Source organism: Poecilia formosa, unplaced genomic scaffold (assembly GCF_000485575.1).
Source record: "Poecilia formosa unplaced genomic scaffold, Poecilia_formosa-5.1.2 Scaffold454, whole genome shotgun sequence".
NCBI lineage: Eukaryota > Metazoa > Chordata > Actinopteri > Cyprinodontiformes > Poeciliidae > Poecilia > Poecilia formosa.
Window position 1 is genome coordinate 48,410 of NW_006800393.1, and position 142,584 is coordinate 190,993.

Sequence of the window (142,584 nt, forward strand, 5' to 3'; positions counted from 1 at the left end):
ACTGAATCTTTTTAAATAGTTTCAAAGTTGAGATTTTTGGGGGTGGGGGGTGGAGGGGGGGTTGGCATTGAATGCTCAATACAAAACCAATGTTTTAACAATATTCTCATTTGCTCACACTGAGCACCCGAGAAGAAGTCAGATATTAATGAGGATTAATGTTTTGCTAGCTGTGCTTGAATGATCTGATCATTTTAGACGTGTGCACTTTTTTTTTTTTTTTCTATTATTGGCAGTGGGCAGAGTAGAAGGTGTGATCACAGCTTTTCTCGGGGCAGCATCTCATCTGAAATGCGCTGACAGTTGTTGAGCCGTTTCCCTTCAGATCACTGTCAGTCAAATTTTAAAAAGACATGGATACAGCTTTCATAAATATGTCTTTATATATAAGGGGCAGTAATGTTGTTCTGTTTTATTTTTTGGTTGTTTTTTTTTTTGCATTTGTGATGTCTCTAGGTAAGTTTTGATGGATTTTCACATATTCCATCCTCTCATGGAGCAAGAGTGTCCTAACATCTGCTGAAATACAAGCTCATAAATTACAACAATGCCCCAAACATGGTCTAGAAGGTAAATCTCTGTATGTAACATAGCATTCTTATGCCTCATTAGGTTTACTTCCTGCTCATAAATAATGATGAGAATCCACTTGGAAAAAAAGCAAGCTCCATCCAAGTGATCTTTTTTGTACCAACCTGGACCAGAAACAAATACTTGAGATTATTTTAGCCAGTGCTACCATGGATACGATATTGGGCAATGTGAGATTATCTAAGACAGCAAAGCAACAATTTCTACTTCTGTTAAGCATATTTTAATTATTACAGTTCTGCTATGGAGTGATACCACTGCAAAAAGTTGAAGTCGACTTCTAAGCAAGGACGCTACTCAAACCTTATAAATATAGACACTCGCTTCAAAATCCTTTAAAAGTTTACTTTTATCAAAAAAGCAAGACTGCAAATAAGTTTCTCTACACAAAAGCCAGGAGGGGGCGAGGGGATAATAATTCGAGCTTCATCTCTGCATTTTACATCCTTCTTCTTTTGTTCTTTTTATTTTTTCTCTGTTCAGCTTACTGCAACTTTATTTATCTGCACCGTATTTAGATGCTGAAAAAGTACGAGGAAATTCTTAATGAAGCAAATGTGTTGAAAATAGATCGATTAAATTGCGCCACCGTCACTCTGACTTGGTATCTGTGAGCTTAAAAGTGAGAAATGTGTGATTTCTATTCCTCTGAGGTGACTGAAAGGTTACTTGGAATGGGAGTTTTTCTGCTGCTGGAAACCCCAGGTGAGCCTTAGTTTATGAACCGCACATTCGAATTGACCTCTCATTTCAAAGGCCAGGCGCCTGTATGAAGGCAGCGCTCCTTGAGTGTGTGTGCGTGTGTGAGTGTGTGTGTGTGTGTGAGTGAGGGGGAAAAAAATAAGAAAATAACATGGAACCAAAATCTAATGTATGACTTACTCTGGGCTAGACAACTGGGCAGTCGGAGTTTATCCAAGTCATACATGTCTCCTGGTATTCTGTATATAAAATGATTTTTCTCTTTACTAGTGAAAAATGTTTGTTCTCTCTGAAGTCATACGTCAGCGTGCCAGAATTAGTTTACAGCAGTGCGAGTACCTTTTGTTTTCTTTCCTCCCTTTGTCTGTCTTCTTTTCATTTTTAGGTTGTTGATAGTACACAGCACAGCTCTCTTCAGAAGAGGCAATATGTTTTATAAACCAGAAAAAAAAAAGATCTAAAAAAAAAAAAAAAAAAAAAAAAAAAAAAAAAAAAAACAAAAACAGACTCTGTACTGTAAAGGCAAAGGGATGCGAAAAAAAGCAAACTGGCACAAGGAAAAGTAAAAAGAAAAAAAAAACAAAAAAAAAAAAAACAAAAACACGCACAAAGAAGCTGAAGAAGCTAAAGATGCTAAAAACCAGGAAACCCAGGGATCTGATTGATAATTTTTTTTCTGTTTTCAAAAAGGCACTTCCGGACGGTATTTGAAGTGTTTTAAATGTAACGATGTGGATATTTCTTTTTGTGTTTGTTTTAGTCATTTTTACAGTATTTTACTACTGGAATCTACAGTTTGTTCACCAGACATGGAATTATTTTAGGGGTTTTTTTGTTTTTTTTTTTCACTTTGTTTCGTTTTTAATGAAAGGTTTTCACTGAGCTTATTTAAAACAGTGGTGAATAACTTGGTAAATAGTTTAAAAAATATGTATAAGAGAATAGAACTATCATGGGTCAGATTTTTGAGAAATAAACATTTTTTCTAACCAAAGTGTCCTGGAACAAAGTCATCATGCTTTTGTAACTGAATAAAGGAATAACTACGGATGGTTGTCCAGCTGTTTTCTTACTTGGTGATCCAGAATCTCCTGCGCTGTCGTTAGGTTCTGCTTTTGCGATGGTCTCCGATCCGCTTGCGTTCACACTGCCTTCCAACCATATCAGAGTTCACTTCAACCGGACCGAGACCTAGGTTTTTAGGCAGATCAGAGTCTGCCTTTCTAGTCCGTGTTGGAATTCAAATTTGCATTCACACTCTCCAAACGAATCAGATGTTCTAGACAAACAAATTAGAGTCTGATTAAAGTGGACTAAACAGGGCTGGTGTGAATACAGACCACTGCACTGAACCCGACTGAAAACCTCATGGTTATTCCTCCAAATATTGATTTCTGAACTCTTCCTGAGTTAAAACATTAGTGTTGTTGTTTCTAAATAAATATGAACTTGTTTTCTTTGCATTATTTTTTAGGTCTGAAAGCGCTGCATCTTTTTTGTTATTTTGACCATTTTTCATTTTCTGCCATTTTTGCTTGGAATTTCAGAGACATGTCGTCAGTAGTTTGTAGAATATAAGAACAATGTTCATTTTACTCAAACTTACCTATAAGAAGTAAAATCAGAAAAAAACTGATCATTTTAAGTGGCCTCTTAATTTTTTCCAGGGCTGTAAGTCGAGACAAACATGCAGCATTCAGTAATTCGGCATGTATTTGGCATATTTTCAATCAAATGGGCATAAATAAAGTCCAGAACAATCAGCTGCCTCTAGAGGTCACCTCGTTAATGAAAACAGTTCAACTTAGTGTAACATATTCTCAGTGTGTATATATGTACATACAGCTGTCATGTGAAAGCCTCAGAGGTTTATTAGAGAACATGAGTGAAGAAACAGCTTTACAAAGCATGAAGGAGAAGTGTAAATCAGGGTTTGGTTGTATAATAGCCCAAATTTTGAATTTCTCACACTAATCATTGGAACAAAATCACAAATTCTGTTTTACCCAGGCCCTCTGCTGAGTCAAGAGGAAGATTTAACCGCTTGGCCCACAAGCAAAACACTTTGCTGACACATGACAAAATGTGAGTATGAATACTTCTTAATATAATGCTTACATGGCCAGCATGCGATCACCTTTTGACAATCAAACCCCGGCCTTGTTTTCCTGATGAACATTTTATCCGGTCAAAATTACATCGCCAAAATTGTTTTCTCTAATATTCTTTCATAAAAAGGTAATTCAGCATAATGGTGGCAGAATTTCTTTCATATTTGCACCAAATAAAAACACAGACAAGTTGAGTTTTAATTAAACCAGCTGAAGTTGCAGGATAAATCATGATTCAACGTGACATGAGTTCACATAGAGCTCTTTTTGATGACAGACATTGGTTTGAAAACTTTTCTGATGCAGAGACGATTTCTGAGGAACGTGTCTTTATGTTGCTATCCAGGCATCTTTTGAATTTATTTCAAATTCCCAAATCTCTTGAACACATTCGTGGAGATAAAAAGCCATTAGAGGCGTTTCACCTTGACCAATTCTACGCATGTCAAGACCTGTCGCCATTCATTAAAAAACACACTTTCGCAAATTCAACACATCGTCGGCCTGCTCAAAATGTTCATTCGACTTTTGTACTCGAACATCAATTCAGTGCAGCTCTGTGGTTCCAAACCGAACTCATCTGCGGCAAGAGAGAGTGAAGCGAGTGCTGCAAAACAACAAATCCTCATTGTTTGATGATTAAAAATAAAGTCTGCCTCCCCATCCACATCTCAGCTGTACGTTCACGCATCCAAATCCCCCATGAGCTCAAAGGTTGGGTGGGGGGGCGAAAAATAGCTTTCATTACCTGGAAGAAACATTTCATGCAACAGTTCTCCCTCATATCATTGTTCAGCCCAGAAGCAGGATTTATGATTATTATTATTATAATGAGGATACAAATATAGAGAGTGTCACAGTGAGCCGCGTTGCTTATCACCGTGTGCAACAACAGCGCGCGCGGGCGCGCGCATGTGTGCTACATTGGAGATAGCGGGATGTCATGCTGCGTCACCCCGCTCTGTGATTAGTGACATCAGCTTCTTCACTCTGACAGCCTGAGGTCTACTGTATAATTAACATGTCCCTCTTTCTGTCCCTCATTTTCACTTTTCCAAGCGCCACGTTTACCTATTCATGGGGCTGCTGCGCTCCAAAATTTTTTACTTTTCTTTTTTTTCTTTTTTTTTTTTTCTCTTTTTTTGTAACCTTATTTGCTTCTTGACATGCTATTGTTTGGCGTTTGCAAAGCAGCCAATCCAGGAACACCATTTATTTTCCGTGACTCTGATTGGCTGTACCAACAAAAGTAAAGATAAGAAAGATCGTTGACGTTAGCTTGCCAAGATGGTTTCCACTGAGCGTATTAGTGCATATTAAAGGCATGTTTGGTGTGTGAATCATTAAAATAAGCATTTAGAAATGATCTCAAGTATTTACACATATCAGCTTTTTACAAATGGTTGTGGTGCATAACTTCACAAATACAAGAGTTCCACTGTACAGAAATACTCTGAATTGGTTCAGTCATTGTGATGGTTTTACTCTGGTTTCCAGCTGGCTAGAACTTTCTAAATACCTTCTACCTTTACCTGCAGCTAACTAATGAGTACCTCCGCAAAGGTTGTGTATTTTTAGAAATTGTAAAGCAAATAACAACCAAAGGACATTTAGAATGTAGAGGCAATGAAATGAAAAATACATGAAGAGTATTTTCACTCTGGTCTCTGCAGTCATTACAAGTGAATTCTGGCACTCCGTCCCAGTCCCTCATTAAAGGTCTGTTGAAGAAAAATGACCCGGCAGCGACAGTGTCCACACATACATACATTCTCTACATACACAGGCTAATAAACATATTCACATTTTCTCTAATAAGGACAGTTGAATAACAGTGAAGTCAGTTTCCAAGACACCTAGAGAGGGTGATATGTCTGCACACCCACTCATGCTGACAACATAGTTCGGTCACGTATAATGTGCTGCTATAGACAAAACAGTTTTCTCAAAACGAGCTTTCAAAGGGATTATTTGTTGCTGTTGTTTGATCAGTTCTTCTGTGTTTGGAGAAGGAGTCGAGCTAAATATTAGCGATTCCCAAAGCTGCCCATTTACAGATTCCTTTTTATGTTCTTTATTGGTTTGGGTCTTGGGATTATGGCTATTAGAGAACATTTGCGAATGAGGTCATCTTTTAAAGTCAACAACTATGTTTGAGTGGGGAAAAGGAGTGCTCTTTTTTTTTCAAATTAGCTCTATTCCCAAAGTCAATCATCCTCTTCCTTTGTATTTAAGTGATGTTGTTATGAGATGTTACTTCGCTGGAGTAATCCAGCTCCAGCGAAGCATATCCACCTGGCATGTAACGCATGTTTCCCCAAAATGAGAAGGAGAGAAAATCAATAGCAGTGAAGAAGCTGCTGTCAGCTTGTGTTGATGAGATAGAGTAAAGTCTCACAGCCATCATGGAGGAAAAGCTTATTTCCTCTTTCGAACAGCTTGAATTAACTGCTTTAATCTCTGATAAAAGGCCAGTGTCCCTCACACGCGGCTTCCCTGACGTCAACGCTTCCTCATTATTTCTGTCTGTCAGCTCACTTGTAATTCACCTGCATCTCTTTTTTTTTTTGTTCCCTGGTGTACTTACCCATTGTTTCTCCACGCCGACTCCCACCAGCAACTGCAGGTGGTGTCTGCAGCTATTTGCGCGCGTGGGAGTCATCTTCTGCTCAGAGAGCTCGGGAAAGGCAGACATGGGCACGGGGCGCAGGAACACATGCTGCGCTTCCAAAGATGCTGCAAGACTAAATCCTTGTTATAGCATGCAGCATCTCTTGTCTCTCATCCATCCCACCCTCAGGCCGGTTGTTGCAGCCTGAGTGACTGACACTCATGGCAGCATGAAATCTAAGGAAGGCATCTGACACATTGTCAAGAAACAAAAATTGCCTCGGGACAGTCTTAGTGCTCCCTTGATCACACATATCACAAGGTGTACACGGGACGTCTATTTTCTATTTCCTGTTAAACACAAGCTGCTAAGCGCACACGTTGTGAAGAGTTGAAAGACGTCATCAGGTTAAAGGTTCAGTCGTTAGTCGGTGTGCGATACTCTCCGACCTTATTGGGTTTATGAGAAGCGCTAACAGTAGCGCAACTAGTGGCCAATGGTTTCTCACTGTGGTTAATGTTCCTTGTTTGTCACTCCTCACATTTTTGTCCCGTTAGGAACCCGTAATGCTTCCACACTAACAATTTACGAGCGGTAGACCAAGCGTTGCCGGAAAATCCATGGAGCAGTTTTGTGCAGTCAACCCCCAACAAGAGATCAAGATGTCAAGCCTAAAACACTTACCTTAATTTTCGCAGCTCATAGCCATCGCTTAAATTGGTTCAGCAAATAGAAAAGGCTTTTTTGCAAGACGTACTTTCCTTTGGGGGAAAACATTGTGGCATTTCAATGTTGAAAGATCTTGCAGGGTGAAGTTTGCACAAACTCCTATTATAAAATAAGCACTACTGGGCACAGAGTTCTGATAATATCAAAATCTGCTTATTCTTAGCAGCTCAGCCATTTTACACAGTTATCCATTAAAATGTGACAAAAAAATGTCATTCAAAAAGTAGTACTAAGTCTGTATAAGCTGACAGCAGACCCAACCTGCACTTTTCTGCTTTTGTAGAAGTTTCAACTTTTGAAAGGCTTTTCGTTTTCGTAAAAATTCCCTCACGCGAAATTTTACTGAACAGACATACCATCCGTGTAAAACGGAGTGTGAATGTGACGGGAAGGTGGACATTGCAAAGACGATTTCATGTCTTTGCAATGTCCATCTGCCATCTATAAATCGGTTGGGGTTGCAACACCACTGAAATTCATGCTGACTAAGAAAAATCCAATTTATATATGTCAGGCCTGATTACGGATGGTGACTGCAAACATTGTCAATGCGCATCCATTATTTGGAGAGCTAGGCTTCCCTTCAAAGCCAGCAAGTTAACAACAAGCAAAGTCAATTCTGAGCTCATTGTACCGACAGAGACAGAAACTGCAGAGGAGAGGACAGTGTTAAATATCCTTCAACCACTCCAGTGGTCAGTAGACAAATCAAGGCTCACATTTTAAGCCATCACTTATCCCATTAGCTTGTGATTTACGAGGAGTAATGCAGTTATAATGCTCTGTAAATGAAAACGTATGAAGTTATAATGAGTTATGATTCAGCTGCTGCTTTATTGTTCCCTGCACGTCTCTGTGGTGTTGAGGGTCACTCTGGGCCTGGGCTGAAAGGAACAGTAAATCATGATTCAGAGCCCATTAGTCCAATGCTATCGAGATTCAGCAGCCCTTTTGTGAGAGATGTGCTTCGCTCGATGATGCTGAGGGAACGGAGACGAGGCTGCTGCTGCCGGGCCCTTGTGAGGCTTGAGGGAACCCGAAGGCCCTGAGACTCATCTCTCGTCCTTTGTTTCCTAACCGTCCGTCTCTGCGGGCGAAGGCAGCAACCGTGTTTTGGTGAAGATGGATGGAGGTGGTAAACAGGAGTTGGACAAGGAGGGTTGCTGGGCAGCTGAAGCGAGGGGGTGAAGGGAGAGATGTATGGTCCCCCACATCGCCTCAGACAGAATGACAGATGAGCAGACTCTGCAGCAGGGCTACTTCCCCCAGTGATCAAAGTTCTGAAGCCTCCCTCGTGAAACCTAGCTTAATCCGAGCCCATTGGCTTGGTTGTCGGGGTTAAAACCGAGCAACGGGGGAAAACGCCAAGCCGATTTAATGAAATATTTCACTCAATAGTCTATAATTCCCTTTTTAAGGTCTCTTTTCTGCAAAGCAATACTTCTAGTGCTTTTCAACTGTTCTTTGAAATGGGATACATTTTTCATCGCAGCAGCCTGTGTGGGGCGTAGCTCCTGGAAGCAGTGGGCAATCTCTTTCTCCTTTGATTCTCAATGTCAAAGGTTCACTTGAAAGGCACAAGAGTAACTCTACGTGTCAGCCCGCTCGTTCCCGCTGGGCAAACACGCATTTAGAATGATTAGAAAACCTCTTACTCGACCTAAGAGGTGCTTCATTACGAAGGGCAAGTTTTATCCCAGCGCATTCGCTCAGGTGAATGCGACGTACGCAGGTGTGCGCGGCGGCTGCAGGAGTGGATATGCGTCCGTTCTTGAAGTGTGTGCAGGCGTGATCGTGATTTCGGTGAACACAGGCTGTGAAGTAAACCTTGAATAATGGATTCAGCCCCAGTAAGAGTAATCAGTGAACCCTGAGCTCAGCCTATTGAAGTTTAATAACATTCTGAATGTCAGAACACATGACAGCAGAGAAACATAATCCCCTCTCCCTGTAGAGAGAGGCCATAAAACCAGCACTACCACCTCTCTCTCTCTCTCTCTCTCTGTCTCTCTCTCTCTCTCTCTCTCTCTCTCTCTCTCTCCCCTGCCTCCGCTCTCTGTCACACAGTGTGTACACATATATCAACACTGGTAAAGCCTTTCAGATTAGCTGGTGCGATTTAAAAAGCATTTAAAGAGAAGTAAATAAGGGCGAGTTCCAGTTGAGCAGAGTTCACATTCCCCATCCCTGCGGGGGGTTTGTCACCTTATCACGCTTCGGTTCTCTCCAGTTTGATAATTAGAATGAAAGTTACACGTCCTCCACGGAAACCCACCGCCGCTTTGACGGGGGCTCGTAACAAAAAATCGCAGTCTAAAATCTAAAAAAAAAAAAAAAGAAAAAAAAAGAAAAGAAAAGCCTCTCCGATTTCATTAAGATCACAGGCTGAGCAGAAGGACGGGTAAATATTGGACTTAGATTTATTGGGCGGTCAATAACAATGCTCCAGATGCTTAACGTCGCCGCTCCGTCTGTTTCGTGTTCAAGTAAGCAACTTCTCGAAAAGCTTCACTTGGCATCTTACTCCTTAAGTGTATTTTGAATTAAAAATAAATACACACAGCACATGTGCTCAAAATAAATGTAGGTGTTCACTGTAATCCTTTAAAAGCAATGCTGCTGTGTAGATGCAGAATATGCATCAACTCACCGTGGTTTTGTCATTTATTTGACAGTCTGTAAATTTGAACAGCTTATTGTGAGTTCAAATATAATGACTGTTCTTTAGTAATATAAATAAGAATTAATTTTTACTAATATAAAAACATTTTACAGTTTGCTCATTATTTTCTAAATTTATCGGATGCTTTTTTTATTGTTGTTTTTGTTTATATTTACTGCAAAAATCAAGATCAGTCCTTATTTCCAGGTAATGTTCACGTCCTCTTGTTCTCTCAAACAAAACCATTTAAAATCTCAAAATTCTTTGACTCTGATTTAATTACATATTTAAACTACGTATTTGGTCATTTGCTTTTGACTCGACATTTAAGGTTTGCCTACATTTGAGACTTGGGTGTCTTGACTTTGGACTCAACTTTGCCCCTTCATGGTTAACTATGAATTGCAAAAACATTGCTGGCCATTTGGATTGAAATGATTTTTTTATTTTTATTTGCACTGACATACCAGTAGATGGCAGTGTACAGGGTGATGCTCTAAACCTGGCTTGCTTACCTGCTCTCAAACAAGAAATTAACTTTTGAATAGCTGTATTGACCATTATACTTTAGGATTAACTAGTTATCCTCCAGAAAAAAAAAGAAAAAGAAAAAATTAAACTTCTCTATAAGGTAGTGTTGAGGTTGAAGTATGAAATGTACATGAATAAAAATCATTTGTACTTCAAGCTAGTCTGTCATGATTACTGATGGACTACCTTTATGTTACAACTAAGTCATCTAAATAGTTGAGTGACAGTCATTTAGATGACGCAGCAGCATGACCGACAACACAACGTACTGCACGCACTAAAATGTCTGGACTCCGTAGCAACATTTCTTGGAAGAAAAACACAAAGTTTGCACAGAGAGGAAAAAGAACTGCGTCAAGTGACGCAGCTTGTATCTGCAGGCTTCCTCATTATCATGACTTAGCATCTACTCCAGTGGCTCTTCCTCACTCTTTCTCCATTTATGCCCCCTCACTCTCTCTCACGTCGCTCGCGTCTTCTCTCCACACTAACCCACGTTTTCTCACTGCGGCTCTCTGATCTGTAAAAACGCACATTTGCCTTGGCGCAGGCGGCGGCGAGAGGAGGAAATGTCACGTTCCGACGCCGGCGCTGGGCCGTCACACACAGGAATGTCAATTAACCGACGGGCGTGTAGAAGTCGGGGGGAGAGCGGCGGATGGAGGGATGAATAGGTGGAGGAGTGGAGAAAGACAGGGGCAGTCTTATTCCATTGTGGTCGCTTTTTTTTTTTTAAAGGACATGGCATTTTTTCTGACGATTATTCTAATCCCACCGAGGACCTCTCAGCCTGAACCGGGTTGCCTTATCTGCTCTCCACAGTCATTCTCTCATTAAAACATAATCACAGGCCACCAACTCTAATAAACCCTCAACTTTGTCTATGAAAGAGGTAGAGAGGAGAGGGAGGCTGGACGGGTTGGGGGAGAAAAATTGAGATTACCACAGGTCTGACCGCCGGTCCTTCTATATGTGACAAGGGGAATAGGAGTTCTGCTCCCAATCACTTCTAGTGCAAAAAAAAAAAAAGCCATTAAAAATAAAATCACAGAATTGTATGATTTTTATATATAAATAAATCCAAACTGAAAAATGTCACTCTTTAATAAAAGCTGAGAAGATTACAGCGTTGCTAGTGGGATTTGGCCCTTGTGTACCTTGATTGTTTCTGGTAGCTGCAGACCTGGAACTCACTTCTGAGCATGCTGCTCCTGAGGCGAGTGGTCAAAAGTTAACATGAAGCCAAACACTGGCAGGCACAGATGCTGCAATGTTTCTTTTCTTTTCCTTTTTTTTTTTTTGACTTCCACATCCCACCCTGCCTTTCAGCGACACACATACACAAACGAGCTCCCCAAGAAAGGGTTTTAAACCCTCTTTAATCATCAGCTCAAGTGAATACATCAACCCCCGCAGCTTGGCTCGAATTCAAATTCGATGCAGCGAGGCACGGCAGTTTGTCAGCAGCTTTATAACTTTTAACATTTGCATATATATCTAGTCAGGGTATTTTAATATACAGCATTACTAGAGTTGTTCATCTGATTTAAACTTTGCCTTTCATTAAGCAATCATTGCATTAACTGAATAATACATCGGGGAATTGACCAAACTCGGCGTAATTTGATCTTTTAAAGCTGTCAGCACATTATGTTGAGGAGTTTTTGTCTGTACTAAAAAAACTTTACCAAAGAAGTCATCAAGTCCCAAAAGCATCGCAATTAGGGATGCACGATACTGGATTTTTGGTCGATATCCGATATGCCGGTATACTAAAACTCATTTGGCCAATAACCGATACTAATACAGATATTTTTTTCCTATACCTATTTACTGAAACTGCATGGCTTTCTGTACTGTGGAATTAAAATGCTGCATTATCTTTGTCAATTTAGCTTGCTAACAAATGAAAATGCTAAAAAGGAGGCTGAATATGATGTGACACTTTTAACTTGCATTATGTCTAGTATCAAATTTATTCATGACTTCTGCTCTCCCTAAGACAATGACAACACTCAAATAATGACAACTCTCAAATTTGCACTATTTGTCAAATAATGCAAATTTGACGCTGTGCTATGCTGCAGGCAGCATTGTAGCTGGTTTGTCATATAAAGACAACACAATTTATACTGGTGAGTTATTTTGACGGAATGGGCGATGTACGATATTAAATTTTACAGCTGATATAGGCAGATTCCGATACCATCCCGATAATATCGTGCATCCCTGACCACAATCAGCATATTTCAGCTGGTCACAGTGTCTTTAAACCTGGTAGAGAACAATATTCTTTATGGTTAAATTTTGCTAAAAATACAACTTCAAACACATTTTTTTAAGGACGGGTTCTGTTGAGGGATTACACCTGATTTCTATTAGAATCTATGCTGAAAACTGATTCTTGTTTGATTAAAATAAAGAAGCTGCAGAAAACCGTAACAGCAAAGACATGTGCTGGTCAAGAGCTCCTAATGGAAGTCCACTTCTCAAAAATCAGATCTTGCTAGTTTGAAATTGTCTGACACAAGAACATTTAGTACCACTTGACATTTTTTTTTTATATATTTTGTCACATAGCAACAAAAAAAGTACAAAGTACCACATACCTGGAAAAGAACAAATCGTTTTCATTGTCAAATGAAAGCGTGACAGATATCCGAAGTCAGTCCCCAGACCTCAGTCTGGGGTCTTTCTGTATAATCTGCACGTTCTTTCCAAACACTCCAGTTTCTTCCCACTGAAATGTGTTATAGTTGAGCTGAGTTTATGTGTTTGCCAGGTTGTATCTGATTAAAAAAACAAAACAAAACAAAACAAAACAAAAAAAACGCTAACCTAAAATGCCCCAAAACATTATGTTGGCTTAACCCAATTGCCTCGTCTTAACTGGTGCAACTTGTACGGAAATGTTGTCAACATTTTCGTTTCATTCCTTTTAATTTTATTTTGAGTTGTGGTGAGCCAGCTCTTCTGAGGAAATGATGTGTTCAGAGAGAGAAATATCTACTGACGGTGATCAAAGAGCACCTAAATGTTAGCTGAAATCTGATCAAAGAAAAACCAGCAGTCTGTATTCTCGCAGTATTTAGCCAGACAAAAAGGCCTATCCACTTTCAAACTGCAAAGAGAAATGTGAGTGTGTTTTTACTGGATGGCTTTATGGTGTTCAAAACTTGTAAAAATGCGTTTTGAGTTTGTTTCATAACATTAGCTTTGGTTTGTGTCAAGTAGCTCTTCGGGGAAAAAAATAATAATTAGTGGACATTTTTGATATGAAAATGTTTTCTCTTGTTATAAGCATGTAAAGAAAAGCAGAAGTGGGTATCCACCCTATGTTTGCACAGGGTAAGAACAAAGCTAGGTAATGATATTAAAGTCAGTATATGAGGTCCAAAGCTTCAGATTTGGCACTTTAATAGAGGGCTACTTAAAACAATGTTTATTTTCAACGAATGTGGACTTATTTCGATCAAATCTAGTTAAAAATATGAAGGTTTTTCACTACTCTGCTGAACAAGCACCAGTTACATCAGTTGTGAGGCTAATGAAAGCCTTACACTAGTTGTGAAAACACAAAACTACTCATTTGAATGCTTTTTTTAATTTTTTGGCACAAGATTCACATTAGATCAAAAATAAACAACGAAGCTACAATATGTAAGCTTGTGAAACTCAGGTTGAATCATTGTACAATAATTTAAAAGTTTTAATGGAGTACCACAAATAAATTAGCTGACATGACGGCTTTCTTCACGTAAACAAGATCAAACACCAAACTGAAAAATACCTTTTAAGTTCTTAATTTTTTTGTTGAGTTGAAAAATAATTATGCGCTGATTTTGCAGAACGGTACTTGTTTTACATTTGAGATGTTGCGCCTCAAATGTATTAAAAGTGTTGTAAGTCAAATGTAGCTTTTGCCAAAATAAATAAAAAATGCCCTTGTGAACGCGTTGAGCCTGTGCCTGCTTGGGCCAGGCTGCTTATATTTTTTAAATAAAGACAAAATATAAAGCCGTCTGTCAAATGTAATTTGTCTTTGAAAACATGAAAACTGTATTTTTAAATCTTGACACGGCCACTTCAGACATTTTTAAATAGTTGTTATGTTTTCCCCCCTTGTTAGAGATCATACATTTCTATTATCTGCTATTCAAACCATCATCTGAAGCTAAAACTTAAAAAAAAAAAAGAAAAATGACTGTAGGACTGTGAGAAAAGATAATATTCTCCTGAATTATTCTAACTTTAATTTATATTTACACAAAGTAGGTTTACTCGCTAATCACCACAAAATAATGAGAGCTGTGTTTTGGGATCCACTGAAAAGATTATTATGCAAATGTTTTTGAGACTTCTGATGTTTGGTATATTGTGTAATATATGCTGTCACATGACCAGACACAACAGATTAAGCCTGGGGTTACATGTGGAAAGTTAAATATGCAAATATCCGTAAAGTACAAGTGAATCAATCAGCTTGAATTGTTGTTTTGTTTACCTTGCTTTAATGCTAATTAACCAGAAAAAAAAAAAAAAAAACTTCATGTCATTATTTTCAAAAGGACCCTAAATTGGGTTAGTGCAAGATGCACACAAAGTACTGCAATTAGGACTTTGGCTGAATGTAATCTCCAGAAAATAAAGCAGATCAAAGTACGCCGAAGTCTCGTAAATTGTGTCTGCTGGCTGAATAACAGCATAAAATAACAAAGCCATTGTCTTCCATGCGATGATTATGTAAATAAAGCACTTGTGATGGAGCTTTGTTGTTGTCCTGACCAAAGAGTACAACAGACATTTCATTAGGACTCAAACTAGTGTTGTTTACAGAAAAAAAGGATTTGGAGAGCACACGCTTTCAAAATGTACTCCTATAAATCTTGCTGAATGAGGTTTTTTTATGGGTTTCTGGCAAATTTTTGTCGGATACATCATATTACAAGTACTGGTTATTTGTTATACAGCCTCTTTGTATATTCCCATTTTGTCCATCCCTGTAAAAGTACTGTACCTGTCATGTGTAGCTCGTTTTCTAAGCTCACCTGTCCATGTAATGCACCAGCTTTTATGTCTATTGTCACCCATCTGGTTTTCTAATCCTCTTTTATTTATTTTTTTTTATTACATATTTCTCTGAAATTGAGAAAAGGTGTGAAACAAAAACAAAAAAAAAGCATGTCAGAAGCACAGTTAACAAAAAACGTTGATGTTGTATATGTAAGACCAAACCTATAAGCCTGACATAATTCTCAACCAAAAAAAAAACAAAACAAAAAAAAACAACTAGAGATTGCAAAGTTTCCAGCTCTGATTTGAATTTTAGGGTTTTCAAAATCATTCCCTTTCACCTGCTTACTTTCACAAGACTCACCCATGTTACTTTGCTTGCCTCACCACTTTGAACAAAACAATGTACATACTTCTTGTTTATTTGCTTTCTTGCTCTGTAATATGACATTTGGCCTCTAACTATGTTGGGGCCTTCCAGTCTGGCATTGTTTTCACATCTGAAAAGCCCGGCTTGACATGAATGAAGATGCTGTTTGGTTTCCAAGAGTCGCGCCGCTGCGTCGCCGCTGAGGCCACAGCCCTCGTTTCCACATCAGACACCCGGTGCTGCATCCTTTCCGTGTTTGGACGCAACTCCGAGATGTTAGGGAGGAGTATTTATGGAAATAATATGCATTAAAAAAAGATGAGAGGGGAACCGAAGTCAGAGAAGGCAGCTGTCATTGGTAGTGATTCAGAGGTCCGCGAGGCCTCTCACTTTGTTCCTAAATTATTCATGCAATCTGTCAATGCTGCTGTCTAGGCAGACTTCTCTCCCCATGTGTTCGATGATGACAGAAATCCTGCACCACGTTCGCTGCTGTCTTCTGCAAATCCCTCACCGAAAGGACGCGCACGGCGCCTCGCAAAGCTCTGGGTGGCACATGCTCCTGTGTGTCTCCCTGCTTGTGTGCTGGTGCGAGTGTGGGTGTGTGTGGGTGTGCGCCCTCCCACAAGATGTGGCGATTGTGTGTGTCTTGAAATGTGGCCATAAACATCTCTCCTCTTGCAATTGTTCAATGGCGTGAGAGAGAGAGATTTTGCACTTTGAGAATGCTACCTTATGTCTCTGCATGCATTCCTGCATGCTGAGCATTGTAGGACTGTTTGAATATTCAGACTCAAATGAGCTGCAGTGTTTCAGTTCCTGTGGCTCATCTAGATTAGCTTTGCAGCTCTGCCTCTCTCTCTCTCTTTCTCTCTTGTCTCCGGTGTGGGGAGAGAATCTCAAAAATCGGTTTTCTCCTCTCTTAAGAGACAGAATTAAAAGATGCACTTCACTTTCTCCAATAAATCTTCACGCTGGGTGCACTGTGGTCACCTGTCAGCGGGCGCAGATCAAGTCAAGTGTATGCAGAGCTCTGGGTTTATGCCTGCTGCGTTGTGAGTGGTGCCACACTGCTCGGTCTGCGACAAATACACACACAAAAAAAGTGGCCTGAGATGCAGGCCTCTGTCACTTAGCATTAGAGAGGATCATGCTTCATCCTGTCGTAGTCGACGACCACACAAACTTTTTCTACCTCGTGTTTGTTCTCGTGAAAGCAGTTCTGACGACCGCAGTGGTGTGGAGGCTTTGGGCGAGTAGATGAATGTGTATTAAATATGCTGACGTGACGAAGCAATTAAGAAACGTCCAGAAGAGCAGGTCTCCGTATCGCCAACCACAGCCGGCCGCTCCGCTTCCATGACAACCAAAACAATCAAAATGTGAGAAATTCCCCCTGCTCGGTGGTGACGCTGTGAGGCTTCATATGAGAGCAGTTAGTCACTGTCCTCATGGCGCCTCGTTGATGCCAAAGTCCCGTACTGAAACACTTTCTCATCTCTGAAGGGTTTCTCTCTCTCTCTCTCTCTCTCTCTGTCTCTCTCTTTCTCTCTCTCTCTCTCTCAGGTTTCATCTCTGCCTGTTCCTCTGTTAAATGGCAGTAATAGTAACACCCAGAGCAAGAAATACGATCTTGACTGGCAGCTTTGATCGCCATTGTTCCTATTCAGACATCGTCTTATCTGTAAGACTCATATCTGCGCTTCCCAACAAATATAAATCCCAGATTCAGCAGGGGTGAGGCATGCCTTTTCTACCGCGGTGCGTGACTTTGTGCTGCTTGCGGACGGAGTCAAACGAACTGATAGCAGGGAAATGCAGCTATTCTTTTTTTTTTTAATTATTATTATTTTTTATTTTTTTTGCAGTAGCTCATCTTTTCGGTTTCACTTTCTGAATCTACGCCCACTCAGTTTGTTCATATTTGTCTATTTCTCCCTTCTTTCTAATCATGAACACCATTAATTACAGGTACTGTTTTTCCATTATTTCTTTTCATTTCTGGTTGTAACATGATAAAACAGTTCGTATGCTTGGCGTGAGTTCATTTTACAAGTTTGACACATACAGAGTTAGACGGCTCCTTATATCTAAGGATTCAGGTTGCTTTGAATAGTTCTCTAGTGAGAATGCAAAAAGTCATGGTAGTCTCAGGTTAAAAAAGAAAAGAAAAGCACAATAGCATTCCTCAAGCCTTTTGGAAGGTTGCACTTAACACCTTTGTTTCTTTTCTCTAAGCGTCAGTAATGCTGTTGGTGCCAAACTCAGGCGACCAAGAGGAGTCTTTTCAAAACAGGAGGTAAACAAATGACACTTTAGAGCCTCGAACCGAGATGAAAACCTGATTCAAGCTTGAATATAATTTAAAAGGCCGCTGATGAATTACTCTCACAAGTCTATTCACTAATGTCTGTTTGACTGAAGAGGCCTAAACGTGCACATTGTAGAAACAGTAAACTATAGGAAGAAATTGTTGGTATTTTCTTTTTAGCTATTTTTATACTCATTATATCGCTCAGTAGCAGATATGAACCATCTGTCGTTGTTGTCATGCCTCAAAAAAAATATTCTTATCCTCATGCTAAATGTTTTTTTTTTTTTTAAGATTTTCCAATTTCCCCCCGTATTTATTGTTTCAAGTGTACAAAATAATAACTTCTGCTGAACACATAGTAGCTAAACAGCAGCTGTTTGTCTATGTAATTGATTTCTTCAGTGTAAGTTCAAAATGACTCATTTTTGCTGCAAAAAAAAAACAAATTGCAACATAAGCAGCACATATAAAAACCGCAGTTTCAACGTATGCGCGTTCATCGTGTCTTGCAACAATATCCAGAGAAATGCTTCCTTTCTCCCTTTGCTTCGAGCTACATAAAGTTGACCGTGGAACACGCACCAGAAAACGTGCTAATTTCATCTTCACTGTGTGTTTTATGCAGTTCATATAATTTGATGCCATTTCCTTGGTTTGCAGAGAGACGAAAAGGAGAAGTAATACAGATAAAACTAACTGACAGACATAAAAAAAATAAATCATTTTGGCTATAAACTGTAATTAAAGACTTAACATTTTGGCATGTCACAGTTGACAAAAGTAAAATGAATGATCAGGCAAATAGAAGAAGTGAAGGGATAAAAGGTGTATAAGTGTAAGTTGCAGACGCTGATTTGTGTATTTTGCTTGTACTCGACTGTAAGAAATCTTTTGGTAAGACTCCAATAACTAGAGTGTATAAACATATTATTTTACTTTAGTCAGAACGTCACAATTTCTCCGATTTAATAAGTCAATTGGAACAAACACGAAATAAGTGGAAAAAATTTGTGTGTTCCAAACTTTTTGGAAAATAAAATGCAACTAGAGTTCATGACACATGAAATTTGGCCATTTTCATGACTTATTTCCATAACTGTTGACAATGTATAACTACGAAGAACAATAAGCTGATAAGGATTGATTTAATTGCAAGGGAACAATAGAGTCTGTTTCATGTTCCAAAACGGGAGTAAAGGTGGAGCAAAACAATGTTATGCGTGGGTGTTAAATGGGGATGCAAATTAGTGAAGGAGCAACCTGACCAAGGGTGAGTCGACTTTATCCTGAACGTGATTTTGACCGGGAGCGTTCCTGCATATTGCAGTAGCAGCTCTTGGAGGAGGTGGAGGAGCTCCGTCTTTTCACAAATTACCTGTGCCACGACATGGCGACGGTTTGAGCAAATAAAAACGACACGTTCATCTTTAATGTTGTTTCACTGTTTTCAAAATAGGACATTTAGGAGAATTTTGTTTTAAACTTATTTTTTTGTTGATTAGCTTAATGTATTTAAGATTTGACATGTGTGTTACATGTAATCATCCATACATCCATCCGCTACATCTGTTAAGCCTCGCAGTGTCGCAGGTGAGTGACGCTGCAATGACTGCTGCCTACATCCAGCAGGCAAAAGGTCGACTAGGATGTCCCTCCATCAAAGGACGCACAAACACACACACACACGCACGCACACACACACACACACACACACACACACACAAGCAGACACGTTTTACCCTAACCCTAGCCTAAATCCATTTCACACTGTAGTCCAAAACAGCACTTCTTCTTATTGAGCCTGTAATTTGGGTCCCATAAGTAGAAGTGGGTCCCCACAATATAGTATTTATTGGAAAAATTAGCCTTTTCAGGTAAGAAAAATGCTGAAACACACACACACACACACACACACACACACACACACATATTCTGTGTTCTGTGTTTGTTTGCATGTTCTCCCTGTATATGTGTGCAGCTTCTCTCTGGGTACTCTGACTTCCTCCCACAATCCAGAAAGGTCTCCAATTTAGCTGTTTGTTTATTTATCCAATTGTAATTTTCAGTAACTGAACAAACATTCAAGTGATTAGAAGTGAACTACTCTAGCTGCCATCCATTTGGGAATTTGTAACAGCACATTTTTTACATTACAAATAACCTTAGCTCTTTACTTACATAACCTTCTACAGAGATCCTCTGAGATCAACTCAGATGTCTGTGAAGGTCTGCATACCAGGCAGCCAGGTGTGCATCTCTGCAGGCGGCGACTGTGAGAATCGGTGAGCCAGTTGCACTGCTTCGCGTCTCCTGCTGTGTTTCCTGCTTCTGCTGTCCTTCATATGCCAGCAGGTGATCAAAAAAAAGCCTCAATTGGTTCCGGAATTTTTTTTTTCCTACAAAGAATCACTAGTATGAAAAGTCATAGTTCCCTTGCTTTGATACAGCCAATGAGTGCTGCTGCCTCAAAGACATCTGTGTGAGCTCAGAAATCCCCATGGAATATGTATTGCCCTTGAACTTTTTTATATTTGCCCATGGACCAAACGAAGTTTAAGTTAGTGGGAGACACACCTGACTGCAACAACTCTGCACAACTTTAGACCGATTATATTTTTAAAATAGTCGTCAGATTAGACTGAGAATGTATCAATTTTGAAGTCTTGCCACAAATTCTCAATTGGATTTAGGTCTGTACTTTAACAGGGCCATTTTGAGTTATACTTTTTTTTTTTTTGGTAGCCTGCAACAGAGTTCATCTGTCCCTATGTCACTATTTCCTTCAACTTCATTCCACGCTGCACGAACAGTACAACATGATGATGTGGCCACCACTACGTCTTACCCAGGGGACACTATTGTGTGGTATGAATTTTGGGCAACATGTAATTCTGCAAATTTAATTTTCTGGCCTTTACAATAATAATAATAATAAAAAAATGCTTATGTTTATCAATTCAAATTCAGTCGATTAAAAAAAACTCTATTAATTCCAAAGTGAAAATTGAATACTGCTGTAACTCATATCATTCAAGTTTCTTCAAAGAGTTGTAGAGGCGATGTTGGCAGCAGGACCTCCTGCAGCAGTCTGCTTTCACAGTGGGGGTCTGAAGAAGCCTCTGACTGAAGACACTCTGAATCGAACGCTAAGGGATCTCTGTAATGGCCGTCATTTCATGCACCGTCGTCTGCAGACGCTCCAGAGCTTTCCCCAGAACACAACCTGCCTTCTTCATCCCCTTTATATAAAGTCCCGGTTTCTGATTCTGCTGCCTCAAAAAAGATGACGGCAGAAGAGATTACGCCTTTCACGTCAGCCTTCTAGAAGATCTGCAGCATCTTGCTGCAAACACAGAATGACCCAATACTCCTCGAGAAGAACAGTTAGCTATGTCCATTCCTGTAAATGACTTCACTCTGAGGTATTTATACTGTCACATAACAGATTTGCATATATAGTGTTGGAATCACCAATTGAATGTCTTTCGTGGGAAAAATTGACTAGTTTGGCTGCTTATGACTGTAATGCTGTTCCCTGTTAAGATCTCTCTGTTATTTTTGGGATCTGTCTGGTTTCTTGTGATTGAAGTGATCCTGACGGATCCTGTGGTGCAGCTGACGGCGGGTGGCCCGATGTGTTTACGTTGGCTCTGAGCCACACACAGGAGCATGCTCTGGGTTTATCATGTTGGCTCATTGAAGGCCAGACTTGAACCAAACTGCTTAAGCCAGGTTTATCTGCTTTCTTCCCACTACAGTGCACACACACACACGCACGCACGCACACAGACCAAAACATTTTGACTCACCCTGAAAAACTTTGGCTCCTTTCAGCCCTCTTATATCTGCAGGGACAAAAAAAAAAAAGCTTTTCTCTTCTGATGTCTTTAAAGCTGCGCAGCATAAACAAAGTGCTTTGCTCTTCAAAGACAAAGTTTCTCCATTTTGTAATTGATAATCCTATTCTCTCCTCTCTCTCTCTCTCTCTGTCACTATAACAACAGGGCTGCATCTGTCCTCAGATGCTCTCTGCAGCTTTCCCCTCCACACCCTCCTGTTGTTCTATATTTCACAGAGAACAAGATAGTCCATTTTATTGCAGGCCCCTGTGACTTACTCCATCATTATTGTGGATAATTATTACATGTTTACGCTGAAATATAATAACATGCTTCTTTTTAGAAATCAATAAGTCATCTTTTTTTAACTCTTCCTTGAAAAACCTCCAGCTGACACAAATTCCAACTTTCAGCTCAAACCTGAAATCTCTCCAAACTAACCCAGATATTCATTATGTGGAGGATTTTTTTTCTCATCTTTCTTTTAATCCCTCATGAAGACAGCAGAAAAAAGAGAGAGAGAGAGAGAAAGAGAGAGACACTGAGCCACAGTCGGTGGCCCCCACCAATCCTCCTTCCTTTGCGACAACTCCTACAAAACGCCTGTCATCCTTACTCACTCATAGACAACCGGGAAGCCGGCGCAAGGCAGTGGATCAATTTAGCGCAAAAAGCCGTGGCATTTTTCAAATGTAATGGGCTTTGATGTCGACGCTGAGCTGCATTACAGAACTCCGCCGAAGCCACCGAAACCTCTTTTCCTTTCTTTTTTTATCTGACTGCTTCCTATCCAGAGGAAGTTGGCAGAATTTCGTCTCTTCTCTGTTCTGTACTGTTCTTCAGCGAGGCAGCCCGTGGAAATCCTTCACTTTTATTTTCTCTCAAAATGTGTTTTATTTTACAGCTATATATATATATATATATATATATATATATATATATCAGCTTTAGCCCCGTTTTAAAACATCGTTGTGCTCACTTTTAGCTTAAACATATTAGCAACACAAAACCTCTGCTGTTCGTAGGTGTTGCTGTCCCTTGACAGCTACAGACTGCCCCCTGGTGGATTGAGCATGTAATTGTAGTTTATAGTTTATTTTTATCAGGTTTTGCGTCAACAGCCAAACCTTGCTAGTTCAGACCATACGTTTTATTTATTAATCATGTTCAAAGTTCATTTCAGTTTCCTTCCTTTTGAAAATCTGCCTTATTCAACCCTTATCCAAAGGGAACATGTTCTTTTATACATCTAAGCAACATCCAGGCTTATAGTTAAAATTTTACTTTTAAAATTCACCACTCATGATGGACACAGAAAAAAAATGGTGTCTTTAAAAGTGATAAACTATTTAGTTTAAGAATTACACCAGGGCATCCCTTTTATTACCTTCTTTGAAGATTTTGAGACTTTTGGGCCTTTTGATCATGTATTATCAAAGCAAGAACTCTGTATTCTTGCTTTACAGAATACAGAGTATTCTGTAAAGCAGAATACTCTGCAGAATTGTGTTGAGCTTTCACAAAGTTCTATTCAACAGAACTTTGTGAAAGCCAAGAGGCATTTCCTGTTGTTTCCATTTTGCTGCTAAAGGTGTCCCCCAGAGACCAGTTTTGGGGACACTTTTATTTCTTAGGGATCATAATCAAGGCACTTTTAAACAATTGGTGTCAGGATCCCAGCTTATACCCAGCTCCAAATTGTTCTCCAAGTTTTTTTGATGCACAATTAACTACCACGCTAAAATATTTTACAAGGTGAATTACAAGCAAGTTATATCAAGACGGAGATTCCACTATTTAAAAAAATAAAAATAAAAAAAAAGACTATACAAGATTTAAGTGGCTGAAGTGGATTCCCTAATCAGGGTGTCTGGCCACTGCTTCTCCACATTGAGAGGAAACAGTTAACGTTTTCTGAATTTTGCTAATCCTTAAGTAAATGTCAGAAAATGGCAAAAAGACAAAAATACTATGTCGCAGTTTATGTAAATCCTCATTATTGGCATCAGCTGATTCTTAGATGACTAAAAGTGTCGTCACGCACACAGCATTCGGATTGGAACATCCCTATTACATGTATTGCTAATCCTGAAGTCTTGCTAGACTACAGTGATGAAATAAAAAAATAAAAAATAAAGAAATCTTATGCTATTCTCAAATGTCTTGATGTAAATATTTTTGGAATATTGATTTTGTTAATGATTGTATTGATATGCATATGCATTACTATCATGTTATGCTACTTTTTTTTCCCACAAATCTGTTATTGATGCCTTCAATGCCCTTTCATTTATAAGTTTTGTTATCTTAACATTTTGTCATCACGCCGGCTGCAGCCAAGTTCTTATTCAAAAATCATCCATTTGAGTCGTCTACTACAAAACAAACACGTTAAATGGTAATGAAGAAGAATTTGCCTCAAAAACCTTTATTTATAACAACACTTCAAAAAGTCATCAAATTGGGGGAGGGGGGGGCTAGGACACTTTTAGCAGAACTCCTGCTCTTTGCCTGGCAACAATGCAACACTTTCAGGGATGTAGGGGAAAAACTGCGCAGACCACTGATCATCAGACCACAGCACTCAGCCTTTCCTGAAGAGATGCAGCTCATATACCTGCACCCACGTTATCGCGGGGGCTTTTCGCGACATCTCCTAACTCGCGGATCGTCCCCCGGAGCGGCTAACTTCAAATGCTCAGTGTTCTCTTGCGGGGAGACAATGTGGTGCCGAGTGTAAATTGTTTTACAGGTGTTGTAGGGCATTCCCTGAAAAATCCAATAACGCCAGCACCTAAAGTTAATAGACATCTGCAGGGCTGTTGAAGCAGCAGTCTAAAATGAGCTAAAGAGTCCTGCACCGAGCAGGAAAACCTACTAAACCTTCACATAGAAATTCATTGTAAAGATGACCAAGAAAGAAAACATGGGATGAGAGATGTTTATTGTGAAGTAAATCCCACTGTAGTACAAAAAAAATTGGTTATCTCTATTTGGCTGAGAAAGCTAATATGAGACCGATGGCAGCAACCGAAATAAATTAGCATTTAACAAAGAAAGATATGGTTTGTGTGGGAAATAAACTAAATACACCATTACACGTGCATCTTAAAAGATTAGAATATCTCTGAAAAGATTATATATTCCAGTAATTTAATTCAGAAATCGAAAGCCATGAATGACCCTGAACAGATAGATTTGTTATACATTTCAAGTATTTACTGATTTTCTTGCTAATGATTATGACTTGAAGGTACTGAATTCAGTTTCGGATAAAATTACATGATGTGAGACCAAGTAAAAAGATTTTTTTCATAGAGAAATATTAGAATATCACCATGATATGGACTAGTCAGTCCTGAAGAAGACTGTTCACACTTAACCAGTAATTAGTCATCAGGGTAAGCCACAAAAGGTTATCGCTAAAGAAGAGGTTGTTCACAGAGTCCGCCATCCAAGCATTGCAATGAAAAGTTGAGTGGAAAGAAAAAGTGTGGCCGGTAAAGCTGCACAGGTCCATGATGAGGTCCATGTGATGTTTTCACAATGCGTGAAAATGCGTTCATCAATCTGAACTGAAGTACTGAAATAAATTCATATTTTGAAGATATTCTAACAAACTAAGATGCACCTGTGTAGCGAAACATCACAGTCAGAAGAGACGCACAAAAAAGGATTTCTTTATCATTCTGAATATTTGAATATCTATCCCTTTTTGAATTAGATTAGCATTCATCAGGAAGATTTCCCAACACAGACGTTAAGAGATGAGACTGTTACCCGAGTCACCACTGCTGGGCTCCGTATCCATCAGTTTATCCTCCTGAGGAATATTTCAAGCAGCAAAGTTGCCCCTTTTATCTACAGCTATAAATACATTACCATACAAGCTCATCGCCACCTTTCAATTGAAGAAACTGCCATCAATAAGAAAGTTAGCCAGACTGGACTACTCTGAGTGATGTGCCATTCACTGCCCCACCATGCGAAAAGGCATCTTTACATGAGTCCGTGACGCGATAGCAACTTTGTGGCATTCGACAGAAATTTCTATGGCACGCATATGAAAGTAAAAAAACAAAATAAAACCCAGTTATGCCCGTAGTTGTTAGTAGATTAACTTAACAGCTTTAACATTCCATGGAATGCAGCACTAGAGTGAATAGAAAATACCAAACAGTCCACCTCTTATGTATTGTAGACCCCCCACAAGACTTCATCCTGGTCTCCTGATAACGTGGCACTAAGAGGTACCACAGCTGGTGGCGGAGGATGAGCCGGACCAACGCAGAGGCTGGAGCAAAGGGCCAGAGGTAGGCGTCGCGTCCGTCACGGACCAAGCGGGACTTCAACCGCGGCGTTTTACCCAAACCGCTTGACGACTGTCCCTGCGTAAGACGTGTTAACACAGTTTCTCGTGTGCTATAACAGTAGCCGTCATCAGTGCTGACAACACGGTATGATGACTTAAGAACAAAGAGTGGGGGACAAAAAAAAAACAAACATATTTACACCTGATACAAACACACACAAGGCTATTTTCTTGTCGACCGTTCTCATGCTTAAAAAAATCACACGTTACACGTTTTATTTGCCAATCCGACCTACACGTTAGTAAATAAAAAAAGGTCGCCTGTGGTAAAATGCTGAGCAGCAGACGTTTTCGTGGATTAGAAAACAAAATCGTCCACCTGCTGTTGTGAAGGAGAATCTGTTGTTATTGCGATATTTTCATGCAAATAGGTCTTTTTAAACTCTTTCTTCGTATAAAATTAGCCATGTCCAATGGCTACCAAGGCCAATAGATCAGACAAGTATTGCCTGCTTCAAAGGACGATATTGAGTTATCAAAAAATTATAACATGGCCCCAAAAGAAATCCTCTCCAGACAATGCGTGTCATACATGTTCGTTATCTCCACATGTAGCTAAGTTAATGCAAAGAGTCTTCTAACGGCAACAAAGGCTTTTTTTATATATATATTCTTTGTTTTTGTAGTGAGGAGAGAGGAAACTCACCCAGTGTCCGTCTGTAGCAATTTTGGAAACGTGACCTGGTTTAAATTCCCCCATGTACAACAACCTTTAATGACCCGAAAAAATAGAGTTGTCTTTGGTGAACCCCAAAGTTCTCACTGATACAAAAGTATTTAAAGATCTATTCGCAAAATCAAACAGTGGAAACTCTAAGTCTGCAATGAGTTCTCTAGTCAAATCCTTAGGTTTCTCCTCATGGCCAGGTTTGACTTTAAAAGCGCCCCCTCATTCAGGTCAATCCCGAACCCCATGGTGAGTTGTGTGCTTGTGCGTGAACGTGCTGGTTTCACTTTGCGTGTGCGTGATGTTGAACCCGGGGCAGGCTGCGGCTGTGCTCTGGGTTCTAGCTCTGAGAAAAGTACTCCAGGACGAGGCGGAGGTGTCCCAGGCGGTCCTTGAGAGAGGTCAGTGAAAGGAAGGTGGTTTGATAGGCGGGGTCCAGCTGAAGCACCGACAGGAGCCACCAGCACCAGGCCGGACCGTTAGCCGAGGCCTAAAGAAAGATAACAACGTTAAAAAAAGATGTTTCCAAACACGATGGTTGTGGAATGAAATACATACTAGAGATGCACCAAAACGTTAGCTGGAGACGTGAAGCGTACAATTTAGGCTTAACCGATCTCGACGACGACAAGCTAAGCAAACTCTTTTGTCAAGCTCATCATTCCTAAATGGCAACGCGTCGTGCTCGCTATTCACCGTAGAAGATATTGTTGAAGAAAAAAAAAAAAAAAAACCTCTCAAAGTTGGAAAAGTGTTAATGAAGTCAGATTTTAAGAAGCCATTCAAAAGGAAGCAATTTTCTATAGATAACTTATAGAAAATCTGGTTGGTTTATGAACCAACCAGACAGGAAGGCTAAATGTATAACAGCAAAATTCTTCTGTTTGAATAACTAAATATGCTGATTTTACAAATATTACAATATTAGACAAATTATTTTTGAATTTAAATGAAGTTTTTATTTCCAGTTTCAAGCATGGCATTGAATTAATCTTTGTCAGCCTTGCCATGCACCTTGTGCATTTGCTGCAATATTTGAGTAGCAGATGCACATCTATTGTCCTCATCAGGATGCAATCAAAAGTCTACTTCCTGTATTTTTTTAGCCTCATCATCTCCTCACTTCATGTTTGAAGCATGTCACTGCTGAAATTTTAAAATTCTTGCTCTCAGCTTTTTACACCCACCAGAGGCAGGTGAATTGATGTTTGTGTTATGGTACAAACCTGAATGTCTGCCTCCTTATCTGGCATGCTGCCATGCTGTCTGTTTATGTGCTCGCGGCTGCGGCTGCCCACGCGCTGATACCAGTCCTGGGCCTGCTGGTACACACTGTCATGAAGACGCTGCAAAAGCTCCAGCTCGCTACCGTCCACCTGACACACACAGAGAACACCGGAGGCATTCAGCAGGAGCCGAGACGGAAATGCGGTTCTCAGTGTTTGAATTCACCGGGAGAATTTTGCGAGACCCTGACCTTGACGTCCTCCAGGTACTCGATGTCGGCCGTGTGATAGCCATCCCTCTGACCTCGTTTGAGCACTCTGAATCTGCTGCCGCCCACGGTTTCAACGTAAGACCGTCCGTCAGGCAGCCGCTCCATGTCGAGGATCTCCAGCATACAGCCGTAGTCGGCGAAGCTGAGGAACATGTGCAGCTTTAAAATAAAATGCATGTTTCTATCTCACGTTGCATATCTAACCTAAGACTGGATACATAAAAACTAGATTAGATTTAATATTTATTGAAGAAATTAGATTTTTTTTTTTTCTTTTTCAACTTACTCAAAATGTAATAGTAAACTATGATGCAATACATGTAATGTAAGTACTGTGTATTCCAATCTAAATGACTGCTTCCTGTCCCTCGTTGTATTGGTGGTGTTTTTTTTTTGTTGTTGTTTTTTTTAATGCATTTTCTCTTTAGATATAATCAAATTGTTTGCTGGAAATTTGATTTTGACATAATGTAACCAGCCTAGAAAAGTTATTTAGTGAAGGAGAAAAAAATGTGTACACCAGTTGTAAGCAAACTAGTGTCTCAGTCACTGTTTTCCACTCCTTAAGGATCGGATACGACAGATTAAGGCTCCACAAAGTAGGACCGACATCCAATCAAAGCAACTTCATGAACCGCAAATTTATAAAAAAATAAAAAATAAAAAAAAAGACTGTAGAGTTGTTGCCCAGTTATAATTTATAATTAACTAGATTCATGGAAAGATGAGAACTATTTTTGCGTTTTCTTAACCATTTGATCAGATTGTGGTTTGAAGTGGTGGCATAAAAGGAGGCAGGTGAAGGTAACCATATTTTAATTATGGCTGAACTATGATAAGAGTGTGCTGTGATACCCTTTGCCATGCTCATAGCTGCACATCCCGAACTTCTTGGTGCCGGTCTCCATGCAGCGGCGCATCATCAGCCGATAACGAGGCTCAAAGATGTGCAGTGGGCACGGCACTCCAGGGAAGGCCACCGTACAGACAAATATGGGGATGTCCTTGGTAAGGCTACGAGAGAGAAAAGAGGGAGGGGAAACTTATTGAAAGTTCTGAATATACGCTCTCTCGAAAGAATAGACCCGAGCCCCTAGTAAAAACGTCAGATTTTACAAATGACAACATGATAAATCATTTAAAAACTCGTCATGCATTTAATTGGACATTTATTGTGTAATATTTTAATGAAAAACTTGAAAATGCACCAATCTGTTTGCAGAAGTAAGCGCAATCATAAGCTAATACTTTCTTAATCCACTTCATGATTGAAAATCATAATTTAGTCTTCTTTAAGAGCATCTCTCATCTTGAGTTGACAACACACTATATTACAAAAGTTACTCAAAGCTATCAATTTGTGTGGACATCTCATGGCTCCACACAAAGTTCTGCACTCTTGCTAGGACTTTCTGTGCATTTTTTGTACTCCTTATCCTGACTAATACTTTGCGCAATAAGCTCAGTTTGATTTGTTTGAATGTTTCTGCAAACTACGGCTTTAGCTAAACGATGGAAACAAGTAAAGGTCACGAAGATACTACAAGGAAATCTGAAACTTATTTCTGGTAAATCAGATTCAGCAGTCTTAATGGTAGGTGTGTACACAAGAAGATGCTTCAACAAAGTGTCAATAAGTGGAGCTACCAGACGGTCACAACGTTTTATTTTTAATTAAAAAAAAACACACAAAAAAACGTAAAAATAGATTTGGATATTTTTCAGTTGAATAACAGAATATGTCAAGTTGAAAGTGGGAGTGGTTTTTATGGCAACAATATGTTAATTTAATCGAACAATCTTAGCCAGTTGCCTACTTGGAAAGTTCAGCCATCTCTGCATCGTGAACCTGTTTCCTTTCAGCCAACTGAGAGGGGAAAAGTTGCTCCATGATGTCCTGCAGAAGAGTTGTGGGGTTGTACTTTCGGTTTTTTAAGTACTGTGGAGAGAGAGGAAAAAAAGAGGACGCAGTTATTGTTGATACAACTGCAATAAAACCATAAGACTTTTTCAATGTTTTTCTTTGTTTTTCTAGGTTTTAATAGGTACAATAAATCATTCGAATCATGTTTAACAGTGAGCAATTACTTTTAAAATGAATTAAGTTGACCTTTTTGGTTCACTTTAACCTTTTTGTGACTTGGAAAATAGTGACTTTATTGCAACATTCACAATAACAATGAGCTGTTATTTATTTAAAGACGAATAAAGACAATTGTAGACTTAGTGTTAGGGTAGTGTGTGGTGACTTTCGTCATATTCCCACTAGGTGGCAGTATGCCATGTTGAACTTCAAATTTATTTTGGGTGAGAAAAAACTTGAGCTCTGTGTTGATCAAAGGTGGACTGAGTTATTTTCCATCTGTTAGAAAACAAATGTTGAAAGAATATCCATGTAAATTGTTCATCTGTCCATCCTAACTGAATATGTTATATACATTTTTTTCAAATATATTTGATCAGGGACAAGACAAAATAATATGACATTCAAAAACATCCTTAGGCCACCCAGCTAAAAGCTAGTCCACAGGCCCAGTCTGCACGGTATAGAGGTTAACTTTTAAACTTTTAACACAAATAACCCGTTTTAAGACTGATAAAAAAGAAAATCCACTAAAATTAATGAAGGTAACAATCTCTATAAATAGCTGAGCAATGTGAGCTTTGCAAGTTTCATTGTTCACATGTTTGAATGTCTTTCATATGAGATGTAAAAAGCTTCCAGAGCTAGTTAATTATTCACTTAATCGTAGCAAACTATTCCAAATCTGGGTTCCTTTTAAATGACTGTCCAAACGATGTTTCATCTGTGATCTTACAGCATCTATGATCTATTTCAAAATTCCCTCTGGGGTGAAATTATTAACACATTTAAAGGTCGGTTTTATGAAAAGACAAATGTTTAAAAGGCATCCAAGCAGGAGAGAGTATGCTTTTTCTGGATTTTACAATTCTCTGGCTTTTGACGTGATCGTGTTTTCAAGCGATTGTGTGATCTTTATTTTATTTTTTATTTTTTACGAGTAACGTACAGAGTGAGGCAAAAACCATAAGGAAATCTCCTAAAGTAGAGATCTTTATGAGGCGCACATACAGAATATAAACACCATTTGGATTTAATTGCAAGAAGAAAAATTAAAAAATAAAAACCATTTTCCGTTCATTGGTTACCTCTTGCAGCGGCTGTTTGCAGAGTGGACACCGTACGTTGTGGTCCAGACTCCTCTCGATGCAGTTTTTGCAGAAAGTGTGACCACAGGGAGTTGTGACAGGCTCATAAAACAGCCTGCAAATGACAGAGTGACGGATACAAGACCAAGTTAGATACAGCTCAGCGGAGGACGAAAGATTACGCTACTAATGCTATTGCTTTTACGCTTGTTTACAGTCTGTGAGGTAGCCAAACATTAACCAAGGGGAGGGAGAATGGAGTCAGCCGGATGTAGGTCTCCAGAAGAGACAAACTGCACGCAGTGATGCATTATGGATTACAGGGAGCTTAGGAGGACACTGACCTTATGCAGAGCGGGCACTCAAAGTCTGACACAGTGAGCACAGCCAGCGTTTCCTCTCTGTGCGCTTGACTTTCACCTAAGACCGACAGAAAGTTGTAAGAAGTTAACTGAGAGGATGGAAAAATTAGCTCCACAGTTACTACAAACCAACGCTGACGAGAGGTCTAGTGAAAATCATCATACGTCTTTCTGGCTGTGCCTCAGCTTACCTCTGCCTTGGCACTCGTCCTTCCTCATCATCATTTCCTCGTCTTCCTCGGCAGCAGCAGGCAGGAAGGAAACAGCTTGGCAGAGGCTGAGGCAGCACTCGGTACCTGCGTCATGCTTCATCTTGGAGCCAGAAACGACACGCACTCTCATTAGGCCAGGGTTGATTTTTAACATTCTCGTCGCCTCAGCAGCTAAATATCGCCTTCACCTTGTGTGCTTCTCTCCTGTCTGCGTTTGGGTGCTTGGCTTCTCCTTGCGTCGGCGCCTGAGAGCCGCTGAGGGAGGTGATGGGGCAGGGATCTGTCAAGAACTCGGAAACCAGCTGCAGAATGCACGGCACCTCCTCCGGCACGGCTACCCCCTCCACCTGCAGGACCTGTCGTTTTGGGTTAAACAGTGAAAACGGGGGTGCATTTCTATGGCACGGCAAGTAGCTTAAGAGATTTCACATCTTTAGTTCCTTTTGGAAAATCCAACTTGAAATGCAACCAAACCTTCTTGATCTGGCTCTTTGCAGGAACAAAGTCAGCTTGGAGTTTTAGGCATCGGTGGAACTGGATCAGGGCTTCCTTCTGTTGACCCATTTCCAGCAGTACATTCCCTTTACGAAAAAAGCCCTGCACAAACAGAACAGAACAATCAGTTTTCTGGAGGAATCCACTTGATTTTTTTTCTTCTTCTTTTTGTAAAAACGTCCTTGTATTTGTATGAGTTCAGCTTCCACGCCGCTTAACTTTACAGTAAGCACGAGGTAAGTCCCAGTAGAGTTGCTATGGTAGAACAGGTTAATGTCATGTACTGTTGTTGTAGAGAAATAAATATGTGTCCTCCTCATGCAACCATAGTGACGATGAGCTAAAAAAAAAGTGATCCCTGTCCTAATTATTCCCCAGAAAAACAGGAAGTCGTGGGTTAAAAATCAGAAGTTCCTACAGACTCAGATTCACTTTAACATAAAGTATAAATTGCAAAAGAAAAGGTTGAATACCAACAATTTTACCTGTGTTACAATTATTTCTTAAATAAATTCATTTTGTCCCACAGTGCAAATGCACTTAAATTAAAGGCTGGATTTTCATGTTACTACAAAAAAGTAAATGTTATCTTAAGCATATTTGTGCATCCTAACCATGACTGCTAAATTTTTTTCTTTCCATCTGTATGTGTCATAATGCCCTAGATAAACGCACGTTATTCAAGTTTATTGCATAAAGCTTTTCTTCCTGATCTTAAGTCCTGTCTGATCTGCACTGTCCGACGCTGTCAGTTGAACTGCTGGTGATGTGAAATGTCATGTGACATAACAAATAAAACCAAACAAGGCAAATGACTGTGCACCGCGTACATACTTTTCAGCGATTCTGCACACCAGCACAGTTATTAAGCTAAGTTATGACATAAGTAGCTGTTTGCATAACGCTGAGTGTGACATAACCTTAACAAAAGCAGCAAAAAATAATTTTAAAAAATGGCTCACTGGAATTGCTTAGAGCTCTGGGGTGAACAGAGAAGAGGGAATGCGCACTTTTCTGGTTACGTGTCATTGCAATTGTGTTACAAAACCAAATGTTTTGGGTTACATACAGGAAACACTTTGGCTGAATTGCTGTGGCAATATTATCACGGATGGCCACGAACAAGTGAGACAAAATTTCATAGAGGAATCTATTGTGAGCCGTTTAAACATTAACTATTATGATCAAAACAGTGTTGTTATGCGCTTAGTGTGGAAGTGTGACTTCCTGCTGCGTATGTACATTAGGGTTACGAGATTGTAATCAAAATGCTGTCAGTTAAATATTTTAATGCAAATACCTTGAGGCGACTAATTGACATCAGGGGAAATGACCCCAGTGTAGCAGGACATAGTCAAAAATGAGAACGTTCTGTATATTCTCACTCTGGTTAAGCCACAATAACCAACTATCTGGCTACTATTTCATTATATAGATGAAAATGAAAACATCCAATGACAATGTGTGGAGAAAGAGGGCTTATTTCTCACTTCTGTCCAGTTGGGTTGAAGGCAGCAGAGGTAGTCGAGGTCCGTCAGAGCGTCGGCGAACCGCAGCAGGCCCAGGTTAGCTTCGGTTCTGAACAACTTCAAACTCTGATTGTCGGGGACTGGGAGTGAGCGGGGAGGAAGCAGACAGGAGCACGCATCAGTCTGAACAAGTGGCAACAGATACAAGCAAACTGAGTCATGCAGCAACATCTGCACAGTTCTTAGATTAGACGGCCAGATGAGACTTGTAAGCAGGTCAATTTAAGCTCTATTAGCTGGAGGGATTTATTTATTGTTTTAAGGATTCAATCTGTTATCCAGCTGTGGATTTTCACAGTGATCTATTTTTATTTGAACAAATCTACACTGTCACTAAAAACCCAGGCAGGCAGTGAATCGTGGATTTACACTGAAATATTTCAAATGATACGAAAAGCAGACTAAGAAAACAAAAAAAATCTCAGAGCAATCTGAATAACTGGCACATTTGCATACAGCTTCTGAAGCATTAAAGTTGCATTAGAACAACCTTACGACTCCAAAGACACTCCGATGGCACGATGAATTCAGCCATAAAAGGCATTATTCTACTTCCCAGTAGTCTAATTTTAGATTAATTATATTTAGCGGTAGTTGGTCCACAGGGGGCGCTAGGGCGCCACCCTCTCAGATGTGGAGAGAAAAAAAAAATCTGAAAATGAGTATACTTTAAAAAAAAAAAAAAACAAACATTATCCATGTCAGTTTTTCTTAGCAATGTGCACCAACATGCAATCTGAGTTATTTACCCGGTAATTTCCACCAAGTGACTCTCATTCATTATTTATACAGCTAAATAGCCAATCACTTATGGTTGCTCTAGGAAAGTAATAACAAATGTTCAGCCAATCAGCATATCTGAGTTAAATGTCTTTGGGCCACTGGGAATTTTGCCCGTGCTACAGAAACTGCAGGAAACTTTTGGATTGTTTTGGTGATAAAGTCGATGACGGTGAAGACGGCGGTCGAGGGGAAGCTCAGCGCAAACTTCTCATCTTGAATGATGATGCAGAGGATTTGACGGATGACAGGTTGTTCAGTGTGTCTTATTAGTCTTAGCAACCATATTTATCTGCTCTTCTTTGTGGTTTGTTGTCTCTGTTCATCAACTGCTATCTTTCTTTTCTTGTTTTTTGTTGTTGTTGTTGCTGATAATCAGTTTGCTGTGGTTTATATCATTCTAAAGCTGCTCTGGATAAATATTCCTAAGATTCATTTATTTTTAATAGTTAAGAATGACAATGTTTCCCTTTTTGATTTTCTGCTGCTCTTATAACGTTAATGTTAAGATGACCATTCTGACGTGGTACTGAATAAGAAGGAGCTGAAGTCCTGTTTGCTGACTCAGAATGTGTGAACGTAAATCTGAAAGAGTTCGCCGAGTACCTCGCTATCAGATACATCCAGAGGGGTTATTTGGTGTTGTGGGTTTTTGTTTTTTTTTGTAGCTGTTACTATTTCATTCTCTATACCAGGATGTTTTAGTTATTTTAGGAAGGAAGACTTCTGCTGTCTGGTGTCATCAGTTGATTATCAGAAGTTTGCTTTTGATAGAATTTATTCTGTTGCTTGTTCAGAGTTAGACAATCGTACATTAGATTAGCTTCTTCACAAATATTGCACGTTTTGCAAGTTGCTGAATTGACTTTTTACTTTTACATAATTTAACCCCTTCAGTTCATTTCATTCAGGATTCAAAACATTTTTGGTTCTTGCAGCTACTAATCACAGAATCCAACCAATGAGATGCTTGCTTAATAACTGACAAGTGATTGAAGGAAGAAAATGATTAGATTGGGATTTACCGTAAATTTAAAATTAAGTCTGAATTTAGGTTTGGCTTTTTAAACAATGCAAAGCTGTTATTTGTTTGACATGTAAAGATCTATATTTGTTTTAATAAAATAAAATGTTTTTATTGTCTTTGTTCGATTTCCTATTTAAAAAAAATACTTGGATTGCCTTGTGTATGAATGGTGCTATAATTATAAATTTGCCTTTTAAACATTGAGATCATTTTTAGAAATAGAGTTTGTTACCAGGAGAGGAAGAAAACATCAACAACACATAGAAATTGTTGTAACAAAACATGCTGAACCTCAATATTTGAATAACTTTGCTTGAAATTATCGCTAGAGCTCATTTCTCTGTCGATCAAATAATGAAATCTGACCATTTCCATTTTCTCTGACAGTCTTCAACAAATATTTCCAACTGTTGCAGCTTAAACATTTTTGTTGCAGCCATCCAAAATATAAGTAAGTGCCTTTGAATGAGGAGTTAAGATAAAAACATGCACATAAAACAAAAATAAAAATACAAATAGACGTGTCAGAACGACCTCTGATCCGGATCCGTGATCTCTCTACGTGTGGAAACAGAACTTTGGGAGGGTAGGTTTTTAAGTTTGTTAAATAATCATTAATAAAGCAGCAAAAACAAACTGGAAAAATGACTGACTACTATATAGTAGCTTTAATGTTACACCAATGTTACCTAAAACTGTTACACAAGTCGTGTTTATATAGAGCAGAGCGTCAAACACTGACTCTGAGCTTGGGAAATGCCATTGCTTTTAAAAACAAAGAGAAAGAAACAGGTTCAACCATAAGCCTTCAAGGAAGGAAAACGATGCATAAATGTGCACAGACATCATTGCATAACATTACGTGATAGCGGAGCATGGGTGGGAGATGTAGTCGCTATTTAATGGGCTTGGCAGGGTCTGCGTGGCACAGTGGCAGGCTAATTCACTGTAGTGCAAACTATCGCTCTCCAATCCCTGGGATGCCCGACACGAAGAACATATCTGGGGCAGAAGTTGTCCCTTTTAGATTTCACATCGTCTCATGCACTAAATTAGGTCAACAGCAGAAGATGAGCAAGTGTACGCAGGATGGTGGAGGTTTTAGCAAAAAAATATTCCACATCCTGTAGAAAAATTTCTACATTTAATGTTTTTTGTTGTTTTTTTGATGGAGGAAAATGGGAACCCTATAGAAACAGATATGCCTCCTCAACTTGTGCCAAATGTTGTGATTGCAAGTCATCTGCTCTCTTCGCTTCTGACAGCATTTGTCACACAGCGTGTGTGACTGACAAGGACAGATGGGAAAATGTTAAACATGACTGCCGCATCATCACTTGAGCTAGACTAAAAGTTAAGAGTTTTTTTTATGTGCTTATTTCCTACATTAATTGTCTTTGACCTGTACGCCGTTAAATTACTATACGTTCGACCTCAGCTTGCAAGAGACTCTCTAAGCCTAATTTGATTTAGAGCCCCACTTCCAATTTGTCGGCACATGAGCATGTAAAGTAAAAAAATAATTAAATAAATTTTAAAAGTAGCAGAATATATATTGGATTAGAAGTGTAGGCACCCCATATACAGAAGCCTGTCTAAATACTGCAAATGAATTGCTTAAAATCTATAAAAATAAAACAAAACTGTGCCCGGTTAATGAAACCAATATTCAATGCCTATAGCAACAAATACAATTTTGCATAGGAAGCCAAGCGCTCTTGGGGGCCCTCTACTGGCCTGGAGTCCACAAGCAATGACTTATTTTGTTTATACTTGAGGCCGGCTCATCATATAGCTAAAAGTCTATTGTAGAGGATTAAAATCTTAATTCTACGCCTCTAAAGCATCACTTTTCTGCCATCATCCCACCTATCTGTGGTCCACATTCAAACACTTGACATATATGTTATGCAGCGGTGATCTATAAAAAAAAATAAATAAATAAAATAAAAAACGCGCAGAACAGTCTCTATGCGTTCCCTTACCCAAGTGCAGCCCCTCATTGGCCATGCGTAAAGCTTCCGTGAACTCGTTCGCTTTGAGCTTCTCCTGGATTTGGCACTTCACTCTCGTCTCGTCGGGCCAGCACTTCTCGATGACCCTGATGAGCAGAACGTTGTTCTTGGTGCTCCTCGCCTCCTTTTGTTTCAGCCTCTCTTTGCACAGCGGGCATTTGGAGGGGAGGTAGCCCCCCACGCACCTCCGGCAGAAAGTGTGGCCGCACGACACGGTCACCGGCTCGCACATCGGGAAGAGGCAGTGCGGGCACTCCAGCAGATCCATGAGTCAACCCTGCGTTTCTGGACGGTGCGGCGCGGGAAGAGTTTCAAGCTTTGTCCGTCAAAGCAAACCCAAAGGGGGAGACCGAGGAGGGGGTCAATATTGCACAGTGCTTTCAAGTAACATACCGACGACCAGCGAACAGACTGGTTTGTGAGTCCCCCCCCCTTCCTCCCCTCAAAGAGCTCACCTTTTAGATTCACTTTTCAAACCGAAACTATTCATTGACATTGTCTTTTCGAACATTTGGTGAGTCTTTGGTTCGGCTCGAGCAGCATCTTCCCTTCCTCAGACAGTTTAAATGGACACTGCAACTCCCAGTGCGACGCACCGCTCGCCTCGACGCTCCAAACTCCAAACAGCACCGGGCCAACCGGACCGAACAGCTGGGTCAATAAAAGCGCATAATTTACTGTTTCCTTCCCTTAATTAGGTGTCTGTTCGTTTTTAACCTCTGTAGCAGCGTATCCAAAGCCACGAAGCTCAGTTACTGTGTAACCCCATTACGTTACATAAATAAAAGTCACGTGACGCCGCAGCAGGCTTCACGATTGGACGAGAGCACCGCTTTCAGCCCTGTTGTGAAACCCAAGGATCCCGTGTTTCATAACCGGTTTTTGGCGACTAAAGTCCTTTTTTTTTCTAATTCGATATACTATAAACCTCTGCTTTATAGAAAAGCCATCTCGCGTTTAAAGCGGTTGTGGAGTTTAACGAATCAAAAAGCTCAGCATTGCTACATTGACTTGACACAGTGAAGGGAATCCCAGCAGAAGATAACGACATCCTGCCTGATCATGACATCAACCTACTTGTTTGCTCCTTGATTATCTAAACACTCAGTGGACAGGAGAAAGCTCACATATATATGATTAAGCACATCATGTGTATGTTTTTTTTTCTGTTGCATACTTTATTCTTCATTCAATGATGAATAAAAATAATTTTTTTGTGACTCATTTCTTATCTCTTTTGTAACGTTTCACCTGGATCCAGATTGTGTCCTATTTGGATTTTCTTGTAGGAACAACAAGGGTACAAAATCTCTGCGTTGATAAATTTTTTGTGTCACCGTTCAGGGTCACTCAAACTTTAAATGTGAAAGTCAAAAAGAGATTTCTAACCTCTTTCCCAGATTTATTTTCCTTCCCTCTTTGCAAAAGAACACCAGAAAACCTCCTCAGTCACAATGCCACGTATTTGCACGATTGCAAAGCTTTGCGTTCTTGTTCTCCGCAGATTCAGACCCATTATGACTCACCATGCAGATTCATCCTCTTAGATCTTTCTCCCATGCTGCCATGTGCACGGTGTGATGCGTGCACGCTACCTTTCATAACTGAACACATGAAGACTTGCAGTCGCTTTTCCATAAAAACGAGTGTTTCTCTTAACAGTGGCGGTTTGCAATAAAAGCCGGGTCACATAGGCAGCAAGAAAAGCGAGTTGCACGCAACAGGCGTGCAGGAACTGACCTTAAGGTGACTTCACTGAATTACATGATGTGCAAGTCATGGTGACAGAGATTATACACCTTTTATGTAGGACACTGTATCAAACTGTTGTGGCAGGAGTGAACAGCAGTTGGAAATTTATTGAGTCTCAGAAAAATAAACCTTGAAACTGAGAACATTAACTATCTATCTACAGATTCAAATTCCCTAAGTGGACATAATCTTTTGCAAATAAAAGCTAGAGGATGCACGAAATATCTCACAGCAGAAGTAGAGACATGATTCGAGAGTACAAAAAGAAACAAGAAAACAAACTGTCTATTTTAAGCTATTTCATCGATTATATTACACATGGCGGCGTCCTTGTCCCATGTTTTTTCCCTTTTTAAGCTAGCAGTGTTTTTGTCCAGGACGCCGGCTGCCATGCAGCTGGAACCCGCTTCCTCCAAGTCCGTCGGTTCGCTTTTCAGCATGGGGGCCTGTCCGGAAGAACAACCAAAACTGGGCCCCGCAGACGAACTCTTAGTCCCGCCGCAAGCGACATCCGGACCCTCCGACTGGGGCAAGTCATCAGGTAAGGAAGCGAGGCACCCCTGGATCATCTCCACCACTCTTTCCAGATGTTTCTGGAACCTCTCGGCCGTCTCCAGCCTCTGCCTCTTCTGCACCTCCATCATCACCCTTAGAGTCTCCCTGGCTTGGTGGGGACGATACTCGTTAATTAGGTGGTGCATGTGGACAAACAGAAGCTTTATGTCTTCCAGCTTCTCCTCTCGCTTTATGCTGCCCGGGCTTTTTATGAGGATGTCCAGCAAGTCCAGGAAGTTCACAAGAATGGACATGTTCAGCTTCTTGAGCTCCCGCTTGTGGTCAAACTGCATAGGGTGAAGCCTCTCGATGCCCTGGCTCTCCAGGGGTCGGATGATGAGGTCGTCGCACTGGAACTGGTTGCCAAACATCATGTAATGGTCTCTGATGGGTGGCGGCGGCTTGGGGGCCAGGCCTTTGCGGATGTTTTCATCTGTGTACTCTTTGATGTACTGCGTCGGCGGCGGAGGCAGGGCGCTGACCTGCTGCGGTTCACCCATGATGTCAACCTAAACAACAAAGCCACGAAGAGGGCACGTGTCGATTAGAAAAGCTTATTTCAGACATTCTTTCCATTTTGTGTGAGCAGCTTCACTTGAAAGTATCAATGGTTATTTTTGTCTTTTTATCCGCGTTTAACATGGATGCATTTAAAATGCTTTTCTAATGTATTCTATTAAATTAGTCCACAAAGAAAGCCATTACTGCAACAACTTTGCAAGCTGTTCTATTACTAACATGAATGTTTGCTACAAAGAACATAAAGTTGATTGTACTTTACTGTGGCTTTATGTAACTGATATAAAGTACCACATAATTATAAAGTCGAGCTAAAACAATACAGTCTTCTACACAGACAGACGCACAAAAAATATCTAAACTTTTTGCACCAAGTACCATGTTGTTGTTTTTTTCCAGTTAAATGGGGGTTGTTTTTTCCCTTTTTTAACTGATCAGTCATTAATTGAACATTTAACATTTTATTGTTTTAAATCTAGTTTTAACAGTTTTTCTTTTTAGTTTTCATGAAACACAAACATAATATTTACACAAAATTAAAGCATATAAAAGGAGTATATTTTTATTGTTAATAGTTGGCACAGGTGTTTTTTTTCACAACTCAATGGGTAGTAGTTTTTCAAGTGGCTGTTAAATTGTTAGAAACGGATATTGTTTCTAACAATTTAACAGCAAAACATAAACCATTCTAATTTCTCACATCTGATTTTCAAAAAAACAAACAAAAATAAAGCAAAATAAAAGTACAGCAGCAGTCTCACACTAACTAATCCATATTAACAAGTCAGAAAAGCCTTCTAGTATAATGTACAAAATTTCAAATTACCCGTCGGCGGCTTAATATTAGAATCACACACAATTGCCCTATCTTCGATAACTGAAGCAAGCCACATGATCTACACATTTTAACAAGAGTCTACAAAGCCATACTGTTGTTTAAACATAAAAAAACAACCTTGGTTGTAGAATATCATTGCGACATCTCCAAGAGGACGCTAACATTAGACGCTAAACTTTTAACTGAAATTCTTTAAAGGCTACAGTCACAACTAGCTTCGGCTAAATAGCTATATCATTTAAGTAAAATAAAGCCAACTACTTACAAAGGTAAGTAAAAATATGTTTCTACGCACCTTACGAGCGACTTCTCAGTACAGTGAGAGCTGAATGCAGACTTTAAACGACCTAAAATATCTTTCAACCATTAGCCCCGAGCTAGCTAAGATGCCTAGCTACTTGCAGAGCACGACGGCTGTTTCGATTCACATTCTATTGGCTGAACTGAGCTCGTGACAGTTTCCAGAGCGCGGATTGGACAGTGGCTGAAGGAAGGGAGAGATGAACGTTGATTTGGAACAGCATTGTGAATCAGAATTCTATTACTGCAGTGCTAACCGTGTGTTGTCATCTATTGATGAGACTAATTTGACTTTTAAATGAACTTATGAGGAAACCTCCTTCCGAAAACGAATAAAAAGTACTGAGAAATGTATTTTTAGACCGTGATTAGGAATAATAGAAAACAACTAATACATTTTGAGTCCACTGTCCTATCTAAAAGCATACATTTCATTACAGCCTCTTCTTAATTAAAAAAAGAAAATACAATGTATGATATTTACCTTATAATCTGACTTCTTGCTCACATAACACAATATGTGTTTTATATAACTTCCTTAATAATGTGTTTCTCACTCCAGAGAATAAATCAGTGATTCTTGAGAATAGGGACAAAATGGGTTTTAATTTTCCCATAATTTTTTTTTGTTATTTCTCAACCTTATGTATGCAAATATGACAAATAATGTTTAGGAAATGTAAAGATGGTAAGGTACAGGCTCCCAGTTGCAACATTTTTTTTTTATTAAATTTTTAATCGACCTGACCTAGAACGTTGTCATCACCATCTGACAAAAATAAATAGAAAATAATTTTTAATGACCCTATTAGTGATATTTTTACTCATTCTACAGACAAATGCTTCTCAAGAAACAAAAGAAATATTATTTAAAACCAAAAACAACAAAAAGGCCATCTGGCGGAGTTAACAGTGCATGACGGAGTTGACACAGAACTGAAGGTGGTGACAAACTGGTGAGTAAAATGAAATACTTGGTACATGTGAAGTAATGCAATTCATGTAAAAATACATTAAAATGAATTAATTGCACATTTAAGTGAGATTTGACAACAACTTCATTGAAAGTCAGAAAAACTCTGATGGAGTTGACATCTGACGGAGTTGACGAAATGCCAAACTACCTCAATTTATGTGTTGTTATTCTGAAGGAGGCCATATTGTAGCTCATCAGGTCCATGAAGTCTTTACTTTATACCAAAATTAAGCTTTTATTTCACAAAATTTCATCAAAGTTTTGTAAATTGTCAGTTATGGTGTTGACACATCATGGTTGTGACAAATAACTTAGGAATAAAACAGAAGAAAAAAAAATAAAGAATAACTTAAACTAACCAGAGCTAACTAGCCCTCTTAGCAAAGGAAGAGAAAGGAAGAGATCATGGGGTCCTCAGACGTTCTGGTGCCCCCCAATAATGCCTGATTTTTTTACATTCTTTTCATTTCTGACGGTGTTGACAAAAACTAGGGACAAATTTCAATGGAGTTGGAAAATATATAAAAAATGATTTTTAATTCAATTTATTGATACCTCTATAATTATTTATATGACTACTTATACTTAATTGTCACAATATATAATTTTAGTATTTCTGTAATTATTTTAAACTATGATAATGTATTGAGTCCTGCTCCTGGACAAGGGCTTTTACAGGCATCATCCACCAACTACAATGTTTAAAATAAAAAAAAAATATTCAGCAAATACTTGGAAAATATACATTGTTGTGCTCACATGACCCAGGTTAGTTGACCCAGATATTTGAAAAAATTATATTTTGTGTATATTTTATTCAAATTTGTGCTTTATCCATAGGACCTGTTTTGTCCCTATCCTCAAGAATCTGAAATGTAAATATTATTTTTAGCCAGTGCAACAGCACCAGCCACAGTGGCACCCTTGCAAGAAGTGTAAAAAGCATTTCATAAATCATATTTAATTCCAGAGTCATAATTTAAAACTAAAGAGTAAAGAAATGTTCAAATATTTTTTTTAACTGTGTTTTGTCTCTGAATTAAAGAGAGTTCAAAAATAATTTCATAATGTTAACTTTGCCCTCTTATTAAACAAAAGAAATCAACAAAGATGTAGATTCTAAGGATGCCAAAGTAAGGATTCAAACACCCTACCCCCTCCTATTCCCTGAACATTATTCAGAAACCAGCTTCTTGTAACTATCAGTCTGTCATTTTATTCTGAGGAAAGTTTGCCCCACTCATCACTTTTTGACGTGCAGCAGTAAAGCATCCCCAAACTATGTCACGTCCACCTCCATGCGTCTCAGTTGGCATAAGATAGCTTTCCTGGAATGCTGCATCAAGTTTATGTCCAAGCATACTATGTCCAGATAATGTCCAGATAATGTCCAGATAATTCAGTTTTATACTCATCATTCCAAAGGACGTTATTCAAGAAGTCCTGGTACTTTTATTTATAAACTTGTATCTCAGATGCATCCATTTTTCATTTATTTTGTTTTTTTCCATGATTGCCATTGTAAGTTGAAAGCACTCATGGGTCACAAAAATTCTTAGTGTTGTCTTGAAATCAAAATGCAAAAATCCTTTTAGTGTCCAATTTACTTTACTTTTACATTCTCCACAACAAACTAACATTGCCATATGGTAATAAAACAAGGGTGTCTAATAGTTTAGGAAATGAATCTGTAAACCAAAACATTCAAAACATAAAAATTTTGTACATTTGAGCTACTTAAAGAAATACATCATTTCTCAGATTTTTGCGGTGTATGTTATTTTGTATATTGTTTTAGACATTTTTTTTTAAATCTGTGCTTAGCAATATGAATGGAACATGAAAGACTCTTATTTCTAAAACACTTGCAGAGTAAAACTGTCCCAATGATGTGATGTGCCTCCTTTTTCCTATTTTGCAGAAAGTGTTATTGGTTTATATAATTTGTTTTTTGTTAGTTTTAAAATGATTTATTTACAACTATTATTGTTGAGACTGATATTAAAATATCCACGTCCAATTATAATTTTTACACCCTGACAAACACAGACACACACACACACACACACACACACACACACACATAGTTGTGTAACATGTAATTTACACAAACAAACATTTCTGCTCTGCTTAAGAAATATCACCATTAACACGCTTGTTTTTCAGTGGTAAATATTCCCTAAGTACATTTAAAGAGCGTATGCTAAACAGATTTCTGTTTAGCATTTCAGAAAATATTTCCTTTCAACAGATGTAAGTAAAAGTGCATGTGTGTGTTGTGTGTCATTTTGTACAATCTATTTGTTGCCGCAAGGATGTGGTTGACTGTGTGCTGCAGCTTCATGCCGGAAGCTCCACGCATCTCGAGAGTTATCATCCACAACTTTTTTTTTTTTTCCTGTTGCTGCGAGGCACACTGAAACTCGAACCCATGACAAAACCATCCAGTGCTGCGCGCTGCGTTCTTCGAAGCTGTTAAAATGTTCCCCAGGGTGATTTTGAAGGGGACTATGATTAAAAAATCTCAACAAAAGAAAAGAACGTCACCGAGTAACTACAAAGAGAGGTTCTTTGTGTTAGACACTCAAGAGCTGAAGTATTCTGAGCGTCGTCCCGGGGTAAGTCCTCACTCGACTTCATTTTCAAATTGACATCAAGGGGGCTTGGTGGGGAAATGTAGCATTTCGAATGCCAGTCTCGATTTCAATGGCTTGCATCAGAGGATTTGTGCCCCCCCATAATGCGAGGAGCAATGTTCCTTTCAGAAAAAACCCATGCTGAAAGGCTGCATCGAACTGTCCAGGATTAAGTGTGTGGAGGTCGTGTTGAGTGACGCCCCTATACCATGCAACTACAAGTACCCCTTTCAGGTAAACGCTGTAATTTCACCCAAAATATACAAAACTGCAAAAACATACACTGCGTGTGTTATATGCAAAAGTAAAAAAGAAAAAAAAGAAACACCCTGATGTCTTTGCAGGTTTTTCATGACAATTATTACCTCTACATATTTGCGCCAGACAACGACTGCCGTCAGAGATGGGTCCGAGCTCTTAAAGAGGGTAATTTATTTCTTCACTGGCAAATAATCACAACTTAGAGTGGTACAAATTCATTCAAATTTGGTATTTGACAGCTGCTTGCAATGGGGTTTTGTTTTTTTCCCCCTACTGAACGCAGAGACGAAACACAACAGCTTGGTTCCAAAGTTCCACCCAAACTTCTGGATGGAAGGAAAATGGAGGTGCTGCCAACAAAATGAGAAACTGGCGTCAGGCTGTCAACTCTACGACCCCGAGGGTTACGGTTCGTTTTCGTTTCTATTTCGCCTCCTTGTTGAATGCACGTTTTCGGCAAGGCGTTACATGACTATTCTAAACATGAACACACAAACGGATAATAAATAATAAGCTTCAGAAAAGAAAAAAAAAACATTTTCTGTGAGCTTTTGAACGGGTGATTAAATGCAGTGGCTTGAGCTGTTCTCTACATTTTGTCACATCACAACAAGAAACCTCAACGGAGAAGATTTGGCTGTGCGTGAAATTTATCTGAAGATCAAAAAAAAAAAAAGAAGTAATACTACGTCTGGGGTTGGGACATTCTGTCTCCAGGACATTTATGGCTACACTGTATGTATAGCCTTTATAGAAATGAGGAAAGTAGAATGTCGCTGTTGAAAGAAGGCCATGGGAAGTCACGTTTGCAGTTTGCCTCAGGTCATGTAGGTGAATCAGCAAAACATTTGGTCCCACGAGATCAGAAATACTTTTTTTCTTTTTTTTTTTTTTGGTTGACATGCAAAACGTAATGGATGTCGGAAAACTTAAGCTGGTTCACAATGTCTGATTATGTCCCATCTTAGACATTATCCCTCATCGTGAAGGAAAATATCTAGTCATGAGCTTGAATCGGTGGTCGGTGGTCACTCTGTGACAAATTTATCAACCGCTGATTTATCTCTCTCTCCAATCAAAGGTGACTTATGGCAAATGTAAAAGCAGTGTCAAACTTTTGCATCACAGCGGCTGCTGTAGCCAAGATCTGGTTTTTGTGTTCTTTTGCCCAGGCATGAGTTCTTGAATCGTCCTGCTTTTCAGAGTCCAAATCTGCATTCATTGTTTTCGTTCACTGTCTGCTGCATTTTTCCTGACACAACTCCGCAGCAGCGAGGAATCAGTTGTGAGAGTCAGGGATCTTCCTCTTCAGTGTGACTCATATATAGGAGCATGCCGATAAATCAGGCCCGATTTTATTTAATTTTGGGAGATCAGCAATCAGCCAAGAATTATAAGCGAAACAGATCCTTTCAAATCTGTTTTGTCTGTTTGTTCCAGCACAGACTGGATAGCCGGTCAGTTTATCAGTAGATTGGTGAAACTAAAACCAGGTTGGTTCTAGAAGAAGACCTATTAGAGGAGGAAGAACGACTGCAACTCAGATGAAAGTTGATCTTCATACAGAACAATATAGCCAAGCATGTAATCAAAGCGGCAACGGACTGATTTAGATCAAAGCGTGTTCAGATTTTAGGACGGCTCAGTTAAAACACGTGCTGCATGGTGCAATTTGGAATACACTTATTGCAATGCCAGGGCAGACTTTGCAATTATTTTCTTTGTCTTTAATTAAACCAGATTTCTCACCAAAATGGCCAAGGTCGTAAAACAAACGAATGACCAGGCAAAATCTTTTTTGCTAGTATTTTTTTTGCACTGATGAGTTTGTGAGCCAAACTGTATATATTTTCAACCTTTGAAATGTAATCTTTTCATTTTTCCCATCACAAATGACGTCTAATTACATATTTTGTGTTGCTCTGTTACTCTTACTTGCGTACATTTTTGGGGTACTCTACCCACGTTTTTGGCACTAAAACATAACAATAAAGCTACCAAGCAACAGCAGAAGAGCAGCTGTGGGAGCCTGAATGTAACGTCGACGCACTGGGGTTTAGAATTTGGTCTGTGATGTTTTTAAAAGAAAAAATAAATAAAAAATTAATTATCTGCCACTTTATGTTCCTCTGTCATGGAAAAAAAAGTAAATTAAAATTAGCAGAAGTTTGTGGTTAAAATGTGACAAAGTAATTATGAAAACTTCTACAAAAAAAAAAAAAAAATCATTATTAATTTCAGTTTTCAGGAACCTCTTCCAGATAAAAAAAAAAAAAAAAAACTCCATTTTAACTTTCTTACTTACATATTTCCTTTCCAGAAAGACCTGTCTTGAATTTTCAGCTAATGTTAAGATGTCTTGTGTCCCCACAGCTTCTAAGAAGCCTCTTCCTCAGCTGCCGGATCCAGAGGTATCACTCTCTAAAGCTTGTCTGTGCTCTGATTATTGTTGAAAAGAGTCTTATAATAGTGCAGAACTTGTTGAAGTTTTTTTTTTTTTTCCTGCTAACTCTAGTTTGTCAGTTCACATTATAGTTGTTTACAAACCAGCTATTTTCACATCTCATCTAATCAACGATCGGAGGGCAAGTCTGCAATGACTTTCACCCACTAAGCCCATGGTCGGAGGGCCCATGATTCATGTGCATGTTACTCAGTTAGTTATCTTTTATTGCTCGCGTTATGTGATTGCCAGGCTTTGCCTGTATGTACAGAGCTAAAGTTCACCTCAGCAGTAGCGTATCAGTAGCTAAAAAAAAAAAAAACTTCTTTCACTTCGAACTGTTTGATCAATTCTCGCTCATTTTACCAGAACTTTCTTCTGATTGGAAGGCACTGCGCTGATGCTTAGCTCGTCTTATCTTGGGCAGGTGGGGCTGAGTGACTCAGGAGATCAGATGGTCATTGCTCTGCAAGACTACACACCACAGAGAGACGACGATTTGCCTCTTCAGAAAGACCAGGAGTATAGGCTGATCAACAGCTCCCACTCGGACTGGTGGACTGTGCAGGATGACAGGGGGTAGGGGGCTTAATCTTGAGGCCACGGCCGTCTTGTGCGTGTGTGTTCTTTTGTTCTTTAAGCTCAGTTTTCGTGTACTTCAACTGCTGCTTTTTGTTTCCTTGACCCCCGAAACAGAAACGCGGGGTTTGTGCCCAGCACGTTCGTAGCTGAGAAAAACGGCAAGAACTTTGAGCGATTTGCGTGAGTTTACTTTTCTTCTTCTCTGCCCACTTTGACCGCAAAATACGTCTGTGTAAGTCTTCGTTTGTTCTTTGTACAGCCAGTTTGGGGTCATTATTATCCTGTCCTTTTCTGCAGATGGTACAATAAGCACATCAGCAGATGGGAGGCAGAGGAATTGCTGTTGAAAGAGGTGAAAAGTTGACAAATTTGACGTCAGAATAAATAATACCCAATCTCGATAAGCAGCGTGTTGCTCCTGCTTGGTTTGGGGTGTTGGGGGGGAAAAAATGCACTTTTGTTGTGACTGTGCCACCTACAGCGATTTTGCTTTTGCAAAATTAATGCACCTGCAAACTGACAGTCTGACATGACAGTGGGACATGAAAAAATTCTCACAACCACAGTGTTTCCTCCAATGTTGAATTTCCTGCCGCCGATTGCTTCGCTGTGTTTTGCAAACCGAAAAGGGGGGAACAACAGCAACAACAAAAAAAAAACTGTCCATCGCCATCTTCAACATCTGCTTCTAAAAGAACTGAAGAACTGGAAGTGTCATCCGAGCAGGAGATAGAATTTAAAATAAGCACGATCTGGACCGTTTTGTGTTGGGTATGGTGTGAACCTTCATGTGATTCTGATGTTTTGTGCTCAGGGAAAAGAAGGTGCGTTCATGGTGCGTGACTCAAGACAGATGGGGGTCTACACGGTGTCAGTTTTCACAAAAGCTCCTGGGTATGCTAACTCTCTTGTTATTATTTATTCACTTCACTGTAATTTCCAAAAATGACAATTTGATCATTGAAGTGCTTTAAAATATATTTGCCTCCTTAGTTGTCAGTTGTTGTTGTTTTTTTTTTGTCTTGCTCAAATGTTTCAGATCATTAAACATTGTTTTGTTGTTGTTGAAGGACAAAACCTCTATTAGATGTAAGTCTAGACTTTGATTAGGCCAGTCTAAAACCTTCCTATTTTTAAACCAGTCAGAGGTGGACTTAAAGTCCTTCTCTTGTAATTTAGGATGTTCCAGTGTCGAGAGGAGGAAATGAATGAAGTCATAATTTAAGCACTGCTTTTTGTACTCAAGTTGTCGCTGTATGACAATAAGATTTGTTTGATGATCTAAAACAATTTAAGTGTGACAAAAAAACAAAAACAAAAAAAAAATCCAATAATGCAAGAAATTTGTGAAGGGGCAAATACTTTACAGAAAGCACGGTAAATGTCGCTTGTGTTGAAACAGTTGAAACATTTGTCATGTTTAGGTCTAATGGAGAGAAGAACCCCAGAGTGAAGCATTACCAAATAAGACGGACCGACACGGAGAAGAAAGCGTTTTACTTGGCAGAGAAGTACCTGTTCAGCACCATTCCTGAGCTCATCAATTACCACCAACACAACGCTGCTGGTAAGCGCCTGCTCTGTGATATTCATCGCCGACATGCAAGGAGGAATGTGTCATTACATAAGTTAGTGGGGCGAAATTTTATGACTCAGGTAAAATGAATGTGCTTCTCAAAATTGCTGTTGCGTAACTCTGATGTGTGCAATTGGTTTCCCCTGGCAGGTCTGATAACGAGACTGAGACACGCCGTCTCTAAAGGGGAGCGCAGCTCACAGGAAACTGCCGGCCACCTAACAGGTTGGTTGGTGTACCGTTGTATAAACTTAACCCGAACTCAGTGACCGTCCTCTGCTGTCCAAAAGTGTGGATTCTGCTGACCTCTTGTGGTTTATTCAAAGGATGGCACTCCAACAGTTTGATCTGTGTTTGGGTTCTGCTAGATTTGCCCAGTCATGCTGGAGCAAAGTAGTCTTTCGTGGTCTCTACCAGCTTTTATTTGTCTGCACTTTCCTATTCTTTCATTCTGACCAAATGAAAGCCTGTTCACGTAAAATATGCGTGAACACGTGTAAACCAGTGAGGTGCTCGTGGAGGGAACGTGTCAAAAACTGTGGAGATTTCCAAAATGTTCAACTCAAGAGCCGAATGGAAAGAAAATTCAACAGGATTTTGCTGAGCTGCATTCATCTGAACCGGGTTTGTTGAAGCAGGGAGACGTCTAAAACATGCAGGGCTGTGAGCCTTTGGAACCAGAGTTGGAAAAAGATTCAACTCTACAAGTTTGACTTTATTGTGACTTCTAAATAGCAATAATTTTTTACATGTTTTTTTTTTTCTTACATGTTCTACTAAATTTAAGGTTTAAATCACTAGAATCAAATCTTATTTAGAGCTTAATTCAGCCATTTGCTTTTCTGGCCATTTTGTCATCTTTGTACCACCATTTCCTGACTATAAAAACACAATTTTGTCACAGTTTATCTATCATATTATTACAACATATTGATTGGAATAATATGTTATTCTATAATATATATTTTTTTTACCTTATATGTAAAAAAAAAAGTGCAGTTAAAACATTTTTTTTGCAGAAAGGTGAAGGACTGAAATGACCAAAACACATTTTCTTCATAATGTTTTTGTAAAACTATGTTACCATTTAATTAGACAGCTGGCTAACTCATGACTTTTTTTCTCTTTTTTTACTTGTGAGCAGGCTTCATAATGTCTCACCTATATAAATTTTGCATAGTTTAGTCATTTGCTATTATTTTGAAGATCGGCTTTTACACATAAAGACAAACTCAGATAAAAACACAATCTGTCCAGCCTTGGCTAAGGAGCACCATGCAACTTGCTCTTGAAAAATTCTCTGGTTCAAAACATTTCTTCTTGTGACATGTTCCACAAATGTGTTTTAGAGTAGGTGTACTTCATACACTGACAAATTCTGCAGTGGAAGTGGATTTCTCAGGAGTTCTTCCCCTGAGGTCTTGTGACGTATAAAATGTAGTAGCCAGAACGTGTTCTTGTTCTTGGCACCTGGAATGAAAAAAATACATTTCAACGGCTTTGTAACTTCTGTCCTCGTAAAGGACAGTAAGTCCTATGTATTTCCCCTGCTTGACTTTATAAAATTAGAAAAAAAATAACAACCCCTTTAATCACTTTACAAGATCACACTGGTAGGAAAGCGGAATCCCCCCACCTCCAAAAAAAGCTTAAATTTAATTGTCCTTTAATGACTGGAAACAAGATTTTTGTAAACATACATGGAGTTATGCATTACGTACGTGAACAGCATCGTCAGTGCAGTTCTTCATCACTTGTTTGGTGATCTCGACAGACAAGTGGGAGATAGACCCGGAGGAGCTGGACCTGGGTCAGGAGATCGGCAGTGGCCAGTTCGGACTGGTGCTGGAGGGGAAATGGAATGACAGGAAGGTGGCGGTGAAGATGGTTAGAGAGGACTGCATGACTGACGAGGACTTTAAAGAAGAGGCAATGGTTATGATGTAAGTGTGAACTGTGCTTGGCTTGGGTGTGCCATGAAAACAGTCATCTGACTCGTGCGTGTGTGTGTGTGTGTGTGCGTGTGTGTGTGTCTGCTTCAACAGGAGGTTGTCTCACTGTAAGCTTGTGCAGCTGTACGGCGTGTGCACCCAACGCTCCCCCATTTGTCTGGTGTTCGAATACATGGAGAGCGGCTGTTTGTCGGCCTACCTGCGGGAGAAGAAAGGCCGTTTGTCTCAGGATCTGATGCTGGGAATGTGCCTGGATGTCAGCGAGGGGATGGCTTACCTGGAGAGCTCCAACTTCATCCACAGAGATCTGGTACACCAAGGGGGCAAAAATCGAGTTTTCTGCCGCTTCGTTTAGCATCCCATTGGCGTTTCACGAATTTCCCACGTCTTTGCTTTTACAGGCTGCAAGGAACTGTCTTGTCACGAAAAACAATGAGGTGAAAGTGTCTGATTTTGGCATGACCAGGTGGGCTGCCCATCATAGTTGCTAAAACTCCTTTGCTGTATCATTGTACAGTGTGTGTATAATGCTGTCTTTTTTTTTTTTTTTTGTCCACCTATTGTGCGTTGAAGGTTTGTTCTCGATGATCAGTACACAAGCTCCCAAGGCTCCAAGTTCCCTGTCAAGTGGTCAGCTCCAGAGGTCATCAAATACTCAAAGTTCAGCAGCAAGTCTGACATCTGGGCATTTGGTGTGTGATCTATTGCTCAACCTTTCAGTTTGTTTTTTTTTTAGGCTGACTAATTTTTAAGCGTCAGAACTTCTCTTCTACCACTTTTTGCAGCCTTCAAAACAGTTTTTGCAGGTTATTTGACTGTAGACCAAATTAAAATAGATTTTTTTATTGGTTGGATATCTTTTGAATTCAATGTAAAACCAAGCTGCAAGTTAAGTAGGACACAAGATATGTTTCCTTCAAAGGTCCATAAGAAAAAGTGAGTCAATAAAACAATAGAAAGTACATTTATTTCTGAAATACAAATAGTCTTAATATTGTTAGCAATGTGGCTTTTATCCTGGAACAAAAAAAGTTAAGAAATCATAGAGTCACCTTGAGAACATGAGAGCGTTTTTACCAATCCTATAAGCCATTAATCGATTTCAATTTAACTGAAACTCGACTGAAGGAAAACAGATTAATTCAGACTCTTTGTCCAGGTCTGACTAAATGATGTGGAAAACTTTCTGGTCGTTCATTTAGTCAAAGCTTGGAGTTATTTGTGGTAAACAGTCATATTCTCTGGCCCCCTAACTTTAAAAAAATGGAAGTATTTCGTATGAACTCACATTTTCTAACATGCAAATTACAAAGGTGAAAGTTTTGTGCAGTGTCAGCAGGTTTTATGGACTCAGTGGTAGAACTATTAGGATTTTACTTGTCGTGCAGACCAAGACAACTCTGATTTAAAAAATAAAATAAAATAAAAAAAAAGAATATGCAATAGCTCCTATTAAGCCAGCCTGACTCCGGCATAACAAGGATTATTGGACCAATGTTCACACAGACGTGTGCGATCTTTCAGGATCATTGTTCAAAATATTTGTTTGGAACAGCAAGTTGTTGTTTTTTTTAATTATTATTATTATTATTATTTATTAATGAAAGTTTGTTTCAAAATAGAAAGCATAAGATGTCCCCAATCTTAAAAGAGAATCACAACTAGTATTTGGCAGAACGCAAGTAGGGAAAATATAGTGCTTCTGGGGGAAGGTTTTTTTTTTATTATTATATTTTCACGGTTTTTGCAAAGACAAATATGAGTGCCTGTTATTGTTCTTGTTATGGTGTTTGTCAGGAGCTACTATACGACATATCCTACAAATGTCCTTCGTTCTTTTTCTGATGCCTCATAAAAAGAACAAAGATGTTCTAAAACAGGGGTCTTCAAATTTTGGCCATTTGATTTAAGTGTGTCCCTCATTCATCGCACTTAAATCAAATGGTTGAATTACCTCCTCATGTGCAGTCAAGTTTTCCAGACTCCTATTAATGACATCATTAATGACTTAGGTGTGTTGAAAGCAGAGACAGATGTAGCGTTTCCAAGACAACACAGAGTGCAATCTCTCCTTTCCACCGTCCTCTTAGGATTTTGGATTTCTCTTTTATATAAACAAGAACTGACAACTTCCCTAATAGAATTGATTGAAAATTATTTTAAAAAATAATAATAGTTGGGATGGACAATATTTGGAAGATATTTGTTTGCAAGACAACCACATCATCGGCGGATAAGGATATCTTGTGAACCAAATGTCCCAACTGTACACCAACTTTGTGTTATAATTGTATTAGTTGGGGGAAATGTTGCAAATACGGGTAACTTTAGTTTGTGAAAAAAAGATCATTCGATAGTTACTGGAAAACCCAAATGTTTCTGTTAGACCGCAGCAATAAGATTACAGTATTTTATGACTTGATGATGGAGCTGGGTTTTTGTTGTTGCTTTGAATCAAACTGATCGGCAGGTTTTCGTGTCAGAAGACAACCTGACCGTGGCTGTTAACCCATTAACAGGTGTACTCATGTGGGAGATTTACAACGAAGGGCGTCTTCCCTACGAGAACCGGACTAACGCAGAGGTCGTGGAGTCCCTGAATGCAGGCTTGAGGCTCCTGAAGCCCCGCCTGGCCCCAAACGCGGTCTATTCGCTGATGGAGTGGTGCTGGAAGGAGGTAGGAATGAGTCCAGTAAAACAGCTGCTAAACCATACCAAGCACACCAACCGTACAAGTTCAGGACTCTCATCGGTAATCGTTTGTGTTCCTCAGAAACCAGAAGATCGTCCGTCCTTCGCTGTTCTGCTGCATGAACTGGCCGCCTTATCTGACCTCTGAGCCAAGTGAAGATTTGAGAATATGTCTAAACAATGTTATTTTATTTATTTATTTATTTAGTCATGCGTTGCAAAAAGGTTTCCCAAGTATTTGTGATGTAAATGTAATTATGAGTCAAAAATGTACTTTTGTAGATTTTGCACTTTATTTTCATGTTTAACTTTGTAAGCCACTCTGAGAAGTCGAATAACGTTGACCGATAAAGATGAATATGACATTTACTCTGTGGTCACCGAACAGGATTATTTTTGATGAAACATTTGTGAGTTCAGTGCCTAACATTACCTTTGTTTCCGTTATTTTGTGGGTGAATTTTACACAAGGCGCTCTACGGCCAGAAGGAATACATGATCCTTACAGAAAGCTCTCCAGGGCATCTCCTCCCAACGGGACGTGTCCAGAAATGGACATTTTTCTGCCGTCCCGATCAGATGACTCCATTAAAGGAGCCTTTTGCGCTATTTCTTCACCACATGACCTTTATACATCAGTTCTGTGTCTGTAACCACAAAAGGCCAGTTCAGTTCAGCTCTGTTTGTTCCTGTATGGAGAACAGTGACAAGCCTAAATAAACAGCAAGAAAAGAGAACATAGATTGCAACTGAATATTCAGTTTCATTCGTCATGTCAGGCAGGAAATTACTCACTTAACCCATTCACCGCTCTACAGCGTTCGTGGTCATAGCTGGTTCTGTTCTGTGAGTTGCACACAGCGACAATGTGGCCCTGGCATTCAGCAAAAAAAAGAAAGAAAGAAACGCTCAGAGCTTAAAGACTGAAGCAGGAGCAAAACAAAAATGACAAAGGAACCAGATGAAGTAATAAGAGGAAATGTGGAACAGCTGAGGCTAAGGGGTAAAAGTTGGAAACTGAAACGTGCAAGGAACAAAACACAGGAGTAAGCAAAGAAACACGAAGGACTGAAGTGATATTGCGGCACATTAGAGAGAAAAACAAAATCTGTCGAAGGGTTTCTGTTTACTTCTAACAAAATTTTGGACAATGAAATAAAATAAAAGGAATAAGAAATAAAAAGTAAAAGATAAAAGAAGACATTTCTTTCTGCTTCAAAAAGGAGCAGGAAGAAGTTTAAAGTTACCCTATAAATCATCTGTGCATTATGTTTCTGTATAAATAAAATTTTAATATACAATGTTTATTGACACACAATCACCAAACTGCAGCAATATACATTGTATATAATAATACTATGTACATAATCAACATTACAATAAATATGTCATATATTAACTTTATGTGTGAGAAAAATGCACTTTGGATCTGAAGCGCTGTCTCAATCCCAATTTCTCTTTGAAAGAGGAGATGCCTGGTTTGTTTGGGCACTTTTTTTGGATTTACATGTTTATTTTTATTTTCTAATTTTCTTTCTAATTTTCGTAGCCGGCAGAAGGTGAAAGTTATCCCCATTTTAATTGCATCCAACAGAAGACGATCAGAGGGCGTTTGGTATGAGTTAACAGTCAGAAACAAATGTCACTTCTGCTCCAGGTTCCATACAATGTTGACTCAACTTCGGACATCAGTAACACCGTAAAACCTTTAGTGTTAAATCTACTTCTAAATTGAAGTAGGCAACCACAAGCCAAAACCAACTAGAGGAGAGTGTGAACCAGTAAGGGGGGTGCGGGGAGGGAAACGTGTCTTAATTTCCTCTTTAACAAATGTTCAAACAGTCAAACTTTATTTTTTATTTTTTTTATTTTTTAACGCGTTGAAAACAAAATGTTCCCACAAACGAGAGTGAGAACGCGAGATCAGCGTGTCTGAGGGCCCCCCTCATCATCCATCACCCCACTGTGACTGTCCCTTTAAGAATATGCACTTGCAGCCATTTTCTGCTCTTTGTGTGGGGTGGATTAGCAGCGGGGCTGGTACTGAGCGAAACTAGAGCATCAATCGGCACAGAAAACGGAGGAGCAGGAACAGAATCACAAACCCAGGAATCGTCGGCTTGCCGTCGCAGACCGCGACACCGCTCGCCCGCCTGCTCGTCGCCCAGACGGACATGCAATTTTCAGGTACGTGAGAAACGGAGCGATGGATGCAGAGGAAGATGAACGGGGGTTTGCTGGGGATGTGCGCTGGGTAGTGATGATGGCTGGAGACTGGAGTGGCTGTTTTTCAACACCCCCCCCTCCACCACCACCTCCAAACCCCTCTCAGTTCGTATTTGCTTTCTGCTTCTTTCTCGCCGCTTACCGCTCCGTGCACGGAGGGAAAACATTAGACGGATCCCGCAGGCGGAGCGGAGATAGAGACGCGGATTTTTACGGTTACATGAACGGGATCCCTCCTCATCCTCCCACTCTCCTCTCTCTCCGTTAGCCTACATCGGCATCGTAGCTCTCACACTGAGATGGGTGGGGTGAGGAGAGGGTCCCCGTGCAGCAAGTGCACTCATGAATGATGGAGCACGTAAAGGCTAAACGACACCCTCCAGGGCTGGAAACGGCTCGAAGCGTTAAGACCGAGCGAACGGAGTCCCCCGGATGTCTCGATTGCACATTTTCTACTCCCGATCACGTTTTAAATTTGATATCGTTTCATGAATATTGCATGCAGTTGTCCCTCTGGCTTGTTCCCTCCACCCTCCTCCTCCTCCTCCTCTTCCTCGGGTTGATCTCTTCAACCACCAGGCCGTACAATGCAGATGCTTTCAGGGCCATCACACCCGGTGGATAGACGTTCAGGCCTGTGAGCAGACAAGGTTCACCTAGCCTACTTCCGTTTCATATAAACGAGTATGTGAACTCGGCTGCTGCTTTACTTTTTCTTTTTTTGTTTTTTCATCCGTCTGACTGTGAATCTGCCTCTTATGCAAACCCTCCGAGCTGTAAACAAGCTCTGGTGTAAAAAGAAAGGGGCTGCAAATACTTCTAGGCTTATTCTGGTGCATGGAAAAATATAACTGTTTATCTAGAACAAGAAGGGTATTTTTGAGCTCTGTTTAAACAAAAAAAAAAGCCATGTCTAAACATGGCTAGAAACAAACAATACTAAGAATGTTGCTGACACTCATGAGCTTTTCTTATTGATTCCAGTGGGGAAATATTTGGGCGTCATGGCAACACAAACGGGTAAAAAAAAAATAACAAGGAAAGTAGTAAAACACAATACTGAGAACAGCTCAGTATAATTGACATTGCACGTAAAATGACTAACTGTATTAATCGTATTAATAATAATAAAAACTCTAGTGATGGTAAGAATAAAAAACAAAATGTATAATAGCTGGTCAAACAACCAATTAGATTGCAGCGACTCATTCAATTCAGCTGTACAGATGTTAAACTTGATGAGGCTCAAACTGAGCTTAGGAATGTCAAAAAATGGAGATTTAAGTGACTTTAAACGTGTGATGATTGTTAACCCGTCACCCTACGATTCTGTATAGTTGGTATACCAGAATTTGGTGTAAAAAGAAAACAAAAAAAACATGAACGCATAGATTCCTCGTTCTTTGTGTCCATGCTGGCGGCGTAATGGTGCAAAGGACATTTTTTTTTCTGGCATAATTTAGGAGACTTTCTACCCATTCAACATTGTTTAAACGTCACAATCTACCTGAGTGCTTATGCTGGACATATATCTGTCCTCGAGTCACCTGATCTCCATTCCAAGTCCATGTATTTATAAAATAAATTTGCCCCTGAGTCCATATGTTATTTCAGCAGAAACGGGGCTAATTTTTGCATTTTGACTAAAATCAAAATCAGCGTGACTTACATATTTTTTTTGTCTTTAATCTATTATAAGACTACCGTCAAATTATCGTATTTCTATACTCAAAGTCATCATACATGACTGATAACGATTAGTATTAGTGATTTTAGGTAACCTGAGAAGCAAAACGGATAAGTGATATGCCACTGATATGAAAACAATCTAAATAAAAGGGAAGGGGACATGTGTGTGTATATATCATCGGTTGTAGTCGTTCCTGTTCCTATTGCTGCTACTGTAAATATAGCAAGTGGAACAAAAAAAAAAAAAAAAACTTCTGCAAAAATGACTGTGAGGATCAGGTGTTTTAATGTCACCATACCAGTTTTACTAAGTGGACCGTGACGGAAGGTAAGCTTATTCCCGTTACTCAAGTGATGATCGGAAAACGGCAGATCACGACGACCTGGGGACGCAGCTCGTTTTTCCCGTGACAGTGGGGCATGTGAAACACCAGACCAGAGTCCTGTACCTGCTTCCACTCTGCACACCACTCAGATGTTGATGTGATGTGAGGAATCGTTTGCTGGTTTTTCCTTAAATACTCACTTCCTTTCAAGACGATGGGATCACGGTCTGCTTGGCACATGACTGTGTGTGCATATGCAGAGCTAGCCTGGAGGCGAAGCGGGGTATCCCATTAAGGGGAGTGACACTACTGGCACTGACACACTTTCTTCCAGCAAAGCAGATGACTGTCAAATAGCCAACCAGAACATACAGTGGAGTTCCTTTCCCACCCCGACTCGTATTCAGTCTTTTTGTGTGTGTGTGTGTGTGTGTGTGTGTGTGTGTGTGTGTGTGTGTTACTATTTCCTTACACAATATCTTGATATAACCGTGTCAGCTTGTCTGCGGTTGAAGAAATGGTGTTACTTTTACAACACCATTTTAAACATCCATCTAGACGGTGAGATTTCTGGTTAGAAACTCGCTCTTCCCTTTGCCTGCTTTAGCCCTTCCTGCGTGATGCAGGCTGAGTTTTGTTACCAAGAGCCAGGAGGGGAATGAAGGGGCCCTTCTTCTTTTATAGGGATGTACATGCACACTGAGATTCACAGACACTCTAACTATTGAGCACAGTCTGGTATAGGGTGGGAAAGTTTATTCAGCCAAGCCAGGGTCTTAGGCTGTGTCTGTATCCCCAAGCACAGATGGGACTTTGGTATCACCGAGGCCGTTTGTCAGCTGGACAGATAGTGCCTGGAGCTAGTTGGCTGCATGATGCATGCTTTAATTAGTGTAATCTGTGGATAGTTAAATATAACCTTGTAAAGTCTTAAAAAGACACTGACAGTCTCTTTTTGTTTGCGCTAAAGGGGGAGTATTTTGTAAAAACAACCTTTTTGGACTTCACGTTATATCCTCAAAAATACACCTGGAGTCTTGCCTTGATTCTTTCATGCATGTGTGAGAAATCCATTAATCTCCCGTCGCAACCACTCAGCTGTGTAAAAACGCCTGGGTGGGGCCAAGCGCCGTCTTCGAGGACAAAGCTCCTCCTCGGAGCTGCAGTTTTCACGCTACAGAGCAGCCCTCCCCCGTGACTCCCACGCTCGGCTCCTACAGACTAGCCAGCAGCAATTAGCAAACACCCGGTGGAGCTGTGCATCAGCTGAGCTCATCACACAATCTACTTCTCAGTGCAACGCCGATAAGACGGGCTGTCAAAGGGCTCATGGAGGAGCAATGTCCTGAAGGTGGAGTTTTTAAAGAGACGGAGGCCCAATTTCAAGGCGTTAAATCACAAATCTAAATGTCTCTTAATTGATATTTGATAGTCGCACCATCCTTTAGGATGTCAATTCTCACTTCTACAGTGAGATTAGAGACTACCTTCAAAATGTGGGAGGGTGGAATGGCCTGCCCCCGCTCTTGCCCTCAACCCCACTGAACAAGTGTTGATTGATTTGGATGTCGTCCCGCAGCAGTGTGCGACCAAGCTGGTGACCAGCATGAGGAGAAGATCATCCCAAGCTGTTGACGGTCTGTGTAGATCTCCAACAGACCGCAAAGGCATTCGTTTGTGAAATGGATAAACTGTCAATTTGCTCATTCAGACTTTAGTCGTTCGAACCAATAGTCAATAGACCAATAGGACCAAACAGAATAAGCTCGATGGTGATAACCCCGACATCAACTGTGCTCCTTTAAACTATGAAGTCACATTCACACACAGACATGTATTTTGTCTGTGTGTGATAAAAAAAAGATAAAATGAAGACATAGAAGTTTGCTCACATCCCTATAATGTTGGGCCTGATCTTTATGCAGATGAGCGCCTCTGTCCTACTGGTACTTGAGTGACTCAGTCTTCTGGTTTTTTGGCTCTGAACCACGTGGTTTACTTTGGCGTTTTACCCTTTGTGTTTGTGAGGTCTGACAGTTTGACTTGACAGGAAACTCCACCTACCTCCCATTAGCTTCGCTTGCCGATCATTCGCAGACGTGCACATTAAGGGCGCGACCGACAACAACGTGGGCCACAGTGTGATGTAATATTCTCGTTAAGGAACTCATCAAAAGACATTCTTGAATATTTTTCGGGTACTGTAAAAGTTGCTTGTCGGCTGACTTTGATCTTTTTTTTTTCTTTTTTTTTTTCTCTTCCGCTTTTTTTTTTTTGTTTCTTTGTGGTTTACCTCCTGACCCTGTGGCTCTCTTTGTGCCGTCCCCGGCCTTGAATATTAAGCTGATTATCAGCACTGTCTGCTCAGTCAGGCAAAAAAAACAAAAAAACACAGTAACATGTGATAAATGTGGGATGATTGCCAGTATGACAATTTTTGTTGTTGTACTTTGGTTTTGTAGATGCTAAGAGTTAAGTATAGCTGTGTGAAGACATGGTTATATAAGTCAATATTTACTTTAGGTGACAGAAACGCAGCTTGCTAAGGGTTTCAAAAATAAAGAAGAAAAAAAAACCCACATTTGTCAGCGGCTCTGACGAGCTTTGTGCGATGGGTGCGTTCAAATGTCATTCACTGTCAGAGCCTCCCTCGCCTCTGTCAGATTATTGACATTTCCAGTTCCTGGCATTTTAAGAAGGACTTTTTTTGAGCGCGCGAGCCCAACGGGCAGGCAAAAAAAGGAAACGGCGAGGGGCCTCTTCCCCTTTTCTCGCTGCCCCTGCGTGTTTGCCTGGTGTTGCCGTGGAGTCAGCGAGGAAGGGGCGCAGGTGCAGGATGAACAGACAGAGCTGTAGGTCTGTGCAGAGTGTGAACGTCTCACAGAAAGGAAATGAAGCCGTCTAGACATGTCAGGGGGAAATCTTGTGTGACTGAGAAGCGTCGTCTCTGCATATCTTCAGAACGGGGATATTGTTGTCCTTTTGATCCGTCAATCAAATGCCTCCCGTCTCGTTTTAAACAGGTTGAGCAGCGGATGTGCGTTTTTATCTTTGTGTGTTTATAAAGCAATACTTAGAACTGCTGTTAAGTTGGTTTATTTCAGAAGCGCTTGGTGTCAGTAGAGCTTTTCCTTCTTTTTGTACAACGTGCCAGCGAGCACCTCTTATTTGTTTTGCTTATTTTATTTCGTAACCAAACCCCTGAGGTTTCTTGCTCTTGATTTAGATTTTTAATCATTTGCGCTTTTGATAGTCTTCCAAATATAACCTACAATTTTCCCCTTCCTTATCAGAAGGAGGATGAGACGCAGGAAGTGAACTAATCAGTAAACATTGTGGTGAATGAGAGACTTTTGACTGATTTTGATATGGATTCTAAATGGAGACAGGCTGATCAGATTGGCCAGTAGTTTCTGATCTCCACTGTTTACTAGACCTAACAATTATTTTAGCAATCAACCAATCAGCATTTTTTATTTATTTATTTATTTGTGTGTGTGTGTGTGTGTGTGTGTGTGTGTGTGTGTGTATGTGTGTGTGCGCGCGTGCTCCGGAGGTCATGTGATGACATTTCATTGCCAATTTCCCTTATGTCTTTGTGCAATTACAATAAATTAAGTTTAAGTTTGATGATTAATTGATTAATCTGATAAAAAAAAAAATTGGCACGTTCTGCTGAATTTTCATTAAGCCACATAATCCTCCTTTATATGATATTAGAAAGACATTAAATGATGCAAATAAGCAACTCAGTTAAACTTTTAAATAAGAAAATTAACATTCTACTGTCTAAATTGCAACAGCATAGCATTTCTTTAGATTTGTAGCAGCGTATGGAGCTATGTGCACACCTCAACCCTTTTTTGCTTGACTTAACATCAGTGCAGTTAGTCAGTTTAATCCTTTGACTGTTTTTTCTATTAACCAACTAATAACCAAATTGCGAAAGATGATGAATTTGAACCGTTTGAAGCTAAAACTATTCCACTTGTGAAGCTCTTGGTGAAACATCAAGTTTCTTTTTCTGTCTTGAATATAAAATGTATATGTTTTTTGTAGATTTGTGGGCAAATATTTAAAAAAAAATGATTCAACTTGATTTATTAATCAAAATCTACTTTCCTACCCTTTTTCCCATGAGCCATCATTATTTTTTTTTCATATTAGGAGCGCACTGCATGTCATGTGTGAGAGAGTAGTTGCTGTTCAACACTGTTTTACTCAGATTTTAAATTGAAGACCAGCAGATGAGAAATGGCATGTCAAATTGGCCGGAGAATCATGTATTGGAAACTGATTGGTGCGGGTAGCATTACAAAATCACCTCTCTCTGTGTTTTTCCTAGCAAAGGCAGACTCTTACTTTTTGACAATAAAGTCACCAGAGGTTTCAGAGTGTGGAAGTTTGCTTTCTGGTGGGTGGATTTTATCCAGGTTGAATTACAATTTACAACAAAAATTGGACGAGTAAAAAAATCCCGACTGCGACGCGATGCTCCACCTGAAGTCCACCTTGACTTTACGCACTTGCTTTAAAGTACATCTGCTTCCCCAATGCCGTCCGCTCATATACCTACTGCAGTGTTTCCTTCTCAGACCTAGGTGTTGTTTGAGTGACGCCTTGTTACCATGACAACCCACGTGACGTTGGAGGATGCTCTGTCCAACGTGGACCTGCTGGAGGAGCTGCCTCTGCCGGACCAGCAGCCATGCATCGAACCTCCCCCCTCCTCCATCATGTACCAGGTACTCCCCTCGACTAGTTCTCACCGTGATCCTCCTGCTGCTTCATACCGTGTCTAACTCGACTCTGTTGTCTCCTTTTCTGCAGGCTAACTTTGACACCAACTTCGAAGACAGGAATGCCTTTGTGACCGGCATCGCCCGTTACATAGAGCAAGCCACAGTCCACTCCAGCATGGTGAGTTTAAGTGTTCTGCTTCAAAGAGAATAACATAGGGTGTCCACGCAGCCTTAAGAAGTCTGAGATTTATGTGTCTAATGTTTAGGCCTTAAAACGTCTTAAATTCATTAAGAAAATGTATGTTGGCCTTAAATTTGTTAATCACAGGTCCTAAATTTTGTTCTGGTATGACTTTTTTTTTTTTTTTTGTGGGACTTTTCTGTTAGGTAAAAGTTTGAGTTGCACGCAAACATCTTTCTGTGACTCGAAGCGGTTGAGGCTAACGGCAACCAGCTGCTAATATACCCCAGCTAGCTAGCTTTTTTCCCTCAATCGTGGGCACAAAGCTGCATTCACAGTTTTTGTTATGCTTGATTGTAATGCAGGAAGTTCCCCCAACTGTTCCTCAAATTGACAGTTTTTTTCTGACTTAAATTTCATTTAAAGTGGCATTAAAAAGTCTTAAATTTTATTTGTTGAAACCTACAGAGACCCTGTAATAACAAAAACAGGTCCTGACCTGCTGGTAGCCTTATTTCTTTACAAATATTAAAATAACTGTGCTCCACATTTAGTAGTTTCTGTTCCTGTTCACAAAGCCCTCTGTGTAAAAACGGCCTCACGCTCGTAAAGGGAGCCTTGTTTTACGTGAACCGACCATCATTTGGGACGTTTGGCCTCCTTTGCCTCATCCTGTGGCAGAACACACATGCACAAAAACACACAGACGCTCACAGAGACGCACTTCCCACTCACAAGTTGGTGAATCAGTAGTGCAACGGACCGCTAAGGCTCTCTCCCCTCCCTTCCCAATTGCCGAAAGAGTGGGGAACGTGATTTGACTAGCAACGAGGAGAGAAGTGGAGCTTTATTTAACTTCACTTGCTTGATCAGGAAGTGGAAATGAGGTTGAAGACTGTCAGGATGGGAAAACCCACGTATTTTTAAGAGAGGAAGCGATCTAACCCTGTTAAAATATTCATTACGAATGGGAACAAGTGACTCAGCTGATGGGTTTGACATAATGCCAAGTTGCTTGGTAGCTTCGCAGACAAACAGTTAAACGTAGAATCACAAAAAACAACGCATTCAGTCTGGATTTTATGTGATACGCCAACGGGATGTGGTTTATGATCGCACAGCAAATGGGAAAACTTCAGATTTCTATTTAAATAAATAAATAAGAGTATGGATATTTTTGCAAGGCAGTGTAAACAGAGACTTAACAATTTTATTTCATCAGAAGTGACTGTGTAGTTGCTTTGTATTAAATTATATTTGCTCTTTCTTTTTCTTTTTCCTCTGTTTGTGCAGAACGAGATGCTGGAGGAAGGACATGAATACGCAGTGATGCTTTACACCTGGAGAAGCTGTTCCAGAGCCATTCCCCAGGTAAAAAAAGAAAGAAAGTGAGCTCACTTCACACGATGAATCACCAGAACCACAACTGTCTGCAAAAATAAATAACAAAGCACATATTGCTGTGCTCAAAACATTATGAAATCATGTCGGAGAACATGTAACATGGGCGTTCACCTTTCACACTTTACACCATTTGGTGGCTGAATCAGAAACTTAGTTGCCAGCTATGATCCCTGGACTAATCTTAACATATTTTGGAAACCGAGGTTTTGAAAACCGGTGTATTAGCTTCTGTTAAGAAAACACCTCAACACGGTTTACGGATACTTAAAAGATGAAAGACGTTATTAAATTTGAACATGATTGTATTTTAATCACAGGGAATAAAAAAAAACAAATGTAAATGTTTAAATAATGTTCAGTAGAGTATAGTTTTGTTCAGTTTTTAGATTTAAACCTAGCTGCTTACCTGAACTCTGAAGCCCAGCTTGAATAATGGCGCCATCTTGTGTGTGTCAGGTGAAATGCAACGAGCAGCCCAACAGAGTGGAGATCTATGAGAAAACGGTGGAGGTGCTGGAGCCGGAAGTGACCAAGCTCATGAAGTTCATGTACTTCCAGGTGAGTTCATGAGAACATCAGCCTCTGAACATCAGAACAGTGGAGTTGGTGTCGTTAATGATTTAAAGGGAAAGTGTCTCCCAAATGTATCAAAATAGTAATTAAAGAGAGTTCTTTTGAACGGATGTTTTTACAGATTGATCCAGATCAGGGGTGGCCTCACCTTTTTGCAGATTTAAAAAAAAAAAAAAACAGCACACAAGTGTAAGCAGTTGCACACCCAAATAGGGTTTTTATCAACTGCTGGTAGCATCGGTCGTTGCCACCGAACAATAAAACGCGGCATGCCAGAAATGCAATCTGTTCTAGACAAACAGAGCACAGTAATGAAAACTAGATTGTCATAATATTGCATTCCACGCTCTCTGTGACTTTTTAGCCTCTCGGGGATGATCGTCTGTGTTGGACTCTGCTGCAGTTATTAGCATTTAAAGTGTGCATTCAGCAGCGTTGTCAATAAATGGAAAATATTGCTTTCCAAACTGTCCTTGGCAGTATAATTGTTCCGCAGACTGATATTGTGATTATGTTGCATTGTGCAGTCCTTATTTAGAGCTTGATATATTCTTAAAAGTCAATAGACTCTGTGAGTGGCCCTTTTAAGCATCAGCCTGCAGTACTGAACACAGCGCTAACGGAGCTACCGCAGCCGCCGCTGCCGTTTCAAAATAAAAGTGTTATTTTTGGGATGGTGTGCAGAATTAAAACCGAATGCATGTTGAAGTTCAAACTCCCTTTCGGGACGCAGGCTGATTGGTGTCTTGTGTTTTCGCAGCGGAAAGCTATAGAGCGCTTCTGCAGCGAGGTGAAGCGTCTGTGCCACGCCGAGCGGAGGAAAGACTTCGTGTCGGAGGCCTACCTGCTCACGCTGGGGAAATTTATCAACATGTTCGCGGTGCTGGACGAACTCAAGAACATGAAGTGTAGCGTGAAGAACGATCACTCTGCCTACAAACGGTACCGTCTGACGTGTAGCTGCCTTTATGTCAGCCGTGGTTTTCCTTTCGGTTAAACCCCCCCCCCAAAAAAAACAAACAAAAAAAAAACAAAAACACGATGTTGTTCTCTCTTGCTGTGACTTAAGGGCAGCTCAGTTCTTGAGGAAGATGGCCGACCCTCAGTCCATCCAGGAGTCCCAGAACCTCTCCATGTTTTTAGCCAACCACAACAGGATCACTCAGGTTAGTTTATTCATCATCTTCTGGATGTTGCTTTAAAAAAATAAAATAAAATACAACTGTGGTTTTGGTGCAAAAGAAATTTTGTTGTTCAACAAGAACATAAAATTTCACCCAGTATTTTTGGCCTAATGTCTAGTGGAAATATATCACTACACTTTATAAAACAAACAAACAAACAAAAAAAACTTAACTTACAAGACATTTTTCAACAAAATATTGGAGCTTGTTTTAAGTCCAGAATTATTTAATATCAATAAAAAAAGTATTGGATCCACTGGCAGGTATTTTTCTCTTTTAACAATATTTTTTGCCATGTAATAAGTGAAATAATCTCTCAGTGGAACTAGTACTTTTTAAAAAAAAAAAATCAATATTAAGCAATTACTGATTCAAAACGAGCTGCTGTAGCTTGCTGAAAATTTACTTGCAAGTTAATTTTGTCTTATTTCCAGTATGCTAACCTTTTGGACAAAAAAATACTCGGTAACATTTTGTGTTTTTGCAGAAACTTTGGGCCTACAGCGTACTCCGAATGAGGGGGGGAGGGGAGGGAAACAATCTTTATTTAAATCTGTCATAATAATAAACCGTCTGTCTGACCTGCTAAAACTTAAACTTAATAATGTCGAAACCCACTGGCAATAGAAAGCAGATAAAGGAGGACCTCATATTTGTGCTCTGCACGGTAACAGGTCTGAAAATTAAACAGCGCTCCGCAAACCAAGTTATCCTCTGCCTCGAAACTAGAAGGAAGCAGAAAAAAGGTCTGGCGAACCTTCAGGTCCTCGCTCCTGAAGTTTATTATTTAATTCGAAAAGTTCAGGCCAGGAAAAATAAATCTATGTTAAATTAGTTTTTACTTTCCCTCCAGCCACGCTCAGCCGTACAAGAGTGGAAATAAATAGTGTCTGTTGAACAATATTTGGGATTTGGAATAATAATATCTGAATTCAATAAACTTAAGCATCGAATAAAACTTGGAGGCATGCGTAGAAATTTTGGTGAAGTGCTATAGAACATCAATGACCTCGTCAGCTCATCTTTGAGGTCAATGATGGGATGAACGAGGTTGAATGCAAGTAGGACAAGGGCAGGTCATTTATAGTTTGCTGGAAATGCAGATTCAGAAACTTCAAAATCATTCGAGAAGCCATGACAAAGTGGTACATGGGGCCCCCAGGTATCGACACGTGAACAAACACGGGTCCCTAAAAACGTTCGGGGTTTGATGAATGTCAAAACGGCAAAAGAAGGCTTAGGGTTGTGTTGCCACTCTGGGAAAGGGGAAATCTTTGACTAGGTGAGGGAAGAACAGATGGATATCTAAAAGTTTAAAAACAGCCACCTTCTGTAAGGAAACACAAAATGTATTTTAGATCTCAACTTCGCCTGAAACAAAAAAAAAATGATATAATTCGCTAAGAGGTTCATATTTATGAGTTACTTTTCATTCTGTCCACTGGTGCCATTATGGACATATTTGACTGTGGACTGACCTCTAAAACAGCAGGACTTGCAAAACGATGCAGTGATGTCACAGAGGTCGTTTAAAGGCTCCCCGAAATGAGAAACGCATCAACTTTTTGTGCATTTTTCTCGTTCCCCTTTGAGTTCAATAAAATTCTTCTGCATAAGAAAAATAAATACCTGTTCTGGGAATTAGCCGTTGTTTTAGCATCTGAAGCCTTTTCTGCTGTTTTTTTTTAAAATTTTTTTTATTTATTTTTTCCCCCCCATAGTGCCTGCACCAACAGCTGGAGGTGATTCCAGGTTACGAGGAGCTTCTGGCCGACATCGTCAACATCTGCGTGGACTATTACGAAAACAAAATGTATTTGACGCCCAGTGAGAAACACATGCTGCTAAAGGTACTTCTTCATCTGCTTCCAACTGGGGCTGCAACTCACCGCTATTGTAGTTCATTGACTATTATTATCGATTATTCTTTCAATTGTTTTGACGGTTAATCGGATGAAAAGAAAACGCGGCACATTTTGCACATTTTCCCACATTTTCCAGCTCAGCCCTTTCTGCTCGACTTAACAAGCATACGGCTAATCTGATTTTTTTTTTTTTGAATATTGCCATTTTTTTTAAATAATTGGATATCAAAAGATGCTTAATAGGAGATTTTTTTCTTTGTTTTACTGGATTTGAATAGGTTGGAGCTAAAACTGCCACCTGAGGATTTCTTTTTATTCTAAATGCAAGATATATGCGTCTTGTGCAGTTTTGACTTAATTACTGCTCTTAATTGCAGCCTGTTTTTCAGTCTACAGACTCCAGTAAATAATTTATCTATTACTAAATTAGTTGACAATTATTTCAATAATTGATTGATCCAATTAATTATTTCAGCCCTGTTTCGAACCTGTAACAAACATAATGAAACCATCTAATCTCAAGCCTTCTGAGGATTTTTTTTTTTTGCATTTTCAACACATCTCTTCCTAATGTTTGCCAGGTCATGGGTTTTGGCCTCTACCTGATGGACGGGAACGTCAGTAATATCTACAAATTAGATGCCAAAAAGAGGATCAACCTGAGCAAGATCGACAAGTTCTTCAAAGTAAGAATGCTTGGTGTTTTTTTTCTTTTTTTTTTTTTTTTTTTTTTTTTTTTTTTCTTTTTTTTTTTTCTTTTGTTTAGCTCGTCTGAGATGCAGAAACGTGTCCAAATGTCTGTGTGGCAGAGGGTAAGATGTTCACTTGATGTGTTTACTCAGCTTCAAGTCGTGCCTCTGTTTGGAGACATGCAGATCGAGTTGTCACGCTACATAGAGACGAGCGCTCACTACGAAGAAAACAAGTCCAGGTAAGACCGCACCGCCGACCAAACGAGACAAAAGTTGCAGCTTCCCATCGGCCTCGTTCAAAAATCCCATCTGCTCTCGCTTTTCCTGAACCTCCCCCTCCCCACCCCCTACACACACACACACACACACACACACACACTTGCGCGCCCCGTGCCCAGGTGGACGTGCACCCAGAGCAGCATCTCGCCGCAGTACAACCTGTGCGAGCAGATGGTGCAGATCAGGGACGACCACATCCGCTTCATCTCGGAGCTGGCACGCTACAGCAACAGCGAGGTGGTGACGGGCTCGGGCCTGGACAGCCAGAAGTCGGACGAGGAGTACAGGGAGCTGTTCGACCTGGCTCTGAGGGGCCTGCAGCTGCTGTCCAAGTGGAGCACGCACGTCATGGAAGTCGTGAGTGAAGAACCAGGAGGGTGGTGGGTGGGGGGGAGAGGATCGATGGCGTGTTCCGCTGCGAGAATCACTTTTTTTTTTTTTTTTTTTTTTATTTACCCAAATGTCGATATGTGTGGATTTTGAGATGTTAGCTTCGTTTTGGTGTTTTGTTTTTTTTTTTTACCATTGATCTTTCCAGCTTTGACAAAAACACGGTTTTGTCTCCCGCAGTACTCCTGGAAGCTGGTGCATCCCACGGACAAGTTCTGCAACAAGGACTGTCCCGGCACGGCGGAGGAGTACGAGCGAGCCACGCGCTACAACTACACCAGCGAGGAGAAGTTTGCCCTGGTCGAGGTTATCGCCATGATCAAAGGGCTGCAGGTAAATGTTTGGAAATCATATCTGTAAGCCAGTCAGGGGTTTGCAACCTGCAGTTCAGGAGACACAACTGGCTCTTTGGACCTTCTGCAGCTTAGAACTGAAAAACTAAAAATGATGAAGAAAAGATTTAAAAATAGATCTCATAACACATGCATGTTTTTGCTATTTTCCCCCCCCGTGGAATAAATGCATTTAATTTCTATAACAGACCAACACTATAAGCCCCAGTCATTTTTCTTTAGACCTATTTTTCTTGCTGGAAACTATGCAACTATCAACAACACAAGAAAAATGTAGCCATCAAAAATAAGAAAATGTAGCCATCATCTTTTTGAGAAAGTTTTCAGTTTTTCTTTATACGTAAGGAAAAAACATATAAAGGGATCTGGCCCTTTTTAAACCAGATCCCTGCTATAAAAAGCGTCTTGCGAAACCATTCATCCCCATTGAATGTTTTTACAATTTGTTGAGTTGCAACCACAAAGCAACCCGTTTTACTGGGAGCTTTTTTGCGATGCGCTGTCTTTCAAGGCATACAAACAAAAATATTACTAAAAAAACATTTTTGTTTGTCCTCTCTGAGTAGATCTTTCGTAAAAACCAGCTGTCACATACAAGCTAATTTCACACACAAACAGCTGGTATTCTGCATATTTCAGTTTAATTCTTAATTAAAAACAAAGCATTACTCTGTGTCTTGTACCGTGCAGGTTCTGATGGGTCGCATGGAGTCCGTCTTCAACCAGGCCATCAGGAACACAATCTACGCGGCTCTGCAGGACTTCGCTCAGGTCACCCTCAGGGAGCCTCTGCGCCAGGCCGTACGCAAGAAGAAGAATGTTCTCATCAGGTTCCTGAAAAACGACAACATCAATACCTCTTCTAATGTCGCCGAACAATAATTCAGCAAAGAAACCGTCCTACCTGCACCAATTCCTTTTTTAAATTTTTTTTTCCTCTTCTCCGTAGTGTCCTGCAGGCCATTCGAAAGACTGTCTGTGACTGGGAGGGAGGAAGAGAGCCTCCAAACGACCCCTGCCTGAGGGGAGAGAAAGACCCAAAGGGAGGTTTTGACATCAAGGTGCCTCGTCGAGCAGTGGGACCCTCCAGTACACAGGTAAAGAAGATTCGTCCCTATTAATTTATTTGGAACGTCTTTATCTGCTGGCTCTACCCTGCGATGAGACAAAGTATTCTCAAAAGATCAGTAGGATGTAGGATGTCACTTGCTAGATTATTCTTGGCCCAATTTGGGAATTCCTCAAAGAACTGCATGGCAGAAGACAAAACGAGCTTTTTCTCTAAATCAAGAGGGAAAAAAAACATAGTTGGACATATTTTTAAAAAATGTGTGTTTATTTATTTTAATTTTTTGCAGCTCTACATGGTACGCACCATGCTGGAGTCATTAATAGCTGACAAGAGTGGATCTAAGAAAACTCTTCGCAGCAGCCTTGACGGACCCATCGTGGTGGCCATAGAGGACTTCCACAAGCATTCCTTCTTCTTCACACACCTGCTGAACTTCAGCGGTGAGTTAAAGCACAGTATGGACATTATTTCAGGTCATATATTCTTTTATATTTTTGACAAAGTTCCCGCCAAAAGTTTTTTTTTTTTCGGCCAACATTTAGTAACCCCTCTCTGTTCTGTCGTCAGAGGCCCTGCAGCAGTGCTGCGACCTCTCCCAGCTGTGGTTCAGGGAGTTCTTCCTGGAGCTCACCATGGGCCGCAGAATCCAGTTCCCCATCGAGATGTCCATGCCCTGGATCCTGACCGACCACATCCTGGAGACCAAGGAGCCCTCCATGATGGAGTAAGACGAGCTCACTGTTGCACTCAGCCTCAGCCTGTCCTTTGGAAGTGAGCCGGTAATAACAACTTCAACTCCTTCCTCTTCTAGATACGTTCTGTATCCTCTGGACTTGTACAATGACAGTGGCTACTACGCTCTGACCAAGTTCAAGAAGCAGTTCCTGTACGACGAAATCGAAGCTGAGGTAAGGGACAACGGCAAAAAGAGCTAAATCCAGACAAGTCGGTCAAGACTCCAAAAGTTCACTGACTGTTGCCTCTTCTTAGGTAAACCTCTGCTTTGATCAGTTTGTGTACAAGTTGGCAGACCAGATATTTGCCTACTACAAAGCAATGGCCGGAAGGTATTATCAACAGCACTTCCTAAAGATCCGACAATCTTTGTAGGCTTCCCCTAAATACATTTAGGTCTTCTCCACAGTGTCCTCCTAGACAAGCGCTTCAGGGCAGAGTGTAAAAACTACGGCGTCATCATTCCGTACCCGCCGTCGAACCGCTACGAGACACTGCTCAAGCAGAGACACGTGCAGGTACACGGAAAACCAAAGATGCGTTGCTCTCACGTCGGTGGACCCGATTTACCGGTTTGACTGTGCATCTTTCAGCTTTTGGGTCGATCGATTGATCTGAACCGCCTGATCACCCAGAGGATCTCAGCCGCCATGTACAAGTCGCTAGACCATGCCATCAGCCGCTTTGAGAGTGAGGACCTCACATCCATAGTGGTAAGAACGCTGAGAGAAGTTTGCTCGTTGCTCCTCTTGCATCATGCCTTCTCACGCCGCTCCCGTAACACCTGGCCAGGAGTTGGAGTGGCTGCTGGAGATCAACAGGCTGACCCACCGGTTGCTGTCCAAGCACATGACCCTGGACAGCTTCGACGCCATGTTCCGCGAGGCCAACCACAACGTTTCGGCCCCCTACGGACGAATCACGCTCCACGTCTTCTGGGAGCTCAACTTTGATTTCCTCCCGAACTACTGCTACAACGGATCCACGAACCGGTCGGTTTACTCGTAGATCTCTTCAGATTTCTTATTGGCTTCCACCTCTCGGTGTTTAACTTTTTTTCCCCCTCTCCTCTCAGCTTTGTACGCACAGCTATTCCCTTCACCCAGGAGCCTCAAAGAGACAAGCCAGCCAATGTGCAGCCTTATTACCTGTATGGGTCCAAGGTAGGTTGACGTTCCGTTTTGTTTTGGCTGCGTTTAGAAGAAATTAGCTGAGACTTACATTGTCTTTTGTCTCTCTCTTTCTTTGCTTTTTTCCTCAGCCTCTGAACATTGCCTACTCCCACATATACAGCTCCTATAGAAACTTTGTCGGCCCGCCTCATTTTAAGACCATCTGCCGCCTCCTTGGTTACCAAGGCATCGCTGTGGTGATGGAGGAGCTACTCAAGATTGTCAAAAGCCTGGTATTTTATCTTAATTGGGTTTTTTTTTCTCCACACTTACAAACACATCTCTTCCCCCTCAATGTTCTGGGTTCTAAAACTTCTTACTCTCTTTTCTTTCTGTGCACTCTCTCCATTCGTTTGCCTGACGTCGTCTATAAATCTCCTCTTGTCACTTTGCAGTTACAGGGCACCATCCTGCAATATGTAAAAACTTTGATAGAAGTCATGCCCAAGATCTGCCGTCTGCCACGCCATGAGTACGGCTCCCCAGGTGAGCTGAATTAGCTGCAGCCAGTGGGGCGGTTTTTGATGAGGGCGATGTGGCTCGCCGTCCAGGGCACCACCCCATCAGGGGGAGGCGTGTGCGCTTGCTTGTCAACAGGGAGTGGGACTCTGTATCGTCACAGACACAACTTCAGTTTTATGAAAACTTTCTTAAACAGATTGTTTGCGGCGGACAATTACAAAAATAAAAAAAAAAGAAAAAGAAAGTTTTATCCTTAGTTTCTTTCCACAGCAAAATTGAATAATTTGTTACATAACTACAACTTTGCACACCCGCAAGTATTCCCAAGTGTCAGAGGTAAACAAACTTCAAATAAGCAATGAAAACGGGACGCTTTAAAGCTTTATAAATCTAATGCATGGTTTTCTTGTGAAACGTGTGGCCAGTGAATGGAAGCAGCTGAAAGTCTTAATTTTCTACATATATAATAAGGTGGTTTACTGTTGATAGTTAAATTGTATAATTGTAATAGCGTAGTTATCAAACGTTTATTCCAAAGACACATGCTACTTGAACCCTATAAGGCTGTATTGTCGTCTCACTCCAACTTGTTTAGCTGTTAAACGCCACTGCAGCTAACGCTACACATATAGCAGATGATGATAGGTAAAACACTCCTGCTGCCGTCAGACGCTCTCTTGTTCACTCATGGTGTCTCATTGTCTCGGCCACCTACTTTTGCGTAACCAACATCCACAGCTACCTTGACGGTTTGGCTGCTGACGTCTCGAGAGCTAGCCGCCCCTCCCAGTGACTGCATTATGATACGTCATCACCACACATGCGGACATCATCCAGGATGTCCCGACAAAACCCAGAACAATGTCTCTGTGCTACTCTGATTTTGTAAAGACCCAAGGCCTGCCTCTAAAGTTCAAAGTGTCAGGTGAATTCACTTTGAAACCTGCTTTTACAGACAGAAAAGGTTGATTGTGATCTAATCTAAATATAAGGATTTGGCCCCAAAGTATGACAGAATTTGCTGTTCAGGTGATACTCTCGTGAGACTTGGTCGCAACTTTGACAAAACATAACATCCATTGGAGTAAAAATGAATTTAGTCTTATTTGTTCAGCACAAAACCATATGCTCACTAAGAATGTGTTACTCAACATCTCCTGGTGTTACCTCTCAGTATTATTCCTGACCTGCTTCCATGTCTTTATCCAGACTTATAGTGCAGATGTCAGTCAGATGGGATTATCCGTACAAGGATTTAGTAATCTGTAGATTACTGATGTTCCTTACCTTGAGCTTCTGAACTTGAACTTACCTCTCTAAATGTGGGTCAGAACAGCCATACGAACCGGTTGACATCACCCCGATTTAACCCAGAAATACCTGATTAACAGCCGGCTGGTGAGGTTACATTACACACATCATGATTAGAAACCTTACAGTGTCGAGTAATATATGGCGCTGCAAAAAAAATCCCAAAAACATATTTTGCCCCTTAGATATTTCTTCTATTTTTCTCTTTTAGTCCCACTTCAATATTTCAGACGAAAATAAATAACGGAGACAAAGATAAATGGACCAAATTCAAAATGCAGTTTTTCAGTGGTGATTTCAGTTAAGAGAGAAAAAAAAAGTTTTCAAACAAAACCTGAAATGATCTTTAATTAGTCATAGGTTTTGATTTGGATCTGCAGGATCAACACGTCTGTTAAATAGAGCCAGCCTATAACATGAAGTAGGTTAAAAGACTTGAAAAGAAAATCAATTCGCTACAACTTGATGCATAAAAAATAAAAATAAAAATTCAGCAAGAGATGAATAACAAAGTAATTGAAGTATATATAATTTTGGAAGAAGTTTTGAAGCGATTTGTAAGGCTTTGGGTATACAACACACCAAAAGTGCCACAAGTTGGACAAAAGCATAGATGAGTGAAGAGCCGTCTCAGTCTGGTAACTCATCCAGGATGTCCCGAAGGAACCCAGAACAATGTCTCTGTTCAGATCAGAGTTCATGATTTGACATTAGGAAAAAGAAATGAACAAACTGGCCATATGTGGGATGGAATCAGAGACAATTTAAAGAGCTGACTAGAAATCTTTCACAACGATATGAAAGACTCTTTTCTAAGGTGTCGCAAATCCTTCATGTCAGTTGTTACCGCCGAGTGTGGCACGACCGGGGATGGGGGTTTTTGAGGTAATTTCTTTTTCGCTCGTTTGTAATAAGTATAGAGATTGTTTTTTTGTTTTGTTTTTTTGATTTTGCAGTTTTCTGTCTATTAACATATTTGATAAACTTATCTAAAAAGAAATGTCGGTGTGACAGTAAGGCAAAAAAACAAACCAAAAAAAAGAAATGTAATACCTCTGTTAATTCTGATTTCCTAAAGGTTTCGTGAATTTATTTTCTCTCTCCTGCCATTTCAAGGCATCCTGGAGTTCTTCCACCACCAGCTCAAGGACATCATTGAATACGCCGAGCTGAAGACGGACGTCTTCCAGAGCTTGAGGGAGGTCGGGAACGCCATCCTCTTCTGCCTGCTCATCGAGCAAGCTCTGGTGAGGCCTTTCCGCCGCCGTCTCCCTCTAGCTAATCTGCTGTAAAGTCTTCCTCGCCTTCTCTCCCCGACCCTTCTTGTGATTACCTGCGCCGGGCGCCTGGAGGTTTCTGCTCAGTTTATAGCCTCGACTGTCTCCGTGTAAATCAAACGATGCGATCGAAAACTGTCAGGCTTGTGGGTGTGTTTAGTGTTTGATCTTTGATGATGTTTTTTTTTTTTTTGTCTTAAACACAACTCTATTTTTCATTACACGCTGGCAACTACTGCAGGTGGTAAGGATTTAGATTTTGTTGATATTAAAATAACATAGAGACCATTTTTGTTTATTTATTTTTTTTAATCACTTATTATTTTTTAACATATTAATGAATTAATTTGATTCATTTTATTGCACATATACAACTTCCATCTCCAATCAGCCATGGAAAAAAAAAAGGACTGAGATTTTCATAATCTACGACAAAGTGAAAATGTTTAGGGCATGCATCACGACCTTGTTTGTCCTTGCAAACGGGCTTATAATCACAAAACTTAAAATCTCAATGTCTTTGTCTTCCATGGAGGAGGTGACTCCATTCTTCTGGCTGGTTGTTGACTCAGACTTGTGTTTTAATTCTTTGGTTTTATTTCCGAATTACCTTAAGTTTGACTCCTTTCATGCCTTGTTACTCATGTTTTTCTCAGTATGATTTCACCATTTCTGTGTGACTGCACTGACTCAGTGTGTGTGTGTGTGTGTGTGTGTGTGTGTTGCTTTGGATCACATCCGAGCGAGTCGGTTTGTTTGTGTGGGTGTCTGATTCTCATTGTTGCATGACTCTCGTCTCATCCGCTACAAGATGTCACTTTGTCGCATTTAGTTTAATTGCCGTCACTAACAATCACCTTCACTTTAGTGTTGTCGCATAACCTCACATCGAGTATCACAATAAATCATTCTATATTCATTTAGTGGTTAAAAATTGCAGCTTTTTAGGGTGTTTTCAGTATAGACTCGGTTTGACCGAGGAACAAAATTGCAACGGGTGTTAAATTTTCAGCTGGTGCGGTTCGGTTTCGCACCGCACTGTGTCAAATGAGCTGAACCAATTGAAAAACCTGTTCACCCTCTCGCCTGTGGTGGCGCTGTCCCAAGAACCACTACAAAAAAAAAAACAACAACAAAAAAACAACAACATAAAAACCTCTGAGCAAGACACTGAGCACAACACCAAAAAGTATTTATTTATTTATTTTTTACAAAATGACCTGTGCCACAAATATTGGCACCCCTGCTATCAAATGTGTACGAGTCTACTTTTGCCAAAACCGGAAACAAACAATAAGCAGAAAGTGGACAATAGCACAGGGCATTTACGGGTAAATACAACCAAAATAAACGCGAGAGCCTGGCGCTAGCTGGAATCATAGGCTGTGGTCTTTTGCTAAAGACCGCAAAGAAATCCCAATACCTCTAAAATATGACGCCGCTACATTTTTGTTTCCATCTTGTGAAGAGGGAAGTTGCGCTCATGTCGTCTTTAGAGGTTTTCATGTCATTTTTGTCAGCAGTTCCTCTTGTAGCGCCACCGCAGGCGAGATGGAGGCCGAAAGCAAATTGCACCAGTTTGAACGTATAGTAAATGTTTCAATGTTGGTCCCCAATCAAAACGAGTCTGCCGTTCTGAAAACGCCCTTAGTCTCTTATGGCCTTTCACAAAGATAAAACTAGAGAAGAGCAATTTGGACTTGCAATTCTGTCTGCATGTTTTCAATAAAAAGTATTTCAAGAAAATAATCAGTCATTTTGGCATTACATCGGTCACTGCACAGAGATACAAACTCGTAATTCTCTAAAAATAAAGCATACACATTATCAAATAGCCTGACTGCAGAGACATGAGTTATTGAAAAAAAAATGTCCACATGTAGTATATATTAATAACTTAGTTAAACTAAAATACATTAAAAAAAAAGTTGGCTGTCTGGATGCAGGGTAAGGCTGTCAGTAAAGCAAAGTGAGTTTAATTTGTGGCTTAAAAGTTTCCCTTGACATTTTGCTTGACCCTTAGTCCCAGGAGGAAGTGTGTGACCTGCTTCATGCCGCCCCCTTCCAGAACATTCTTCCCAGAGTCTACATCAAAGGTAGACTGAACTTCGGATGGCTCACGGTTTCCAAATTTTGGGAGATTACTCCTGCAGTGTGTGGCTGCCCACTCGGAGCTCTGCTGGTTCTGTAACTGTCCGGTTCTCTGTGACACGCAGAGGGAGAGCGACTGGAGGTGAGGATGAAGAGGCTGGAAGCGAAGTACGCGCCTCTCCACCTTGTGCCTCTCATCGAGAGGCTGGGAACTCCACAGGTCAGTGTAATCCCTTTATGGCTGCGCTGAAACTAAATAAGTTTTATCTATCTATTTTTTTTTCTACAAATATGTGAATTTCCATCCATTTTTTAGAAATAAAAAACCCAAAACAAAAAACGTGTTCTTCTCTTTTTAAACTCCAGCAAATAGCCATCGCGAGGGAGGGGGACCTGCTGACCAAAGAGCGCCTCTGCTGCGGCCTCTCCATGTTCGAGGTCATCCTGACGCGCATTCGCAGCTTCCTGCAGGACGCCGTGTGGCGCGGGCCCCCGCCCACCAACGGCGTGATGCACGTGGACGAGTGCATGGAGTTCCATCGCCTGTGGAGCGCCATGCAGTTCGTCTACTGCATCCCCGTCGGCACGCACGAGTTCACAGCGGAGTGAGTAGCATCTGGCCGACAGCTGCGCGGCACTTTGAAGAGTTTTGCTTCCAGGTGGGAGCTGTCAGGAGCGCAAGCTGCTAATTGTGATAATGTGAAGGAACTTTTAACGGTAGAAGTTGTTGCAATAAAGAGTAAGGGCCTGGTTTTTCACGCTGACATGGCAGTCGGCCTGCTGTTTGTACACAAAGTAGGAGCAGAGGTCCAGACAACATCTTCTGTTTGGAAGAAAAGGCTCTGATAATAGTGTCTACATAAATTGTTTAAAATCTATATTACTTTTTTTTTTATTACATTTTTTTTTTATTACATTTAATTACATTTGTTTTTCTTTTTCATGATATGTCTTGATATAATTCTTCAGTTAGATTTTAGCTGGATATCTTCATTGCTCCAGAAGTGGGATTTCTTTTTAACAAGCTGTCTTCTTGCTCCGCCAAATCCTGTGACGGTTACAACAACATCTTGTCTCTAAAAAAAAGAAAGCACACTTGTATTTTTTTAAAGATGTAAAAAAAAAAAACTTAAATTTATAATAAGTTAACCTGGAACTTTTAAACCCAACTATGTTAGCTGTGAAGCAGTGTGCTGCTGTATGTTGAGAGAACATGCTTCTGCTATACGATTAAGAATGTAACACTTTTTTGCTTAGCTTTATAAAACCGAGGTGGTCCGAAGAAGCTTTTTGCATGGCACTCATTAACTCAGACTAATAGTCTAAGCACTGGTATGTTGCTCTGTAATCTAAATGATGCCAGACATCCTTAACTACTGCGATTAAAATGTCTGTCCTTGTACAAAGAGCTCCAACTCCCCAGATGGTGAGCTACTATAACAAACCATCTGGCGTGCCAGGTTAGGAAGACGGGTCTCAGGCTGTGCTGAGAATGAGTGTTTTTAGAGCCGCTTTTGTTTTTGATGCATTTTTCCTCCTTCTTTCCTTCAGTTATGTGCTTTCTTTGGTCGGTTTTGTCAGATAGAGAAAGTAAAGTACTGACTGATGCGCATCAGAGAGCGGATCAGCCCGAGGCGAGCGGATGTGTTCAAACAGGCCTTCGAAAATCCGTTCAGACCGGTCAATGCAGAAATGCCGGCGAAATATTTTTATTCATAGGCCACTGTCAGGCTCAGAGGCGAGATACTGTTAACACGGTTTGCACCCACTCGGGGTCGCACTGGTTTGCGGAAAACTCATCTTGTGTTTTGCGTGTGCCTTTCCCTTGCAGGCAGTGCTTCGGGGACGGGCTGAACTGGGCGGGCTGCGCCATCATTGTGCTGCTCGGACAGCAGCGCCGCTTTGACCTCTTCGACTTCTGCTACCACCTGCTCAAAGTCCAGAGGCAGGACGGCAAAGACGAGATCATCAAGAATGTGGTGAGTGCGCGCCGTCCACGGCGTTGGAGGGGGGCATGGAAATGCACACTGTACTTTTCAGATTTTTATTAGTTGGAATTTTTTTTATATCATGTGTCCTGTACCATTCTCTTCACTATTATTCTCCTCATAGTTGTGATGTATCACGTAAAATTGCAAACAGAAAATAAAATTCCCCGCCTTGTAACTATCTCTGGGGTTTGCAAATCATTAAACCACCAAAGAGTGATTTTAGCTGCCTGGGATTCCTACTTAATAGCTGTGTTATAAATTATGCTGTATTATAAAAGAAAAACAGTGAGAATGTTTTTTTTTTTTTTCTTGTCTTAATGTTGGTAACCTTCAGCTTTTTTATAATAACAACAGAGAAGACGTGCAAGAGATCAGCATCTTAGTAACACGTAGGCAAATGTTCTTAACTTCCTTCACATTAGCTTTAGCATCTTACATTAGCGATTAGCGCTGCTGGCATTACATCGCCGTCAGTCTCCACGTGTCTACAGATACTTACCTTAATTTTGTTTCCAAGGCTGCCAGAATTTCCAAATCTAGCCTGAACCGCTCAGAACATAAAAAGAGCAACTTTTACAGCCTTCCTGTTACTTGATCAAAGTATTGCTCTCTCTCTCACCCTCTTGAAGCCTGACTTATAGCTTGACATGTCTGAGGAAATGCAGTTTTACTTTTAAAAAACTTATTTCATCTCTGCGTTTCCTCTGACTTCATATTTAAACACCTAGCGAATTCTCAAAAACATTTAACTTGGATTGTAAAAAAAGAAGATATGTAGTTTTTGAAAATCCTCCAATTTTCCCCCATTATTAGTGACGAAAAGCAAAAAAAAAATTCCAAGGGATATAAAAATGCTTTATTAATCAAGACCACCACTTGTGCTTCATTGTTTTCCTCTGCAGCCACTGAAGAAGATGGCAGACCGCATCAGAAAGTACCAGATCCTCAACAATGAGATATTCGCCATCCTCAACAAGTACATGAAGGCGGTGGAGACGGACAGCTCCACTGTGGAACACGTTCGCTGTTTCCAGCCCCCTATACACCAGTCCCTAGCTACCACCTGTTGAAAAGGAAGAGCCTTGAAAAGATAGTGCACACACAGACATACTCTAAAAACATACTCTCTCGCATACGCACCGACACACACGCATACATTCCCTCGTTTAGCTGTGATGCTAATCTCTGCCTCGCCGCAGCAGCTTTAAGAATCCACTGGCAAATCCATCTCAGTTTAAGTTACAATGCGACTGTCTTTACGTGCTGAGGTGAAGTGGACCAGAGCAGAGGTTGAACTGTACATTCGCATCTTTTTAATTTTTTTTATTTAATTTTAGGTTCATTTTTTTTGCGTGGCTCTCGCTCTCGGATTCATGCATGCCTTCTGTTATTTCAGCTGCTGAGTTTTGCATTGGACCACCGACGTATTGGATGGATTAAAGTAAAAAANTACAACACACCAAAAGTGCCACAAGTTGGACAAAAGCATAGATGAGTGAAGAGCCGTCTCAGTCTGGTAACTCATCCAGGATGTCCCGAAGGAACCCAGAACAATGTCTCTGTTCAGATCAGAGTTCATGATTTGACATTAGGAAAAAGAAATGAACAAACTGGCCATATGTGGGATGGAATCAGAGACAATTTAAAGAGCTGACTAGAAATCCTTCACAACGATGTGAAAGACTCTTTTCTAAGGTGTCGCAAATCCTTCATGTCAGTTGTTACCGCCGAGTGTGGCACGACCGGGTATGGGGGTTTTTGAGGTAATTTCTTTTTCGCTCGTTTGTAATAAGTATAGAGATTGTTTTTTTGTTTTGTTTTTTTGATTTTGCAGTTTTCTGTCTATTAACATATTTGATAAACTTATCTAAAAAGAAATGTCGGTGTGACAGTAAGGCAAAAAAACAAACCAAAAAAAAGAAATGTAATACCTCTGTTAATTCTGATTTCCTAAAGGTTTCGTGAATTTATTTTCTCTCTCCTGCCATTTCAAGGCATCCTGGAGTTCTTCCACCACCAGCTCAAGGACATCATTGAATACGCCGAGCTGAAGACGGACGTCTTCCAGAGCTTGAGGGAGGTCGGGAACGCCATCCTCTTCTGCCTGCTCATCGAGCAAGCTCTGGTGAGGCCTTTCCGCCGCCGTCTCCCTCTAGCTAATCTGCTGTAAAGTCTTCCTCGCCTTCTCTCCCCGACCCTTCTTGTGATTACCTGCGCCGGGCGCCTGGAGGTTTCTGCTCGTGTTTATAGCCTCGACTGTCTCCGTGTAAATCAAACGATGCGATCGAAAACTGTCAGGCTTGTGGGTGTGTTTAGTGTTTGATCTTTGATGATGTTTTTTTTTTTTTTGTCTTAAACACAACTCTATTTTTCATTACACGCTGGCAACTACTGCAGGTGGTAAGGATTTAGATTTTGTTGATATTAAAATAACATAGAGACCATTTTTGTTTATTTATTTTTTTTAATCACTTATTATTTTTTAACATATTAATGAATTAATTTGATTCATTTTATTGCACATATACAACTTCCATCTCCAATCAGCCATGGAAAAAAAAAAGGACTGAGATTTTCATAATCTACGACAAAGTGAAAATGTTTAGGGCATGCATCACGACCTTGTTTGTCCTTGCAAACGGGCTTATAATCACAAAACTTAAAATCTCAATGTCTTTGTCTTCCATGGAGGAGGTGACTCCATTCTTCTGGTTGGTTGTTGACTCAGACTTGTGTTTTAATTCTTTGGTTTTATTTCCGAATTACCTTAAGTTTGACTCCTTTCATGCCTTGTTACTCATGTTTTTCTCAGTATGATTTCACCATTTCTGTGTGACTGCACTGACTCAGTGTGTGTGTGTGTGTGTGTGTGTGTGTGTTGCTTTGGATCACATCCGAGCGAGTCGGTTTGTTTGTGTGGGTGTCTGATTCTCATTGTTGCATGACTCTCGTCTCATCCGCTACAAGATGTCACTTTGTCGCATTTAGTTTAATTGCCGTCACTAACAATCACCTTCACTTTAGTGTTGTCGCATAACCTCACATCGAGTATCACAATAAATCATTCTATATTCATTTAGTGGTTAAAAATTGCAGCTTTTTAGGGTGTTTTCAGTATAGACTCGGTTTGACCGAGGAACAAAATTGCAACGGGTGTTAAATTTTCAGCTGGTGCGGTTCGGTTTCGCACCGCACTGTGTCAAATGAGCTGAACCAATTGAAAAACCTGTTCACCCTCTCGCCTGTGGTGGCGCTGTCCCAAGAACCACTACAAAAAAAAAAACAACAACAAAAAAACAACAACATAAAAACCTCTGAGCAAGACACTGAGCACAACACCAAAAAGTATTTATTTATTTATTTTTTACAAAATGACCTGTGCCACAAATATTGGCACCCCTGCTATCAAATGTGTACGAGTCTACTTTTGCCAAAACCGGAAACAAACAATAAGCAGAAAGTGGACAATAGCACAGGGCATTTACGGGTAAATACAACCAAAATAAACGCGAGAGCCTGGCGCTAGCTGGAATCATAGGCTGTGGTCTTTTGCTAAAGACCGCAAAGAAATCCCAATACCTCTAAAATATGACGCCGCCACATTTTTGTTTCCATCTTGTGAAGAGGGAAGTTGCGCTCATGTCGTCTTTAGAGGTTTTCATGTCATTTTTGTCAGCAGTTCCTCTTGTAGCGCCACCGCAGGCGAGATGGAGGCCGAAAGCAAATTGCACCAGTTTGAACGTATAGTAAATGTTTCAATGTTGGTCCCCAATCAAAACGAGTCTGCCGTTCTGAAAACGCCCTTAGTCTCTTATGGCCTTTCACAAAGATAAAACTAGAGAAGAGCAATTTGGACTTGCAATTCTGTCTGCATGTTTTCAATAAAAAGTATTTCAAGAAAATAATCAGTCATTTTGGCATTACATCGGTCACTGCACAGAGATACAAACTCGTAATTCTCTAAAAATAAAGCATACACATTATCAAATAGCCTGACTGCAGAGACATGAGTTATTGAAAAAAAAATGTCCACATGTAGTATATATTAATAACTTAGTTAAACTAAAATACATTAAAAAAAAAGTTGGCTGTCTGGATGCAGGGTAAGGCTGTCAGTAAAGCAAAGTGAGTTTAATTTGTGGCTTAAAAGTTTCCCTTGACATTTTGCTTGACCCTTAGTCCCAGGAGGAAGTGTGTGACCTGCTTCATGCCGCCCCCTTCCAGAACATTCTTCCCAGAGTCTACATCAAAGGTAGACTGAACTTCGGATGGCTCACGGTTTCCAAATTTTGGGAGATTACTCCTGCAGTGTGTGGCTGCCCACTCGGAGCTCTGCTGGTTCTGTAACTGTCCGGTTCTCTGTGACACGCAGAGGGAGAGCGACTGGAGGTGAGGATGAAGAGGCTGGAAGCGAAGTACGCGCCTCTCCACCTTGTGCCTCTCATCGAGAGGCTGGGAACTCCACAGGTCAGTGTAATCCCTTTATGGCTGCGCTGAAACTAAATAAGTTTTATCTATCTATTTTTTTTTCTACAAATATGTGAATTTCCATCCATTTTTTAGAAATAAAAAACCCAAAACAAAAAACGTGTTCTTCTCTTTTTAAACTCCAGCAAATAGCCATCGCGAGGGAGGGGGACCTGCTGACCAAAGAGCGCCTCTGCTGCGGCCTCTCCATGTTCGAGGTCATCCTGACGCGCATTCGCAGCTTCCTGCAGGACGCCGTGTGGCGCGGGCCCCCGCCCACCAACGGCGTGATGCACGTGGACGAGTGCATGGAGTTCCATCGCCTGTGGAGCGCCATGCAGTTCGTCTACTGCATCCCCGTCGGCACGCACGAGTTCACAGCGGAGTGAGTAGCATCTGGCCGACAGCTGCGCGGCACTTTGAAGAGTTTTGCTTCCAGGTGGGAGCTGTCAGGAGCGCAAGCTGCTAATTGTGATAATGTGAAGGAACTTTTAACGGTAGAAGTTGTTGCAATAAAGAGTAAGGGCCTGGTTTTTCACGCTGACATGGCAGTCGGCCTGCTGTTTGTACACAAAGTAGGAGCAGAGGTCCAGACAACATCTTCTGTTTGGAAGAAAAGGCTCTGATAATAGTGTCTACATAAATTGTTTAAAATCTATATTACTTTTTTTTTTATTACATTTTTTTTTTATTACATTTAATTACATTTGTTTTTCTTTTTCATGATATGTCTTGATATAATTCTTCAGTTAGATTTTAGCTGGATATCTTCATTGCTCCAGAAGTGGGATTTCTTTTTAACAAGCTGTCTTCTTGCTCCGCCAAATCCTGTGACGGTTACAACAACATCTTGTCTCTAAAAAAAAGAAAGCACACTTGTATTTTTTTAAAGATGTAAAAAAAAAAAACTTAAATTTATAATAAGTTAACCTGGAACTTTTAAACCCAACTATGTTAGCTGTGAAGCAGTGTGCTGCTGTATGTTGAGAGAACATGCTTCTGCTATACGATTAAGAATGTAACACTTTTTTGCTTAGCTTTATAAAACCGAGGTGGTCCGAAGAAGCTTTTTGCATGGCACTCATTAACTCAGACTAATAGTCTAAGCACTGGTATGTTGCTCTGTAATCTAAATGATGCCAGACATCCTTAACTACTGCGATTAAAATGTCTGTCCTTGTACAAAGAGCTCCAACTCCCCAGATGGTGAGCTACTATAACAAACCATCTGGCGTGCCAGGTTAGGAAGACGGGTCTCAGGCTGTGCTGAGAATGAGTGTTTTTAGAGCCGCTTTTGTTTTTGATGCATTTTTCCTCCTTCTTTCCTTCAGTTATGTGCTTTCTTTGGTCGGTTTTGTCAGATAGAGAAAGTAAAGTACTGACTGATGCGCATCAGAGAGCGGATCAGCCCGAGGCGAGCGGATGTGTTCAAACAGGCCTTCGAAAATCCGTTCAGACCGGTCAATGCAGAAATGCCGGCGAAATATTTTTATTCATAGGCCACTGTCAGGCTCAGAGGCGAGATACTGTTAACACGGTTTGCACCCACTCGGGGTCGCACTGGTTTGCGGAAAACTCATCTTGTGTTTTGCGTGCGCCTTTCCCTTCCAGGCAGTGCTTCGGGGACGGGCTGAACTGGGCGGGCTGCGCCATCATTGTGCTGCTCGGACAGCAGCGCCGCTTTGACCTCTTCGACTTCTGCTACCACCTGCTCAAAGTCCAGAGGCAGGACGGCAAAGACGAGATCATCAAGAATGTGGTGAGTGCGCGCCGTCCACGGCGTTGGAGGGGGGCATGGAAATGCACACTGTACTTTTCAGATTTTTATTAGTTGGAATTTTTTTTATATCATGTGTCCTGTACCATTCTCTTCACTATTATTCTCCTCATAGTTGTGATGTATCACGTAAAATTGCAAACAGAAAATAAAATTCCCCGCCTTGTAACTATCTCTGGGGTTTGCAAATCATTAAACCACCAAAGAGTGATTTTAGCTGCCTGGGATTCCTACTTAATAGCTGTGTTATAAATTATGCTGTATTATAAAAGAAAAACAGTGAGAATGTTTTTTTTTTTTTTCTTGTCTTAATGTTGGTAACCTTCAGCTTTTTTATAATAACAACAGAGAAGACGTGCAAGAGATCAGCATCTTAGTAACACGTAGGCAAATGTTCTTAACTTCCTTCACATTAGCTTTAGCATCTTACATTAGCGATTAGCGCTGCTGGCATTACATCGCCGTCAGTCTCCACGTGTCTACAGATACTTACCTTAATTTTATTTCCAAGGCTGCCAGAATTTCCAAATCTAGCCTGAACCGCTCAGAACATAAAAAGAGCAACTTTTACAGCCTTCCTGTTACTTGATCAAAGTATTGCTCTCTCTCTCACCCTCTTGAAGCCTGACTTATAGCTTGACATGTCTGAGGAAATCCAGTTTTACTTTTAAAAAACTTATTTCATCTCTGCGTTTCCTCTGACTTCATATTTAAACACCTAGCGAATTCTCAAAAACATTTAACTTGGATTGTAAAAAAAGAAGATATGTAGTTTTTGAAAATCCTCCAATTTTCCCCCATTATTAGTGACGAAAAGCAAAAAAAAAATTCCAAGGGATATAAAAATGCTTTATTAATCAAGACCACCACTTGTGCTTCATTGTTTTCCTCTGCAGCCACTGAAGAAGATGGCAGACCGCATCAGAAAGTACCAGATCCTCAACAATGAGATATTCGCCATCCTCAACAAGTACATGAAGGCGGTGGAGACGGACAGCTCCACTGTGGAACACGTTCGCTGTTTCCAGCCCCCTATACACCAGTCCCTAGCTACCACCTGTTGAAAAGGAAGAGCCTTGAAAAGATAGTGCACACACAGACATACTCTAAAAACATACTCTCTCGCATACGCACCGACACACACGCATACATTCCCTCGTTTAGCTGTGATGCTAATCTCTGCCTCGCCGCAGCAGCTTTAAGAATCCACTGACAAATCCATCTGTTTAAGTTAAAATGCGACTGTCTTTACGTGCTGAGGTGAAGTGGACCAGAGCAGAGGTTGAACTGTACATTCGCATCTTTTTAATTTTTTTTATTTAATTTTAGGTTCATTTTTTTTGCGTGGCTCTCGCTCTCGGATTCATGCATGCCTTCTGTTATTTCAGCTGCTGAGTTTTGCATTGGACCACCGACGTATTGGATGGATTAAAGTAAAAAACATAAATAAATGAACTGAATCTGAAACAAAAAGAAAATCTGCAATGAAATTTAAACGCAGTGCTTATTAAAACTAGATTGCTGAACTAAACCGGTTTTTATCCATTCGCTCATCTGTCTGCGTCCATCTCACGGTGTCTACCGGGATTGTTCTGATCGACCCAATCATTACTCCTTTCACACTTTGCCTGCCTTCTTTGATTTGCAGTATTCACCTTTGCCTCCTAACAATCCAGCTTTGTTTGCTGCAAGTTTCACTGTAAAATTTCACTGTTTGGAGAAAAAGAAAAAAAGGAAAAAAAGAAAAAGAAAAGTGAAGTGTTGAGTGTCGTAATAGTCCTTGTTTTAAAACTGTTATTAATATTTTTAGTTGACACATTCTTGGTATAATACTTGCCTATCTGCTATTGACTGGAAACCTCAATTGTTATTTTAACCCCTTCCTTTGTTAGTCGGAAAGATTTTTTATATTCTGTAAATGAACTTGGTGATATTATTTGCAATTTTGAAAAGAGATATTCATCTGAAAAAAAAAAGGTTTGTGTTTTTTTAATGAAAAATTACTGAAGAAACAAGACCAGATAAATACCTCTAGGCTGTATGAAAATCAACCTGTTTTAAGTGTGAGTGGATGAGCAGGCGCATTAAATACTCTGTTACAATAAAGGAAAAAAAAATCTTAACTAAAACTGAATTAAAGGGCAGTCTTCTATATAGAGTCAGTATTTACTATTGTTGAACTTTTGGTTTACCTTAGCAGTGTTATTAAAATATGCAAATTCCCACTTTTGTTTCATATAAAGGAAATAAGACAAATGATTCAGAACGACCACTTCTCAAACAGCCATGTGATCTGATTCTGCTCTGTTTTGACAGAAGAAAGTTTCTTTTGTAAAACCCAGTGTCTTTTTATTCTATTTATTCAACTTATTGTTCATTTAAAGGTTAATCTAGTTAAAAATTAAGGTACCAATGTATCATGTCTAAACTTCAGCATGGCAGATGTAATTTATTGTCATCGGTGGCTCCATTTGTGACATGAGGCTTTGTTTATGATATGGTTGTACAAGTGAAAATGTTTTGAAGTAAAACGACAACAAAAAAAATTGATAAAGGAATATAAAGTGTACAACAATGGTCCTGCAAAGGATTTGAACTTATGTTGTATTTCCATGAAATAAAAATGTTTAACTTAAGCTATCTTTAAGTGTGCTTTGTTATTCTGTACGGCTTTACATGTCAGAAAATGTGACACTGACATTTGTCTTTGCGTTGGAAAAATGTTGAGACAAATTTAATTTGTGGTTAAAAAAATAAAGGACATATATCAACAATTTTATTTAGCAGTTGAACATTCTGGCTTTTTAACACTGTGTAGATAAAGTAAAAAGGAACAAATTAGAACATTTTTAATTGTGCAAGTTTGCTTTCAGCTGAAAATTCTTGCACCACTTTCTAGTAGAAAAGTCAACTGCTGTGTTAGAATATTGTATTTTGACTTATTTATGTTACTATGATATATTTTATGTCATAGTGAAGCTGATCTCAAATAAAGTTCTAAAAAGACAGATGTACTAAAAACACTCGGTGAATCTATAATGTTTTCTATTACCGTAATAAATTAAATATGTTTAAAATGCCAGTTTGTTTTGAGCTAAATACTCTGCTCATTGAGCCAGTTTTTTCTTCCGAGATTTGAGACCGATTGGCTGTTGACGAACGTGCGTCATCCAGTAGTTTAATTCCTATTGGACACGCAGGCGGAGGCTTACGTCCGACGTCGGTTTGAAAATTCAGCGGCGGAACTGTAGCGTCTGCTGTTTATTTTGTCGCTGTCCGAGCTGCTCTGCAGCGTTTTTCGAGAGCTGTTTGAATTTTCTAAGCATTAACACAAAGTGGAATAAAAAAATGTCCTTTTCAAGAGCCCCTTTGAAGAGATTCAACGAGCACATAGGTAAGTAAAAAAAAAGAACACACTTTAAGTGCTAGCAGCGGCTTGTGGGGGAATTATCCACTTAGGTTGTTTAATGCTAAGTAGCTTAGCTGAAATGCGTAGCTAGCGGTTAGTCAAACATTAAAATGCCCTGGGTGTGCGCGCTGTCTTGTTAAGTTAATTATTTGGATTAAAACGAAACTCCGACTCGAGGCTTACAGCAGCTAACTGTAATGTTGTTTGAAGGTTGCGCCCCTCCACCGGGGTCCTATGATATCAAGTCGGGGGATGTGAAAGGAGCTGCTTCCTTTAACAAATCTGACAGATTTAGAGCCACCAAGGCAGGTATGTTGATCTCGTGCACACACTGTGCCCGTAGGTAGTGTATCTGAAGCTGAAAGGTTATTTTGTGACACTTATTTTCTTCATTTGTGTCCAGCTGCTGGAGCTGATCTACTGCCTCCATCGCCTTCCAGAAGCGCCTTCATCTCTCCTGTCCGCAGGACTTTGTCAGTCGATGGACTTGTAAGTTTAATTACTCGAATTTCTTCCACTGAAACTGATAGGGATTTTTACTGTCTTTAGGATATAATTTCGTGTTCTTTTCTTATTTGCTACACAGACTACAGGATCAAGTGGCAAGAGAGAGGGGAATGGCATGACATTTGAGAAGAAGCAGCTGAAACTGTTGGAAAAAGAGGTACACTTTATGGACTAAACATTTCTAAATGAATGTAAAAGTGTTCCAGTGGTTTGTCTTTTTTTTTTTTGTTTTGGCCTCTAGCAAACCATCAGTACTGTCCAAATCAAAACTTTGTGACAAATCCTTTTGCAGATCCGCTCCTTGGTTCAGCAGCGAGGAGAGCAGGACCGCCGTTTGCTGGCCCTGGAAGATGACCTGAAGAAGTCTGAGGCCAAGCTGCTTGCTGCGGTTAGAGAGAAGACAGGGCTCTCTGCCAGCGTCATCACGCTGGAAAGACAACGAGCCGAGCTCAAGAAAGTCAACGAGTTCCTGAAAAACAAGGTGCGGTTTTTGCCTCTAACCATGTAACTCCTCAAGTTGTGAGAAATTTTTAAACGCTGCTGCATTAAAGACGTCATCTCATCTTTATTTAGGTTTCTGCTGATACTACTAAAAAGAGAATAAATTCCCTCACGATGGAGCTGATGGAAGTTAGGAACAACCTGGATGTTAAAAATCAAGTATTGCTACGTTCTATACTGGTTTTAATGGCTGTAAAAGTTGCTGAATGTTTTTTTTTTTTTTTTTTTTGACTGCATATATAGGTGCACTGATACATTTTTTTAAATTTTGGTTTCATCCAGGAGTTAAGTCTTCTACAAGTTAACACTGAAGGCCAGCTGAAGGTGTTGGAAACTGACTTCCAAGCTGCCAGGGCTACAGTCTCTACTCTACAGGACAGGAATAAAGATCTGGGTAAAATCTATTACCATGGAGACAGATGCACCAATCAGAAGCCACTTTCTGATATCTGGTTTTTGCAAAGCTTTGATGTGCTGATGAACATTTTTGCCTCTTATTTTCCTTTTCAGTACAGTATTATGAGAATGTATAAAAATGCATTTATTTTTTTTTCTAGCTTTCCTGCTTTGAGCATATATTAATTATTCATATTAGGAATTTCGTCACATGTCTGAGAGACATATGGTGTGAATAATATGATTATGGAGTTTACAACTTAACTTAGCTGGAGCGTCTTGCATTAGCAATCTTTTCGGTTAGGAAGGCTAACATTCAGGTTCTTTGCACATCCCTAAGCGTTGTTGAAATTTCCAACATTTTTCGGTTAAACTTTTTCTTTTCTTTCTTTTTTTTTTCTTTTTAAATAGAGGATCTGCATGAAGTGACAAAGAGCCGGAATGTGGAGCTTGAGAATGAAAATGAGAGGTTAAATGGTAAGCGTCCCTCCATCTGGAGGAAAAAAAAAATGTCAACAAAGCAAGGCTGTTTAAGATGCATAACGTTTTAGGTGCGAAGATAACATACGCTGCATGCACTGTTTTGTTAAGAGTTTTCTGTGCAAACTCTGCAAACACTAACTTTGTTTTTCAGGTGAGATACAGGAGCTGAGAGAGGAGGTCAGAGTACTCCAGGAGTACTTGGATGCAGCTAATGAGCAGATTCAGGTTTGATCTATAGCTACAAAAGGAAGTCTGACTTTATCCCACCTGTGTTGTAAAAGGCATAAAGACGTTGCTGTGTTTGTAGGACCTCCGTTTGCAGATACAAGAGAGGACACAAGAAGATGTCGTTGGTTCCAAAGGAGAGAAACTTAAGTAATTAAGAATTCCTTTCATTTTCTATCTTTTTTAAAATCTACATTGTGAGATATCTACAGCACACTCATTACTAGTCCTGTCAGAATAAATCATTTAATCGCATGATAAATTAAAAGCGCAATAATTTCCAGTTGGACAACAGTAGTTAAAGCGATGCTCCCCTTTAATGTCATTGAAAAGCCAGCTTTTTGAGAAACACTGCAAACATTTGACACCTAATATAAAGCAGTTAGCTTCCACTGCCTGTCACTTTTACTTGTTTTCACTAAGACGACTGGTTGTTTTCTGAAATGCCATTTTGGTTAAGAAGACTTCATAATCCATTTTAATTGTTGTCGTTTTATTTCTTTTGGTTATGTAAAATGGTTTACAGTTCCAGTGTTAAATGCAAATTTAAAATGATACTATTACCGTTGTCTCAGTAATTCCTGGGATATTATTGCTCTTGACAAGCCTCCTCATGGCACTTTTCCCCCCCACAGGCGTCTAGAGACGGAACTGGAGCAGAGAACAGGAGCGCTTCAAACCACGCAAGATTTGCTGAAGCAAAAAGAGGCGGAGGTTAACAAATTCCAGCAGGAGCTGCAGACATCCAAGGATGCTTTGTGGAACGTGGAAAAGATGTTGGAGTACCAAAATCTGGAGCTCCAATCTGCACAAAGGTCAGTCATTGACATGGAGAAGCAAATGAAGTCGGCCCGCCAAGAAGTTGAGGACTCTCAGACGACCGTCCGTCAGCAAGAGGCCGAGCTTACCCGGCTGAGGGAGGTGCTCAGGAGGACGGAGAGGGAACTCGACGAGAGGGTAGCGCATCTTGAACAGAAGTGTCTGCTCTCTGATGAAGAGAGAGGTACGTTCATCTCCTCCTGGTGCCCAATGTCTCGTTGGGTTATGTAAAGATTCTTAGTTTGTGTGAGAGGAATATCTTATTTGGTTTCAGGTAAGGCTCAGGAGGAAGGGTTCAGGAAAGTAGAGCAGCTGAAGAACGAGCTGATCGTCTTGCAGCAAGCTAAAAGAGATGAAAGGAAGAGACAGATCCAGCTTGAGCAAGAACACTCGGCACTCGCAGAGGAGCTGGCCAAAGAAAAGGTTATATACACATTAACCTGTTATATAGATCATACACCGAATGACTGCTAGCTGTAGTAAATGTCTGTTCCTGTTGACATCTGCAGGCGCTGGTGGACTCTCTGACTGTGCTTGTGGAGACGGAAAGGGAAGAGACCGAAGAGCAAATGAGACGGCTAAAAGAGGAAATGGAGGAGGTGCTGGGGGAGCTGGCCGTGATGGAGGAACAGGAGCAGATACGGCTGGAGGTGGCCCAGAAGAGCCAGGAGGCCCTTCAGAGCCTGCAGCGGGACAAAGAGGAGCTGGCGAATCAGCTGAGGGAAGCAGAAGCCCTTTTGGAAAGGTGGGTGAACAACAGCCAGAGACGATGCCACGATATAAGCCAACAATCTGTGGCACAGGTTAGACATAAAAAGATTGAAAATCAAAAGTAGGGTTGAGCAAAGGGTACCTGAGGCTGTTTCCTCTAACTGCAGCTGATCATCTTCATATTTTCCAGAGCATTAGTCGCGTGGAGAGACAAAAGTAAGTCGCAAGATCAAACAAAATATGAAAAAAGTGCAACTTATCAAGAAAATGTTTTAACTTCCCTTTTCTGTTTTGCCACTATCCATCCATATATCCATTCTAGGGTGTTTACTTTTTGTGCCAAGACATCAATCCGTTTTGATGTTCAACACAGCATGCAGTCCATATGTGGGCGTTCATTTCTGTTTTAGAGACATGAGCCTTAAAAAGTCTTATCATAAAAGTGCGTTTTTATCTGCTTTGCCGCTTTGAAGCCGTTGAAAATTTTGGTTGTGATTTAGTTTCACACTTTCTTGGTTTTTTGCTGTACTCTGGCTTGATTAAAATGTACTCTTTAACGATCTATTCCCCTCTGCCTTTGCTAGGAGCAGTGATGTGGCAGCGATGAAAGCGATGCATCTTGCAGCAGTGAGTGAACTCCAAGAGGCATATAACAACTCGCAGAGAAAGATTGAGGATTTTGTCACAGAGCTGGAAAGGTGAGCTCCTCATGAGTGTCGGCATTTCCTGGCGTTCCTTTGCTTTAAAGTCACTTTGATTTATGTTGCCTTTAAACTTTAAGTTCTGCCGGCATCCCGGCTTCACAGAAGGCTTGTCTTCCTTTTCAGCACCAGAGAGGCTCTAAAGGAAGCTAAAGGAAGACAGAGAGAACTGGAAGCGGAGGTGGGGAGAGTGACCTGCCAGCTGAAGGAGGCGATGGACAAAATGGTTGAACAGAAAGAGGAAGAGATCAATAGAGTGAGGGGGTGGACGGACGAGCAACAGGAGAGACTGCAGGCTGAAGCAAAATCAAAGGAAGAGAGTTTAAGGTATACTCAAAACCACGGCTTGGCAACATTGTGCAAAAATAAAATCTCAGATTTTTTTTCAGTTAGAAAAGACAAATACTTTCAAAAAGTGGCTTTTATTTCAGGCATCCCTTCTGTGATTTGTACGACTCAGTCTTGGGGCCAGACTACAAGAATTTGTAATTTTGAGAATATATATTAACAGAATAAAGATGCAGTTATGCCAAAAGAATCTTAAAATTGCAAGAAAAAAACTTGTTTAGATTAGGAGGGGAAAAAAGTTTCTGGAATTATTAAAATGTGACGCAAATAGCTCAGCCGAACTAAACCTTGGTTTAAACTTATGGTTCTGCTAAACCGACTATTCCCAACCCTGTTTTGTTCTAACTTGATTTGTTCATCTTTTAGGGCGCTGCATGAGGTTCAAACTTGCCTTGCTCAAAAAGAAGAGGAGGTGAAGGCCGCGCAGGCGAGCCATGCAGCTCAACTCGACCTGCTTCAGAAGGAGCTACAGGCGCAGATGAGCGAGAAGGAAGACGCGCTGAGACTTTTAGAGGAACAGAGACGGGGTTTTTCTGAGAGGGAGAAGTCCCAGAAGATGTTGGAAGACCTTAGCTGGCAAAAAGAAGAAATATCTCAGCAACTCCAAGAGGAAAGAGAAGCGAAATTAAAACTCCACGTGGCCCTTCAGGAGGAAAAACTAGCGTTTGAGGTTGAGCGGAACAACCACGAGCAGCTCAGGTCGGAGGTGCTTAAACTACAAGCTGACCTGGAGACGCTAGACCAGGAAAGGAGGAGTCTGCTGTCGGAGGTGGAACTTAAAAAGGACTCCAGCCACGCGCTCGAGAATCGGCTGAGCGCCGCCGAGCGGGACAGAGATCAGTTTCAGGCTCGCCTGGACGGCGTGGAGCAAGAAAACGCCGGCCTGCGGGCCCAATTAGAGCGCTCGCGGGAGAAAGCGGCGGCTCTGGCGCACGAGTTGGACAAGCAGCAGCAGCACGGCAGCGCTCTGAGGGAGCAGCTGGAGGCACTGACTCAGGAGAAGGTCACTCTGCAGTGGGAAATGGAGGAGCAGCGACAGGAACTCCAAAGACAATTAGCCGAAGCGCAGGAGAAAAGGTGAGCGGTAATGAATATTTCTCTCTGATGTGGAGCTCGTCTTCTTTCTCTTAAATCTGCAGTTTTGTAGCTAATCACGCCTGTCTTTGAAGCTCCCCGCACTCTGAGATGGAGCGCTGGAGGAAACAATACGAGGAACTGTTCGTCAAAGTCACGCCCTTCCAGGTCAGCTGATTTTACTATTATTATGTATTTTATTTTATTTTTTCATATAGCAAAAAGAACCGTTCCGGAAGAATGCAAACAAAAAAAAAAACAACCTTCGCCGTTTTCATGGCACGGAGGTTACTCCTTGTCAGTTTTTGTATCTGCAGATGTTAATTTGTCAAACTAAATAATACTTGTGTTGGCGCGTTCCCACAGGAGCAGCTTAACGCATTTGCAGCGGAGCGAGATGCGCTGCTTAATGAGAACGGAGCGAACCAGGAAGAATTAAACAAATTAGCCGACGCTTACGCTCGCCTCCTGGGGCACCAGAACCAGAAGCAGAAGATCAAACATGTGATGAAGCTCAAAGATGAAAATATCTCTCTGAAACAGGTAAAACGCTAGAACGGCGCTGCCTCTCCTACAAAGGGCATTTTTTTATTCCCTCTGGCCTGTTTTTGAGCATAGAGGTGCATTATTAAACATTCAGAGCTTAAACTCTTGTTACATTGATTCTTTCCACAAAGGTATATCTGGGGTATATCTGTTTATTTATCCTGATTTGTAAATTTGTTTAATAGAGGATACTTTGTATACACTCAAGTTTCGGTTTGGACGGCACCACAAATTTTGAATCGGGAATTGTTAATTTGGTGAATTCAACAGCTGTGACCCATAGAATTAATGCGCCTTGTCCCTGCACATATGCTGGTGTCAGCTTTTCCTTCCACTCAACTTTCCATTAATATTCTTGGATACAGCACTTTGTAATCTTGCCATATCTGGCTTACCCTCCTATTGGTGACAACGTCCTGTCACCAATTGTGTGTGTCTATATAAATTTCTGAGAAACTCTGTTTATTAGCTAGAATCCATAAATCACAAAAATCAAAAGTAATGTCTACTTAAAATGCATTACTCTGTTTAGTGAGTGGCTTTGAAAGGGTCCTCTTTTTGATTTGAAATGATTGGAATCAACTTTTCAATGGTATTTTGACACATCGAGCGGCACCTACAGTCCTCTGCTGTTTTGTAGGAAGTTTCTAAGCTTCGCTCCCTTGTGAGCCGCCAGAAGAGCGATTTGGAGCAGCTGAGAGCAAAGCTGCCCGGCGCTCCTCGTCGCAGGTTTGATCCCAGCAAGGCCTTCCAGAACAACAAGGAAAACATTCAGACTGACACAAATGATCCTCTTGGAGAAGGTGAGCTCCGAGCTTCTCTACTCGCTTGGTTTTTGTTTGCTGTGACTGCTGGTTTCTGATCCTAATTGTTTTTTGTTTTGTCTTAGGAAACCACAAAGAATAGGGGAGTTGAAGAATGGAAAGCGAAAAGGAAAGACAAGTTACTGGTTTTTTCTCTGCAATGCACTTAAAATTTAATCATAGTTTCAACAGGTTTTTGTTCAAGTGGTTGAACAAAAACAAGATGTGTCTGAATTGGATAACTGAGCTCAAAACATGTACATAAAATGTATCTTTTTAAAATATGTAGTTTAAAGGGTCTTCTTTAAATATGGTGGATGTAAATTCGTACTTTGTAAATAAAGATTTTCTTTTTTCCTTTTATTCCTTCACACCAATGCATTTGTGATTCATTCGCTTCAGGGGTTTTTGTTTGCTTCATCTTTGCCGTGTCGCCCCTCCGCCAGTAGAGGGCACTCCAGGACCGCAGCCGCCGGCTGCAGCCCACTTTTCACCGACACCAGCTGACAAAGAACACAAATTCCATCATTGCAGAGAGGAGCCTCGGGTTATGGGTCATGAAGCTTTATTTCCTTCACTTGATAAGACATAGCCAGCGAGTGTCGGGGACAGAAATTGACTTCCGGACCTCTTTACAAGCTATGAGTAGTGCTGACCGCGGAGTGGTCAGTTGCAGTAGTCCTCCAGGTGGTGAATGCTGCACGGCTTATGGCAGCACTGCTCCACGATGCCTCTCTTCACCTTGGGCTCGTCACGGGCAGCCAGAACCCTCCGCAGCCGCTCCTCCGCTCTAGCCCTTTTCGCCAGGAACCCTTTGAAGTAGAGAAAGTTCCCATACCTCTGCGTTAAAATCCTACTGCTCTCCAGCCAAAAAAAAAAAAGCTGAAAACACCATTACTGTTAAGGCTCTCATGGAAAGTCGACATGTAGAAAAATATTGATTGCAGCAATCCATTTAGCCTTGTTAGTTTCTGCCTCAACAGTGAGAGGGGGAAGAATAAAAATGATGACGCACCAGCAGAAGCATAGCATAACTGATGCACCCTGATGTTAGCTTCAAAGCATCAGCAGAACGTTTGAGGTGGAAGATCTAAATAATGTGTTTAGGGAATATCTTAATGAGGAATGTTGGGATTTCACAGGATTTGTGATGAATGGATTTGTCACATAACAGAAGTTTAAAGCGATCCTAAACCAATTGCATGTCTTTATAAAATAAGCCGCAGAATGACTTAATGATGGCCTGGACCAATGGTTGCATTCAGTTCAGTGTCGCCTTCAAAAATGAGAAACAACTTTCCTAAAGCCATCAAATGTGGCTCTTTCTTACTATTAGGTTTGAACTTTTCAATACAGTGTGCAAACAGTGTGGGTGAACAAAGCCAGACTGGGGGGAGGGGGGGTCGTCAGGCAAAGTCATGCTGTTAATTTTCGAACTCCCGCCACGAAAGGAAGCAGACAAACTTACTTTCTGCAAATCAGAAGTAATACTTTAAAAAAGCAAAGAAAACTTCCCAGAGTTGAGGGGTAGTTTTCAAGTGAGATTCTGTGAACAGGTAAGTTCCCTTACCTGTCGTAGAAAGATGTCGCATCATAAGATTACATAAGACAAGCTCTGGTGTGTTGACCCCCTCAACAAACCAGAGCTACACTGGATGATGTAGATCAAAGCATCTTTACTTTGAAATGGCCTAGTTTAAGCCCATACCTAAATCATATTTGCTTTCTGCAGTAAAGACCTATGAACCAACGTTCACAGTTTCTGTCCATTAAACCAGACAGCAGCTGTTTTGCAAATACAACTGGTTAAATATTACAGCCTCTGTCTGTGCAAACATGGTGAAGGTACTGACCTTGAATGCCACACCTTGGCATGCAAGAATTGCATTCTTTTAAAATGCTGATCTTTGTTTGCGTTTCATTTTGTGTCTTAAAATAGAAAGCCTATTGTAAAGTTAAATACAAAAGCTGCTCTTGGAGTTAAAATGATCGTTTAAATGATTAAATGAAGTACATTCTCCAGAAACTTACAGCAACATGCCGTCATCTTGACATTGGTACTATTACATAACCGACCCTCACTACAACCAAACCACCTCTCATATGCATCCGTACCAAGCAGATTCTCCAGGTCCCGCTTGTGGACTCGGCTCGGACTGTTGTAAAATCCTCGCTCCCCACAGATGAAGTAGAGGGCGTCGACCAGGTGAGAGCCACACAGGTGCTGGTTTGGGGCCAACGAGGCCCCTGGAGAGTGGAGCACAAGCAGGAACAGCATGGAGAATGTCCATGGTACCCTGGCCATATAGGAGGAGGGCACCGCTTGGACAGAGAACAAAATGGAAATAATTCATATAAAACAATAGAAGTTAGGTTTCAACAGTGCACCAGTGAATCCACATATTCACTTATAATTCATGGACTGAAGAGAAAAATAAAGTGTTGATAAAGCCTAATTAGATTTTTTTTTTCCCCAGACACTTTATTCTCGTAAAACTTACAAATATTTTGCAAACAGTCTGTCACATTCTTGCAGGTTAACCAGGCTTCTAGTAGAGCATAATAGCACACAAGCTCAGAATGGCATGCCAATGCAAATACCACACTTCAAAGCAGGCAGGCAAACAATGTAAGCATAGCTTTTTGTTATCTGATATCAAAGGAATGTTTTAATGAGATCTTAGAGAACAGTTATTGCATCAAATTAGTCAAAAATCTTATCGTGCATGCTAATGGAAGATCTTCAAAAGTTCAGAGAGAAAAAGCAGCATTTTAGGCACACCTGCTTTTTATGAGCATTGTCGTAAATGGGAACAATATAAATATAAATCACCTGGGGGGGGGCGTGGGGGGGATGCTCACTTTCCATATATAAAAAAGGAGAAAATAAATGATTCTAAATGGCTCCAGACTTTTAAATTGAGGGTGGTTTTATTTTCCAGCATCACAGTGAATCTGAGCACATGTTTTAGCTAAAGAGTGACTTAATGTTTGGATAACCGGAAAATGTGGGCAGTCATCTAAAGAGGACTATGAATTAGAGAAGTCCTCTTGAGATTTGGAGGTCAAGACAAATATTTTCCAGATGTGGAAAGTTGAAACTTCATCTAAAGATATTGAAACTGCAAAAATAAATAAATAAATAAATAAAAAAAATAAAAAAAAAAAAAAAAAAAAAAAAAAAAATATATATATATATATATATATATATATAAATAAATCTCAATTTTGTGAATGTCCATAACCCGTCATATTGATGGTGTAGATTTTTGAGAGTTTTTAAGTCAAATGTCAAAAAAAATGTGTTGAGATGTCGAATTGATACAAAAAAATACAAAAAATGAAATAAAAAAAAATCAAGAAATTTGAGTCTGGAAACGCATAAGAACCATGTAATGTCTTTGAATTGGGAATTTGTTTAATCAAGAAAAAATTCATTAAATTGCCAAAAAGAGACTGTATTAAAGTCACATAAAAATTAAATCTTTTTTTCTTTCTTTTGCTTCCTTGCTTTTTCTTTCTTTTCCATTCGATTCCCTTAGATCACTTTTATTAACATCTAACAAAACCCCCCCCCCAAAAAAAAAAATCACCAATTGTGAAAATTCTCCATGTCTCATTTGTTTCTCAAGGTTGGTACCCTCGGTGCCGTCTGGCTGTTTTAGTGGTCATTAGTTGAAATGGTTTGTCAAAAAAAAAAAAAATCCACAGAAACGCAATTGAAGTTCTCAGTTAAATGCCACGTGTGATTGATTTTTCTCACAGGTTTAAAGTTCGGCTCCTTTTTCAAGGTGAAAACCGTATCCAGCAGTCATTTGGAAACTATATAGACCTTTTGTGGACATCTTGTAGTATGCTGCAGATTATTGGATGTAAAATGAATCAATTTTAGTGTCTTTAACAATGTACTTGTGCCAGGCATTAGAAAATTGGCGGAGCACTCTATCAGGTCCGCCACTCCTCTATTCCTTTTGGCTGCGCGCCATTCTCCTTGGCACAGCAGATTGGTTGAATTATAGATCCCGTCCATGCTCCGCTTTTATGTTCATCCTGGTTATTATAAGTATAAATCTTGACAGCTAAAATCTTGAGGGAACAGAGGGAAAGCTCTCTTACCTGTGTTGCAGGAGGCGGCAGAGCAGCTGGTGGTCACGGATGAAAAGGGCCTGGATTGCGAGGTGCAGAGAACATCTCTACTTGGCCACCTTCCCCCTTTTTAACGCTCCACCTGGCCTTTGCTAACCACAGCAAAGAGTCAGAGGTCGTCTCATTAGCACCTTGACCTGTAAGCACTCCTGATCTGCTCTGCTCTGGCACCACGTCATTTAATTGACTTGCAGGACCAACTGCGCCGGGGATCAACTCGAGAACCCAGCCACCCAGAATGATACCCATCTCACATCCCCCGCTGCGTAGTGGCCTCACTGGCACCGTTCAAAAGCTCACAAACACCATATGTCACACTGCGATCACACAGAGTAGATTAGAAGACTTTGAAGCTTATCATTGATCGGCGGCGTTGTGTTTAATTAGTCGATTTATTTTGTTTTCCTTGTGTTTCGCAGGGGCGAGAAATCTGTGGTGAACAATTTCAACATTGTTAATCTCACCGGTGTTATAATCTGTCAAAAATCAGTCACAGTTTATCAAACATTACATTTTTATTATCATGATTAACATGTTAAAGGGACCACTGCTGAAATGAGTGCAGTTTAGTTACTTGCATGTAGAAAAACACTTTTTGAATAAAGCAAGATAAAAACAGAGATGCCACCTGGAAGTATAACCACAGGCTAAAAAGGAGAAAATGAATGACTAGTGAATTTAACCCTTGAAATACTAATAAAAAACAAAAAACAAAATCTAATGTTTATTAAAAGTTTATTAGCTTCTCTGGAGATTACAGGGTTTAACACAGCGAGTCTGTTCAAGCGTTAATTTGATAAGTTTAAGAAAGAAAGGAGAAGAATTCAAAGTTCCATCCACCTTTGGTCCTTTAACTTTTGACACTAGAACCACTGCATGGAATGAAAAAAAAAAAAAAAAAAAAATGGCTCACAAGGTCAGTTTTCCCGCTCACTGAACTAACTGGGTCTTTCATGTGCTCGTTTCTCACAGTGCCGTCTCTGAGCTCTGCTAACAGGGACATTTTAACCATAAACCAGAAAGTTTCCAAATGACACACACACACACACACACACACAAATCCCAGGTTGTAGAAAAAAAAAAAAAATCTTTCACTAGCTTTAAAGAAAATTTTTATTGATATAGCAAACGATGCGAGGAGCCATGACAACTGGCTGGTCAAACAAACTAAGGTGGACTTGGAGTAAAGCAAGAGATTTGTCAAATTAATTATATTACACACTATTACGGTAGCCAGTGTGCTATCTCATTCAAAGTTTAAACATTATTCTGTTGAATAGAAAAAAAAACTAGCCCGTAATAGTTTTTTTTTTTCTTTTTAATTAATCCATATTTAAAATTTAGATTTATTTATTTTTCAATGCTTTCAGGATTTCTACATTACCAACATATGACCATTCATATAAGTAATTTTGGGCATTAAGAAAATAAACTTGAATTTTAGTCCAATACTTCCCCTCATGAAAAAATAAAAAAAATGTTTTAGAAATTCCAGGGTGGCACCAGAGGAAGTAGGACATATTTTGTATTATTATTATTATTATTATTATTTTTTTTTAAGCTAGAATGCGACATTTTCAAGAGACCTGGGGGACTAAATGGTTTCTTCAGCGCAACAGGCTGCTCTGAGGAAGGCATTACATAATTGTCAGTGTGGGCCGTAATGATGTGCTATATGATAATCAGCTATTTTCCCTTCAGATAATGCTCGATGCATCGCTCAGAGCTGCGAGCACTGACCACAGAGAGCCTCGATTTAACATGCGACAAGGGACACTACAGGAAAAAAAAAAAAAAATGGAGTTCTTAATTGCATATCTTTTTAACTCAGCTTCCAGGCAGCAGCTGCTCTTGATAATTTCAGCGCATCTCCTGGTGGGTGAGCCAGATTTAGATGAAAGTTGACATACTGTATAATTTCTTGCAAATGATGAGTCAATCCCTGAGGTAAGGCGCCGCAGCACTGCATTGTACCAATATTTCTTTGCCTTTGACTTCTAGTGGAACTTTTTTGAGAACTGGAGGCTGGAGGGCACTCCGGAAACAGAATTGTGTTTATTTGTGTAATTAAAAAAAAGCAGTTAGTATTAAAAAGTTTGTATTTTTTTTTCTTTTTCTTTTAAATCGAGTCGGCAGGAAACTACTTTCTTAATCAATTAGACAAATGGACAAGTTGTCTCAGGGATGCGCTGTACGGCCTAAGGCATACAGCTCAAATCCCTCCGAAACAACTAAATCTCTAACATTGCAAAATAACCGTTTGTATGCACTTAGTTTTATTGTTCTTAGCTTTATTTGATTTTATCTATGCCCATTAGTTTAGCCATGTTGCCTTTTGTTACTCAATTTCCTGTTATATTATACCGAAGCATAATTGGCTAAATAAAGACAATATTATTAAAGAAAATGCAGTCAGTCTGGAATATTCCAGCCCAGGTTTGACAAGTCTATATATTTTAGGTTTTATGCTTGTCTAATTCTAAGTTGGTTGTAATGGGGGAAAAAAAAAAACATAAAACAAAAACACAAAGGAGCCCTCTCGTTTTATGATTTCATAAACAAAACAGTAAATAAATCTCAAACAGCATTTTAAAGACTCAACGTATTTCAGATCTGGAGCTAGAGGTGAATAAAGACAGTCCAGGTACATTAAAAACCTGTGAAACAACTATCGATTTTTGTCGTTCGCTAACTTTAGCTCATTAGCTGCTAATGGGTAGTACAGAAAAAGAGTGGTAGAGGCTAAAATTAAACGTTGCCCGACTGCCAAACAGGAAGCCTTTACTGGCCTAACCTGTCAACACAATGGGAACACTTAAGAACTGCTGAAAAATATGAGTATAGGAGACAAATGCAGGGTCTTCAAACACTTTTATGTCAGGAAATCATGATAGCTCACACTCCATCGGACAAAGTGAAAGGCTGGCAGTAACTAGAGATGGTGTTTCGTGAGACAGACTGTACTTTTCCAAGACAAATTGTGCTTAATATCGCAAAATCTTGAGCCACGAGATCTTGTTACACTCCTTCTGTTGTTATATAGACCGGCATGGGGTGCTGAACTGCAGCTAAAAATGATACACCTCCTTTTATATCCTTTAGCCTTTTCAAGCAGTCCAACAGGCTATGCTAAAGGCCGAGTTGATTTTCCTTCATAGAAAATTCTGCTTAGTTTGCTGACAGTGACCCTGTAGTCTCTGCTGGACCATCTGGTGGATTAAGCAATGACGGTGGCTGGAGTGAGTGACAACAATTCCCTTCAGTCCACACAAATGTTGTCAGACTCGATAGGAAAATTATGTCAGGCCCCGTCTTGTATTTTCAGTACTGAAATCTAACTGCTCCCGTCTGCCTGTCTTGTTTTGTTGGGTTTTTTTTTATTAAAAATGTGACTTGCATGATTTTCTTGAATTTGCTTGTGCTATTATTCAGCTGGATAAGTATGCTCCAAGCAAATTTTTCCCGTTGAGACATTTGAATCTCATTTTCTCTCGATAAAATAGTCTCTCTCACATTCTTTCGGTCTTATTTTTTTCCATTGAGTATCGGGGGTGGGGGAGGAGGTTGGTGGAAAAACAGAGTTCGCTCTTTCCCCAGACACTTATAGTCCAGCTGTTCTCAGGGTCACTCTAGAAGGAAAAAAAAAATCCAGGTCTTCACTGGGGGCATCCTCAGGGTTTGGCATTTAGATTGCCTGCAAGGCATCCTACTCAAACGCCCTGAAGTACCTCAGCTGACTCCCAGAGGTACGGCCGCTATGGTCTTCAAGTGCTTTTGGCTAACTAAGTGTTAGACCAAACATCCATTGCACAAAACCCCTATGAAACACTATAATTCCAATTACCACAAAGAAACTAACCACAAACCATAGTAAGCTGTCCGGGGGTGAACACCTTGCAGCTGACTCAACCCTACATGCACAAAGTGAGCGTTGAAAACTGAAGAGTGAATGTCCTGGAAGCAACAAAGAATTACATTACAATCACCAGTTCATCACTGGACAACAGGGAGACACATGGTTCATGCATGATACAGTCATTGACCTAATGATTAGGTTTTGTACTGTGAGAAGGAGGCTGGAGTACCTGAAGAAACCTCAGCATGCATCAAGACAAAATGCAAAAGGTCCAAGTCAGTATTTGAACCCAGGACCTTCTTGCTGCCAGGCTATCATCCACAAGTCTGGTGATTTTTAGAAAAAGAATAAATGCGGCTAAACTAGAGCTTCCTCTATAGACTGGACTTCGAATTAGGATGAAAAAGTCATTTTGAACATTTAAGACTGTCTAGCATTCCTTAAGCCTTAATCTCTAAAACCTTTTACGTTGGCCACTGCTGTCCTGTGGGTGCAGCTCAGTTATAGGGAGTGTGACTATGCTATGTCTGCAAGAAGTGCTTAAGTTCGTGGCAAAGTGAAACATTCATCTGAAAGTGAGAATGTGGGTTCGCAAAGCAGAACATTAAAGTTTGGACTGCATAAAGACGCTTTAGCTCACCGCAGGAGGCGGGTGAAGCGGTTTCTCTATCCTGCAGGTAAACGACAGCGGGAGGCAGGGAGGTCTTTCAGAACCAGCTAATGACACAGCATCCTTTGAGGAAAAAATAAAAGAAGTAGGTGGGAAGGAGGAAGCTAACCACCACCACCACCACCATCTTGACACTCTGATTTCAGAAGGTGTTAAATGTAGAACCAGAAAAGAAAAAAAGGGAAAAAAAATCCCAACTTTGCTGTGCTTTTAAACACATTTCTCAGGGAATTGGGGCAAAGCGGCGAGAAATGTGAACAACAGGCGCATCCTTTCAGGCTGGGTCACGTGGCCGTTTCAGACACACACACATCAAACAGCGCAGAGCACGCAGCCACCGCAGTCATGCCGAGACAGACAGGAGTTGGGTGGAAAGTCGGATGGGTCCCTAAGGTGAGAGTTACGAAACTCCTCTTCCAACTGCAGTCAAGGAGATAAAAGAGAGTGCGGAGTTCAGTCTGCAGAGATGGTGTTAATCTGCACTGATAGAGGGCCTTTTTACCCTTGTAATTATCCAAGACTTTCCGAGGCTAGAAACTGAAGAGACTTAGAACATCAAAAAAGAAAAAAGAAATCACTGACTGACAGTGCATACAACAGAAACAGCCCAGGTCATTATGTTTTCATGCGAGAGTCTGAACTGTAGGAAGGCAGAAGTAATGAGACTGATTTCCATAAGCCAACTCCGAGAAGCAGATGCTGATACAAAGACTCGGAGAGGATTCATCTGTTCCTTAGACTGGGAAAAATCTATGCATGCAAAATGATTGCTGGGCCTAAAAGAAGAAGAGAAATCATCATAAAAGAGTATATAAAAAAAACAAAAACAAGTTGGAGATTTATTTCTTTATGTTAATCTTTGGCAAGGGCAAACAATATGAAATCTGGCAGGTCAAACGCCCTTGTCATATATAAACACTCTGCCATGCATCTGTGTGCATAAGCACAAAAAGACAGACTGGACGTGTCCTCCTGTTCCAGACGCTGCCCTCCATGTGTGTCACGGCCTGCTGGCTCATATCCGTGACAGAACGCCTTGAACTTTCAGAATTTGTTGGTCTGCATATGTGTGTGTGTGTATGTGTGTGTGTGCATGTGAGACTGTGAGTGAGGAGGAGTGGACTGCCCTGTTGTCTGCTCTCCTCTGTCCCACCCAGTGACAGTCGCTAATGCAGTACTAACCCCTGTCATGACCTACTTTGCTATGCTACCTCAATCCCGACCCTTACGGCGCGCATGTACTTATTAATAATAAATAAAACGAAAGGAATCTCTTTAGAGTCCCAAACACGTCTCTTTTTTTTTTTTTTTCCCCTTTTTTTTCTTTTTTGAAACTGTACACACAGGGCCGTCTTAGCAGATTGGGATTTGAAGCTGACTGCATGGGTACGGGGACGGAGCTTGGTGAGAGCATTATTTGACAGCTGAGAAAATGACTGAGTGTTATATATCTGACACGTTCCCAAGAGAGAGGTGAGGAAGGACAGAATGATAGCCAGTTTGATTTTCAGCCCAGAAAATAGATTTCCATTTAAACCCTCATGCGACCAGCCTTTTCAAGCTGAGCTCTGGCCAAGACAAGAGAATTTCATTTAAAAGTGCCATTTCTCTAGTTTTTAGCGTGATTGATTGATCCAAGAGCATCTTGCTTTCTCTCTAAAGGGATTTGTTTTTTTTTCTTCTTCTTCTTCTTCTCACCTCTCATCTGAAGAGACAGAAAAAAAAGGGAAACTAAATTCAATTGTTAACCTTGAACGTACCAATAAGACGTAGCGCGAGCTTAAAATGCGGTTGAGCTCTCCCGTTCCTCACCCCCCAGCTTTGGGACTGATGGGATGAAATCTTTATCTTGTTGACGACGCGACAGCGTTTAAAATCTGCTTTTTTTTTTTAGCTTTATCGGTCCAAAGACAAAGTGTCTGGATCTGTGTGAAGCTGGATGAACAGAAACAGTGGAGGTCTGGAATAAGTGTACGTCAATAAAAAAAACATCATGTGGCGCAGACTCACCAAATTCAAGTAGCACCTCCACTCAGTGGCCACACATCAAGTTATTTCTGTTACTATTAAGTATTTTTTGAAAAACTGGGAGAGGTGCATGCTCAAATCAATACCCAGCTCAAAATAATAAGAGTTTAATGTATTGATTTTTTTTATTTTTTTTTTATTTGTGTGCTGTTCAGTCTTACGCCTTTATGTCTGAAACCCCAAAACAAGACATGAGTTGAAATGTAAATGTGTCAATTGTGTCACTGTATTAAAATAACAGAATTTTACTATTGTTACTACAACTGTAATGCTGTTTTAATTCATCGCAGTGTTTTATTAAGATATAGGCACGGTGACCAGCGTTGGTGCCCCACTTTCAGGTTTCTGTGACTACAGATGAATTGCCAAACCGAACGGAGGTGAATTAACGACAAAGACGAGATTCAAATGAATGAAAAGCAGTTAAATTTTTCCAAATAAATAAATAAATAAAAAGAACAACAACAAAAAAACATCTTAGATGCTCCAGATTCTGTTCCCCCATCTTTTTGGCCACCACACTTTAGAGCAACTTTCCCCCCCCCCCAGGCAGTGAGACTGACGCCATCTTCCACCCTTTTCCTTGACAACATATCTATTTTTCACACTTGTTCTTTTACTAATTCATATATAACTTCCATCTGACGAGAATAAAGGAACCACATCTATATTTACTGACTGAATCTCGGGCTGCATATTGATAATTAAATTGAATCTTGAACGCTCCCCCAACTTTTGTTCCTACACTTATGTTACGTTACGACTCCATGTACGGGTTTGGCAACCGAGGAAAACCGTTTGCTGCAGTTTCGAAAGCAAAATCTGTTTCATGCCAAAAGATGTTTGCAGGTCAGTTTAGCTCCTAAATCTTTCCACCAAGGAGCTCTGCAGTGTGGATTTCACACTATGAAACACTCAATTTATATATTTGATTTGCAACTACAGGTCAACTACTAACTAATCAACAGATGCTTGCGTCGTCAGACTGACCATGTTTCACGAAAATAATACATTCTTAATTCCTTAGTTTCCTTTTCATCATAATAAACTCAAAGTGCACAAGTGACAGCTTTTCCTCGTCATACAGTCGACAACTCCTGCAGCAGCATTTCAATAAAAAAAAAATAAAAAAAAATTAAAGTAATTAATGATGCCAGTTAATGTGTTTTGAAAACTACGAGATATTTGGTGAGCAGATCCACAGAAGACATCCTGGCTGTGTGGCATTATTAATGTTCAGATGCAAAACAAAGCAGGGCCTTTCATGCATGGAAGCTAAAATGTGGAAAATGCTGTGGACATAAATTTTCAAGTGCCTCCTGTGACAAAGTGAATGAGAGTCTTTTTTTTTTTTTTTTTTTTTTTTTTCCGGCTAGCATTCATGTGTGCTTGGTTCAGCCAAACATCGTCTTCATTCTGTAGTGAGTAAAGCAGGTCATGTCGCAGGTTTGTTTATGTTTTGCAACAGAAGGACGTGAAGTTTCACGTTCTGTGTTTTTATGGCCTTCAGCGTACTGATGATGTCACAGGAAGAGAGAGAAGAAAACTTTTGGGGTTTGTAAAGTGTTATTGTAAAATGTGTCTGGTTTGTTTGTTGCTGATTTGAAGTAGCATCAACACGTCGAGGATGGTGAAGTTTAGCTTTTCCTGTTGGAATATCCTGCTTCTCTAATACAATCCTCCTTACCTGCCCTGACAGCCTCGGTGGACAACCACGTCTTAGTGGGCTTTCTATTTTAAATCATTTCCAGAGCCCTGCAGGATTGGATATTATTTTATCACCCAGCTTTGCTTTGATATGTTTCCCCAACTTTTTCTTCAATGTGCTCCTTGGTTTTCATCATTCTGTTTGTTCATTATTTTTTTGTCTGAGATTAAACTCATTAGATGTAAAGATAATTTGTTGCACAGCCTTTTATTTAGGCGTTAACAGCAAATGCAGCTTTTGTTTCTCCAAACGTGGAGAACATTTTCCCTCCACTACACAATTTTACCTTTCTTTGTGTTGGTTTATCTCATAAAAAGCACTTTTCGAAAGTTTTCACGCGTTTTTCTTGAACAAGGCGATGTGATGTACACCAGACTCTCTCATCATTGTCGTTACATAACGCTGTATGAAGTCTTATGAAACTTACGCATTTTGTGCTAACGCTGCAGGCTTGTCTAGCCTTTATGCGGAGCTGTTGTGCGCTGGAAGATTTCGTATTCTTCACCTGAGGATAATTAGCTGCTTTGAACTGACAGAGTTCTGTTGCTTTGTTTTCCTTTTGTGTTTTGGTTGGAGCTTAACAATAGAAATCGTTTCATAATTATTTTTGTTGTTCTGTCTTCAATATTTCTTCGAATGCTTCTACTTTTGTTTTGTTTTGTTTTTTTTATGTAAAAATTGCTTTTTTTTTTCTTTTAAGTTCTTTCGTTGTAGCATTTGTTTAATGCAACTGTAAATTGCCTAAGCAGCAACCTAAAAGTTCGACGTATCCAGCCATCTAAAGTGAAAAGGCTGGAGGAAAGGAGAGCATCAATCAGGAAAAAAAACAAACAAACAAAAAAAAAACATTTTGTATTTATAACAAACCTCATTTGCAACAAATCAACAAGTAGCTTTGGTGTGGGATGACTGGGCTTCAGACTTGAGGGCTGCAGCTTAGTTGCAACCGAATATGTTGTGTGAGTGTGTTTGCACAAATCGATGTGACCGGCATCACCTCACTGAGTCTGCCTCCCCCTGCTCCGGGAGATAAAGCACAGAGGAGCAGACCTACAGCCAGACGTATGAGTGGGATTAACAACCAGCACTTATTTGGGAGAAGAAAAGAGGCAGAAGCTAAAGATATAAGGATTCCCAACACTTTTCATTATTTTGCGGAGTAGGTGTACAGCAGGTACTGTCGAGGAAAAGGTCAAAATCAATCAATCCGCTGCTATCTATCTGCCTTCCTCAAATTGCATATTGACTCCGTGTAACAGTCTCCAAACTGGTGGATTAGATGCATGTTGACAAGGGTCTAAGGCTGGAGAGGAGCTATTTTGCTAGAGTATCTATATGCTTTCAGAGAGCTCTGAGTTGATGTTACTGAGCCAGAGTTGTTCATTTCTCTCCTCTCTGCTCTATTTCTTCCTCCGTAGTGTGGGTGTTTATGTGAGGCGAGAGAGAGAGAGAGAGGTGCTTGTGCTCATGGAGCAGAATGCCAAATGTGCTCTGGTTTGTATATATGTGTGTGTGTGTGTGTGTGTGTGTGTGTGTGTGCGTGCTTGTATATCTGACACCTGAAAGTTATCTTGATCGTTAAATGTCCACTTTCTGCGGGCGCTGTCAGAGTGCCAGTGTGTTTCTTCAGCGTGTGGCTGCAGAAACGGGCTGCATGTCGCCTGAACTGGAAGCCGCCTGGTTCACTGAAAGCATGTTGAACAAGGAAGTATTAGTTCTGATGCGTTGATGAGAACCTTTCAGGTGTTCTCACAAAAGTACGTGCATTTTGTGCACTTTTCTTTTCCTCCCCAACAGCAACGTTGTAAAGTTTCGAAGTTTCCATTAATGCCATTCAGTGTTGTTGCATTTTTATCATATTACAACCACAGTTTTTATTAGTATTTCAGATTAACACTAAGTTGTACATAATCGAATAAACATAGTCAATTTTTGTGGAACCACCATAAGATGCTGTAACAGTATTTTAGCTGATATGTCTACCGTCTTTACACATCCAGATCAATTTCCTACTGTTCATTACAAAAAAAAAGAGCTAAATCGCCATAACTGACTGGTTTGAGAGCAAATGTCACCGTCTTATAATTTGATTTAAGCAAGTTCTTCATGACAGGTGGGGTCAGAACCCAAAACTGGGACCCAGAGCCATTTTCAGTGGGTTTACGGCCTTTTTCTTGGGCAAAACGATAAAAAAAGAAAGTAAAAACAACCAGAAGGTTGTGTTTTCATATTTCTGTGAAATAACGCCCTCCAAAGCAATATGGCATCCATGGTCTCACACCAAATAAGCAAATTTTCTTTACTTCTTTTCAAACTATTTGTAAGTAGTTGAACCGCCTTGATTGAACGTCTGACACGGCAGCTAATTGTAGAGCGTAATATTTTCTCCTCCTGAGATTAGGGATTGTTGTTTTGGTTTGTCATTAAACAGTTAATTGTTGTGTTCAGACTTACTGTGATGCAGTTTCACTTTTCATTCAATAAACTGGAATGTGGAAACTGGTCTCAGTTTGGGACACAGCTTGTCATTAAGACAAGATCGCAGGTCGGGTCAGAACCACTTTTTTCAGTTTTCTTTTTTCCTTTCTGAATACCGCACCACTTCATCATAGTATGTAACAAAAATCACAATAAACCACGTTAAAATGAGTGGCAGCATTGTGATAAAAAGTTAACGGGTTATGAGTATTTATGGAAGTCACTGTAATTGGTAAGAGAAATGAATTCCTTTCTCGTTAATATTCAAAAGCAGTGGTGTATTTTTTGTAGTTGGGACTTTATTGAAAGTCTTTTGCAGTGGAGCTGCTTAATGCTGTTCTTGTTGTGCATAACTCCAAATTTCACTGTTTTGTTCTCTCACAAACCGGTTTACCTTCCGCTCACAACAAATCGTGCATGATGCTCGATCGGACGTCACGAACGGCAGAGTGGAAACTCAGAGACACGCTATTCTTTGAAGAGATTTCCCTCTGAGTGGCCACAAAGACGAAATTCGGGGAGCAGAAGTTTGGGATAAAAGATGAAGGTGAAAACAGAGAGACTCCGAGGTTTTTGTTGGAGCAGTGCTGGAATACGTAATTTTTCTTTCCCGGCAAAGGGTTGCTCCATAATTCAGCAGTATCTGGACCCGAGCTTCTCTTCCGCACGACTTCTCTCCTATACACACAAGCGCACATGCTCAATCACCTTGGATACTGTGTTCTTGGCCTTTGCCCCCGCTTGGAAGATAGCTGCCTTGAGACGTGAAGCGCCTTGAATGCCGATTGTGCATCTTGATCTTTATTTAACATGAAAACGTAACAAAGTGTGGAGACGGCTAATACAGTCTGGCACTTTCGCCTCTCGATGAGGTTAAAAGGGCTTCCTTTACTCCTTTATCTCGCAGTTGATGGGTCTCTGGGTAACAAGGCAACATACAGTTCACAGTTTTGTGGAGATAAAACAGTTCGGACTGGCTTCCAAAGAAAAAAAAAGATTGTCATGTCATTTACTTTCCTTTTTGAGCAAACAATAGAACAAAACCTTGCTCCTATGTAAAGAGAGGCATGTACTTTTGGAATGAGTTCGTGTTTAATTTGTCTCAAACTCGCATACAGGATATTGTTACCTCACATATGGGTGTAGAGCGATAAAGACGCAGTCGGTGGTTTCACACTGTTGCTCTGATTGACAGCTGACGGGAAAAACTCCCTACATGAAAAACTACGGCAAAGACTGGCCTGTTTTCTTGCCCAAACAAAAATGCTGGAGCAAGGAACGGGGGTGAAATAATTTAACAAAAATATTTTTCGATTTAAGTACACTTTGGTTGCGATTGCATCGGTGCATGATGCGGTGCGGTAGGTATGGTATTTCATATACAAAGGAAAAAAACAAAACAANCCCCTTTTTTTTCTTTTTTGAAACTGTACACACAGGGCCGTCTTAGCAGATTGGGATTTGAAGCTGACTGCATGGGTACGGGGACGGAGCTTGGTGAGAGCATTATTTGACAGCTGAGAAAATGACTGAGTGTTATATATCTGACACGTTCCCAAGAGAGAGGTGAGGAAGGACAGAATGATAGCCAGTTTGATTTTCAGCCCAGAAAATAGATTTCCATTTAAACCCTCATGCGACCAGCCTTTTCAAGCTGAGCTCTGGCCAAGACAAGAGAATTTCATTTAAAAGTGCCATTTCTCTAGTTTTTAGCGTGATTGATTGATCCAAGAGCATCTTGCTTTCTCTCTAAAGGGATTTGTTTTTTTTTCTTCTTCTTCTTCTTCTCACCTCTCATCTGAAGAGACAGAAAAAAAAGGGAAACTAAATTCAATTGTTAACCTTGAACGTACCAATAAGACGTAGCGCGAGCTTAAAATGCGGTTGAGCTCTCCCGTTCCTCACCCCCCAGCTTTGGGACTGATGGGATGAAACCTTTATCTTGTTGACGACGCGACAGCGTTTAAAATCTGCTTTTTTTTTTTAGCTTTATCGGTCCAAAGACAAAGTGTCTGGATCTGTGTGAAGCTGGATGAGCAGAAACAGTGGAGGTCTGGAATAAGTGTACGTCAATAAAAAAAACATCATGTGGCGCAGACTCACCAAATTCAAGTAGCACCTCCACTCAGTGGCCACACATCAAGTTATTTCTGTTACTATTAAGTGTTTTTTGAAAAACTGGGAGAGGTGCATGCTCAAATCAATACCCAGCTCAAAATAATAAGAGTTTAATGTATTGATTTTTTTTATTTTTTTTTTATTTGTGTGCTGTTCAGTCTTACGCCTTTATGTCTGAAACCCCAAAACAAGACATGAGTTGAAATGTAAATGTGTCAATTGTGTCACTGTATTAAAATAACAGAATTTTACTATTGTTACTACAACTGTAATGCTGTTTTAATTCATCGCAGTGTTTTATTAAGATATAGGCACGGTGACCAGCGTTGGTGCCCCACTTTCAGGTTTCTGTGACTACAGATGAATTGCCAAACCGAACGGAGGTGAATTAACGACAAAGACGAGATTCAAATGAATGAAAAGCAGTTAAATTTTTCCAAATAAATAAATAAATAAAAAGAACAACAACAAAAAAACATCTTAGATGCTCCAGATTCTGTTCCCCCATCTTTTTGGCCACCACACTTTAGAGCAACTTTCCCCCCCCCCCAGGCAGTGAGACTGACGCCATCTTCCACCCTTTTCCTTGACAACATATCTATTTTTCACACTTGTTCTTTTACTAATTCATATATAACTTCCATCTGACGAGAATAAAGGAACCACATCTATATTTACTGACTGAATCTCGGGCTGCATATTGATAATTAAATTGAATCTTGAACGCTCCCCCAACTTTTGTTCCTACACTTATGTTACGTTACGACTCCATGTACGGGTTTGGCAACCGAGGAAAACCGTTTGCTGCAGCTTCGAAAGCAAAATCTGTTTCATGCCAAAAGATGTTTGCAGGTCAGTTTAGCTCCTAAATCTTTCCACCAAGGAGCTCTGCAGTGTGGATTTCACACTATGAAACACTCAATTTATATATTTGATTTGCAACTACAGGTCAACTACTAACTAATCAACAGATGCTTGCGTCGTCAGACTGACCATGTTTCACGAAAATAATACATTCTTAATTCCTTAGTTTCCTTTTCATCATAATAAACTCAAAGTGCACAAGTGACAGCTTTTCCTCGTCATACAGTCGACAACTCCTGCAGCAGCATTTCAATAAAAAAAAAATAAAAAAAAATTAAAGTAATTAATGATGCCAGTTAATGTGTTTTGAAAACTACGAGATATTTGGTGAGCAGATCCACAGAAGACATCCTGGCTGTGTGGCATTATTAATGTTCAGATGCAAAACAAAGCAGGGCCTTTCATGCATGGAAGCTAAAATGTGGAAAATGCTGTGGACATAAATTTTCAAGTGCCTCCTGTGACAAAGTGAATGAGAGTCTTTTTTTTTTTTTTTTTTTTTTTTTTCCGGCTAGCATTCATGTGTGCTTGGTTCAGCCAAACATCGTCTTCATTCTGTAGTGAGTAAAGCAGGTCATGTCGCAGGTTTGTTTATGTTTTGCAACAGAAGGACGTGAAGTTTCACGTTCTGTGTTTTTATGGCCTTCAGCGTACTGATGATGTCACAGGAAGAGAGAGAAGAAAACTTTTGGGGTTTGTAAAGTGTTATTGTAAAATGTGTCTGGTTTGTTTGTTGCTGATTTGAAGTAGCATCAACACGTCGAGGATGGTGAAGTTTAGCTTTTCCTGTTGGAATATCCTGCTTCTCTAATACAATCCTCCTTACCTGCCCTGACAGCCTCGGTGGACAACCACGTCTTAGTGGGCTTTCTATTTTAAATCATTTCCAGAGCCCTGCAGGATTGGATATTATTTTATCACCCAGCTTTGCTTTGATATGTTTCCCCAACTTTTTCTTCAATGTGCTCCTTGGTTTTCATCATTCTGTTTGTTCATTATTTTTTTGTCTGAGATTAAACTCATTAGATGTAAAGATAATTTGTTGCACAGCCTTTTATTTAGGCGTTAACAGCAAATGCAGCTTTTGTTTCTCCAAACGTGGAGAACATTTTCCCTCCACTACACAATTTTACCTTTCTTTGTGTTGGTTTATCTCATAAAAAGCACTTTTCGAAAGTTTTCACGCGTTTTTCTTGAACAAGGCGATGTGATGTACACCAGACTCTCTCATCATTGTCGTTACATAACGCTGTATGAAGTCTTATGAAACTTACGCATTTTGTGCTAACGCTGCAGGCTTGTCTAGCCTTTATGCGGAGCTGTTGTGCGCTGGAAGATTTCGTATTCTTCACCTGAGGATAATTAGCTGCTTTGAACTGACAGAGTTCTGTTGCTTTGTTTTCCTTTTGTGTTTTGGTTGGAGCTTAACAATAGAAATCGTTTCATAATTATTTTTGTTGTTCTGTCTTCAATATTTCTTCGAATGCTTCTACTTTTGTTTTGTTTTGTTTTTTTTATGTAAAAATTGCTTTTTTTTTTCTTTTAAGTTCTTTCGTTGTAGCATTTGTTTAATGCAACTGTAAATTGCCTAAGCAGCAACCTAAAAGTTCGACGTATCCAGCCATCTAAAGTGAAAAGGCTGGAGGAAAGGAGAGCATCAATCAGGAAAAAAAACAAACAAACAAAAAAAAAACATTTTGTATTTATAACAAACCTCATTTGCAACAAATCAACAAGTAGCTTTGGTGTGGGATGACTGGGCTTCAGACTTGAGGGCTGCAGCTTAGTTGCAACCGAATATGTTGTGTGAGTGTGTTTGCACAAATCGATGTGACCGGCATCACCTCACTGAGTCTGCCTCCCCCTGCTCCGGGAGATAAAGCACAGAGGAGCAGACCTACAGCCAGACGTATGAGTGGGATTAACAACCAGCACTTATTTGGGAGAAGAAAAGAGGCAGAAGCTAAAGATATAAGGATTCCCAACACTTTTCATTATTTTGCGGAGTAGGTGTACAGCAGGTACTGTCGAGGAAAAGGTCAAAATCAATCAATCCGCTGCTATCTATCTGCCTTCCTCAAATTGCATATTGACTCCGTGTAACAGTCTCCAAACTGGTGGATTAGATGCATGTTGACAAGGGTCTAAGGCTGGAGAGGAGCTATTTTGCTAGAGTATCTATATGCTTTCAGAGAGCTCTGAGTTGATGTTACTGAGCCAGAGTTGTTCATTTCTCTCCTCTCTGCTCTATTTCTTCCTCCGTAGTGTGGGTGTTTATGTGAGGCGAGAGAGAGAGAGAGAGGTGCTTGTGCTCATGGAGCAGAATGCCAAATGTGCTCTGGTTTGTATATATGTGTGTGTGTGTGTGTGTGTGTGTGTGTGTGTGCGTGCTTGTATATCTGACACCTGAAAGTTATCTTGATCGTTAAATGTCCACTTTCTGCGGGCGCTGTCAGAGTGCCAGTGTGTTTCTTCAGCGTGTGGCTGCAGAAACGGGCTGCATGTCGCCTGAACTGGAAGCCGCCTGGTTCACTGAAAGCATGTTGAACAAGGAAGTATTAGTTCTGATGCGTTGATGAGAACCTTTCAGGTGTTCTCACAAAAGTACGTGCATTTTGTGCACTTTTCTTTTCCTCCCCAACAGCAACGTTGTAAAGTTTCGAAGTTTCCATTAATGCCATTCAGTGTTGTTGCATTTTTATCATATTACAACCACAGTTTTTATTAGTATTTCAGATTAACACTAAGTTGTACATAATCGAATAAACATAGTCAATTTTTGTGGAACCACCATAAGATGCTGTAACAGTATTTTAGCTGATATGTCTACCGTCTTTACACATCCAGATCAATTTCCTACTGTTCATTACAAAAAAAAAGAGCTAAATCGCCATAACTGACTGGTTTGAGAGCAAATGTCACCGTCTTATAATTTGATTTAAGCAAGTTCTTCATGACAGGTGGGGTCAGAACCCAAAACTGGGACCCAGAGCCATTTTCAGTGGGTTTACGGCCTTTTTCTTGGGCAAAACGATAAAAAAGGAAAGTAAAAACGACCAGAAGGTTGTCTTTTCACATTTCTGTGAAATAATGCCCTCCAAAGCAATATGGCATCCATGGTCTCACACCAAATAAGCAAATTTTCTTTACTTCTTTTCAAACTATTTGTAAGTAGTTGAACCGCCTTGATTGAACGTCTGACACGGCAGCTAATTGTAGAGCGTAATATTTTCTCCTCCTGAGATTAGGGATTGTTGTTTTGGTTTGTCATTAAACAGTTAATTGTTGTGTTCAGACTTACTGTGATGCAGTTTCACTTTTCATTCAATAAACTGGAATGTGGAAACTGGTCTCAGTTTGGGACACAGCTTGTCATTAAGACAAGATCGCAGGTCGGGTCAGAACCACTTTTTTCAGTTTTCTTTTTTTTTCCTTTCTGAATACCGCACCACTTCATCATAGTATGTAACAAAAATCACAATAAAACATGGTAAAATGAGTGGCAGCATTGTGATAAAAAGTTAACGGGTTATGAGTATTTATGGAAGTCACTGTAATTGGTAAGAGAAATGAATTCCTTTCTCGTTAATATTCAAAAGCAGTGGTGTATTTTTTGTAGTTGGGACTTTATTGAAAGTCTTTTGCAGTGGAGCTGCTTAATGCTGTTCTTGTTGTGCGTAACTCCAAATTTCACTATTTTGTTCTCTCACAAACCGGTTTACCTTCCGCTCACAACAAATCGTGCATGATGCTCGATCGGACGTCACGAACGGCAGAGTGGAAACTCAGAGACACGCTATTCTTTGAAGAGATTTCCCTCTGAGTGGCCACAAAGACGAAATTCGGGGAGCAGAAGTTTGGGATAAAAGATGAAGGTGAAAACAGAGAGACTCCGAGGTTTTTGTTGGAGCAGTGCTGGAATACGTAATTTTTCTTTCCCGGCAAAGGGTTGCTCCATAATTCAGCAGTATCTGGACCCGAGCTTCTCTTCCGCACGACTTCTCTCCTATACACACAAGCGCACATGCTCAATCACCTTGGATACTGTGTTCTTGGCCTTTGCCCCCGCTTGGAAGATAGCTGCCTTGAGACGTGAAGCGCCTTGAATGCCGATTGTGCATCTTGATCTTTATTTAACATGAAAACGTAACAAAGTGTGGAGACGGCTAATACAGTCTGGCACTTTCGCCTCTCGATGAGGTTAAAAGGGCTTCCTTTACTCCTTTATCTCGCAGTTGATGGGTCTCTGGGTAACAAGGCAACATACAGTTCACAGTTTTGTAGAGATAAAACAGTTCGGACTGGCTTCCAAAGAAAAAAAAAGATTGTCATGTCATTTACTTTCCTTTTTGAGCAAACAATAGAACAAAACCTTGCTCCTATGTAAAGAGAGGCATGTACTTTTGGAATGAGTTCGTGTTTAATTTGTCTCAAACTCGCATACAGGATATTGTTACCTCACATATGGGTGTAGAGCGATAAAGACGCAGTCAGTGGTTTCACACTGTTGCTCTGATTGACAGCTGACGGGAAAAACTCCCTACATGAAAAACTACGGCAAAGACTGGCCTGTTTTCTTGCCCAAACAGAAATACTGGAGCAAGGACCGGGGGTGAAATAATTTAACAAAAATATTTTTCGATTTAAGTCCACTTTGGTTGCGATTGCATCGGTGCATGATGCGGTGCGGTAGGTATGGTATTTCATATACAAAGGAAAAAAACAAAACAACGCTGAAAGGTTATCAGTACATGTTAGGTTCTTGTTCTGCTTTAGTCTTAAGTTTTTTTGTTTTTTTTTTGCAGCTTTTAACATTTTTTTTTTCTGTGATTGTCCCGATTTCAGGCCATTTTATCTCACCGTCAACTCTGATCAGCTTCCCTGAATTACCACACATGATACCAATACCATCATGTTTCATGATTTCCATATTTATATTTGCATAATATATTTTTGGAAAATCATCTATTCTTTTTCTTATAGGAAGGTAGAGATGTAATGCTTTTAAAAGTTGCCGTCCGGGTGTTAATTTTCATCCCCTTGCTACATGTGACGCTACATATCTTTGTTTTTGGGAGCATTCTTTGGGAAAGCGAGCACGAGGAAAGTTAATTTTTCATGAACACTGGAAAAAATCCTTCTGCTGCTAAAGTGTTTTATTTAAAAAGATGCTCAGAATAAATCAAATAAAACCTGAAGACCAGGTTATCTGTTAGTTAGATGTCGGCACACAAACACTGAAATCACAAAACTCCAGTGATTCTCAACATGTGGAAAGCGAAACTTTTCCAATATCGCACATCAAACATTAAAAAAAGGAGCTTTTATGTAGCAAACACCACTGATGATTTACCACGGCTTACCTGATTTGTGACAGAGGCAATTCTTCTAATAGAGCCACTCTAATTTATCACCGAGACTCTCTACAATAGCGATTTTAATGGGCTTTATTCATATTTTTATTTTATGAAACTCGATGAAAGGGGTCATGGTGGCCATTAAGTGGATTAATGGTATGTGTTGGTTAAAGAAGATGCCATAAAGGCTTAAAAGGTAATGCTGCCGTCTGCAGACTGCTGTCCTGATGGAGGAGGAGGGGCCAACCTGAAGCTAACAGACATAACTCAGCCAGGTAGCATCGGAGAATCCCCTGGGGGACAAGATGGATATGTCTTGGCAGCGTTACGGGATGTGTTGTGGTGCGCCGCCACATTTACTACAGGTTATTTATGCTACTTAATGAAGGACATAATGAAAATCGGACACAACGATAAATATGAGCCGGAAAAGCGCAACGTGGAGGAATAATCACTGGCGCAATTAAGATGTCGAACACATGCGGCGTGAACCCTGACTTTTCCCCTCTCCTTTTGCAGCAAAGTTGTAACTTACCTTAACAGATCGCATTTAATCAGCGAGAAGTTATTTCCACCAATCCCTCCCCGCGCCCTCTAACCTCGCACATCGAGACTGGCGTGTTAAATATGTTGGTGGCCAAAGCAATGCAGTCTTTGGTTGATCTATTGTTGAGGTTATTGATGGCTGTCTGGCTGCTGGGGGCATTTCTGTGTCTGTACCGGTGACTAGCTGTGTCCTCGACGGCTGTGAGCGAAGTCCAGGCCGAGTTGGCTACACATTACGAGGGGGCAGGGGGGGAATTAAATATATAATGGATCCTACATTAAAGTGCCAAATTAAGCAGGCTCCCATCAATATTGCAAGCGCCGTGCGACACACCCAGTGTTCAAATGGCAAAGGTTTTGCAGGAACTGCGTTTCAGTGTCAGTTTCTGCGCAGCAGAGCTCACACAGCACAGAGTTGCATAAGTGCGGCTGGTAAGGGTGACGCTGAGGCAGGCGGTGTGAAGAGCGGAGTCGAAAACTATGCAAACGAATTAAGGCTGTAGCCAGGCCTGTAACGACTGAAACTCTCCTACAGACAAACCATTTGTAAGCCTGGCTGCAGGATCAAGACTTTGCTGTGGAGTCGGTGCAGCAGCAGGAACTCCCAAACATCTTGATAGAGGATATCAAAGTATCCGAATATCCCCTTAAAAACTATTTTAATAGTTCACCAATTATAAATTTATACATATTAGGGTACAAATGTAGTTGCTAAAACCGATTAGAAAAATACTTAAGAATCAACGTCAGGTAATTTTATCTATGTAGCACATTTTCAGCAACAAGGCAGTTCAAAGTGCTTCACATGAATTAGAAGGGAATACAACAAAACGACAAACCAAACGAAAGAGCAAAAGAAGAAAAAAAGAAAAGAAAAAAGTATAACTCTATGTTTAAAGATAAGTAGTTCATGATTTCTAAACTATCAGGGTTTTCTCTTGATTCCTGTTCTGGACTGACTGAAATCCTCTGGATCTTAAAGACGAGTAACAAAGCATGAACTGATGCCACATGAATGACTCTATGGACGATGTAGAATTTCATAAAGTGTTGCACATAACAGAGCACACGAGTGCACAAGTGTAACATCCCCCCATTTGTATTTATCTACCGGCCATTAGGCCAGAAGAGTAACGGTATTTATCTTGTCACTGCGGCTCACTGAACTGCAGCACACAGAAACATCTTTGGGGGTCACCAAGTTTCCGAAAACAACTATTATATGCTATCATGTCGGGAAAGAGCATTTTCTGTCCCTTCATAATTTACACACGTGGAGTTTGCTAACTACTTTGACTTTAACCTGAGCCATGTGCTTTGGTCTAACAGATCTAAGATGTCAGATGTGTTTGGCACAAAACCAAAAGAATGAATATTTGAATGTTTTTATTTTTATTTTTTGGAAAGCATGGCATCCTAAGCTCTTTAAAACATCAGAACATAAACAGTCGTTGCTTAATCTTTTGGCAGGATACTGAGCTGAAGCATTTTGCCAAGTTAACACGTAATTGGTTGACCAGAAAAAATGATCGTCTGTGGTTACAGTTCTCAGATCAGAGTCCTGTGGAAAACGCGTGGAGTAGAGCTAACGAGAAAGGAGCACAAGGCGGGTCTGAAGACTCGGGAGGCTCTAGAGAAATTCCTCTCTCAGATATCTGGAAATGGGATTTAACTTCTGTCCGATTTCAGATCAAGATTGCCGTAAAAGAAAAACTTGGAGTGAGAACATACGCCAAAGGTATGTGACCAAGTTCATATTTGTCCAGAGATTTAATTGTAGTGAAAAAAAAAGACTAATTCAGCAGTCAGACTTCTTGAAAAGGGAAAAAAAAAAATCCCCTCCCAAAGGCACAGCGTAATGACCAAGTGAGTCAAATTATAGAGAAAATCATCAAAGAAGCTAGAAAATTCATTTTTGCATCAAAAATGAATTTCTGAATGATAGCCTGACCATTGTGTTCCTATGCAATTCTGCTCAATTCTCATCTCCCTCTGCATGGAGCAAAACGTAGCACAAAGGCTAGCAGAACGAAGGACGTTGTGTAAAAAGTACGAACTGTACTTTGGCTGTATGTAGTTACATCAGACTCCAAACACTTTTCTGATGACATCTACGCAAACTCTTTGGCGCTGATGAAATGCCACTCAAAGGAGAAAAACTTTTCGTTGTTTTGAACTCTAATTCAAACTACGGGTCGCAGTGTGGATTTGTCAAAACAAATCCACACTGCGTGGGAGAATGAAAAGGAAGAAAACGGGAAGGGCATTTTCAGCACATTCTGGTTCTCTGTCAGAGCTGTCACTTTCTGACAGTGGGAGGAATAGAGAGGAAGTGGGGTCAGGAGATATGGGAGGCAGTAAGATGGAGACAGTTAAAGAAAAGGAAGCCAGAAGCTGAGGCCGACCCCGCAGACCAGATGCTTATAAAGCACCATCACTGAGCGCTCTGTCAGCTCTGGCTCTCATCTGTCACTGTCATCCCGGCGAAATTTCGCTCCTCTCCTCGTCTTTCCATTTCTTTTGACCCGCATGCTGAAGAGTTCATACCGTTTTCTCTTTTTTTAATGATATTCACACTCGCGCTATATGTCGTCTTTTCTGCCTCCTAACATCTTTCCGCACAGCTTGAGGCTGCTAATAAAATGTTTATGTAACATATGAATATACATCAGGTTTTTATGATGAACATATCAAGAGGAGCGAGCGCGAGTTCAGACGGAAACGGATGATTATAGTTGAAATTTTTCAAAAAATGTCCCATGGTGTTCAAGGTGGAAACCTTTCGCTTTTCGCCAGGAAGAAGTTGATCTGACTTCTGTAACTTCCTTGGAAGGTTGCAAAAAGGATCTTACAATCAAAACTCGATAAAGAAAAAAAAAAAAAAACTTTACACGCAAAACACGATATGCGGTAGAAAACTAGTTCTAGTTTATTTAATTCATTTGACAGAAAGCATGCGCAGAAGTATTAATAATCAAGAAAATACGAAAAAAAAAGCTTTTCACCAGACTTTAGCTTTTGAAGCAATTTCCCCTCTGCGCGATGATCTCCAGGGATCACTTCACATTTAAATATGGCGGTGGCAGCATCAGACTGTGGATGTTTTTTTCTCCAGCAGGAAACAGGAAGCTTGTCAGTTGACGGGAAGACAAATGGAGCAAACTCCAGATTAAACCCAGCATTAACTCCCATTGTTTTAACTGTGACAACCTCTTTGTGTGTGTGTGTGTGTGTGTGTAAGACATCATAAACGTAAGGTGAATGGTTTTTGTGTAAGAATACTTTTTCCCCCCCCCATCAACGCAGCGATCTGACAAACATAACATGAAGCAGATGTTTCGGGACATTTTGTCAGCATGAGCGTTTCGCCGCGGGCGGCGCTGCATGTGGGCCGCGAACAGTTTGAGCATAAAGTATGAAAAGCAATTAAAAGAATGACTGACAGTTTTGACAAAACATATATACTTAATGAAGAGCCTTTCCCTCTGAATTTACCACGAAATAAAATATTCACAGACAAGAGCTTTGAAATATTTATTCTGATTAAAGACGTGTGCCACCAAAAGGAGACTGCGAGAGCGTTGACCTCGCTCAGCGGGTGGTGGGGGGGGGAGGGCAGAAACCCGGCGAGTTTATCCGTCTGAAAGCAATGATTCAATGAAGAGGCACTTGCTGTTTCAGATGACATTGTTTTTTTGCCCCCCCCCGCCTGAGTGAGAACCAATTTGAGTTATAGACCTCGAGAACGCGTCGAAGGGTTAAAGACACACGCCAAGAACCTGCTCAGGTTGCGTCAAGCTGAGGATCAGGGTCTTGCGTTTATATATCATCATGCAGAGCCGGTTAAGGGGGAGCAAAAGGTGTAAAATCTGATTGTCTCCTTACAATTGTAAAATAAAGGTGTGTGTCAACGATAAATCACAGGGGAACTTGATCTCTGTTTGCTGTTTTTGGCTTTTCACATCCAGCGGGCATGAATTATAAAAGAAAAATACCTGCTTGGAATTTTAAGCGTGGCAGCTGGGAAAGGAAAAGAAGAAGAAGAAGAAGCAGAAAAGAATCACAAGGAAAAACACCCAAAGCAGATGCAAATGAGGATAAGTATGAAAATATTTACTGACATTTTCTTTGTCATAGAGAGAATCACATTTGGAATGCTTTCACAAGATTTGAGGAAATATATAAGTGACTAAAATTTGGTGTTATTCAAAAAAACTTTTCATTTTGAGATTTGTTTGAATTAGTTAGCACTTTATTTGAAGGAGGTGTGTATGAGACTGGCATAATACTATCATAAACAAGTCATAACACCAGTTATGAACATGAAGGCGTCTTCATGAATGTTTATGACTGTTGTCGTGGAGAGTCATTCGGTAAATAACACTTTTAATGCAAAGTTGTATTAAACTTCCATTAAAAGTGCATAAAAGTGTCAACTTTGCACTAAAAGTGTCATTATTTACTATTTACTTACTTTAGTGACATTACCTCAGTTGGTAGGATGCCAGTTTAACTAAAACCAATTTGACCAAAATTCAAAACTAGAGACAATTGAGAATCTATGGCAAAGCTTAAACTATAATGTCCATGGATGCTCTATGTTCAGTCTGAGCTAAAGATTTACTGTACAAACGAATGAAAAAAAAAATAAATAAATGTCTCAGATTCTGTTTTGAACTTAAAATGACGTGCCCCGAAACACGTGCAACAAACTGCGATTGCAGCGAAAAAAGAAAATGGATATAAACAAAGAGAAAAGACATTTTAAGATTTTGAATCTTTGTAAAAATGTAAACAAATTCAAAAACCAGGCAGAATTCCCCGTCACTTAAAGCACAAACTACCATGGTAAAAGCATTGATTGAGGTTTTTCACTATTTTTCCTCAGTATATTGCATGGCTTCCGAATAGAAAACACTAATGTTTGTATGTGGTGCAGAATATAAAAAAGTTGAAAATGTGCGATTACTCGCAGCATTTATAGAAAACACTGCATTGAACCAAACTACCTGTTGGATAACCTTGGTTGTAAGTGATTCTAAATAAAGAAAACTAACAAACTGAGGAATCTCCTGGTGCTTCGAGTGCCGGTGTATTCACATGAGTTTGTTGTACCTTCAAAGTCACATCCCAGTTTCTGGCCTACGTCTTGTCATTTGTTATTTATATCATAACATCCCATTTCTAAAAAAAAAAAAACTTTTCTCCAACCATGTCCAACTTAATGTGCTGCAGTACAAAACTTAAAAAGCCTATTCTTAAAACTACAAACATTGAAATTGAAACAGAATATACTTAATCAAATTTAGGACAGAACTAATTATGCATAGAGCAAATAAAGCAAATGTGGCTGTAAATGTTGAATGACTTTTCACAGAAAGAAAGAGGGATAATGTAGGGATGAGAGGGAGAGAGGAGATGAAACCGAAACATCATCATGCTTGAACCAAACTGAGGTTCATTTCTGTCTCTGGAATCAATGCATGAAACAGAACCGACAGAGGAATGAAGCAAAATGATATGAAAACAAATCGCATAAATAAAATTGTGCAGGTGCTCTTCCTGTGCTCTGATGTTATTACAATTATTGTGCTGTAAGACTTTAATCACTTAATGCAGGGAAAGAAAAAAAAAGGAAAAATAAATCATCCTGGTCTGTTCTGAGTCGATCCTGCTCGCCGCGAATTACTTTTTGGCGCTTTCCGCATTATCATTTTAATTTCATTATGCTTTTGTATGGCCATAGTCCTTTTGCGTTATTTAATAATGTTTGAAATAAACCGACTTTAAATAAATAAATAAGTTCCCACATTTCCCCAGTGTCAACCCAGAAACTCATAAACAGACTGTCTCAAAACAGAATCCAATTCATTACACCTCAGTGCACAAGAGGAAAAACAGAGAAGCACATACACACTTTTTTCTATAACGGCAACACAAGCACAGGAGGTCCTCAAAAGTTAGTTTCCTGTCAGCTTGTGGTCCTGATAATAACATACAAACAAACTCAGACACACAAACAGCAGCAGGTTGTGGTAACTGGGCAAATCCTGAGTTTAATTTATGACTCAGCTGGCTTAGTTTGTAGTTAACAGGCTTGTAACATGCAAGCTGACAATGCAACAAGACATAAGCAAACGCAGACTACACTGAATGTTCATGGTTTGCTTCTACTATTTTGTATGTGTGTGTGTGTGTGTGTGGGTGCGTGTGTGTGTGAGTGTGTGTGTGTTGGCGGGGAGAGTTAATAAAAACGTGCAATTTCTAAAACAAAACTTACAGGCGTAGATATATTTTAGACACAAATCCATCTGTCCGTCTGTTCATCCGTCTGCCATTACACTTTATGTCCTTTCTGCAGATCGAGACATCTGAGGTCTTTCAAACTCGAGACGACAGAAGGTCAGCAGTCTATCGACCCAAATTATAATGGACCTTTCGATCTCTCCAACACAGAGAAGGCCTTCTGCTCCGAGTCCCGGACCGTTCTTTGAAATGAGCCACAATGAAAACGAAGTCCGGGACACTTTCAGACCTTGTTCACGGAGAAAAAAAAGCCAATCAGTTTGAATTTAGGATGACTGAATATTTTCAAAGCCTGAACTGAACCCCTGGCCACACCATTTTACAGACGCCCCAACATAAATAACGCTGGATTCACCCCATTGTTGCTGCTTGCCATCTTTTTGCCTCTTGTACATTTTAAAGGGCCCAGTATTAAGCAAAATTGACTTTTTTATGTTACAGTACCTCATCAAAAACGTACCTGCAGTGTTGCCTTGATTCTTTCATGCATGTTTGAGAAACCCTCTAATCTCCCAAGGCAACCATTCGGGGGGTGCCTAAACGTGAGTGTCGGAAAGAGTAGGAGCTTCTTAAAGAGACAAACGCCCAATTTCAAGGCGTTAAATTGCAATGTTAAGTTTCTTTTAAGTAATCTTTGATATATACAGTAATTTTATGAAAACTTAAGGTAACAGGACTACTTGACTGTGCTATGAAATGTCACTATGTGACTAGAAAATGCATAACGCTCCCTATTTAATGAATACCACACTATCATACAAGACACTTCCAAGTAGCGTCTAGTACCATTTCTAAATTTATATTCACTCCCAACAAATGATAGCTTGTGAATGAAAACATGAATAACAACAAAAAAATGACTCATCACTTTTGTGCAGAGTTGTGCAGAGATGTTATGTCATCGATTAACCCCTTGTTGAAACACAAAGGTGTGCTAGCGCTGAGAACTGATAGTGTGCTTCCTTGCAAAGTACTGTGGGACAGACAGCATGCCGTGATCTGCAGAGCTACTTCCTGTGCATGCTGTGGAGGAGCAGACGGGGAGCGTCAGCAGCGCTCTGACTATCCTGTTCCGAGGAGCTTCACCTCACTGTCGGGCAAAGTTATTAGATAGGACATAGTTACAGTACACACTGGTGCCTGGAGTCAGAAGAAATGAAGGGGGTGGACGGGCCACTAGAGATCTGTCTGGGATCGGTCTTGGGGCTTTCTGTCTCACCCACAGGGAAGAGGGACAGATATTACTTTTATAACGGAGCCGTCACGGCGCTATACAAGAGAAATCTTCCAGGAAAACTTCTGACGTTGCTGTCAGAGCAAAGAGGACAAGTAGCTGCTGTACTCCAGCTTGTAACTTCTAGCTAGTTTTAAAACAAGTGACTCCTTTGGTCCCCCCCTGGACCCCGTTTAGAGAATCAAAAACAGTTAGTCGCTAAGCAAAAACAAAAAAAAAAAAAACAAACAAAAAAAAGGCAGCTGCAGTAGTTTTGGCACATTTTTGTTTTCTGAAAAATGTTTACAATTCCACGATGTGAAAATACTCCACAGCTGTTAATGCCTCTGCAAAGCGCCATGTCAATATAGTGGAAACTGGAGTTTCAAGCTAGCTACGCATATAATCGGCACAAGGGGAAAATGAAATTTCTTTGATTAATAGAGTGACTTTCTGTTTGTCATTGCCGGGTGCTGTAGGACACAAACTCCTTCCAGCTGCCTCTGTTCTGTGACACTGATGCATGAATTCATGCCAGGACTCAGGATAAGCTAAACACACACACATATATATTTTTATAGATATATGTACATTTTGTGGTTTGCTGGTTTTACGATGACACACGGCCGTAAACAGCAACAAACGCTTTGAGGATTTGAAAGCAATCACATCATCATTGTTGATAAAAGTGTGTGACATACGCTGAAGTTCCTTTCCCCTCCAGCTTGATGAGGCACACGCGGTGCGCACAAAGTTCCCACTGATCTTTAATCAATTTATCGTGCAATGAGCTGCAGACGTAGGTGGAGGCTGGTGCCGCATTAATATGCAGTTTCATTTCACTTCAAAAGGCCTTTTTAATGTCTGACATATTTACCTTTGAAAGTGGAAGTCTTTGAATGATTCCTTCATTGGGATTTCCAGCTGTATAGCCTCCTCGATTGTGCAGAGGAATACTGAGTAGGTGCCCTGAAGTTGAAAGTGAGCCTTTTGTTTGATTGTTCTTGATTCAGTTTTAATTTGATATTTAACGGGAAAGATTAATAGGAACCCAAGTAGAACATACACTTTTAGCATTTCATCAGAATAAATTTTTTCCCCCTCCCAATCTTTTATGTTTGGTGCACAGTGGTAGCGGCTGAAAAAAAAAAAGAAGAAAAAAAAAAAAGAAAGTATTATTATTATTGCCGTACTCAATACGCCAAAGATCTGTGGCTTCAAATGATGTTTCAAATCTTACAAAGGGATGGAGAACATCACAAGCAAGAGGCTTTTCGGCTCTCTAATTTTCATTGTGAATTAAAAACTAATTCAGTTTATACAAAATCATTTGCATGTTGCTTTTTGAGACTGCCTTTTATGTAATCATGTTTAAAAAAAAAAAACACAAAAAAAACAAAACAAAAAAACCCCCCTTCCTTGTGTTTTCTTTAATTCCTCTAACAGATTGCTGCTGCAACGATTACTGGCAAATGATTGCCGAAGTACATGCAGGGTTTAATCCATGTATCCTGCATAAATCACACACTAACCTTGAAGACTGCCTGAGCCAGACATTTTATCTCCATTAAATCTGTAAAATTATAATTAACATCCTCGGCGAGTCCCGTTTCAGCCGCTACGGCCATATGCTCGTCTCCCTCAGTTGAATCGGTGGCGGTCGCCTATTTTGACCAGATAAAGCAATATGACAGTATTTGGCAAAGCCTGCCGCCTTCTCTTAATGCCACCGTGGGTGCCAAAGCTTTTCCTCATGAACTGGACAGGAGGCACAGTAGGTGGCAGTGTTGCACTTCTGCAGTTTTTTTCCTGCAGGCTTTCTTGGCCTTTGCCCAGGTCCAGCATTGATTAATTATCTTAAAAAAAAAAAAAAGCTGTGCAGACTTTGGTGCATTGCCTCTTGTCTGTTTTTTTTTTTTGCTCTCCAACTCTGGCTTGCAGACTGATTAACAGATAACTGGATCACCATGTAGCACTCCAACAGTGCAGCTGGAATCAATATCTGTTGTCCGGCAGCGGCATCAAATAAGAGACAAGAATCTCTCGTTCTTCACATGTTCAAACACGAGGGTATGGTATATTGTCTTGTTGTGAGCTAAAGCACGCCGCAGTCACACCCGAAAACAACGCACGATTCACTGTAAGTAAGTGTTTAATGATTCATACATCAAGTGGTAGAAGAAGGAAAACAAAAAAAAAAAAAAGAAAAACTTTCAGGCTTTTTCAAATTACCAGTAGTTGCTAAGCACACTGTTAATTTCAATGAAAATTAATTTCCTTTCATTTTAATTTTGTAAGGTCAGCTAACTCTGAATAGCTAAAGTGAGAGTCCGCCATTATCATTAAATGTGTCTTGATTGGGATTGGCCTCGAATGAGCAGTTTGTGTGCTCGAAATAGAACAGGAAATTGTGGGTGCAAGCCTCCTGGGAAAATGATAAGGAGAATCCTCTCTCTCTCCTTTTTTTTTAATGAATCAATTGTGTTTCCAGCAAAAGAAATTAATTACATACCTAAATATCGCCTATTGAAACAGACAAAGAAGCTAAACACTTGGCAATCAGCTGAGACAGAAAGACACTTCATTTGTCATATAAATGAAATAGCGAGTGAAACATCATTAATTAGGGAGAACAATAAGAGTGGTTGTTTGAAGGATTCGGCGAAGGGTGAAGGCACAAGCTAGTGATCAAAAGCTCGAGAGCGGAGAAAAAAAAAAAACAAACTTCGGCCTTTGAGATCAGATGAAAGCATTCAAATGAGCACGGCGCACGATGGTGGACATAAACTATAGAACCTCTTCATGCAGAAGACAACCAAGCAGCTGGTTATAGTACCTTGCTAAACTATTCCTACCGCTTCAGCTTTTTCACACTCATTTTCAAGCTACAACCACCAATTTCCACGGGATTCTCTGTGACAGACCAACACAACGTAGAGCATGATTTATGAAGAGGATTGGAAATTTTATATCTCACCAGTCATAATTTATACCCACTTATCCTTGTAGGATCATGGAGAGATGGTGCCCATCTCCAGTGGTCATTAGGTTTAAGAGGCCGCCTGCCCAATGCAGAGACAAACAGAGCAAACACCACAGTAAAGGCAACCATTTAACCAAACAGGTTTTTGGACAGTGGGAGGAAGATGGAGCACCCAGGGAGAACCCATGAATGCATGGGGAGAGCGTGCAAACTCCAAGTAGACCCAGGACCTTCTTGTTGCAAGACAACAGGGCTGCTAATTGTAGCACAGCATGACCTAGAAAATGATAGTTTACAACATGAAAAGTAAGATCTGTCTGTGTTCACATGTTGTCACCCTTATCCTGATAACCCCAAAACAACAAACCATCAGAAATGACCTAATTTGTACATTAAATGTTTGTCAGATAACATCAGTGAACAAACAGTCACACGAAGACCAAGGATCAGGACACATTAGGAAGAGTTGGGTTATAAAACCATATACTAAGCCTTGAACATCCCAGGGCACTCTGATTGATCTGTCCTCTGAAAATAGAGTATGGTACAAGTGCCGATCCACCACGATGTGGCTGTTCACCAAAACGGAGAAGCTGGGACGATGGTGGACGTATCCAGGCAAACAGATCCACAGCCTGAGACCACGGGATCTGTTTGCCTGGACAACAATTAGTCAGTACTCCACTAATATGGCTTTTGCGGGGTAGTGTGAAGAAGAAACTTATGAATATCTGCTTTTGCCTCAAGTAATGTGTGGGATTCTGGGATAATGTGGAAAAAGGTCCTCTTGTCAGACTGGATTAAAAAACAAACAAACAAAACTTTTTGGCCCAGAAGCATAATACCATGTTTTATTAAAACCTTATGTGGGAAACAAACTGACAATGCAGATCACCTTTAACACGTCGTCTCCATGTTGATGTGGCACTGGCAAAATCATGCCTCGAGCTGGAATGGGGGGGAAAACTGGTCAAAGTAGATAGAAAGATGGTCGGGGTTGAAAACAGGACAACCCCAGAAGAAAACCAGCGGAAGAACCGAGACTGGGTGAACCACAGACACACATTAAAGCGACGATGCAATTGTTAGGTCAAGGTTCAAGGTAAATGTATGTGTCAGAGCATCCCAAAGTCCAGACCTAAATCCATTTGAGAGCTAAAATTAGTGTTCACTGAAGCTCTCAAAAGTGTTGTTCAACAAAAGCATTAACTTAGGTAGGCTTAACACAGTCTTTCCATATTTGTATTTATAAAAGAAATGAAAATACTGTATAATCTTCCTCCCACATTATAACTATGCCCTTTTTTTTGTGATGGTCTACAACATAAAAGCCTCAGATATGCCAAAAATACACTATATTTTATGTCTGCAGTGGGACAAAAGGTGTAAAAGTTTGAGTGGCATGAATACTTTTGTGGACACTTCAAGCAACTTTCATGTGGTTTTATTAAAAATAACAATATCTGGTGTTTTTCCAGTTTCACATCATGTCAGAAACTTTAAGTATCTCTGGGTTTATTCATTTGTTCCTTTCCCTCCTTGTCAGGGTGTTATGATATAAAGATGTCAAGATTCGGCGAGTATCATGGACCGCTGAGTTTATCCCTCCTATTCCACAAAGAAAAAAAGTGTATTATGACAGACACTGAGGCTGTGTTTTTGTTGCTGACAACACGCTGTGCATTCTTATGTATAAACCCCTCGTCAAGTGGAACAGCAACACTCGCCTTGTCTGCAAATCTTTTGAGAACCCAGTCCTTGAGTTTGATTGCTGAATAATTGCCGAAGCGCAATTTACAATTGCGGCACAGGGTGCCCTCTTAACCCAGCACTCTGACTTTTAGACAGCCTCTTTTAGAGAGGCGCGCTTTCAAAAGGCCATCACTAATTCAACACCCGGTGCTCTGACCGGGCAACAAAAAAAACTTCAAAATGTCCCCAAGACAGAAAGGAAAGCCACCGTTTAACATATCTAATGCCAGCCATGTACGAACACAATCACAGCCATTCTCTTTGAAACCCTCAAAAATGGTAATTAAATTTTCATGGTGTGAATTAGAATCCTAATTTGGAAACGTAGGATCAAAAGAAACTATTTCAATAGCTGGCAAGTAGAAATAATCCTCCGTGGCCAAGGACAAGAGGCTGCAGTGGTCAGGATATTCCCGGTGGTAACTACACAGCAGAAAGCAAAGAACCGACTGTTTCTTTTTCTTTTTTCTTGAAGTCCCATTAATAAACCATGTACCAATTAAATCATAGCAATAGTCACATTAGAAATGAGTCATGCCCTTTTTTCAATTACGTCCTGCACTTCTAAACAGCGGTAGCTCTGTGCCCTCTGCGATTGGTTCATGGGTACGGCAACCCATACGTTGTGCAATGCATGTTTGACAAGCGGCCTAATGAGCTTCACATTCGATGCACAAAAAGAAAAGAAGAAGAAGAAGAAGAAGAAGAAGGAGCAATCGAGTCGGGTTTGGATCAGTGCTGCGGGCTGGATGAAAAGACGGCCGGGTTGCCGAAATCTCTGAAAAATCCCGAACTCGGTCTTGTTGCAGTTTTAATTAATTACAGCCCAGAGGGTGAGAGATCATAGAGGGACCCACAGCAGAGTGCACTTGCAAATACTCACATGAAAAGGAAAATTACATCCTCAGATTGCTGTGCACCTATCAGTCAGTTTGCTCGCGAGTACTTAATTTAGCATATACTTCACTGCCACTTTCCTTCAGCTCGTCGCCTCAGGTAGACTCAAAGAGTCACAGTTCCCATTTTGCAGAAATCAATTCAGACACTGTTGTCAGTTTCTCTCACTGTGATTTTCTCTTGGTAAAATAGAGACTCACGAAGTAATCTGCTGATACATTTTGAGGAACAGACATGAAAACTTGTTTCACGATGCAGAAATCGTATAGGGATCATGTAAGACGCTCCAGGGCAAAACAGACCAAAACAACACCTGAAGTTGAGACTATGCTTGATCGGCGTATACTTTACAATGACTTGGCTCTGTGAATTTAAATGTGTTTTCCAATGTTTTCCATGGCTGTAAAGTTAACACCATACGAGTCACAATGAAACAAAGTTTAGATATAACTATTTATGCCGACGACGTCATCCTTTCATTTCCTCTCTTCCCTTGTTCTTTCATTTTTTTTGTTCTTTCTTGAAATCACAGATAATTTCAGTGCTTCTCAGTAAACACTTCAGCAACCTGCACAAAAGCGTGCCTTATCAGCCTACACACAGACTTACTTTTGAGGGGTAATGGTGGAGCAAGTCATTGGGCCTCCTGCTGGGATCAGAGCTGAAAAGCTTTTTTTTTCTGCCTCACTTGTTTTTTTTTTTACCTTGGAAGCTTTTTTGTTCTTACTTTGATTAACTTTAGGAATTATAAAGGCTCAGTTGGATTGGGGGAGAGAGGAAGATAAACGCAGCCTTTTATAACCCTGAATGTATGATGAATTGATGGTGTGAGTTATGCCGAACTCTTTCTGCTGGAAAGCATAAATATTTAAGTCAGTCAAAACATTTTAAGATCAACATTGACCCTACAGAGTCCAACTAGAAAAAAAAAACCCCCTCACAGTTAGGACGCTGTGGGCACCAAATGAGTTCCTGTAGAAAATGTGTGATTAGAATAAAGTCGTGTCATCCTCAGCCTAAATTAGAACGTTTTCATTGATCTCAGAGATATTTATCTTTTGAATGTTTCTTAAAGATAACTTAAATATAATTTATGAAATACTGAGTGGAATGTTTGAGGTGATTTTTGTGAGTTTGTAGTTTATCCTGTCAGTTTTTGTTGCAATAATATATTTCATGTCCATGCAAAAAAACACACAACAGAACAGCTAAACATACCCTTTTGTACTCACGCATGAAGCTGAAGTGTGTCAGCTTCTTTTTGTTTTAAAAATTAAGGATTGTCAAAATCTCCTAAAGGCATGCAATAAAGTTTATTCTAATGGTTTTGAACCAGTTGGCATGAATGTCTTACCAGATGTGGCTCCTACTTTGTGCATTAAGGAAGTCGAGTACAAAACGACCAAAACTTCAGAAGCAATAAAAGTACAAAATGGCCAGCACCTAAAAACAAAACCCAGCAGGAGTAAAACCTCACTTTTTAAAACAAAAATGTACAAAAAAAAATGTGCCAACTGCATTTTGATAATGTTGTTAAATTGAGCCCAAACCAATTAAAAGCAAATTTATGGTGATCATAGAAGATCACAAGGTGTAGTGATTAAAAAAACCCGAGTACCTCTGGTGAGAACATCATTGGATGCTCTTTGCTCTTTGAGGACGATATGTTTTATTCTAAATCCTAAAGCCATCCTTTTCAGCATGACTTGGAGCAGTTCCCAGTACAGTGTCAAATGGCCTAAATGAGAGTCAGCTCCTGCAGGTCTGAGGCCATGGACCTCTTTTGATGAAAGTAGCACTACTCTCTCCAGATCGGGAGTCAGTCCTTGAGTGGAGTAATTCAAACATATTGATGTCTTGTTCACAACGATACTCAACTGTTATGTTGAAGAAATGGCTGAGCCAAGAATCTTCATTTTGTGCTACGTTTTCACACTCAGCTATGCTCTTGAAATAAGACTTATGAGGAGCCACTGCTCCTCCGTTTTGTTTTAGTAGCCTCTTGAGGTGATCAGGATGCTCCATGAGTGCGTCGCTTTTCGAAGTTTTTCTGTCACCGGAGGGAGATATCTGGGCCGACCCTTAACTCACAGGAGGATTTGCTTATCACGTCTTTTGTCCTCAACGTCAGAGGATCCTGCAATTAGTTTTGCAGTGGGACGTCCAGGTTTCCAACAACGGACCAAATGTCGGGTTGTAATTCAAAAGTCGGTTTGGACAAACTGAACTGAGCAGATGAACAATTACTTTATCCAGCTGTCAAACTGTGAAATCCTTGGATCTCTTTGAGATGTAATGAAATAAATCTGAACAAATGTCTGTCTTTGTGACAAGCTGCAACTAACAAAGCTTATAAATACAACTTGAAATTGATTTTTCTTTTTTTTCTTTTTTGCTGCCTTGCCAGCTGCGTACAGAAGCAACGCTGATCCATCCTTTCTATGCCTGAATGAGTCATAGGTCAATGCTAAGTGGCTCAATAAACAAAGTGTGATTCTTCAGAAAAAGGTGAAATAAACTAAAAGCAAGTGCGAAAGTAACTAGTGTTCCTGAATAAAAGTTTCAAAGTCTTTTGAGGCATTTCTTAAAAAGACACACAAAACGAAACCTTTTCTATTGTGCCATTATTGATATACGCTATTAAATTTTTCACATAACAGTCACTTTATTAGGTATGCCTGTTTAGTTCAGGGTTTGTTAGATGCACATTCATGAAGCTCATCTCTCCCATGTCTCTACATCCCACAAGGTGATGCATTGGAGAATGTGTCAAGAACACTGAGGGATGAGAAATATAAATAAATCAAATTTAAGTCAGCTGATAATTTAATTAAATCTTATCAACAAAACATATAAGGCTCTAATTTCTGACAGTAAGATGGAATGAAGACATTCGGTCACAGGAATAAACAGATCAACTAAAAATGAAAGTGAAGCAGGTAACATCAGAACAACTGAGGTCTGCTTTTCATGGCATGCAGAAACATAAGACATATGAACATACATAAGATTTGTGTATTTTTTCCCCCTAATTAGATATATTGCAGAGAAAACACAGTCTTTAATCTTAAAAAGTACCCAATCATATTGTTAAAGCAATGAGTTTCAACAGTTCAATAGAAAAATAACCATGTTTACTTGAAGTTTTACATATTTGTGAAACTCCAAAAAACCCACTTTACTTTAAGTGTTTTTATCAGAAAATAGTTGCACGTTTCATATTCAAGTTATGAAACTTGAATACTTTGATGTTTGCTATGCCAAATGCACAAACTACTAGTAAATTAAACATTCCCCACTTTGACATGTCAAATTTCCAAACAGCGGCCCGTACTGTGAGAAAGGCTGACCCACACAACTACACCACCAACATCAGCAAATCGATCTGTCGATTAAACACAGGATTCCCTCTTTTACTTTGTTCTGATCTTAATGTTCCAATCTTGAAGCTATAATGAGGAGTCATCACACCAAGTTTTTCTAATCTGTTATGGTCCAGTTTTGCTGTTGCAGCCCGTTCAAGGTTAGACGTGTGTCTGAACGGACACCCGGCTTGTAACGAGTCGCTGCTTGAGCTTACTGTTGTCTTTCCGTCATTTCCAACTGTGTTTTCCTTTGCTTCCAGCACCAATCATACATCGTTTTCAGAACATTCTCTGCATACCCAAGACGAAAATCCTAGTACACCAGCTGTTTCTGAAATACTCAAAATATAGTTGAAAATATAGTTGCCCAGCACCAATAGCCATCAATAACCAATAAAGCAACTTAAATCCCATCCCCTCCTCATTCTGATGCTCATCTAAAACTCCAACAAGTCATTTTCACCAAACACCAATGAATAAAGATAAACATTGACTTGCTCCCATGTGATTGGCTGACTAATCTAAGCAAAACGACTTGATGGGGCAATCGACCGGCGGCATTTTGAAATTTATTTTGAAGAACTTGTTGACTGTTTTAACGTTGCCCTTGTGTTTGTGGCAGCAGCAGCATTAGTGTGTGGGAGCCGCTGATTAGCAGTGAGTGAAGAGGCGAGCCAGAGGCTCCTAGCGCAGCTATGTTTGCAAACACCAAAAGAGGCAAGGGCAATCCATAGCAGGGAATCACAGGGTTGTGTATCTCTGTGAACCAGTACGTGCGCATGCATAATGGAATGCCTCTAAATTAAACAACGATAAGTACAGCTTTGCTGACTCAAACTTTGCACATTATTTCCAGATTATCATTTGCTGTAAAGCATTGAGATCTGTGGGAGTGCCGAGATTAAAGTAGACCGATCAGATGATGAAAACTGGAGATGAACTGAAAGGGGGAGACAGTTTAAATAACCTAAACCCAGAGTTTAGCATTTTTCTTAATGTGCTGAGTAGCTTGGGGGGATGAGAAAAAAGAAAAGAAAAAAGCTTGGACTATGGTAATGTCGATTTCTCATACTGATGGAGAGTACATATTTTTATAATCGATTTGGGGAGCAAATCCTCCGATAAAGGCAAACAGGGCTTTAGTATTCATGGGGGCATCTGAGCCTCCCTCTGTGTTAATAATGGTGTCCTCAGACGGAGTCGAGTTATAATGAGGACTTGCAAATTCAAATCACAGTCTGCTACATATGTCAATGCCGTCAATATATATCCAAACTCGGGCTCGGCAGTTACCTTTCCATTTCTTTAACAAAGGGTTGATTCATTGACCCCTACCATCTCAACAAGGAAGTAGCGAGAATCCAATCGGTTCTCGCATCAGACAATGTCAAGATAATGACTGGCCTCTGGCCCAAGCCTAAAAAGAACAGGGGAAGCAAAAGACATGAAGGCTTTCTAAGAACTACTCATATTTAGTACTTCTCGGTATCACACAGGGTTTCAGCAAGAAGCGATAGCTAATGCTGACCGTTGTTGCCTATTTTGTTTTGTTTTTTTCTGCATGAATTTGAACAGGAAAAAATTACCCTATCTATGTTTTTTACCTGCATACAGTTCATACGTTTCTCTTCACAGATGTAGGAAGAACTGGATTCGGGATTTTTTTCCCCCGCAGTATCACAACATAGCTGAGTTCCTCCCAGACTACTCCTCTCTTTGTTACGTTTCCTAATAGTTTCTTTGAAGAACTTCAGGTCATTAAAGCCAAAGTAGTTGATTAATTAAGCAGCTAAAAGTGAAATCACAAAGCAGTGGGTTGCTGCCTTTTGGTCAACACTTGTCTGCTGCTGTTTATTAAACAGAGTCCTTTGGGTGAATGGACCTCCTTAAATGGGGTTATGGCTTGTTGAAAGCAGCATTTGGTGGTGAATAATTGGATTACAGCCTTGAGCATGAGTTTAAATGCTGAAGTTGAATGGTGCCTGGAGTCTGTTTACCTTACAAAGCTTTGTCTCAATTTCTCTCGTGTTTCTTTTTATTCCCATCCTTTTCTCTATCTTTTTCATTGGGTACTGGTAAGGACACCCAATGAAATACCCCATCATCCAACTGACAGTATCGATGTGTGTACACACATTATCTTTGTGCCACCGGGTGGACTGGTCAAGCTATGTTGAGAGGCAGGTGGGAATGCGTTGAGTTAGCTAGCGTGGGCGTATTTTGATTTCCAAAAAGAGGACATTTGGCCCGGTCCTGAAGGAGACCGACAGGGACAATTATTAGGAATGCAGAATATATCGGTATCAACAGCAGGTGTTGGTTATTTTTTCACTTCGTAAGCAGAATACCACATTTATCTTCTCCATTGCGTCCAAACCAATCATTAGTCATCTGCTCCGGGTGGACGTCAATTCAAGTATGCCTATTGGTTCCCTGAGAATCGATGGAAACCCGGAGACTTTCCCCAGTCTCTAATATCCACCTGGAGAACGGAGCATAAATAATATATCTAAGTTTGTGTCCAGATTTAGGGAATGCACTGATGCTAAAGTTAAACTTGCTATCAAGCTGAGCTTCTTACCCCCTGAGGCAGTTGTTTCCATTGATCGACACCTTTTAGCTGCAGGTTGTGAGAGCAGTTTAGACGCCACCTTGTTGGAATAGATTTAAAACAATTATGAGTATTTTAATTACAGATTAGGATCTAGCCCCAAAGCAGTTCAAGAAAAACTGGATGATTAAATAAAAGAACAAAAACATAAAGATGGTTGTTAGTCACTCGTTATGCACACTAATGAATGAAGTTATGAAACTCTTCCTGTTAATCAAGTGTATCCTAGTTTGTGGGTTTAAATGTGATTTTCTTTTAAGGAAAATAACTGAGAGGTTTGACTATTTTGTTATTTATGAAGCCAGATTGTGTGGTCGTCCTTTGCTCAGACATGGCCAGTTTTATCTCTATGAACACATTTAATGCTCATAGATTTTATTTTTAAGATTTTATTTTTAAGCAATAAAAAGGATGAGTGATGTCACAATACTGTAGTGTAAATTACACTGCATACGTCTCTGCTGCGCTGCGCACTTTGCCGGTGGACCGCATGTGTTCCCGACCACCCTGATTTACGCTGCTTGCGTCTCCACGTTGCCATGAAATGGACTCTGCAGTAAATACGCACCAATTATAGTCAGTGAGATTATTTACAAAGTGTTCACACAGTGGCGCACAGCTGCGTCTCCACAGCACCTCCCTGGTCAAAACTAAAACTGGTCCGATTTCTGCCAAACTCCAGAGCAAGAGCGAGGACAGTCTTCTCAAATCAAACCATTCCAACAGGAAAATGCACATTGCCAACATCAGTGTTTTCAAAATAATTCTCCAAGACTGGCTGCAGTTTCTCGAAATACTAGTTAAATTTATGAATATATGAATATGTTTATACGTATATGCAGTCAACATGTATCATTTGTGGCTGTGCATACGTGTGGATTTAATTTTTAATTCTGAAAACTGTTTGAAATCAAATTCTCTTGCTCAAGTCATAGTAGGAGCATCGGTCAAGGCAAACTAATTGAGAGAGCAATGGAGGGGGAAATCTACATTGTGAAAGTTGAGAACTGCAGTATTTTATGACGCCACTCATTTTTTTTCATCACTGGCTTTATGGCGCAGTCTCTCTCACATTTCCCACACATGAGCGCCTCATATTCTGCTAAAAACAAACAAAAAACATATATTTTTTTATTTATTGCTGATCTTGTAGTTCTTAGCCAACTGACCTATTTTGTTTCACATTTAAATTTTTCTCTACAAAATGTTTAAGCTCTTGCAATAATGTTATTCTAAACCCCCCACAACGCCAATTAAGTGGGGCTCCACTGACTGAATATGTTTTCCCCGACATTGAAAAAGCACTTTTTGAAGTGGTGCCTCGAGTTTCGAATTCTTGAAACATCTGTGTCTCATAGGTACAAACAGATTATCTCTTCCCTTTTGCTTTGCTGCTCCACTTTAAATAATTTCAATTATGAAACAATTTTGTTCTCTGATTGAAAAAAAAAAAAAAAAAAAAACATAGCTTGGATCTTCAAGCTTCTCAGCAGACGAGAACAAGAACGGAGAAAAAGTGACGTGCAGATCTGTGATGCACATCGTGCATCGTGAGTCACCCGCTTTTCTTTTTCAAGTCGAAAGCTGTGTCTGCTCAGTATTTCCAGTAGGAGAATGCAAAGCTCACAACTCACATGTCCAGCAACTTTTCTTCATTATGCAGGAAATAGGGTATGACTCTGATACTATAGGGCTTTCACCAGCTATTTTTTTTTTAATTCACATTACACAAAAAGTAAAAAAAAACAAAAAAAACAAAAGAATCTGGTTTTAATTTGTAGGGACCTTATGAAGAAAATGTATCGCATCAGTTAACAACCTAGCAAGTCAACAATGGAAGAGCTGATACTTGTTAGTCACATTAAGTTGTCTTCATGCAGGTTAATCGAGATAATTGTACAAACGTGATTACACGTTTAATCCATTAAAACGAAATACACAATTAATTTTGAACTGTGACAAGTCTTGCGAGAAGGGGAGCTTTTAATTACTATTTGGGGAGGAACCGCAGCAGCCTTCCCTATGTGGCACCATTTTCTCTCATGTTCAGAGGTTTCCCTCTTTGCTTTGACAGAATGTCAAACTCTCTCTGCTGCAGGTATCTGCAGTGCCTGTTTGGCGTTTTAGAAAAAATGACTTCAAGGCCAAGCGCTTTTAAGACAACCACTTCACTTAGTGACTCTGGAATAAATCTGGTTGGGGTTTGTATGGAGCCTAAAACC

The 142,584-nt window shown here is 40.2% G+C and overlaps 8 protein-coding genes across 10 annotated transcripts in view; 5 read left to right on the forward strand and 3 right to left on the reverse strand.

Annotated features, from left to right (window-relative positions):
- gria1a (glutamate receptor, ionotropic, AMPA 1a) overlaps nt 1-1,425 on the forward strand; it is a gene marked incomplete at its 5' end in the record, with an annotated part of 48,534 nt that extends 47,109 nt beyond the window's left edge. Inside the window, one exon of the mRNA XM_007577780.2 lies at nt 1-1,425. This exon is cut by the window's left edge and continues 2,549 nt beyond it.
- A 22,975-nt stretch (nt 1,426-24,400) lies between these two features.
- lonrf4 (LON peptidase N-terminal domain and ring finger 4) lies at nt 24,401-38,740 on the reverse strand. Its single transcript, XM_007577771.2, has 12 exons — nt 37,572-38,740; nt 33,741-33,859; nt 32,230-32,352; nt 31,944-32,111; nt 31,735-31,855; nt 31,526-31,601; nt 31,182-31,296; nt 29,828-29,949; nt 28,866-29,024; nt 27,990-28,152; nt 27,739-27,888; nt 24,401-27,002 (listed from the first exon to the last, which is right to left on the reverse strand). Exons 1-12 carry the CDS (start codon nt 37,867-37,869, stop codon nt 26,853-26,855), a joined length of 1,764 nt encoding a protein of 587 aa, XP_007577833.1. The 5' UTR covers nt 37,870-38,740; the 3' UTR covers nt 24,401-26,852.
- A 688-nt stretch (nt 38,741-39,428) lies between these two features.
- med7 (mediator complex subunit 7) lies at nt 39,429-41,763 on the reverse strand. The gene is made up of 2 exons (XM_007577772.2): nt 41,561-41,763; nt 39,429-40,417 (listed from the first exon to the last, which is right to left on the reverse strand). The coding sequence occupies exon 2, from the start codon at nt 40,406-40,408 to the stop codon at nt 39,644-39,646; it is 765 nt and encodes a 254-aa protein (XP_007577834.1). The 5' UTR covers nt 40,409-40,417; nt 41,561-41,763; the 3' UTR covers nt 39,429-39,643.
- A 732-nt stretch (nt 41,764-42,495) lies between these two features.
- On the forward strand, nt 42,496-55,058 carry itk (IL2 inducible T cell kinase). The gene is made up of 18 exons (XM_007577773.2): nt 42,496-42,521; nt 44,856-45,159; nt 45,307-45,411; nt 45,522-45,603; nt 45,722-45,847; nt 47,812-47,849; nt 48,309-48,460; nt 48,578-48,643; nt 48,761-48,815; nt 49,278-49,357; nt 49,888-50,030; nt 50,190-50,264; nt 51,814-51,982; nt 52,085-52,301; nt 52,393-52,457; nt 52,565-52,683; nt 54,511-54,668; nt 54,765-55,058. The coding sequence occupies exons 2-18, from the start codon at nt 45,022-45,024 to the stop codon at nt 54,828-54,830; spliced, it is 1,854 nt and encodes a 617-aa protein (XP_007577835.1). The 5' UTR covers nt 42,496-42,521; nt 44,856-45,021; the 3' UTR covers nt 54,831-55,058.
- Nucleotides 55,059-56,676: 1,618 nt separating this feature from the next.
- Nucleotides 56,677-82,146, forward strand: cyfip2 (cytoplasmic FMR1 interacting protein 2). 2 transcript variants are annotated; one of them, XM_007577774.2, is made up of 30 exons: nt 56,677-56,869; nt 63,519-63,668; nt 63,754-63,843; nt 65,140-65,217; nt 65,707-65,808; nt 66,584-66,765; nt 66,893-66,989; nt 68,729-68,857; nt 69,454-69,558; nt 69,715-69,803; nt 69,963-70,200; nt 70,414-70,566; nt 71,277-71,416; nt 71,536-71,683; nt 71,945-72,098; nt 72,226-72,382; nt 72,470-72,566; nt 72,649-72,725; nt 72,803-72,911; nt 72,987-73,106; nt 73,186-73,385; nt 73,469-73,556; nt 73,655-73,798; nt 73,961-74,051; nt 76,455-76,588; nt 78,639-78,711; nt 78,832-78,926; nt 79,073-79,311; nt 80,538-80,685; nt 81,600-82,146. In XM_007577774.2, the coding sequence occupies exons 2-30, from the start codon at nt 63,552-63,554 to the stop codon at nt 81,765-81,767; spliced, it is 3,762 nt and encodes a 1,253-aa protein (XP_007577836.1). In that variant the 5' UTR covers nt 56,677-56,869; nt 63,519-63,551; the 3' UTR covers nt 81,768-82,146. The 2 variants fall into 2 exon arrangements, with proteins under 2 accessions (XP_007577836.1, XP_007577837.1); XM_007577775.2 differs by having other exon boundaries at nt 76,455-76,585.
- Nucleotides 82,147-82,651: 505 nt separating this feature from the next.
- On the forward strand, nt 82,652-89,577 carry LOC103155896 (cytoplasmic FMR1-interacting protein 2-like; the record flags this gene model as incomplete). Its single annotated transcript, XM_016663900.1, has 6 exons — nt 82,652-82,822; nt 84,877-84,949; nt 85,070-85,164; nt 85,311-85,549; nt 86,776-86,923; nt 87,838-89,577. Coding segments are annotated over 6 exons (894 nt in total), but the record flags the coding sequence as incomplete, so codon positions are not given.
- Nucleotides 89,578-90,150: 573 nt separating this feature from the next.
- On the forward strand, nt 90,151-97,839 carry hmmr (hyaluronan-mediated motility receptor (RHAMM)). Of its 2 annotated transcripts, none has more exons than XM_007577778.2 (20): nt 90,151-90,335; nt 90,561-90,659; nt 90,754-90,839; nt 90,937-91,014; nt 91,150-91,338; nt 91,431-91,517; nt 91,641-91,752; nt 92,166-92,231; nt 92,389-92,462; nt 92,545-92,612; nt 93,098-93,465; nt 93,556-93,704; nt 93,791-94,026; nt 94,583-94,690; nt 94,820-95,020; nt 95,408-96,118; nt 96,211-96,283; nt 96,482-96,658; nt 97,302-97,464; nt 97,551-97,839. In XM_007577778.2, exons 1-20 carry the CDS (start codon nt 90,290-90,292, stop codon nt 97,565-97,567), a joined length of 3,108 nt encoding a protein of 1,035 aa, XP_007577840.1. In that variant the 5' UTR covers nt 90,151-90,289; the 3' UTR covers nt 97,568-97,839. The 2 variants fall into 2 exon arrangements, with proteins under 2 accessions (XP_007577840.1, XP_007577839.1); XM_007577777.2 differs by having other exon boundaries at nt 90,152-90,335; nt 94,577-94,690.
- A 173-nt stretch (nt 97,840-98,012) lies between these two features.
- Nucleotides 98,013-101,644, reverse strand: LOC103155894 (insulin-like). The gene is made up of 3 exons (XM_007577779.2): nt 101,581-101,644; nt 99,580-99,786; nt 98,013-98,276 (listed from the first exon to the last, which is right to left on the reverse strand). The coding sequence occupies exons 2-3, from the start codon at nt 99,767-99,769 to the stop codon at nt 98,131-98,133; spliced, it is 336 nt and encodes a 111-aa protein (XP_007577841.1). The 5' UTR covers nt 99,770-99,786; nt 101,581-101,644; the 3' UTR covers nt 98,013-98,130.
- Nucleotides 101,645-142,584: the final 40,940 nt, after the last annotated feature.

What these genes read in the sequence shown, in the direction of transcription:
- cyfip2 (XM_007577774.2), top strand. Translation starts at nt 63,552, where the DNA reads ATGACAACCCACGTGACGTTGGAGGATGCTCTGTCCAACGTGGACCTG. An exon ending in TACAAAGCAATGGCCGGAAG is followed by an intron (nt 72,726 to 72,802) that starts GTATTATCAACA and finishes TCTTCTCCACAG; the next exon opens with TGTCCTCCTAGACAAGCGCT. An exon ending in ATTACCTGTATGGGTCCAAG is followed by an intron (nt 73,557 to 73,654) that starts GTAGGTTGACGT and finishes TTTTTTCCTCAG; the next exon opens with CCTCTGAACATTGCCTACTC.
- med7 (XM_007577772.2), bottom strand. Translation starts at nt 40,408, where the DNA reads ATGGGTGAACCGCAGCAGGTCAGCGCCCTGCCTCCGCCGCCGACGCAG.
- itk (XM_007577773.2), top strand. Translation starts at nt 45,022, where the DNA reads ATGTTCCCCAGGGTGATTTTGAAGGGGACTATGATTAAAAAATCTCAA. An exon ending in ACTGTGCAGGATGACAGGGG is followed by an intron (nt 48,461 to 48,577) that starts GTAGGGGGCTTA and finishes CCCCCGAAACAG; the next exon opens with AAACGCGGGGTTTGTGCCCA. An exon ending in GTTTTCACAAAAGCTCCTGG is followed by an intron (nt 49,358 to 49,887) that starts GTATGCTAACTC and finishes TGTCATGTTTAG; the next exon opens with GTCTAATGGAGAGAAGAACC.
- LOC103155894 (XM_007577779.2), bottom strand. Translation starts at nt 99,769, where the DNA reads ATGGCCAGGGTACCATGGACATTCTCCATGCTGTTCCTGCTTGTGCTC. An exon ending in GGACCTGGAGAATCTGCTTG is followed by an intron (nt 98,277 to 99,579) that starts GTACGGATGCAT and finishes TCTACTTCAAAG; the next exon opens with GGTTCCTGGCGAAAAGGGCT.
- hmmr (XM_007577777.2), top strand. Translation starts at nt 90,290, where the DNA reads ATGTCCTTTTCAAGAGCCCCTTTGAAGAGATTCAACGAGCACATAG. An exon ending in GGACAGGAATAAAGATCTGG is followed by an intron (nt 91,753 to 92,165) that starts GTAAAATCTATT and finishes CTTTTTAAATAG; the next exon opens with AGGATCTGCATGAAGTGACA. An exon ending in AGGAGCTGGCCAAAGAAAAG is followed by an intron (nt 93,705 to 93,790) that starts GTTATATACACA and finishes TGACATCTGCAG; the next exon opens with GCGCTGGTGGACTCTCTGAC.
- lonrf4 (XM_007577771.2), bottom strand. Translation starts at nt 37,869, where the DNA reads ATGGATCTGCTGGAGTGCCCGCACTGCCTCTTCCCGATGTGCGAGCCG. An exon ending in CAATGAGGGGCTGCACTTGG is followed by an intron (nt 33,860 to 37,571) that starts GTAAGGGAACGC and finishes GCTCACTCCCAG; the next exon opens with TCCCCGACAATCAGAGTTTG. An exon ending in AGTACCTGGAGGACGTCAAG is followed by an intron (nt 27,889 to 27,989) that starts GTCAGGGTCTCG and finishes TGTGTGTGTCAG; the next exon opens with GTGGACGGTAGCGAGCTGGA.